The sequence below is a fragment of the Tyto alba genome, unplaced genomic scaffold (assembly GCF_018691265.1).
Source record: "Tyto alba isolate M040663 unplaced genomic scaffold, T.alba_DEE_v4.0 Super-Scaffold_21, whole genome shotgun sequence".
Classification (NCBI taxonomy): Eukaryota; Metazoa; Chordata; class Aves; order Strigiformes; family Tytonidae; genus Tyto; species Tyto alba.
Genome location: NW_024881295.1, coordinates 7,766,397 through 7,910,575, shown reverse-complemented (window position 1 = coordinate 7,910,575; position 144,179 = coordinate 7,766,397). Strand labels below are relative to the sequence as shown.

The 144,179-nt window shown below is 40.1% G+C and overlaps 1 protein-coding gene across 7 annotated transcripts; it reads right to left on the bottom strand.

The window, feature by feature from the left end:
* Window positions 1-31,563: 31,563 nt before the first annotated feature.
* Window positions 31,564-112,622, bottom strand: SHISAL1 (shisa like 1). Of its 7 annotated transcripts, none has more exons than XR_004406139.2 (8): window positions 112,377-112,622; window positions 74,699-74,797; window positions 66,829-67,042; window positions 58,696-59,019; window positions 57,008-57,037; window positions 55,056-55,247; window positions 40,569-40,684; window positions 31,564-33,272 (listed from the first exon to the last, which is right to left on the bottom strand). XR_004406139.2 is itself a non-coding variant. In XM_032986347.2 (6 exons), the coding sequence occupies exons 2-6, from the start codon at window positions 74,763-74,765 to the stop codon at window positions 55,232-55,234; spliced, it is 651 nt and encodes a 216-aa protein (XP_032842238.1). In that variant the 5' UTR covers window positions 74,766-74,797; window positions 112,377-112,622; the 3' UTR covers window positions 52,685-55,231. The 7 variants fall into 7 exon arrangements, 3 of the variants coding, with proteins under 3 accessions (XP_032842240.1, XP_032842239.1, XP_032842238.1); XR_004406138.2 differs by having other exon boundaries at window positions 55,093-55,247; XR_004406140.2 differs by lacking the exon at window positions 57,008-57,037 and having other exon boundaries at window positions 55,093-55,247.
* Between the last annotated feature and the right edge of the window lie 31,557 nt (window positions 112,623-144,179).

Here is a 144,179-nt window from a genome sequence, read left to right as displayed (position 1 = left end):
TTGGGAAAAGTGAACCCTGATGAGATGGTGGTGACAGCTGAGGGGCAGTGCGCTTCCTCTCCACTTACCTTCACGGCAGCTGATGGCTAATTAGCAAATCCTGCTGGTGGTTTGCCTGCTGACTATTGTTGCTTTCTTATTCACTCTCATAATTTTCTTTTAATATATGCCATTCTTCATCTTTTGTGCACATACACCCATCCTAAAATGAGTTAGAAAAGACAAACTCATTTCCTTGTCTCCCCTTGCAAAGCTGCTCCGCTTTGGGGTAGGAACAGTGCACAACTAGAAATAACTCTCTATATATCCCTGCGTGCAGGGTATTTTCTGTTGGAGGGAAGGTCACAATCTAAAAAAAATTGCTTCCTAAACTAGTCAAAAGAGGATGCTTATAAAATATTAAGTCTTTCTGATACTTACTCAGCACAGAAGAGGTTGGTTTCTCATTTGCTTTATGAAGATCTTGTTTCTTTTTAAAAGATGACTATTAGGATGGTGAGCGGTTAGTTCCAGCTCAACATATTTCTTAGCTAATATGGGTGACCCATACATTTTCTGATGAGATGAAGTCTGATGGTAGTCCTGAAGAATTGAGTGATGTTTTAATGAAATGGGAGAGATGGGATGAATAACACTTAGGAACTCATAGCGAGATTTTTTGCTCTAAAGCAGGGGATAGCACATCAATGGGAGATGAGAGGTGGATATGAATGTATTAGTTAATCAGAGGTTGATGTAGCTGATTCTACTAAAAAAAGACCCAGGGAACAGGGAAATATTAGTATTCTCCTTGAGGGCCATACTGGTTTTGGCTGGGATATTTAATTTTCTTCATAGTGGCTTGAATGGTGCTGTGTTTTGGATTTGTGGTGAAAAGAGTGTTGATAACACAAGAATGTTTTAGCTACTGCTGAGCAGTGCTTGTACAGTGTCAAGGCCTCTTCTGCTTCTCACACTGCCCCACCAGTGTGGGGCTGGAATGGAACAAGAAATATGGAGGGGATATGGCCAGGACAACAGATGCCAACTGCCCAGAGGGACATCCCATAACATACAATGTCATGCTCAGCAGTAAAAACTAGGGGGGTTTTTGCCAGGGCTGCTGCTTGGGGACTGGCTGAGCATCGGTCAGCTGGTAGTGAGCAATTGGGGGATTATTGTAACACTTATTTTTCTTGGTTTTGTTCTTCATTGTTTATTTACTTATTAATTTACACTTATTGAACTGTCTTTATTGCAGCCCATGGCTTTTCTCTCTCTCACCCTTCCAATTGTCTCCCCTATCCCGCTGCAGGGGGAGCAAGTGAGCGACTGTGTGGTGCTGAGCTGCTGACTGGGGTTAACCCACAACAATGGCCTTGAAGTCTCATTTGGCATCCTGTGTTTAGTCCAGGGTGCTCACATTTCAGAAAGGTGCACCTGAGCTGGGACAAGTGTAAAGAAAAAATACTATGGTGGACAGGGAACAAGGTTTCTGTCTTAGGCTAACAAAAGCCATCATGTATTTGGCTTGACCAAAGGCATGCTGCAAAAGGTGTAATGTGTATTACTGAGACATCCAAATACACCGTGAGTATCAAAAGTGCTGAAGAGCTGCTTAAGTTGTCACAGATGAGCAGCAAACTTATAGAGCTAACGTAGGTTTTCAGGTAAAACAATTGAATGGTTTTATTGAGTACATGGTAGATCAGTGTTCGTAAACAGTAAGGTGGTTTAATCATTTGCTTAAGACTGCAGCCTGGTCTCCAGCAGATTGACCAGTCTCTCTAGGAAAGGGGACACAAGAGGTCTGGCAGAGAAATCTCCTTCAGCCTTGGGATGTTGATGCTTCCCTCAGAGGCTCTGACTTGTGCTTCTTCTGTTTAAATTTCTGTAGTGTGCATGAAGCTTAGGTCAGACATAGCAGATGGGTTCAGCACTTTTTACAAGTCAAGTATTTTTTCAGCATGTTATATGAATTTCATCTGTTTTTTTAACATTTGCAACTGACTGTTAATGCTTTTGACTATTAGTGGGATACTACCTAAATTTCTGCTATTAGCAGTGCTCGGTCAACAAGTCATACACAAATTGGTAGTTGTGTTTACTTCTTGTTGTACCTGTACCGCTTTGTTTTCATCCCTGACTGAGCTGTTTCAGATGTGCTCTGGTTTAGGGAATGGCTGTACTTGGAATCTTACTTGAGATTCTACAGCTTGTTTCAGCTTTCTTCACTGTCCCTATCTACGGTGAGAGGTGAAAGAGGCTGGCCACCCCCCTCCCCCCCCATAGTTTTAAGATTACAACATGCTGCATGTGTAGGATCTATGTATTAAAAGAGCAGCTTGAAACAATTGAAGGAGTACTACTGGCACAAAATGAACTGCATAAATCCATAGATGACCAATTTGCAGAGTAGAAGAAGGTTTCCAGCTGAGAGATTAAATTCTGGGGGAAAAAAAAAAAACCCTGCAAATCTCTGAGAACAAGGACCTAAAATCTAAGCTAGAGCTTCATAAATTTATGGAAGGGATTTTATAACCCAACAGACGAACTCATGCAAATAGAAAATGCAGCTTGTCATTCATGTATAGGTATTTCTAAGGGACTTTTGCAGGAGACTGGTTTGCTGTTTGCATCATATTGATATTGTATTAATCCCATGTTTTAGGGCTTCATCTGGCTTTTTGCTGAGACTAAAAAGGAATTTATTTCTCCTTGGACTATCACTAAACCCAGGAAATAGTGGTGCTTGTACATCTTGCTCAGTGACTCAGAGTGAAATACATCACTACATCTGGAGACCAAAAAGATTTGTTTCCTCAGGTGGGACTACACAGATTCCTTTCTGACTTTCCATTCAAAAATAGAGTGTGGTTAGTCTAGGCTGTTCTGGGAGTTAAATATTACACATTCCTACTACTACAGAGACTTAGGACACTGGTAATGTTCTTGAGATCCTCTAATCTCCTTCACATCTGTTCCTTATGGATGGTTGTTTTTAATCCTTTATTACAAGATGTAAATTTATTGACAGGCACTGCTGGTTGTTTTGTGGCTTTTGGAGTAGACGTTTACCGCAAGCGGCCCCAAATGGTTCTTCCCCGCCTCACATTTGGATGTCCTCACACCGTGTTTTCCTCTGTTCTCTGTACCCTCCATAGCTGAGGTTACAGTGGTCTTTCCACAGGCACCTGCCTCTGTATTTCCTTTCACAAAACCCTTATGAATTATCTACATTGGGTTATATGTGCAGAACAGAGTCACTGGATAGGAGGATTTTCACAGTAGCAGAGGAATACTGTTATCATTACTGTACTATCCTATTGTGTGAGCTGTTGACTGTGAAGCCATAGTCATGTTTTGGTCTATATTGCACTTCAAGTCACTTACTCTTCACCTGAGGAAGGAAAATGGTATGCTTTAAACATAAGTTGATTAAAACTTCAAAATGTGGATGAGTTTCATTAACATATTTCTTCAGTTTCCAAGTTCTCATCTTCTACAACTGAGTCAAACAACCTGCTATTTTAATTGCAGTGCACTTGCTGGGGTCCTAGCGAGCTCATCAGCTGATCCATATCAGGTACAAGTTTCTTGTTACAACTGAAACAAATTCCTTCTGAGAAAGGGCTGAGCCCCAAACTTGAGATGCCAGTGCAGCTGTGACGGCAGTGAACCAGATGTCCCTTCTGTGTCATGAATATATCAAACCCTTTGTCCATAGACCTTTCGAAAATTCAGATTGTGATCTGTGGGTTAAGGCTTAGGCTCTCCTTAATTCATGTCCCAGATTTAAAAGCAACAAACTATATTAGTGACATTTCCATCAGCTAGCCCAGGGACTGCTTTTTTTTTTTTTTTTGGTAGTGGTTGTGGAGTGCATGCAGCAGCAAATGGGTTTCTAGTAAAGATCTTTCTAAATAATTACCAAAAAAGGATCTTTTAAACCATGATCTGGAGTAGTTACCACTGCAGACCAAGGCTTAGACTGATTCAAGGAACAAAAAAGTGACTGTGAAGGTCCAGATTCCCTCTGCTCTCGAAACAGTGACTGTCTTCTTTATACTTGGCAAATTTTATGATTTCCAAAAGCAAAACTGTATTGATCAACACAAAGGCTTTGGGAAAGGCTTTGAGTCAGACACAGATGCAGAGCAAGGGTCTGAAGAAGGATAAAGATGCCAATGCATAAGGCTTGTCAAGCTGTTGCTGACATCCAGAACAGAAGTAATTGACTCTTCATGAATTGTTAAATTTGAGGAGTTAAGAGGTGACTGTTCCATAGCCAGCTTAGCAAAATAACTGCATCCTGTGGGCTTTGCCATGAAGTTAGCTGAATGTGGAAAGTTGGTCCCATAGTTCTAGTCAAGCTTTGAAAACACTCTGAGCACATTTAATATATGTAAATTAAATTAATGTCAAATCACCATGTCTCTGTGGTAGTGAATAATACAGAAAAAGCAAATGGGATGCACAGCAAATGGAGCTGCTTCAGCTGTCAGAATGTGTGCATGAATATTTCCACAAACCTTCTCTAAATGGAGAGACTACAAAAGTACAATTTTATTTAAAAGAGCAAATACTCAATAAATTAAAAAATGGTGGCATTATTATGTTTCTTTTTGCTTAGTCTTGCAGTGCTCTAGCTTTAGTTTTATTGTTCAAACTTGATAATTTCGTTTTCTAAAAATAGCCTGCCAGACTGTGCCTTACATTTCATTATTTTGTGAATACTCCTTTGGACATACGCGGTCATAAATATCAGCCCCCAAACTTGCAGTGTAAAGCAAATATTTTTCCTTTCTTGGGCAGATGAATTATTAATCGAAGTTGGGCTTTTCAGGTGCAGGAAGTTCTGATGAGTTCAGCTTTGCAACAAGGAATTTAATCTTGTATCTCAGAGCTCTTAGTGCAGGCAAGTAGATATAAAACGGATGAATTATAAATGTTATAATGCTGCCAAATTCCGAGCTAAGGGAAAAGGTGGCAGTTCAGGAGGACACGTATCTCATGTCCCCAAGAGCCTGGTGCACAGGTCAAAGGTGCTGCTGGACAGGCTGCAGCTCTGCTCGGGTTGTTGTCAGCAACAGAACGTGGCTTAGTTTTTGCCAGGCTTGGCTGTGAGGGTTTTCTGTTGGCATTTTTTTCTTTTCTTTTTTTCTTAAAACCAGTGGGTACTCTAATATTGACACTCATGGGCTTTTAATGGGAGTAGGTAAAGAGACAAGAGCATGAATACAAATGATTCTCTTTTGCTGCTTCTTAGAGAAAGCACATTAAACTTGTGTTGAATAGAATGAAAAATAAAGCTGTCTCTGGGATAATTTTTTAAAATAATGTGTAATGTTGATGCTTTACACATTTAGTTGGGAAGGAAGTACTGAAGTGTACAAATGCTATTGTAACTGAAGGGCCACAGTAAACAAGCACTGAAGGACTATTTCCCCATGAGATTTATTTTTGGTGGTACTTCTCTGTTTTACAGAAAAAACTGATTGGCAACAAAAAGCCTAGATAAGAACAAAAACATTTTGAATAAATTAGGGTGCTTAGTTTAAAAATTTTCATTAGTAGAAGGATGTGTTATGTGAAGTATTGACCTTAATTATTAAATGAAGAAAGAAGAGTTTCTACCACTAAATATCCTGTTTTGTAAACCCTGACCCAGGTCATTAGGCACAGTCCTGCAATCAGTAGGAAGAAGTTTGGGTCTGTGCTTTCCTTATTTTCTTCTGCCTCGGGACAGAGTGAGGACCCTACTCCACCTTGCTAGGATATTGTGCTGTTTTCCCAATGACGTCCAGTCGTAAAGCCCCACTGGCAACACGAAAGTAGAAGAAGGTACTTTAGGGGCTTGAAAAAGTTTTCAGGAAACCTTCCCAGAGTGTGACGATCCCTTGTCTGAGCAGCGTGAGGGTGACTGCTGCCCTCGTTCAGCTGCGACGCAGTGTTGGCCTATGGGGAAAAGACTCCCTGGGAAGCAGGATGGTTGGGTTTTATCTGGGATCTTGGAATTGGGAAGGCACTGCTTGACAAGCAGCACCACGCCTCGCCCTGGGACAGACCTCTATCTCCAGGAAGTGAGGTGTGAGAAAGCACTTGCTTAGGAATAATTTGTTCAGCATTTCATGTCATCTTTCTGTATCTTTCTGGGTCTGCTAACATGCAATACAACTGTCTAGGGAAGGTGTGGTATTGTTGGAGAGATAGGGAGTCATATGGACATGTGTGTGCCCCCGGATGAGATGTACCCAGGGGCTACATGGTTATATATGGCTACATATCTCTTTGTACCTGCCTCATGGCAGCGGGGAGCTCCTGGACCTGAGCTTCCTTTCAGCACAGCTGCAGCTTCAGGAGGCAGGAGTTGTTGAGTGATCTTTTCATGAAGCCATGAAGATGGAAGTTGTACTCTTTGTGGTCTTCTGCTGCCCTACCCTATCAGGCATGGCCCTAGCAGGCTTTTGTGATTGCATCCTTCAGCAGGTCTGGGGATATCTCTGCCTTCCAAAGCTGGAGTCTTCCTCTTCTTCTTAGCCAGACTCTTCATATTTTGGCATGTAGACATGGGAAAAACATTTGGGGGTTCTGTTTTTTCTTTTTTTTTTTTTTTTTTCCTTGTTTTACAGTTTCTCTCCTCCTGCCTCCACAGTGTTTCTTTCTCCAGCATAAACTCAGCCTCATTTCACAAGTGTCCTCTCCTTGCTTGAGTTTGAACCCTATTTTCCCCTCAATCCTATCAAGTATCAAATGATGTTACCCCACAGCTGTAACTGTAGTGGGACTGTCTGCACTAGGAAACAAACCCAGAATCACTGCCCTAGGTACGCATGTGTTGGGAAGAGTGGTGAGGAGGGTAAAGCGGGAGGAAGAGGGACAAAGCCAGACAGGAGTTACTGACTCAGGCTGTGTGCTTGAAGGACATGACAAAATTTCAAGGCAAGCTGAGTGGCATGGTGATGTGGGAGCACATCATGTGGCTTGTCTTTTTTGATGGGGAGGCAGCCCCACATCACTGCTTTAATCAGATTCCCTTTAAATACTCTGCAGCCAAGTCATCTGAAAACCTAAGGCTGAGAGAAGCTCCAGTTTGCATCCAAAGCCAAAAAAACCTCCTGATTTCTGCAGCTGCTGTCCCCCTTCCCTGCTTTCGGCTGTCATCACTTTCTGTATTTCACTGCTGCAAATCCACACTGCTATTGTTCTTCTGTGAAGCACCGCGTGTTGATAGATAATGCTTTCATTAGTACTAACAGCATTGTGCCTATTCACAGAGCCAGGAGTCACTTATTCTTTGCCAATTATTTATTAGGCAACTAATGTACGTAAAGGAAGTGTTTATGAAAATACATCCAGTCAAATTTTTTTCTGGAATGATTGTTGTTACAACAGTTGGCAAGGTGCTTGCACAGAGATGAGAGCTCCCCTGAAGTCAAGTGCAACCCTAAAAAATAATAGGGCAAGAAAGATGCCTCAGAGTGCTTGATTTAAATAGATAAGAGATGAGGGAAGGCAAAGAGGTGAAATGGAGTGTTTGACCTGGTAGCACAGCATAGATTGTCACAGAAGCTGTTTTCTCTCAGAAGGTGCAGTTTTGTGAAGTTCGGATTTCCATGGGGATGTGTCAGCCGTTGTCAGCAGGAATGGAGGAATTAATTCGAATGATGCTGGCATATTTCCTTTTAATGTGTTTACTAACGTTCACCTTCTGTTCAGGAACCATCACACTGAAAAATCTTGGCATGCAAACATCAAATTACTTGGAAATTTCTCTACAAGGACATTTTGTGTACTTCAAAGCTGACACTGAAAAACAAAATAGAATCCAAAACCTGCAGCGTTTTCTTCGGGTGAACTAAGTTTTCTGCACATCAGCTTGTTGGTAAAACATAGAAGTATGAGCCCAGGTCTTGTGAAACTCAGGCCTTCCCATGGGAACACAAAACCTTTTAATACTCAGCTTTGCAGCATGCCCATTAGTTATTGTTCATGTCAGGCTGATGCACTTCTTGGTGCAAAGTCTCCATGCTCAGGCCTGCTGTGAGACCATCCATTTCAGCTGGAAACCCTGTAATGTTTTCCTGACTGATGTAGAAGGGCAGAGTACAAGAAATCTGCACACTGAGGAAGGCAGTGCTGGCACTAACCTCTCCTGAAGCGAGGAGATGCATCCAGACCTGTTTCTGACATGAGGTAGTGGGAGAGAGGAAAACAGACAACTCGTCCAGATCAGTGATGTGACACAGAAACTCTGCTGCTTCCTGGTCTTTAGCATGTCAGGGCTCCCTCCGAACTTGTCACAGACTAGAGGTCACACCAACGTCATCAGTTTCCCCGGTGTCCTGTGGCCAAAGGGGCACACTGTATCATCCTTAATAAATAAGATGGGAAGTGAATGGTGTTTAAGACTTTTAAAGCCAAAGGGAGGATTTCTAGATTGAAATTTCTATATATTTGTTTTGATTTGCCTTTGTCAGAACTGTAAAATATCAGTCCTTTTTTTTTTTTTTTTTTTTTTTCCCCTCAGGCAGAAAGGCCTTTTTTTTTTTGCTCCTGGGGCCCTGAAGTCCATTCCACAGGATGGACCTGCATGATGGGTGCTGTGGGACCAGCAGTAACCCCAATGGGGAGATCTCCTTTGCTTACCTGAGCATCAGTAGCAGACCTGGCAGCAGCCATCTCATCGTGGGGTCACTAATGTTGGTGGGTGAGAGGCTTGGGGTACTTTTCTTTTTCAGGATTTGAGGTCAATTTGTATGGGTGGAAAACCATTTCTTTTCATGGACTTCTACCACCTGGTCACCAAGCCTTCTCTGAGCCTCTTGCCTACAGCTTAATGCAGGTGACCGAGAAGCCCCATGGGATAGGTAGCATCAAACTGCTGCCTTCCTGGCATGGGAGATGGGAATTTTGTCTCCTCGCACATCAGCGTGCCCATAGCAGAGCTGAGACAAGAGGGAGGTCAGAAGTGGCCAGGCAGTGCTGTGTTTCATTTAGGGAGATGAAATTTTGGGGTAGAGTCAACTCATAGGTGCTGGCACTGCTGAGCACTGTGTGCGTGGGGAGGGGGGGCAGGTGTGTGGGGCCCCAGTGTAAACTGGGGACAGCCAGTGCTGCTCTGGCTCCTGAGGACCCTTTGCTTTGAGCTGGTAATGGTCACGAGACCTTGTTTTGACACTCTCCTGGTTTAGCTGGAATAGAAGATTCTCTGGGATTTGATTACTTTGGTTTTGTGGATTATACACAACATGGATGGGAAAGCAATGAGATCCCAGGAGAGCCCTCTTTTGTGATGATTAAAGCAACTAAATAAAATGTGAGGTGCTCTCACTTTTTTTCTTTTTTTCAGCTACCCAAGTATAATTGCACTTGAAAGAATTGCGTGACATGAGGGCAAACAACAAATTCTTCCTTTTAGAAATGGGGGAAGGCACTTCTTTATTTATATAGTTGGGGCCAGATTCATTCCTTTGATCATGAATTGCAGCTTGTCTGTTACCAGTATTATTTCATACTTCATCTTTTCTCATCTAGTTTCTTTTTCTTTTGATCTTGCTCTGTTGCTTCTGCCAGTTGTGTTACGTGAGGAGAATAAGTAAACTTGAGACCTGATTTGGCACTGGAAAGACACATCGTTCTAGCTAGTAAATTACTTGTGTTGGATGTCTTGGAAGTTTGACCGGCATGCAAAAGCTTAGCGGTTGTGCTGGACAGTAAAATGAAGAGTTTGTCTGGCATCCATCTGGCACCATCTGCAGAGCATTCCTCTTGCACTTGGCTTGTTATGGTCTGGTGTGCTCTAGTGAAAAGCAGGCGCACAAATATGCAAACTCTAAGCTTTCGGGAGCAACTCCCAAGGAAGACTGGGAAATTCAGTGACCTTTTTTTTTTATTTTCCCCTCAGGATCTCTGGAAGGCTGAAGACTGCAGCATTTAATTTCTTTGAACTTAGAGGTTAGGGAAAAAGAGGTCAAAAAGAGTAAAACTATGGAGACTCCAGTTCCTCCACACAGACTAATTTTGCCTCTATAGGAGTGGGAAGAGCTTTCAGCCACATGGAGAGAACAAAAAAGGCTGGAAGGTCCATCAGGCCCTCTTGGCTCAGTGCTTTTCTTGATGGTCATCTCTCAGAAGCCTTTCCAAACCTCTCCCTTCACCAGGTGTTTGGTTTCTAGAAGAGCTCCCTTTCTGGGTGAGCCCTAGCCCATCTCTCAGACTAGTGCTCACACTGGTAATGACTGTCACCAAACCCACCAAAAATCCTGTCTGGAGAGGCTGCTTTCCCCTCCCACCCGATGGCGTTTGGCGTTGGCCGGTGGGGTTTGCAGGGAGGCGGGCAGGGGGGACGGGGCGGGCAGGGCGGGCAGCCAGCCTCCAGAATTGAGTGGCTGTCTTGTCATGGGGCTGCGAGCCACTGCACCGTGTCAGCTGGATGAAACGAGGGGCTGAAAGGGTTGGCAGGGCCCAGGGAGAAGGTTTAACAGAGGGATGCCTGTGTCTTTTTGTGCCATGTTTTAAGGAATGGAGTTTTGTTGTTGTTGTTGTTGTTTTGTTTTGTTTTATTTGGTTTGGTTTTTTTTAACAGGCTGTGGCTTAACATCTGTAAATAATTTTTTTTTTTTTTTTTCCTCATTGGTAGAGTGTCATGGTCCTCTCCCTATCGTTCTGTTAGTGATAACAGTTAATTTGCATGGTGCCGAAGGGACTTTTTGCCCAGCTCATTTAAATGCAGAAATCGTCCTTTGAAGTGCCTGATGTGAGCTTCTCTGTCCTGCACGTGACCTTTCCTCTCTCTGCGGTTGTGTGATACCCCTGTAGCCATGGTGGAAATCTCATCTAACGTTAGTTGTAACAAAATGATAGGAAACTATTGATAGTCTTCCAGCTTCAGGATACACAAGGGAAGCAGTGGTGTGTGACTAGCCCAGCTCTGTGGATCTCTTCCAAGGTGTTTGCTGCTCATGCTGGTCCAAGGACCCTTGTGGGAAGCCTTGGAGAAACTTTTCCCACTGGCACTTGTTCCTTGTTGACTTTTTTTGTCCTCAAAGTCAATGTTAGGCTTAGCTTCTAGGTAACTTATTCCATATTTTTGTGCCTTTGAGGAAGGTGATGCATAACCTGCGCTTTCTCATAGGTTTTCTCACATAGGCTTTCTCACAGCTTCGTGGCTGTCTCTTTTCCCTGCGATAACAATTTGCAAAAGGCAACTCTTGCCCCGTAATGAGGATTGATAGGCAGCGCCCCAGGTCTCTGCAGAGCAATAAGGATGTGGGGAAGGGAGAGACGATGGGAAGAGCAGGCACCGGGGCTGAGCAGGTTAGTGCAAACACCACCAGCCATCTGCAAAGACAAATTGGGTTTCTGAAAATAGCATGGCATTTGAATTGAGGCTCCTCTCCAATGTGAATTTATACTTCTGGAAAAAAACAACCCAGGATTACATTTGCCAGCCGTTCGATTGATTTAGCTGAACGGGTGCAAGAGTTATCACTCCATGTCTGCTGGAGAGATCTTCAGTCCCCAATGCTCAGCACTTTGTTTACATTTGGTGGCAGGCTGATAAACATCAGAGGGATTAAAGTGTGCAAGTGGCTTAGGAAGATGACACTTGGCGGGCTTTCAGTTTCTGAAAGAGGAGTCCTAGCTAATGGCTGCTCAGTGATGTTTAAAAAGTCTTTAATGAGGACATGGAAGGAGCTGAAGTTAATATAAGGCCATTCCCTTTTTGTCTCTATACAAGTTCTGTTACCAACCTAAATGAAAACACGACCAGTTGCTTGTTGGCAAAGTGTCAGGCAGTGGAACCATAGTATCCCTGGGAAGGCAGTAAAGTTTTTCTGCTTAGTGATGATGTATGAAAAAGGAATAAACTAATTGTCTTTTCTAATCCCAGGTGGAGCTCTGGGGGGTGGTAGATGAGTTTCTGAACGTCCCAGAGGCTCGAAGGAAAGCCCCTGGGCACTGCGTGGGCTGGGCTGGGCGAGGGCAGGAGCAGCCACCCTGCGGGGACGGAGGCTTCTCCCTGGCTGGGAGTTTGTCAGCGTGGGTCAGGCCAGTTCAGCGGCTCTTGGGGTGGGCTTGGTCCTGCCTCGTGGCTTGGGCATAGACGAGGTCACCCACTGAGGTTCCCGCCAGCACTGTTTTCTGTGAGTCTGGGACTGGCTGTATTTAGACTTAAACTCTGCTTATCTGCTGCATGAGACATATTTCAGTCCAGGGAATTGGCTTTGTTTGCCTTCATTTTGCTTTCGATGAGCTGGTGGAAAACTGGCAGTAAGAAAGGGATGTTTTTCCTTGTTTGTTTTTTTTTTTTTTTTTTTTTTTTCCTTTAGAACTGAAATACTATTTAAAGGTGACACACTGCTTTCCAAGTGTACTGTATCTGCATTAAAAATGTTATAAATATGGGCAGAAGTGTTTTCAGCTTTGAGTTGTATTTAATTCATCACCATTAGCTATCATTAAGATATATTATTACAGCAACCCATGATCTGAGAAATTATTAATGCTCCAGGCAATCTGGGCATGCACAGTGGATGGGATGGAGGGGCAGAAGTAGGATTTCTGTCTGTGGCCCTTCCTGCATGCAAGCTTGCTGGAGTCTGATTGCATTACAGGGGAAACAGAAGAAAGCAAATAGGCCAAAATGGGGGCACATAATTCTCCTTTAATGCTGGCAGAGGACAAATCTATTCTTTTTGAGTAAGTGTTTTAGAAGCTGCAGCTGATCTGTATTGTGTTGTTTATTGTTACTCTGGGGCAATAGTAATTGATATATCTTTAGCCTGATGCCTTACTTTTCTTTATACATGTAATCCTTAAAAAGCTTTGAATATTGATACATTTATGCAATTGAGAAAAGAAGGAAAAGAAGGGGAAAAGAAGAAAAAAGACTGTAAATAAAAAAAAATAGTAAAGGAAAAATAAAGTGGGTAGGAAAGAGAAATTGATGACCATTACCTAATATTGTCAGCAATCTGGTATGGAAAGTCACCGGTGATGGTTATGACCCCACACAAATGAAAACCCTGGGGCCATGTGGAGGATGCTGGGCAGCAGCGGGGTGCAGGGCACCTCTTGACACCTCTGCATCCCTTGTAAGTTCTGAGAAATCCCAGTGATCTGGGGTGCTGCTTCCCACCCAAGTGATTTCAGCATGCTTGCGTGCCACCAGTAAACCCTGGGGGGACATGGCTGATGGGAGGCAGAGTCCGGTGGCTGCAGCTGAGATCCCAGCATCGGGCCCGGCCAAACTTCCTTATCCCTGAAGGCAAAGGGGGCTGACTGGGCTGTGTTCTTCCCCAGTGACCCGTGGTGCTGCCGTGCCTGCCTGCAGACTGCCCGGGGCCAGCTGGCACTGGGAATTGATGGCCACACTGGTGCTGCCCGGCACGGCCGATGCCGCAGCCCGAGTGACGGGTGGGCATGGGGGAGGTGGCTGCGCTGTGCCCTGCCAGCTTGGCACACACGCACAGCCTCAACCCTTCGCTTGTTTGCCAGCATCTTATCTTCATGATTTACTGTTTTTGCTGTGCAGGTAAGCACCAAATCAGACTCAAAAGTGAGCGCCGCAGAAGACTCTCTGTGTTGCTGGAAAAACAGCCCGATAAAATAAACAGATGCTGTCATTAAAAATAAAGCAGGATGTCTGTTAAATAGAGCTTCCCTTGAAGAAAAGGAAAGTATTTCATGCAGCATACGCTGAATTTCCTGGGGTTTATTTTGGTTATTTTGACCTGTGAAGTCTCTGAAGCCTCAGCCGGGTGTGCGTGTTGCTGTGAGGCTGCACATGCTTGGAAGGCATCCACACCCAAGCCTAAGAAACTACAGTGGCTGAATTTTTCGGCGACGCCTCAACATCAGCACATTGTACTCTCTGGCTTTTCAAAGGAGCTAGCTATTGAGTTATACATGCAAAGAAAAACAGTTGAGGACTATGTACTTTGAACTCAGAGGACTCTGACTATTTTTTAAATTATTTTTTTATATCTTTTAAGAGAACAAGGCTTCTTGCAGTCTGCTTTCTTGCGGAAAACCTGCCAAGATTAAATTGGTAGAAGATGTGAGGAGTAGGCCAGTTGCAGGGGGGATGCTGGAATGGAAACCCTGCTGCTTCAGGGTAGCCTCAGCTCTCTGGAAGTAGAAAAAGATGAAGACAGCAGCAGCCTGTGATACTTCCTGAGCATAAATTTTATAACACTTCAGAGAAGGCTTCAGAAGAACCTCAACAAATTTGGGAACAGTGTCTCGAGGAAGGCTAGATGATCAGGGATCCTCCTTTTCTCAGTGGTCTACTGATACAACCCAGGCTTTGGTGTTATTGAGAACACATCTGATGATTTAGTCCATATTAAACCTTCCAGTTTTATGAATATGTGTCTCTGATATGTGTCTGGATTGCTGCACTCTCAGACAAAAGCAGCAGCCATTATTAATAAAAAGAAAAGGAAGAGGTAGAATTAGTATTGTAGCAGTGGTCCAGGAATATCACCAATGTCTGAGACTCTTTTCAGCCATTTCATATCATGTCATTTCTAGCTGTAGCTTTGTCGACATGTTATTTTGTCCAAGATGTTCCCATTTTAAGGTCTTGCATTCTGTGATTGCTTTTTTTGTTGTTGTTGTTGTTTTAATTGGATCTTTTAGTACAGTCTAAAACATGCCTGTTATAACTTAGCTGTAGTATGATTGGCAGCCCATTTGCCAGGGTGGTGCTTGGATATTGCAGTGCTGTGGCACATTTGGAAATGTGTTTCCTGCTTTGTGTAGAATTTTTGAATAGTTTCTTACGGGAGGCTGGTTTGCTTGCGGTTAGGATTGTGCTCCCACAGTTACCGTCTGGGGAAACTTCATTAGCCCCAAAAAAACAAGTAAACAAATTCATGTTTTAAGGTTTCTCTGATAGTTGTTTTTACACGTTAGGGGAATTAATTCCACAACATCTGTGATGTTTGAGTTTCTCATTCCTTGTCAGCACTTCAAACTCTTCAGAAGTTTTTGGTCACCCTGAATAATTTTCTGAGTAAGTTGATGTTGGAAAATATTTCCCTCATTATTAAGAAAAGAAATAAATTAATGAACAAAGGTGTTGTATATTATAATATTGAAGGCTGATCTTTTTACGACCTCACAAAAGCAAGGCGATGGAAAATGTCCGTCCATCCTGGTTCATGTGCTAGTTACCGATAGGGAGAACTCCCAACCTGAAAGCATCCACTTCTACTTCTTTAGCTCCAATTAAACTTCCCTTTAGCTGTACTAGATATGCATTTTCTGTGGATCGGCACAGAGAAGGACTTAAGTAGAATCTGCATGTATATAACTGCTAGTAGTGCTGATCAGAGAACCAATTGTTTTACTCTGCAGAAAAGTTGAGATCTGGGAGGAGCTTCCCCTCCTCACTCCAAGTTAAGCATTTGCAGAGACTGTGTGAAAGAATTAATTTTATTTCCATCTTAAACTTTAGGAGAAAATGTAATATAGTACATACTCATTAAAGATTTATATATTTATTTTTAAATCCATTTTGGAATACATCCTTCTGAAACATTTGTGATAAAATAAGGTCCAACTTCATTTTCATGAGATTGTTTCACTCTATATTCTTCATGTTTTGGTAGAATTGAAGCAGCATTTTCCATTGAAAAACCCGTCAGTGAAAAAATGTCTGAATTCTGGTCACCTCCTGTGTGTACCCACCTACAAAGGGACCTCATGATGTGGTAGCAGTGCTCTTTGGTCAATTGGACAGCTCTTTGGTCCAGGGACTTAACCTTATCCATACTGCTTGAGCAGGCCAGAGTTTCTGCACAGCCTTCATATAACCTCTCACCACACCATAGACTTTCTCTTCTATTCTGTGGTGCTCCTCTGGAAAGTTATGCTTGCCTCTGTTTACATTTTTTCCACAGATTTGAAAACAGGTTCCTCATAATCTCAACCCCCCCCCCCTTACCTTTTATCACAGGGCCTAAGCAGAAGTTGTGTCTATTGTAAATCAAAAAGCATTGGTGGTTAATTAAATGTGGAGGGACAGTAACGCTCCTTTAATAAGTGTATTATTTCTTTTTGGTAAGGAAGGGTGATACTTTCAGTTACCAGTGTCTAGCTTTGTACTAAAAAATGATAGCAACTTTGTTTGCACTGAAAAAAATTCCATCTTGTGAGTACATAAATGAAAGGTTAGAAATTAAAAATAGTAAATATGCTTGTTGGTGCAATCTTGGTTGTTTTTTTTTCTCTCTGTTCTGGTTAAGGATGTTCATCCTTTTCAGCTTTGATATGTGCATTTGTATGTTTGCTTTTTGTTTCGGTGAAGAATTTTTTTTTTGCCAAACTAGTTAGGTTTTTTTTTTTTTTTTTTTTTTTTTTTTTTCCTAGACCTTTGTCTTTATTTAGCTGTCTACAAGGCCCCCTTCCTCCAGTGCAACTCAAGGGATAAAAAACAGCTGTGTCTTGTTCCTTGGAGCTCACGGTGGGGCTCCTTGTCTATGACACCCACAGACAGAAGAGAGTGCCACCGGAATCTCACTTTTCATCTTGGTTTGTTATTGAAATATAAACCATGTCTGCTGTTACTGCTTTATATGCTTAGCATATGGCCTTGCTGAAGCATGCCATGGGGATCAAGTTAAATTTATTTTTTTTATTCCTTTAAGTTGCTGTTGTTGGATTTTGGCAAGTTGTTTTGCTTGTCTAGTCCCCTGATTCAACACCAACCCCCGCCCAGGGCCAAGGCGGCACCTCGGTAGCTGTGAGCGAGGCCGGGGCAAGCGGCTGCGGGTGGCCACGTGCCCTGCTGACACGCTGGGGTGGCCGGGGGCCCCGGCCCCATGGGGGTCCGTCGGCAGAGGGGTGGCTGTGTGATGCTGCTTGTCCTTATGTGTTGGGCCCCCCAGCCAGCACGCCGGTGATGGCACGTCTCCTCTGTGCACTAAAGGTGGGGGGGTTATTTTGGCAGTGGGCAGCATGTCAGGATCCCCAAATCTGCCATGTTCCCTCCAGCTGCCTGCCAGGTCTTGCAAGTGACACTTGGATGCCAGAGCCAGCTGTGGTGGAGCCGTGCTTTGCCCGCTTCCATTTTCTTTTTGAGGCCTGGCATGATGATGCTGGGGAGATGCCCCATTACCAACACGGCGATCCCATGTTGAGCAGTTTGGAGTGGGGAAGCCGGACCCAAGGTCCCACCCCATATCTCTGCGGCTGGGAGCAACGCCTGTTTGGCAGCTTGACCTCCCTGCCTCTGTTGCCTGAAGGGTAAAATGCATCTAACCAAAGGTTTGGCTTGCTTTGGCAAGCGGATGAGTTAATTTGGATGTGCTGAAGCATCCTCTCCGCCTCCTCCTGTGAGGCAGGACAGAGACTTGAGGTCAGGGCAAGGTGCCAAGCCAGGCGCTGGGGAGGGATCCCCGGACTCTGTGGGGGGCAAGCACTTGCTCAGTAAACCTCCTGCCCGGGGGTGCAGAGATCGGGCCACGGCCAGGAGGGCAACAGGCCTAATTGTGGGTGTTTGCTCTGCTGCACCACACCACGTCCTGCTGTCACAGCCCCTCGGGAGCAAGGCAGGGGCGAGGGTGTCCTCAGAGGGACAAGGGGCAGGGGTTGGGGTGGTGGGGCTGCAGGCAGGCACGTGGCGTGGGGTTTCCCTGTTGTGCGGGAGCTTAAAAGAACCGGCGAGGCGGAAAGAAATTTTGACCCTGCCTCAGGTCTCGCTGAGCACAAATGCAAGTCCGGTGATTCAACAGACCCAAATGAAGGGCATATTTTTCTGCAGAAGGTTTTAAGGGGTTTGCTGGTATGAGGTGAAACCACTGATGTCATTGGTAGCATCACATACCACGCTAACGTTATCATGGCCCATACCACACAGGCAGTTGGGAACTTTAAGCTTCCAGGTATTAATCCCTTTAATCTCCTTGTGTTCTAAGCAATGCTATAAATTAGCAGAATACCTTTTTTTTCACCCTCCCTCTTTTTTTTTTTTCCTTCGGAAAACAAATTCAATTAACTTTATTCTTCCAGAATTAAAGGCAATGTTGTGGGAATTGTGTCTGAATTGAGATGTTCCTTTTTTTGCTAAAATTTTATTGCCAATAGTTGTTTGTTTGGTGTGTGTTAATTTTTGGATAAAAAAGAAAAGTCCAGAGACAGCTGGATATACATTAATCTTAACTAAAAACCTTTCAGCAGATTAACCCTGGAAGGCAAAAAGGATGTGAACACAGCTGGAATGGATGATTGTTTTCTATTTCAAAAGAATATCCACAAAGCTCTTTATTTTGGGGATTCACACTGAACATAACAAAATTATCTCTTTCTGCCTTCCTTCAGACTTATCCTTACAAGAGTCCCGAGAGTGACTTACTATGTAAGTTTATTTTTGTTGAGCTGCTGGAATACATTGCCCGAACCCTTCCCACCCATCTTCTTTTGATGGTAGCTCTGATTTCTTAGGGGTTTTATTTAGGCATAGTAAATTTGCTGGGAATTCGTTAGCAGTGAGACCAAAATCAAAGATCATGGCGCAGATGTGTAGCTCGGTGCTTGTGCCACACTGTTGTAGTAATGTGCCTGTTGTGTACTGTAGTGTTGTAAAAAGTGCATCTTTTACTGCTTGGTCCTGGAGGTCAGCCAAAGCCCTCACTGAGGCATGGGGTTTAACAACTGAGCATCCACCACCAGCACAAAAACCAAAGTGTCAAAAATGAAGTGTCAGAATTTCATTTTGGAGGCAGAAACTGAAAATAGGAAGAATAGAGTTGGGTATTGAAACAAAACTTTCATTTGGACTTAGTGAAGTCTTTTGCTCTCCAGGTGTTGCAATGGGCACACGCAGGTGTGCCAAAACACACCAGCAATGATGAGGAGAAGGGTTTGATTCCTCTGCCATGTGGTGTTTGCCCAATGCCCTGCTTCCACAAGGCAGGAGAAGACTACCTCATGTTCTTGTTGGCTTTGTTCTAGCAAATTTGAGTAGAAACCAAACCCAGACTCAGTCAACCCCAAGCTACCTTTTTGTTTGGTTGGGTTTGGCAAATACACATTTGGAGGAAAGAGGGAGAGAAGCATGGGCTAGCTTCCTCCTGATCGGTGGTTTCTTTCATTGAAGTGCTGGATGTGCAGCTTGTGCTAAAATCTGTGCTGTGCTTCTGGGCAGGTGATCTCTGCCCCTGAGCTCAGGCTGTAAGGTGGAGGCAGCGTTGTTTCCTTCGGGCATTTTACACCACTGATTCTCTGGCACTGAAGCTTGCACCATGTCCAGTACTAAGAAACTGAGCTCTGAGTGTGAGAGGTGAAGACTTGCTTGAGTAAAATGGATGTGCACGCATGAATGTGCAACTGTGCCAAGACTGCTGCACACTCCAAATCCCCCCCAGTGCTCAGGACCTTTCAGTACTTTGCCCACTCTTTTGTTTTGACAACAAAGCCAGACAGACCTCACTGTCACTGTGCTGCTAAAAACCAAAGCAAAACAGAACAAAAACCCAAGGAAATCCCCAATCCTAAATGAGAAAGCAGACAAAAACAAGGATTGCTTTGATCCTGAATGCTTCTACCTCCTCTTTACATGTTTGTGACTTTCGCGATTCAGTTGGTTTCCAAAAAAGCTCATTGCAGAGGAGACTGTTTCAGCAATTCCAGTTGTCTAGAAAAGGCAGTTTTCATGTGTCAGCTGCTGATGCCAGATTCTAGCTGCTGTGATGCAAGCAAAGAGTGCCCGGTACCGCTGTGACGATTCGTGACCCATGGGGTCTGTCTGCAATGACTGATGGATTCGGCACTGGAACGTGAATGTTGCAGCTGGGCTTGGGGGACTCTGCATGTGGAAATGAAGCTGACACTTGAAAAGGGCACATCGTTTACAGAGATGATGTAATGTCTCCTTTCACGACTTCATGATGTGGTGCAGGGGATGGATTCGGTATCCCTGGATTGTCAGAGAGTGGTCTGAACAAGCACACTTTAACTTAAATTACTGCGAATTTTTTTTTTAAACCAGTGGCTGACTGCAAAGTCTGTGCAGACTGCCTGCCCTTCTCTCTGCCTTCTTCATCACAGCATCTGAAAACTTTGTAAAGATTTCCAGGATGTTCCCTTGTAATGCTGGACTCAGACATGTGCATTTTCTTAAAGACCTGAGATGGTGAGAGGTGAATTACGCAGCCCAAAGGAGTTAGAGGGAGCTTCTGACAGCCAAAAACCCACCTGACCTTTAGTCATGGTCTGGCATTGCGGCCATAAAATCTGTCTGCCACATTCGTGATGACAGACTGAGTTCTCAGAAAATATTGCTGGGCAGATTTGGAGAGAGGGTATTTTAGATAAAAGTGAGATAAGGAGTATTCTGAGGCAAACATCCAAGGGTGACTGGATCTGTAGTTTTCCTACAGTTTATTGGAAAAAGAAAAAAAAAAATGGATAATAAAAAAAAAACATTAGAAATTTTACTGCCTGTATGACATCATATTTCCTCTTGAGCTAAGTGTTTTGATGAGAAATATTGTAATTAGGTTTTACTTGATTCTCTATTATTGTTTTGGTAGGGATTAACTGTTGATGCTGACTGAGGCTGCATGTGCTTGAACATATTTCTTATGAACATATGTTCGTAAGAAATAACTTGAGCTCCTTGGGAGGGGGGACCTCAATATGTTCCTGTAATAGGGTAAACCCATAGTGAAATTTTGGCTCAGTGTTACCATAGGCATTTATCTCCTTTGTGTGCTTCAGTGTGGGGGAAAGAGGGAAGAAAAAACTTAGACCATCTATTTTATTCTTTCCTTAGGTTTATTAATCACCAGAAAACAAGCAATACTTCCTGTACAAGTGTGGTTATTATTGCTTTGTTCTTGCTTTTAGTATAAATGTTTTTTGAGATGTCCCGTTCTTCTAACTGACTGTGTTAAATCAGAAGTTCCATTTTGTTTATTAAAACCAAACTTTCCCTTACTGAATATTGCTGTAGAATTAATTGCCACCTTTTTACTCACTTCCCTTATTTTTCAACAAGGGAGAATTAAAGCAACACACACTGGGAATACATTAGCCACAGCAGTTTTCATAAATCTCTGACTGAGGCCTTGAATTTGATCTTTTATTACACACATGTCTTGACCTAGAGATTTTCCGCATCAAGGCATCAGAAGAAATCCTGTGTATTTACACCCATGAAGGCCCTACTAGGAGGGCCTGAAAAGAAGCCACACAATATTCTGCAGAGTGGGCATTTTCTTGGTTTCCTCCCTCTGATAAAGTCTATGGCAAGAAGTAACTCAACCTTTCTCTTTACACCCTCTTCTGTGAATGCCCTATAAACTTCAGGGCCCATGCTGACCTGTTAAGATCTGGTTGCTGCTAAATGTAGTCCACCCAAACTCTGTGCATGTTTGTTACACTTGGCTTTCATGCCTTGGAGCTGGACAGCATGTGGAAACCCATGGGTAGTTCTGCTAGAGCCAATGGCTTTGGGTATGCCAGGGTAACTTTTTTGGCCAAAAAACATGGCTACTTGCCTGAAATGGCAAATTCTGCAGATGCTTTGACAAAAGCTTCATGTTTTTGCAAAAGCCCCACCCGTGACATCCAATTTTATATTTTCCCATGAATTCTGACATTTACTATGTGTATTTCAGTGAGTAGCCATTTGTAACACTCATTTTCTTGCAGTAATTCTGGAGGAATTAATGATATAACTTACACAGGCTTGAACGAGATGGCCAAGCTGCTGGCTTGAGCTGGGAGATGGCACAGCAAAGACAAGTCAAAGTCCGGCAGACCTCATCCAAGCAGGCTGAAACTTTCTGGGTTTGGGCCAGATGAGTCTTCATGCTTCCAGACACGTCCTTGGTATGCGCTTGCACATAGTGGGTGAGTGGCTACTTCTTTTGATCTGAGGCTGTCTCTGGATGTTTGACTTTGCGGTGGGAAAGGAGCCTGACTGAGGTATGCAGCTGCTACTTGGATACATGCAAACAGCCATGCTGATGAGAAATTGGGGTTCCCTCTGGCTTAGAGGGGTCTTGGCTCACAGTTAGTAGGCATGCAGCTTGGCCATCTTTCAGACTCCTCTATTTTTACCCTACTCTGCTCCAAAGTTTATTTGCCGGTTGCCAGCTCACCGAGGTTTGTCTCCTCAACTCATCTCAGCAGATCCTGGGCAGCAGCAAAGGCAAAGCCCAACCTTGTGATACAAACTGGATAGAATTGGGACAGCAGAGTGTGGTTTTAAATTGCAAATGCAAAGCACACACTTAAAAGTGTTTTGAGTTTTAACAACCACTTCTTTCCCTTAGCACACACAGATGTTTCTGGTTCACGGGGTAAAGGAGGAAAACACCTTGGCACGTGGTGATGGAGAGAGGAGTGGGAGCCTTGATGGGGCTGGAAAAGCACACCTGCAGCAAGGGGGGACCTGGCAAAGGCAATGGAAGTGTTTCAGGAGTTGGGCCCTAGAGGAGAGGACAGCACAGAGGGACTCTGAATCGGTCTTCACCCTTCACCTGACCTTGGGAAGTGGCCACAAACAGCGTAGAAGTCTGCCTAGTAGCACCAGGCTGCAGGAATTTATCACAGCTCTGACAGTCTCATTTGGGAACAAGGTTTGGTCCAGAGCACACTGGACCTCCAGATGGGCCCTGTGGTGGGATCTCATCTTGGAGGTGTGAACATCTATTGACTACGAGTGTGGGGCTGCAAGGATGGGGGGGGGAGAAAGGGCATTTTGTACCAACTGGAAAGACATAGTGAGTAAAGACTGTGGTCCAGCCAAAATAGCCTTCATTTGACTGTTGGAGAAGAGAAGTGAAATGGAAAACTGCTTTTACCCAATTTGTCCATTCCTGCCAACAAGGAACGTGTGTCTCTGCAAAAAGATGCTGGAAGCTTTAGTGCAGAAAAGTGATAAGTAAGGAGATTTCTTAATATTGGTGATTCTCCCCTGTAATAACATGGCCTGATTTCCTGTTGTCTGAGCACTGGGAAATGGGAGAAAGAGTTAAAAGAGGATGATGCTGTGTTCAAGTAGTCCCAATATTCCTATTTTATTTCAGTCCTGAATCAGTTCCAGTTTTGGGCACTTGTGAACACTTGTGGTACCCCTCTGTTGCTGTGAGGCTGAAGTACCTGAGGAAAAGGATCTGGGCCCCAGCTGAAGCCATCAGCTGATGACGTCTTGGCTGAAAAGAAAAGCAGTCATGTGTAGACTAGGAGGGACAATGTTTTAGCTGGTGAAGCAGTGGGTCCTTGCAGCTAGGCTTTTGCTTGCTGAGTGCCAGGAGGCATGGCTGGGTCTTGGGTGGGGAGTGTGGGGAGCAGCACCTGCAGGTGTGTAGAAAAGCACTGCCTGCTATAGTTAGAGCAGTAGCTCGTTGTATGTGGGCAGTGCTGGAAAAAGATATGAAGTGGAGGAATGCTGACTAACAGCATAAACAACAGAGGTCACCCCCTGTGCCACTTGCCTTCAGCCTGGGAACTCCATAAAAATTTGGCTGTGGGCTTAAGAGGTGCTTTTTATTCATGTGGCATTTGTATGGGTAGTATAACAAAATGTAGAATCTGTGAGACTTGCAGTATTGTGTGATTTCTTTTCCTACGGTTTGGGGCTTTTTACTTTATTTTATTAGGTAGAGATAAGTTGCTTTAACAAACATCCATGTGGTTAGTGAAGAATAAAGGGAAAGGTTGTGAAATGTCTTTGAGCTTTTCTATCTGCATAATAAGAGCAGGTATAGCACAGGGATGCTGTGTCTGCTTGCTGGATAAATTCCCAGTTGACTTTTTCTGGTGGCTGCTTAAAGTCTATTCATTCCGGGAAAGAGAAGGAGTACTGTGTGGTTAAAATGATAATGGAGTTTATACAGCAAATCCCAGCTATCACTTACTCACCAGAGGTGGTAATTCCTGCTGGGCTACCACCTACCCCAGCAACATTTTCCAACAAAATCTTTTAACAAATTCTGGGAATGCTAGAGAAAGGTGGCTTTGCAGTGAACAGTTTGATATTGCATAATACTAACTATCAATGATCTAATACACTTGATTCCCCAGACCGCAAATACTGGAGGAGGGAGCTGGTAGATCCTATGCTGGGGAGCAAAAAACTCAAGGCCATATAAAACAAAGCTTTTTAGATGCTTCTAAAATTTTAATTGCTTTCAATAGCCCTACATGAATAAAAGGCATTTTCCAGCAGTAAATATAAAGCAGTTAAAACCAAAAGTAATTAAAAGTAAGTAATTTGGGAGATGTCTTAAAATAAAACCAGAGCTCAGCTGGCCAATAGGAGAGTATTCTTGAATATTACCTAGATCAAGCGTCTTTGTTTGTTATCAAAGCTAAGGATTTAAACCCAGTTGTCACTGGTAGTTCTCACTTCACAAAGCAGCTATTGGTGTTGAAGTGCTGTGATCCTTTGTGGCCCGGAATGTGGCCTGAGACTCCCAGCAGCTCTCATCAAAAAGTTTCCTGAGCATGCAGCCTCTTCATTTTGTCTGTCCTGCCTTTATGTGTTGGTTGTTTTGGGTTGTGAAAGACTCAACATTGAGACAAATAGCTAATTCCAGCATTGCATGTGTGCATGTGATAAAGAGGCAAAGAGATGCATGAGAAATGCTATGTTAATATTCCTTAACTTCCAAAAAAAAAAAAAAAAAAAAAAGCAGGCTTGAACAGTAGCAGAGCTAAGTGTGCAGGCACTCACCTCATATTAGAGAGTGTGTTGCTTTAGTTTTCATGGTAAGCACAAGCCACTGGGGAAGCATGGACTGTGCTCCCACTGGAAACCTGGGAGAGCATGTGCTTCTGGAAGGATTTATTCTGGAGAATGCCATCCAGTACTGTGGGGGTGCAGCTTGGAGGTACAGGCATCTCAACAGGATGCTTTGTTTCCTCTTTGTATTTTATTGGAAAAGTGTAAAAAAGAAAGGTGCAAAGGCTAGATGATGAAAGTGAAGTGAGGCAGAAGAGTTTCCCTCTCTCTAGATGACTTTTCAGTTCTTTATAAAATCCTACTGATTCCTCATTCTCCTTAAAAATAAACACCAGTGGTAGAATTGCACTTAAGGATGAAACGATGAATTCAAATTTGAGAAGATATAAGGCTCTGTACAGTTCAGTTGTTCAAAGAAGGGTTAAAATTCTGATTGGGAAATTCAAGCCATTATATGCTTACACATGAATGCCCACACATACCTAATATATTAGTATGGTTTTCCCCACAGACTCAGCTTCCTGCACAAATTAAATTAACTGTTGAGAATAACTTGAGTGAGAGGGACAGGGTTTTGTTTTCGGAAGCAAATATCAAAACCAAGATACCTTTTCTCTCCTTGTCCTTCTGTAGGTGTGAAGGACAAGCAGATCACCATCTTCTCTGCTTTCTAGTAAGGACAAACACTATTTAAAGGAACTGTCTGTGGTGCTCCTGTTTGTTTATGATTTGGTGATAATGGCTTGGTAATGGCAGTCTGTAAGTCACTATCAGCATTTTAACATCCTTTGTGGAAATTCCAGAGATATTTAATTTGCTCACTTGGTATATAAAAGCTGTTCCTGCTGAGCATAATATGTTGAATATAATTCTTCCTCAATTACTAGAACTGCACTGTAAAAATTGTTGAAACTTGGTAAGGGAGCCGTAACACACCCAATACGTCAATTTACCATTTCTCTTGTCATTTGTCTTGTAAATTTGGCTGTTTTCATAATTGCAAGTGCAGTTTGAGAAGGAGAGTGAGTTTTGATTATTTGTATGTTTACATATTTATGTGTTTTGAACACTGTCTTTTGTCCTCTCTTTCTTTCTCTACTATGTCTCCATACGTCTTAGCACAGTGGGATATAATTATAGTTTTTTACAGTTGCAAAAACCTTAAGAATTATTGAAGTGTTGATTTAATGAAAACAATCCTTTTCTATTTTTGAGCTGATGTGCCTAGTTATAGAAGCTGCAGGAATAAATTATATTACATGAAATAACTGACTTTATAAAGGTGTGCTGGGTTTGTGTGGTGGGTTTTTGGTAGTGGGGAAGGGGGCTACAGCGGTGGCCCCTGTGAGAAGCTTCTTGAAGCTCCCCTGGCTCCAAATCAGACTCACCCCCGGCCAAGGCCGAGCCAATTAATGACAGTGGCTGCACCTCTGCAATAACGTATTTAAGAAGGGGAACCTGGGAGGGGTTTGGGACTTGTAAGGAGGAGTTAGGAGGGAGACACCTCTGTGAACACTGAGGTCAGTGTAAGAAAGGAGAAGGGTGGGGGAGGTACGCTGGAGCAGAGAACACCTCCCCCCCCCCCCGTATCCAGTGGTAGGGCCACTGCCTGCCACCCATGGAGGTCCGTGGTGGAGCAGATGCCCACCTGCAGTCTGTGGAGGAGCCCACACCAGGACAGGAGTACGTTCCTCAAAGAGGCCGGGACTCTGAGGGGAGAAGCAGCCCCTGCTGTTGTAGTTCAGCACTGGGAGGACTGGAACATGTGGGGGTGACCCACAACAGAGCAGCACGGGAATGGCTGCATCCCATGGGAAGGACTCATGCGAGAAAAGATTCATGGAGGACTGTCTCCCTTGAGAGGGGAGCCATGTAGAGAAGGGGAAGTATTGCGAGGAGCAATCCCCACCACCACCCCCGAGGAGGAAGGAGTGGCTGGACTGACTATAACCTCCCATTCCCTGCACCCTGCACTGCTGGGGGGTAGGATATAGAGAGATCAGGAACAAAACTGAGCCCAGGAGGAAGGGAGGGGTAGAAGGAGGTGTTTCTAAGATATGGTAATGTTTCTCACTGTCCCACTCTGTTAAGTGATGCTGTTGTTACTATTTGAATTAAAGTGATGTTCTTTTTCTTCCCCTAACAAGCCTGTCTTTTGCCAGTGACTTTAATGGGTGAGTCATCCCTCCTTGTCCTTATCTCGATTCCTAAGCCTTTCGCTTTGTTTTCTCTTTCTCATTCCTGAGGGGAAAGGGGTGAGTGAGCAGCTGCAAGGTGCTCAGTTGCCCTCTGGGCTCAAATCATGACAAAAGGATTTCTCATCTTTTAAATTTGGCTTTAAAATTGCTGTATTTTTGGCTGTTTAGTTGTATTCCTGCAGAACAATCTCTAGTCTGGGGTTAGTGATCCCATATTGAAAGTATTATTTCTAGTGTGAAAATGTACATCCTGTGTTTGTAAAATGCCAGTGTTTCACTCGGATATCAAAGCTTCAGGATAATCCAAGGAGGACAAGTGCTGGACAGGAAAACAGCTGAGGAAAACTTATGCTTGGGAGCCACAGGACAGAGAAGAGCAAGAATTGCTTCTGTCTAGGGAAGCAACCTGTACTGAGAGGCAAGAAGCACCTCCAGGACTCTTTTCCTGCCCATGCGCTGTGTTAGGACCTAGACTCCCCATGTATATATTACTGAAATTTTCTTAAGGAGTGGGTGGATGGAGGAGAAGCTTTAAGTATAAGCAAAGATACCAACAGAAAACAGCAATCATTTTTTGTTTGGTGGGTTTTTTGGGTGGTTTTTTTTGGTTATTTTTTTTGGTGTATGTGTGTTTAATCTAGTTGTCAAAAATGTTCCCTTTTACTAGTCTGAAAGCCGAAATCTCAGCTCAGCATGCTTAGCAGTTTTGGAACTTTGGCCATGATACCTCTTAAATGCTAGGTGACGCAAAGACCTGAGAGAGCACAATACGTTTAGAAAGTCAAAATGTTTCTGGGAAAACTGTCCAAATCCTTCACCCTGGCAGAAAAAAAAAAAAAAACAAAAAACAAAAAAACAAAAAAACCCAAACCAAACCAAAAAAAACCAAAACCAAACAAAAAACTCTTGCCTTTGTGAATAGTTGGTCTTGTTTTTTTGTACAGAGCAAGTGAAACTGTATTCACCCCTGCCTCAGCTGGGTAAGTGGACCTACCATAACAGCATGTGGGACAGAGTACTTTCTCTTGGGAAATCAAGATGTTGCTTTCCTTTTGCTCAGTTGCACATTTGGCCTTCTCACCTAGCCTTGAGTAGTGGAAAGATTATGTTTATTTCTTAGCAGTGTCTGTTCAGTATCCCACACTTCCCTCTTAAGTATCTGGTATTAGCAGCTGCTGGAAATGTGATGCAGACTAAATGGACCATATATTTATTTACGCAATGGCCTTATCTTTTTTTGTGGTGTGGTTTGGTTTTTTGGGGGCCTTTTTTTTCCCCCTCCAAATCCAATCATCATTCTTTGCATTAAATACACTCTCTTCATTTCCCCTTGTATAAACCACTTGTATAAACTATGAAGTACTGGTATCTGGGGATGTCTCTGCAGGTGGAATGGAAGCCATGAGGTTTGAAGCTACTGAAAAAAGTCGAAAATCTACAGCTATTCCAGACAGTCTTTGAAACACTAAGCAAGTTTTATTACAGAGATTAGTTTACGTTACACCCATTTATTAAAACCTAAGGACATCTTTATAAAAACTACTGTATATAAAGACAAGAGCAGTGCAATAGCAGTGTAAAACATGTTTTTGGTTTACTTGGCAATCACTTTAGAAAGACAACATGTTTCATAATATGAAGTTAGAGAATGCTGCAAAAAATAGGACAGGATTAGATCAAAAACTAGATTAGCAAATCACTGGACACTGGCACGTATTGATTTCAAGCATCGAGTGTTATGTAAACAGTATTATTGTCAATGTATTAAGAGTGCGAAATCACTGCAACCCTAGAATTTCTATTAGCTTAATTAGCCTAAAATTTGACTGCTGACTATTAAAACAGACTATTGTACTGTATATATTATCTTCTTAGTGATTTACTATTTATGTAAAAGGAGGACTAGAAGAAATGCCTGTCTTATACAAGAGAATTTTTGAGTCTGAGAAAAGATGTTTCTTCCTGGTGAGTGAGGTTTTGTTTTTGTTGCTTTACTTTTCATATGCCATCACTGGTGGCAAAATAGAATTGACTTTAAAAAATCAGTTTGACATGTTACTTCATTGCTTCTTCAAGTGGACAGTCCTCATACAGAAATTACAGCCATAATAAACTATTAAAAACAGTTACCTAAATAGCTGCTACAATATGCTGAAGTATACATTAAGAGGCCAGATTGTTTTCACTTTGTTTTTGTAAGACCAATAACCAGGCACGAAAGATGGTTAATTACAACACCAAGTCCTGCACAAGCTTTATAACTTATCTTTTTATGTCCTATGTTATACACAGCAATTATTAAGAAGTTGGACACTCAGTTCTCAGTAATACTGATGTGAGAAAATGAGTTGGACAAGGAAGGAGGCTTCTGGAGCGTGAAGGTCATTAAAAGCCACTGAGACAAACAGCTGCCATTGTTAAATAAGGTGTATAACAGAATTATACACTTCTGTAAATGTTAATTTTAGATCCCTTATTTTTCCTACCATATCAGGATGGACATGGAGGAAAATATATCTATTTTAGTCCAGGTCTTTTCTTTTAGAGAAAGACTGTGTTTGAACAAGTCTCTTTCTGCAGAAATAATTGAAGAATTCATTGGCTTATCCAGTTCACCATAATTTCGATCAGGTAAATGCAGAGGGATATCAGAGCACAGCTACATAGATGGTTGAGATGTTCTGATGACTGTTTGTCTATCCAGTGCTCTTCTACAATGTCCCAAACGCTAAGGGAGAAGGGCCGATAGCAATGGTGGTAGGGAAACATGTGTGGTGCACTATTCCCCTTTAGTTTGAGGCCCAACAAGTGTTAGTCTTATTCAGGATCTTATATTCTGTTAAACTAGAGAGGCTATCAGATGATTATAACAACTCAACTGATGAACAGTTGTTCATCAGCTATGACATGGATTTATCGATAAATTAATTGGTAGGCAAAATCAGAATTTCAGCCAGAGTATCTACCTTATATTAACTGGCTCTGTATAGAGAATAAAAGAAAACAAACAAACAAACAAAAAGCACATCAATTACAAGGTATACATGTACTAGAAGTAAAGCATAAAACTGCTCATTAATAACGCACAATTCCCAAAGGGAAAAAAACCCTTACAAAATACAGTAAGTCACACAAACCAGTATCTAATACAAATTCCTTCATGAACATAAGCTTTTTACAAAGCTCTCTGTGGCAGTCATCACCTCACAATGAAAGTAGGTGCTGGTAGAAGGTAAAAGGAGCAAACACTTACTGCAAAGCGCCAAGGTAAGACTGATTACTGTTGATACATACTTCGCTGGGTGTCTGCAGTGGTTATGGATCTTGGAGCCAATGTGGAAGTGTGACGAAGCTGTGATGTTGGCAGAGTCATGGATGGTATTGCTTCCAGCTACTTGGCTTCCTCTGCTTTTCTTGCAAGCTGGCACTAATAGCACTGCTTTACATCTCACAGGATCACCTTTCCCACCGCCTTTCCCTGCCGGTGCTCTCATCATCAAGGAGAGAGCATTTTAGACTGTCTGCCAGTATCCGCAAGCTACTTACAGTGTGTCTTTGCTGGAGGTCTTTTTTGTTCCCAGATGAAGTGCTTTGAATGGTGCTGCAATGCTCTGATGAAATATTCTTTTTAGAAAACTAGAATCTCTTAGGTTTAGTGTGAATCAAGGTTTAAAAAATACTGACTATTTTATTTGAAGTGCTACATTTCTCACAAAGTAAAACACCCTCACTGCACTGTGGCAGCTCTGTTATGGCTCTGCAAGCCGAGTCACATGCAGAGGTGCGTACGCAGGAGCTGCAGTGAAGATGGAGAATGGGCCAGGCCTTAAACTTACCTAAGACAAGGTGGAGTCTAATGCCTGCAGGGTGGCACTCCCATCTGTGTCATCTGCCCTTACTCAGTGATACTCAGCATTTTTTACTAGTTGGTTTGCAAAGAAAAGAGGCATGCTGTGCGGGGTTTCTGTGTGTGTGGGGCGGGGTTTCTGGTAGTGGGGAAGGAGCTGCAGCAGTGGCCCCTGTGAGAAGCTTCTTGAAGCTCCCCAGGCTCCAAGTCAGACCCACTCCTGGCCAAGGCTGAGCCAATTAGAGATGGTGGCTGTGCCTATGTAATAACATATTTAAGAAGGGGAACCTGGGAGGAGGAGTGGAAGTGAGGGAGATACCTTTGCAAACACAAAGGTCAGTGGAAGAAAGGAGGAGAGGGAGACAGTGGGCTGGAGCAGAAACCCCCCTGCAGCCCATGGAGGTCACTGGTGGAGCAGATGCCCAGCTGCAGCCTATTCACAATCCCATGCTGGAGCAGGAGGCTGTGCCTGAAGTAGGCTGGGACTCTGAGGAATGCCCGTGTTGAGGCAGTTCATTGCTGGGAGGGACCCATGCTGGAGCTGTTTGTGAAGAGCTACAGCCTGTGGGAAGGACCCATATCAGAGAAAGTTCATGGAGGACTGTCTCCCGTGAGAGGGACCCCACACTGGAGCAGGGGAAGAGTGTGAGGAGTCCTCCCCCTGAAGAGGAAGGAGTGGCAGAGACAACAGGTGATGAACTGATTGCAACCCCCATCCCCTGCCCCCTGTGCAGCTGTGTGGGGGAGGTAGAGAAATTGGGAGCAAAGCTGAGCCTGGGAAGAAGTGGAAGATGAGGGGAAGGTGTTTTTGTTCAAGATGTGGTTGTATTTCTCCCTATCCTACTCTGATTTGATTGGTAAGTTGGTGGTGGTGGTGTCCAAATTAAGTTGATGGGTTTTTTCTTCCCCAATGAAGTCTGTCTTTTGCGTGTGATCATAACTGGTGAGTCATCCCTCCCTGTCCTTGTCTCCATCAAGCCTTTCATTATATTTTCTCTTTCCCATCCTACTGAGGAGGGGAGTGAGTGAGTGGCTGAGTGGTGCTCAGTTGCCTGCTGGGCTTAAACCATGACACATATGCATATTGGTATCCTATGCAGATTGGGCCTTCTTTGATGACTGGGCACTCCTGTGGTCTCCAGCCTTGTTGTGTCCCCCAGGACTATTGATTCCTGTGTGGCTTTAGTCACATACTGTCATGCATTTTGGTAGCCATTAGTTAGCTCAAATCACTCAGTCTATTGCTTTCAAGTTCAACAGAAGACTAAAGTTCACTCAAATCAAAAGGTATAAAAGGAAAACTTGATTTTTCACTGACAAGGTGTTCCCCATGTTAGTTATACAGTAAAATATATGGTTATTTTAAAGATATTCAGATTTGCAGGATAAAATATTAGTCATGAAGGATTAACTTAGCATTATCTTGGCTTTGTGTTATGATTTCTAGATGAATTCCTCTGTTTTGTTGTCACTGCCAGGTTTTCCATGTATATATCTTAAATAATTGAACTTTACATAATTTGATGATGTAATTGATACTGTATGTTTTAAAAATAAACCTGTCCTGTCAAAAGTTAAGTCAAGCTATTGCAACCTAGTGACCAAGTACTTCACGTACTTCTCCGGTAGCATCATTGCCCTTCTGGCTTACAAATGAATTCTTAGATTTGTGAGGGGTAAACTCTGATTCCAGTTGGTGGCTGAGGGATTTGGATTATTGCCTTGTAAAGCAGATGGACAATAGTATTATTGCTTTTAAAATATATAGTTTGTTGTTTTTCTTCTGTTTCTCTTTCAGCTTCAAGGAGTACGGGGATGGAATGGGGTGTCTGTGTTGTTTCTTAATAAAGCTCCCCTCTTCAGGAGGGTGTGTGAAGCTGGAGCCAAGATGTGCTCAGATGTTTGATGTCTTAGCAGAATCATTGCCAGTGATCTTAAAATGTGTATTAAGGTTGAAACAATTACTACCCTGCAGTTTGACTCAGTGAAAGGGTTTCACTTACCATGTAATGCATATGACAATATGGTTAACAGCGATGGGGATTGCCAGCATCTACTCTATTGTGACAAAATATTCACCAGAGAACTTTGGAAAAACTCACATTCAGTATTCTGACACTTAGATTAGGCTCAAATGGCAATAGACGGATGGGGAGGCAGAGAAATGTTATCTACCAAAGGTTTGTGTTGTAATCTTTTTCCACTTTTGTGTGGTTTTACCAGAGCAACTCAATTGTCTTCCTATTGAGCATTTCTTCAAATACGATGCTTCCTCTCAGCGATAATATTGTTCGTCTAGAATTAAAATATTGCTTACAGACTGCTTTCTTCTGGAGACCCTTTCTATATCATTTGCCTGTAGAAGTTCTCTGAATGGTGTTTCTCTTCAAGTGACTTGCTCAATCTCCCTCTTGTAGTCCTTCTCTCTCCTGCTTATCCATCATTTTTTCAGCTCTTGTCATTTAGTTGATTTTCTTGAAAGCTGCTCCTTGAAGTATGATCTTACCTCTCCCATCTTGAGGCACATCAATATAATTTTCTGGAAGACATAAACCACAAGTGTTCCCATAATGTTTCATGAGCACACAGCATCAATGTATTTCCTGTAAAGAAAAACTTGCTGTTTTCTCAGTTGTGGATTTAATTTGGGGAAGCAAGAATGATGAAGAAAAAGCGTGAGAAAGAAAGGTGTTAGGAGGCCTCTACCTTCCCTCATTAGCTCTTTGTGACCCAGTGTAAGCTTACTCTTACCTGTAACCTGGGGGGACATGGAGTGTTGCCTAGCTCCTGGGTCTGGGTCCATACCTGAGCTGCTGCTGATGTACCAGACCAACCCCTGTGTGAGCATCAAGAGGGAACCCTGGCAACTTCGCAGGGCAGGAGATGGGATGCTTTCCTGCAGGTCATGGAGCCTGGGTTGCTGGGGACAGCAAGGCTGTATGCTGCATGATAGAAATCAGATTTCATCCCAAATCCCTCTTTCTGTATGTATGCCAGTGTACCCACTCCACATTGTTGTGTAGTCTACTACCTATGAGATTAAAAGATCAAATACTCACCTTAAAAGGTGAAAGAGGAAATGCAAAGAACTGCTAAACTCTTAATTTCTACTGCTTGTAGTCTACTCTGAAAGTACAAAGTGCAGAGGGCTTCCTTCTGCAACCATAAATTTACTCTGAAGTAAATCCTATTTCTGTGGGCAATTTTACTGGAGCTGTTTACATGAGCAAAGTGTGCCTGTGACCATACTGTAAATGCTTTTATCAAATGCCATGGCGTCTTCCTATTGCGCTCATCACCAAGGTATGCATCAGATCAAGCATAGGCTGCTTACTCTAACCCCTATTCCTTTCATATAAAGAGAAAATGCACTTCTATTTCCACATATGCAAATGAGTAAATATTATATTCATCTGCTTTTCTCACAGAAGTGTTATGAGTATTTGGCATTTTTTAGCTTGCAGTGCCTCCTGGACATAACAATGCTTTAAATATGCCCATCTTCAGCTTGTGCAGTGTTTGTGTGTAACTAGCTATGTAATCTGTCCATATATGAACTATGGCAGTGTGTAGGTAATTTGGCTGAAAGCCCAACTAGGGAAACTTTTGAGGTAGAGCAAGATTACTAATCATAATAATAAATTAAAACAATGCATCTGTTTGCTCAAGCAGGCAAGCATAACGGTATGAATACAAGCTGTTGGAGGAACAATTTGGTATCCTAGTAGCAACAATGATTAATTAACTTCTCCCACCAGAGTTCTTTGCATATTGGGTATTCCCAAGTCTATGTGCTACATTTTACATATTGCATGCCATCAATGTATAAAATATAAAGAAATATCTGGTTCAGACAGCAGAATATCTGTGGGAATCAGCATGTTTGAGGTTATCTAGTGTTTTACCCATGAAATCTACTCAGTATATGAGGCTCGAGTCTCATCTTTTGCATCAGCATAACTCCGTTAAAATTGCAGCAGTGAATCTGTTCAGAAGTGCAAGGTTGGGTAGGCAGTCACCTGAGCTGTACCTGAACTGTATTATCTTAATTCAGATTTATGCATTTCTCACAATACTGTTATCCAGGGAGGATCTCTGAGCAGAAATATGCAATTCTCTCATAACTCTAAGGATTTAGTCACCCAAACTCCCCAAAATGAAACCTAGGTCAAGGTTTGACAGTTAATTGCTTTCTAATAATCAAATAGCCTAGACAGCCTTTTTCATGTTAGAAATACAAAAAAAAAAAAATATTTCGCATTGTTTTGGTCCGTCACTGTCCTTTTTTGACGTTGGTAGAAATGAATACTAACAAAACATGCAAACCTGCCTCTTATGAGGTCTGCAGGCAGATGAAGTGTAAAACAAGTTGTTTGTATCTAGAAGAGTCTCCTGAGACTTAATTTAAAAAATACCTGGAGAGATAGGAACTGAAGAGTATGAGCACATATCACGGTTTGGAGCCACCTACGTCATTCACAGTACCTTCAGTTGTTTCTTTTCACTCTTCTGTAGAATGCTATGTGTGCTTCAGCTCAGATGAAATGCTTTACTAACCTACAGTCTGCATAATTTAAATCACTAGATTGTTTGGCTTGATTGTTTTCAAAGAAATGTTTAGAGATGGAGGAGGTAGAGCAGGCATTTGCGTGCTTCAGGACAGAACTCAATTTTAAATATGTCAGACCCATCATCTGGATACTATTTTCCTGTACCTGAGGGTCCCAAAGTTGCCCCTGGCCAGATCCTTCTTCCAAAGTTAATGTAAAATCAGTAGTGTAAAATGAGAGTTCTCAGATCCAAAGACCGCAGGAAAGTTTGTGAATATTTGTATGTAGCACAGAAGATAAAATATCACTCATGTGAGTAGCTTCAAGTCTCTGCCAGTTCCCCTAATGTGTGTATGAAGCGGTGGGAGAACGAGTGGGAGGATGTGAACAGCAGAGCCAGCAACACATAGACCACACTCAGCTCTGAAAGCCTCTCACATCAAGTATGAAGTATTCACTCTGAGTTTTCTGAGCTCCTGGCTGAGCCTGGTGCCAAATCAATAGCTTCAAACTGAAACTGAACCCTGACAGGACAGATGCCAGGCTAAAAGGTCCTCTTCCCCTAGTGAGAAGTGAAGTGGGATGTTTGACTGACTGATTGATGGCTGGACCAGTAAAGTTGAGAGGTACTGCTACAGCTCATTTTGCAGTAGTAGGATCACTAAAAATACTTGCATTTTTCTACGAAAGATGAATGCTAATTTCCATGTGCAGTTAGCCAGATTATTATATCCCAATCTCCCAACACAGTGAGCTTGGCAACAGAAACCCTGTATTTGTCACTTCTGGTCACTTCTACAGGATTTTGATGGATTTAGAGCTGAAGTGTGTGCTCTGAAGGTGGCTCAGGCTGCTCCTACTCACTAGCAAAGGTTACTGTCATTGTATAGCACCGCAGACTGTAATCGCTGCTCTACCTGGTGGCTCACTGAACAGCACCCAGTCAAGCTGCATCGATTTTCATTGCCCAGCAAGGAAGTAGCTAAGTAAAAGATTGCCTCCTCTTATACAGCAATGACTTTGCATGGTGGCTTAGTTCCGCTAGGAAAAATGACATCCATTAATAATGAAGGAATGATTCAGAGTCTCTGAGGACAAGCTTTTTTCAGGGACTTCTGTCATTTTCTGACAAATGAAGTAAACTTGCTGCATTCATGATTCCAGGGCCTCTTGCTAAGTTAGTGTTCATGTAAAAGCGCCATCAATCATCAGAGCCCCTTCAGACCTCAGATAACAAAGCAAACAATCCCTGCAAATGTCCAGATCTCGCTTTGGCATAAAACTGTATTGCACTGATCTAAGTGAACCTGCACTGATCTATGCCTGTTGAGGTTCTGCTGCGATGCCTTCAAATCTGGTCGTGCTGGGAGTGGAAGAGAAGCTTTCACTCTCTCTGTTCATAGGAAGAGCTTGGATACCAGGCTAACAAACAGCTTTCTGCAATAAGAAGCCCTTGGCAGATACACTGATTATTATAGGCAATAGGAATGTTCTCCTTCCCCATAAATGGAAGGACAAAGGAAGACAAAGCACAATGAACTAGATTTTGAAAAAAGCCCCCCAAGATTGAAAGGAAGAATATGAGAAATGAATTGCAGGACAAGCACTAAATGAAAAGCCATTCAGTTGTCTAAATATATTACAAACCAGAAAGAAATAGAACATAATCTAATCCCTCTGCCTATGGAGTCTGCCAAAGAGCAGGGAAATAATTTTCATAGCTTGGCATCTGTACACTCCTATGGCTATATTATACATAGAATATAATGTTATATTCAAAATGTAGACTGAAAGGCTGCTTGGGTTACTAATTTTTAAAAGTTATGAAATGCCAGAATAAACACTGCTGGTGCAATTTCGATGTGGCCCTCTTGTTTATGTGAAAGAAGGCAAAAAGTCTCAGATTTTTTAGGTGGGGCTCATCATCTTTTTTTTCTTTGGGAGAACAGTAAAATAGCTGAATGATTCACGTTTTTTTCTGATGTAGGGGAAACTTCAACATCAACAAAAATTTGCTTCAGGTTGGCTCAATCCTGAAGAGGTCAAATGTTTTGGTGTTTTGAATTGACTAGGAACACTCCAACATGAAGCAGTGGCATTGGATGTTGCCATCTTGCCATAAAGGAGCAGTGGTTTGGCTCCTGTTATCTTGCCATAAAGGAGCAGTGGTTTGGCTCCTGTTTTCATTCACAAGCTGAGTGATGTTTTACTGGGTTACATTGCCTTTGATGCAGTATAAATTCTCCTCCGGTCTAGCTGTGAAATGCACCATGGCACCTGCATGAGGTCAGATGAGAGGACTGCCTTAAATGGTGGCAAATCAATTTTGTCACAGCCATTATGTAAAATGACCACCATCACTGGTAGCCATCACTGATTTTTCTAAAATAATAGCTGGTTCAGGGAAGATAGACAGCTGGTGCTTAAGAGTTTAAGCAAAACCCAGACACTGGGAATTTTCAACTTGAAAAACAGACTGAATTTTCAACTCAAGTGTTACTTGAGTAGTGGACAGTTCTGCAAAGGTGGAGAGAAACGTCAAAGTATGTTTGAAAGCTAATACCTTAGGAAGGTGTTAGGGTTTAAACAGAATAAAAGTGCAACACATGCCAGATTCATCAGTTAAGCAATCCCTTACCTGCAGACCTAAGAAAAGGCGACAGAAATACCTGGGATGTGTTAAGAACGAAACCAGAAACTTCTGCCCTGGTAGGTATGCTTTTGGTGGTTGGGGGGATGAATAAACAGGGCCAGCTGAGAGAATCCCTTTGCTAAGCAGTCAGAAATGCCTGGGACGCTTCTATGCATCAGTTGTTAAGAAACACTGTGAGACTTCATAACAGGCTCGTAAGCCTCCAGGGAGGCATGGGAGAGACGGGCTTGTTATATTTTCATCATATTCCATGGGGATGTTTTGGAGGGGTTCCTATTTGAGGGTGAGTACCAACCTGTATTAAGATGGTGGCCCGTAACTTAACTAGGGCAGGTGTGAATGGCAACTAGAAAGGTTATTACGTGCTCTGGATTAAGCATGGATGGAGAACTGTGAACCACAACTCATGTGAGTCACGGATCCGAGGTGTAGCATCAGAGTGCTCACAAGCATCAAAGTTCCCTGCCAGTTCAAGAGAAGACCTTCTCAGCAGGATTGCTCTGCCCTGCTGTTCTTTTGGAGGACGTAACCTACCCTTTTGCTATCATAGCTTCTGAATCGCTATCCTTATTTGAGAACACCAGGCACAAGATGAGTGGATTACAACAGTGAGTGGAAGAACATGCATGTAGCTAGTGTCTTCTGGAAAGATGAGGCCTACTTACAAGTCTTCTGTGATGTGCTCTGAGCAGTGCTGGGATGTGCTATATACTTCAACATGCACAAGGATATCAGGAGAGGAAGCATTTGCTGGGGTGGGTCAGAGATTATAGTAAATTCATAGTAGTTCTACTGAAGCACCAGAAAGCCTGCCTTCTGTAATTGATGCTGTGAAAGCCATGTTCATGTGAGAGATGCTATCTGCTCATAATGTTGCTCTGCAGGTGGGAAGAAGCCATTTTGACTATAAGTTTTCTCTGGATTGTGCTTACAGCAATGTATTTTTTCATGCTGCAATGTGTTAGTGTTGCAGTACAATGGCATACTGAACGAGGAACAAGTCAGGTGTAAGGTGTGAATGGGACCAAAAGTGCAGGTGGAATAGGTCCTACCCACCAGTCACTGGAAATGGGGCTGCATGTCACCCGTTAGACTCTTTCTCCTCTCTTCCACCTGCGAAATATAGGTGGGAAATAGGCATGTGCTCACTTCCATTGTTCTTTCAGAGCAGAATGGCCTGTTTGTGTTATGGAAGCTAATTATCACATAAAGGCTTAATATGATCCAAAAGTGAATGCTGTCAGCTGTCTTTGACATTGGAGCATTGTACCAATATATTCAAGAGTAGCAATGACTGTTTACAATGCTTGAGAAAGGGTTACTAGAAAAAGTCAAGTGCACAAATGATGAAGCAGTGCAATTTTAAAGAAATTTCCATTTTAATTATTTGTTATGAGTGTTGGTAAATCTGGCTTTTAAATTGCTCGCTCTATGTCTTCGGAATCTCATTTCTTTTAGCCTGGATTAAGCTTGTGTAACTCCCATAAGGACTGGGGGATATAAACCAAACTGCACTTCATGTCACTGCTGAGCGCTGCTCATTGGCTTTAAAGGAGCTTTAGAAACTTTGGGAAGATCTTGCGTTGTCAGGGGGTAGGCTGGCTTGAGCACTTGTACAGGAGAAGGAGCTGCAAGCAGCTGGCAGGTACCTGCTCGCCAGGTCCTTAGATGTGCTGCTGGCCTGCAGAGAAAAGGTTGGTGGGTCAGGGGAGGTGCGGGGGTACTCTCCATACCAGAGGGACATACAGCAACTTGAAGGATTTACACTCTACTGCTGCTTATTTCCTACCTAAATCTGAACCCAACACTAAGACCTGCTAATTAATGACAGCCAACTCCCCCACTGGTGTGTAGTCACACATGAGATAAGGTTACTCACACCAGTGGAGGGTCTTTTTTTGCCTCTTTAAATTACTTCTAATTTGATTCCATGAGTTCTTGTTCCAAATACAGAGTTCAAAGATGGTTTTCAGAGGAACACTTTGGCTATAGCATACGTCTGGGCTTTATACTGGTGGGTCCACTGGTTTGGACTTGTGTCTAGGGCAGTGCTTTGAGCTGGTAGCCAGAGAGCTGCGAAACAAACTGCAACTAGTTAGAAATTGCCTCCCAGCTCTCCCCTGCAATGAAGGGGAGGGCCCTGCACCAGCACTGTTTTTAGCACGGCGTATGGGCTCGTTACCAATGATCTGGCTGCTTTTTTGCTAAGTGAAGCTTGGGATCTGCTTGGATCCCAGGTCTGTCTCACAGACGGATGCGGGAGGAGACTTGGCACTTGGAGTGAGCCTGGAGAGCTGCTGCAGGCGAGGACTTGCCTTTCCCACCTCCTCCACCAGAACTGCGGGTGTTAAAACAGCAGCTGGCTTAGCTTCTGTTATTAATATGGCTGCCTGGCTAACTGACCAAAGCTAGGAGAGAAAACGGTTTTCCTGTAGAGTTTCTGGAATATCTATAAATGTACAAATTAAATATGTCTTTTGTCCCATCAACTGGGTTGGGTGGGAGAGGAATGAAACCACACAAGATACAATTTTCTCCATTTTTTACTAAAGGCCATATTTTACAATTCTCACTTACAAAAAGCAGTGATGTGAAACCAATAGGGTTGCTAACATAAATAAGTATTACTTACTGTGAATAATGGTTTCTGAAGTAATCCTATGCTTCTGAAAGTCAAGTATTTTTCGATTAGTAGCAATGTTTTTCATTTGATAGTTCCTGAAATGGTTCATACTTCTGAACACAGTTCTGGAAAGTAAAAACATCCAGGAGAATTTCTGAGGGTTTTTTTTTAACGGAAATATGAAGCATTCAAAGTTCTGATTTATGAGTGTTGAATAGAGGAAGAGATGAAAGTTTGAGGACATAAATTGAAAGATGATCACTGAAAGGCTGCATGTGTCTTCCCTCACCGAAGCATTGAAGTCTGATTTTTAATGACCTGAAATGTTTTCTTCCTCCTCTTAAGGTTATTTCAAAAAAAATACTCAAAACACCCTGGGCATTCCAAAGCGTCTTAGAAGTGTGGATGGCCAATTTCAAGTAAAACTGAAAGTGATCTGGACTTACTAATTTGCCAGATATCTATGAAGTCCTCGAGTCACTACCAGGGTGCCTGAATCAGATGTGTTACTTGACACTGAAATTCATCTGGCTGATTGTTGCCCTATTTTCCTGTAGGCTAATGTGTGGCAACCACTAAATAACTGATACACCTGAAGGCAAATTAATATCCACAGTTCACAAAAAAAAACCCCCTGGTTTTGTTATGTATACAGTTTGAACTGCCTTTAGTTTTTTTCAAGAGCTCAGTGAATCACGATGCCAAACTAAATAGGGATATCATGTAACGCACTTAGACTTCTTGTTCCACTTCAGACTGTGCTCATTTTCACATATTTTCAGCTAACTGGAGTGACCAAATAGCTTTAATTGCATTCCTGTCATAGAGGAAAATGACTTGAGATATTTAGACATGGAGAGGCCAAGGGGAACAATTTCTAGAGGCAAGATAGTATTTTTTTGCCTGCTTCTTTAAGGTCTGGGGCAGGCACGTTGCTTTGGAAAGGAGATTATTGCTATGTGTAATTTAACGGCATAGATACTGTAAATGGATTTAATCTCACCTAACTTTAGACATCAAAATGGTTATATGTCTTCATTTCCAGAGAGACATCTCAGGGTCCTTTACTGTCAACAGAAAGCAACAGGCACCTCTGCAGAGCTACTCTCCTCCACTTGGGCTAGGCATCAAGTTGGGCGAGTGATGCTGCAGGGACTCCCCTTTGTCCCTACCGGCTCCAAAAGAAACCAGTGGGTAATCAGTCCAGGTGCAGGTGCCTAAACGTCCCATGCCTAACTTAGGGAATGAGTAGTTCCACTGCCCCTAAAAACTTAATTATAAAAGTGTGTAACTCTAGGATGGATTTCTGTTACCATCATGTTCAGTCTCATACTACCACATGCAAATATATAATCTTCTATGTAAATATATCCAACCCTGTGCTATTTACAGTCCAGTATCCCTAAGTGGAAGTTGTTCTGTAGTCTCCACGTCCTGGTTAGAAACCGTCTTCCCTCACATTTATTCATGAGCAGATTTGATTCATGTGTTTAAGACCTGTAACATACAAAAAGATTTTGATGGAAAAGCCAAGACCTGTATATGTTTTCTCACATACAGCTACCTCTGAAAAGAAAAGCAGCTTCTTACCCTACAGGTGCATGTGCAGTCCCAAAGATATTTCCCCGCCCCGCCACCCCATTAACTTCCACTGGCTGAGTGGCAGGAAAGGTGCATCCCTGAGGCTCATAACTGTAGCACCCCAAGCGATGCTGCATGCTGCTGTGGATGGGGTAATAGATGGACACTCTTTGGAGCAGGGCTTGATATAATTTTTTATTTTTTTTTTGCACAGTGAAATCTGTTAGTACTGCTGTAGAAGTTTTTAAAAAAATCTGTGAACCTTTGAATATTTCTACGTCAGTGGTAAGGACCAAATTATCTGAATGTCTCTGACTTCAGCTCATCCCAATTTCCCAGAAGCTGATGTTACCGGCTTTCAAAATCTGTTCCCTCAAAGGGGCTTTGACATACCTAAGATACTCAAGTATTCTTCACATATGCTGAGCTCTTATACAGCAGTGTCAGCCCATACATCTAAGATCCAAGAGAGCACAATGAAAAGTACAGGAAGCTTTACAAGAGCATGCCCTTCTATTAAAATCAGGTACATGATATGAGAAAAAGGCCTCCTTTCATGCTAGCTGACAATTTGAATTTAACAGATCCACTACAAATTGAAAGCCAGGTTTAAAAACCAAGCAGTAAAACTTGCCATCTAATTTATGATGTAGCTTGCTAGGACACTGCCATTCCCTGCTTATGCAATCTCCTAATGCACCCAAAAACTTCACTAGGGATATTTTAAAAACAAAACCACCAAAACTTTGGTATAACAGTAGTGACTGATTCAGAAAGAAGAGCATTTATAGAATGTATTCTTTTATTAAGTCTAGTAACCTTTAAATTTTTTTGTAATTTATTTGCCATACAGTGACCAATAATTTATTTATAAATGAAGGACATAATAATTTAAAAGGATATTTATTAAGCTATATTCAGTGTAGAATATCTTTACTGATATGGATGGTCAGTTCTACGTGTTGTAACAGATCTTTGCAACTTACAGCTGAGGTTAAATGCAGCTTTATTATATAGGCTGATGTATGTGGTTTGTACCTTGATGTTAATTGAGCTGTACATGAGAGTAAGTGAAGGAAAAATGTGGCCATAAGTAAGGAACTATGTGGGTATATGCATAGTGGTATGAGTGCACATGCACATAGTTATGGATATATGTGTATGTATGTATCATTTATTTATCTGGGCCACAGTTTCTGTATATAATCTCCCACATTTTATATATAACTGTAGCTTAGTTTCTTTGTAAAATTAAAAAATGAACTACTGAGCTAAACAAAAGTAGGCCAACCTACATCAGGTGAATATACCGCTCCTTTTATTATCTCTTTTTGCCCTAGTGCTCTTTGCCATCTTGGCACCAGCAAAATTCAGTCTATTAAAATTGCTGCCTAGCATGTCCTGAAGTCCAACAGAGGATAAAACCAAACACATTGATGGAAATTGAACAGCTGAAACATGCTGGAAGGGGGGAAAGGGTTAGCCAAACATTATATTTGAGTGTTTTGGTACCATCTGCAGAGAGTCAAGGTGCTGACTTCTTTCAAGGCCCATGGAAGTCAATAAAATTGAAAGCCACTGAGATTTCAGGGGATTTATGTTAGAAACAGGAGAATAATTTTTTCTAGATTCCACTTGAAAGAAAGCAGCAAAGTTGGTTTCCAAAGCAGATCAGATTAGTATATTGCTTGAAGCATATCCCAGCTGGATCACCCACAATTCCTAATAACACTAAGAAATACTCCAGGGTGTTCGTTCCCCTGGTAGCAAGGTGGGTGCTGGAGGGGCAGAGGGGGTAGAACAGTGGCCCTGAAGAGGAAGGTGACCAGTTCCCATGTCCATATCCAACACCCACTCAGCAGCAAGGTAGGAGGTGAGCCCCTCTGGACACTGGAATTGCTCCTCAGTCCTCACCTAGCCTCTGCGTTTCATTTAACTTACTATGTTACTCCCTTTTCTTTCTCCCATTTCCAGTTCTCTCTCCGGCACATTAAAAACCTTCTATAATACTGTTGCTTCCTCCAGGAGAGCTGAGATGCGTGTGCTGCTTCCCCTAGCCTTGCCAGAGGCTGACTTGCTCCAACTTCAGAACCATCTATTTAGGTGGGAGGAATCTGTTTCAGCACTTGAATTTTGATCCCCAAACCTGTGGTTTAGGCCAGCGTTGTACATTTACTCCCAGTTAAATCAAATTTTTTATTTACCTCCACACGGTACAGGAAATTCTTTTATTTCTGGAAATAAAATGCATGTTAATGGCATATAGAAAAAAATGTATTTCTTGAAATAGTTATTTCTTTTACCAATGAGCCTTATTTTCTACTTTCACTTTTCAGTATTAAGAGGGCTAGTCTTCTGAGTCAGAACTCAAGAGAAAATATGTGGTAATTACTGTGTTGAGAGCTAGATTTCAATGCAGGATGAAACAGTCATTGTGTTTCCTGTAACCATTCAGTGAATGAAATTTTTTTTTTCCTCAACTGAGTTTGTGTGGCTTTTCTAGCAGTATGAAATTTAAAACTATTTCTTTTAAAACAAATTTCTGAAGATACTTCAAAAAAGAGCATAGAACAGTTTTTTAACATTAACAAAATTATCAACAATTAAAAAAAATAGGAGTAAAGCTGTTGCAATTTAATTTGGTTACTGTTTGGCTACCTGTTGTAGACCCAGTGTATGTTTCTTTGCACATAACCATCCAAGCAATAAATAATTTTTAACTTTATTTGCATTTAGGACAGGAAGGGTAACACCCACAACACCATCACTGGAAAAGTACTACATGCTGGAAGAGATGTTAGAAAGACGATTTTTTGCAGAAATGTCTCTTCTCTCTTTCCTCCCTGTCTCTCCCATGTAAAAAGCCATGGGAGAATTTGAGGTGTGTTGAGAGAAGAGGCCAAGGACCATAGACAATGTTAGCAGAGGGCAAGAGGCAAGAAAATGATTTCTCTTTTGTGGTTATCTGAGCTGTATTGCTGGCTTTACAAAGAAATGTGCTTTGACGCCAGTGGTGGGACTGTGACTGGGTTATTATTTTTAAATTGTCTCACAGCTGCAACTAGATATTGGTCTGCTGGGGTGTAAAATGTCCTTTGGCTGCAACAGGATCTTTGTGCATGGATCAATGACAGTGGATGATTCCTGCTGAGTAGCATTTCTTGAGTCGCAGAGAAAGAAAAACAGTGCTTGCTTGGCGTCATTGGGGTGAGGTATTTCACTTGGTATGGATTGGTTTGAATGATAATTTATGAAGCATGGAAATTTTTGTTTTGAACAATCATGACTGCCAGCTGGTGGGGTATTCGCTCTTTGTTCTAAATTATTCTTCATTATTTACTCATTTGTATGTGTGTGCACGTTTTGTATTGTGGACCTATTGTATGGTCATTTTTTCATGATAGACACTTAGGCTTCTTGCAGTTGTCCAGAGATGACTGCGGATTTCAGGTGTGCACCTTAATATGAGACTGTAATAATTTAGAATGAATAATTCAACAAGAGTTATCACATACATGCATTGTAACAGAGAATCCTACTGTGCTGCGTCAATGTCCTTGTGTCCACTACAATCTTACAGCACTTTCAAATGAAAAATTGGAAGCCAGTTACTTACACACAAAAATAATCCTCACCTCTTCAGCTCTGCTACCCACCAGTGGCTGTGCCCACAGAATGTGAGAGACGAGGACTTGGCAGGTGGTGCCAAGATGAGACTTTGCCCAGAGATTTTCATTCTTTGTTGTGATTATGCAATCACTGTGCAGTGCCACTGACATCAGCTGCTATTATGCTGCAGCTGCATAATCAGGCGTTTATTGGAAGAGGTGGGGAGAAAAAAGGCCACATGTTTGTCCCCTGTGTTCCTTACTGGTAGAGGATGAAACAATTGGAAAAAGCATTGTGTGATTTTTGATGTGCAGCTGTTGGCCTCTGTTTTCTGACTGCTTTGTTAGACCAGCGAGAATGCAATGCTACGAAAATGTGATGTTTGGGTCATGACAACCCCATGCAACGGTACAGGATTGGGGAAGAATGTATGGAAAGCTGCCTGGTGGAAAAGGACCTGGGAGTGTTGTTCAACAGCCGGCTGAATATGAGCCATCAGTGTGCCCAGGTGGCCAAGAAGGCCAACAGCATCCTGGCTTGTATCAGAAAGAGTGTGGCCAGCAGGACTAGGGGAGTGATCGTCCCCCTGTGCTCGGCACTGATGAGGCAGCACCTCGAATACTGTGTTCAGTTTTGGGCCCCTCACTGCAACAAAGACACTGAGGTGCCGGAGTGTGTCCAGAGAAGGGCAGCAAAGCTGGTGAAGGGTCTAGAGCACAAGTCTTACGAGGAGTGGCTGAGGGAATTGGGGCTGTTTAGCCTGGAGAAAAAGAGGCTCAGGGGAGACCTTATTGCTCTCCACAACTACCTGAAAGGAGGTGGTAGAGGTAGGTGTCAGTCTCTTCTCCCAAGTAACAGGTGATAGGACAAAAGGAAATGGCCTCAAGTTGCACCGGGGAGGGGGGGTGGGCGGGTTTAGACAGGGTATTAGGAAAAATTTCTTCACTGAAAGGGTCATTAAGCATTGGAATGGGCTGCCCAGGGAAGTGGTTGACTCACTATCCCTGGGGGTATTTAAAAGATGTGTAGACATGGTGCTTAGGGATATGATTTAGTGGTAGACTTGGCAGTGTTAGGTTTTCCATTGGACTTGATGATCTTAAAAGCCTTTTCCAACCTAAATGATTCTATGATTCTATCAAAACTGATGTTGGTGTGAGTCTTCTGGGAATGCAGCCTCACACACTCCACAGATAAATCAGATTTTAAAAAGCCATTCTTCTTAGAGTCCTCAGTTTGGCCTCCTGTGCAAACCTAGCTTCCCATCCAGTGACTCTTGCTTATATTCCACAAGCCCCCTTGCCAGTTTTAAAATCACAAGTAATGGGTGTTCTGCTGCATCTCAAGTAATTTCCTTGGTGAACTGCCAACTTTGAAAAGAAATGTACACTTAGGTGAGATGAATCCCACTTTCAAGCTTCAGCTGGTTAAATGTTAGTGCCTTATATAAGACCATCTGCCAGCATCATGTCAAAAAATCAATGAAAAGAAGCTTCCAAGTGATTCAATCCATCCTAACAGAGGTGGGATGAATAGCCTTCTGGAAATGTCCCTTTCAGTTTGTTAGTGAGGATGTCTAAATAATTAGTAGATGCTCAACTTTTGGATAGCTAAATTGACTGATGTTTATCCTGCTCTTTATCACCAGTCAAGATTTGTATGAATTGATCATCCAGGTATTGGTTCTTTTTTTGTCTTTGTTTGCTACGGTCTTCTATTATCTGAAATCTCCTTGACATGAAGAATTTACAGACTGGGATCAAATTGCTTTTAATGTTCTTTTAGCCAAGAGCTTCTTAAACTTCTCGAAGTTTGACAGACTTTCCAAAAGTCAGATAAGCTCTGCAGGTCTTTCTGAATGCTTTCCCATCTGCCATTACAATTTTTTCTGCTACAGACCCTAGTAAGGTGCTGCTTCCCTCTAGCAGTCTCACCACTGCTAGTGAGGTAACAGCTCCCTACTTCTAACTGGCATCTCCTCTTTATATACTCAAGATTTTTGTTATCTTTCTTAACTATCATATTGTATAGGGAACCGATGGTGAGTAGTTACCTACTGTATTACTGGATATTTCAAATGGTTCCAGGATACTCTATGTTCAGCAATGCCTACAATAGAACAGTAGAGAGCAAGCTGTGCTGTTATGCAAACCTTACATCCATTCTTCTACTGCATAATGTAAAATGTGCAATCTTAGTGTTGTGAGGCAGGAACTTTTGTTGCCCAGGTAGGTGTGCTACTTTTCCGATACCAAATCAGAGTGCAGTATAATCAGTTTTTAAGAGCTAGATTGCAGCCTGTTGTATGTTTGATCTTTGTAATGCATTTGCAAATTCTTACAGAACTACGGAAGAGACATGCAGAAACTGTATGCAGTGCCAGAAGTTTGTGAATCCTTTAGTGACTCGTTCATCTTCTCTTAGTCTACTAGAACCTCGCCAAAGCACTAAATTACATGCTGCACTGAGCGAGTGAATCTACTCATCTGCTTCCATGTGGTCTCCTCAGAGTATGTCAGGTAAGCTGCAAAACCCAACTAGAAGAATCAGTGTTCACGCGTGACTGTGCGTAGAGCAGGTTGAATCTGGGACTGTCAGAGCCCAGACCTGCAGATTTCTACATGCCTCCACAGACCCAGGATTGCTGCCTCCTACATACGAAGGATGTACAGTCCTCTGGAAACAGCAATATGAGAATGGGGGTGGTGGGCAACTCTTACAGTATTACAAAATTTACAACATTTTACACAAATTACAATAATGGAAGTATTGTCAAATACTTTCAGTGTGGCCCTCAGTAACCAGTTAAGCTTTTCAGTCTCATCTGTCAAACTGGAAGTAACAAAACTTGTCTAGCATAAGCACTGTGTAGGTAAATACACCACAGTCTATTAAGTACTCATATACTTCCATAATGTATAGGAGCAGCACTAACTCCAGCTGTAGCCAGTGGTCATGAGAATTGCCTTTAAGAAAGATAGGGAAATGCCAGCCTAGCTGACATCCTAGTTAATTTTCACTCATCTTGTTTTTCAAACATTCTAGACCATGTTTGCACAAATCTGTATGGAATACAGGAAAAAAGAAAATGAGGCAGAAATTGCCCTCACAGGTGAAACATAATAGTGTAACAAACACTGGAAGATTAGGACTTAAAATGGGAAGATGTGGATTACTCTTGTCACTATCTTAATACTTAACAAGCTCTTTTTTCTACTATTTCACTTGTCTCTAACTCCTCCAAAACCTGTCCCCTACAGCCAGTATCATCTTGTGGACTTTCTTAAGCATGGTTGTTGGACTGCTTCAGGTATTTTTTCCTTTTGCTTTATGTATTCCCAGGGAAAAAACAGCAAGAGTCAACCAAGCAAGAGTTGGCAAATGCCAAACCAATTTTGTTTTTCAGTAGCATCACAATTAAGTTGTATTTTTAACATATCCACAGAAATGCATCTACATTTTGGTCGTCTTTTAGTTGTTCATGAAAACAGTGGGGCTCTTTTTAAATGGGATGCCATTTTTTGTTGTGAACTCTGAGAGGCTTCAGCAAATAGTAAAAAAAAAAAAAAAAACCTCAGTTCCCAGCCCCTCATGTAATTTTCTTTAAAATATCTTAAAATGCAAAATAAGTAGGCATTTTTCTATTTGATTTCAGCTGTTAACTACAGCAGCATAAGAGAAGTTTGGGAGGTCTTTGGTGATCGAAAATGGTGAACTCGGACAGCTTTGCAATCATAATTTCTTTAAAACTTTTTAGGTGGAACTGCTGGAGATTAGCTGTTAGCGTAAGAATGATAAAAGGTGCTGGGTTCAGCAGCTCCCTATGACTCATCATCTTTCAGAGATGAGAAGTTTTGAATGCAATAGAAAATAACTTGCATCCCTCCTCTGCGTGACTGATTAAAATCTGTATCACTAATCAACATAGAATATAGTTAATGACTGTTTAATTAATTTACTGTAATTTTTGATGAAGCTCACTGCAATTACTTTTCCACATGCTGCTACGTGATAGTAATGATTTTCAACAGAAAGCAGGCAGTCTGTGTAGCGTGTGTCAGCTCTCAGAGCAGCGTCACTTTAATGACTGCAAGGAATTGCTCTCGTAGAGGATTCAGCTCAGAGATATGATTAGCTAGTTAATGCACACAATTCCCATAACTACAAAGGTTCCTTTGTGCATAAGCTACTCAAATATGTACTAGAGCACCAGTCCTTCAGAAAGAAAAATTGTAGCTGGACCTTGTCCCTTTTTAGATTTGAGCCCAACAGCTGTTGTTCTGCCAGGTGACTGCACGAATCGCTGCACGAGCACCTTTCATTGCTGCTTTTAACACTTACTGTAAATGGTTATGTCTCCACACTCATTCCACCTTTGAGAAAGGAGCCTAAGTAAAGGTTAGTAATACATACAAACACCTGGAAAGAGATTACCCTATCGGGAAGTGAAATGAGGTAGCTTATTTATTTCACATCTAACCACTTTTTACAGTTATTTTTACCCTCCTGTATTTTATGGTGGGTGCCCAGTTTCCATCATTTATCCCTTTGATGCTGCTTTGTGGAGGCTACATAGTGTTGTGCTGATTAAACTAATTTCTCTGATGTTTAATATGTCTCACTTGTTCTGTTTTGGGATCACATTATCATCCGACACAGGACTAACATTAGCAACATTTCTAATTGTGTTCCAGTTACATTTGTCTTGTTCCTGCCATTTAATTTCTTAAACTGGTTTTATCTCTTTAGCATTTCCAATTTCCAAGAAACTTTTTATAGTGGATTTCGAAGTCTCGGAGGCATATTTTTTCTGCAGTTAACAGTTTTTCTTCACAATTATGGTTGTAAATATCTGCGTATACGTATTTATGACATTGTTGATCATGTAACTTCTCTAAAACCTTTTAAGTTCTTGAAAATTGTTTGCGGATCAACATCAGCATTCTCTCATGACTTAATGAACAGTAAGATTACTGTAATGTTCCTCAAATTTCAACACTTTTTGATCTATTTTGCTTTTGATACTTAAACAGCCACATATCTGATACCTTCCTAATGATGAACAAACTGTCTGTGTCTAATTGCTGGCCTTTTCTTGAACTGTGCAGTGAAACATCATTATAAAACCAAGGTCATACAAACATGTTTTATCGCTTTGCTGATGAAATGCCTAATTGCTTTCTGCGGTTGTCTTCATCACCATCTAATCAGGGAACAGTGACAATAAAAGTAATGATGTGGTAGATCCTTGACCTCAGTTCTCACTGCAAATAACTGCCTGACATTGTTACCATTTATGGTCATGCATTCAGCATTATCACATAAGCATTTGGTGATTTCATTAGTGTCTGGTATTCCATAGTATGCCATTATTTCATGTAGAAATTTTAGCATACTCTAAAAGATCTTCTGCAACCCCATAAAAGGATTATTTATTACATGTGGTTCTTTGTTCAATAATAACTCTGAGAATAATAAATTGGTCTGTACCTCATCTTCAGCTCTCCTAATTGCTTGTTCCTCCTTAAGTTAGGGAGTTAACTGTTTCTTGACATCCAAAATACATGTTGGGAGTTGATTTTCCAAGACGCTGAAAGCAGTGTGATTTTACTTCAGAGACTCTTTTAATTCTTCATTCTCACTTCTGTTAAAAGCACTGAGTGTACACAGATAGTTGTTCTGCAGGTGTTTTTAGTAGTTTTCCAGGTCATAGTCTACTTAAGATGGACAGAATACATTTTCTTTTTTTTTTTTTCTCCTTTTTTTGAAAAGTGTTTTCTTTCAATTCACAACTCTGAGTTATAAATCTACTTAGAAATCCTGTTGCAACTTCAAATAAACACAGGAAAGCTTGCCTGTTTAGACTGCTGACTTCACCTCTTTAACACCTCCCCTTTTATTTCTTCTACCATTTGCAGTATCTTTGGCCATTACTGGTTATTATCCCTGTTGTTTGCTTGTCCAGCCACCTTATTTAGTGTCTAGAAAACCAAAAGAAATTAGTTGAATTTTATCAACATAATAAAAGTTTGGGTCCCTGCCAGTTAAAGCTTAATATATCTGAGACCGCATAATTCAATACAAGTTATGGGAGCTACTCACTGCTTCATACCTTTGCCTTTGCTACTCTAGATACAACTACTCTTAAAAGAATGCCAGAGACAGCTAGGCTGATTTTCAGTTACATTTGTATTTACAGATCCAAATCAGGAGTGACTGTGAGCAACTGACTTAGCTTTTTAAATGCAAACGTGAAAGTGAAGTTAGCCAGCCTGGGCATCTTTGATGTGCTATTGAGAGGAATGGCCAGGCTGCATGAACAGACATGGGTATGAAGCTCAGACATACTTGCAGCATGGCTGGGGCTGTTTTAAAGTTTCTCTGTGATACTTCAGAATCTAAGTGAGGAGCTTCAGAATAACGTTGCTATTTTATTATTCAGTGTACGTATAAAATGTGTAAAACGCCCATGTGCTGTTACAATTACTTATTGATAATCTGGCACCTTGGAGAATGTAAGGGGTAGGAGTTTTGTAACCACTAAAATCACTACAGAGTCTTTTAAAATTAGGTGGTTTCTATTGTGATAGAGAAGATAGAATTGGTTGATAAAACTTGGTATGTCACACTCATTCCTGTGTGTGATGCTACAGTGTTGTGACATTATGCAGTGCAGTTGTGGGTTTAACTGGAGTCTTCTGATTTCATACGCATTTTATGCTGCTATCTGCTACTTCAGTAGTATTATTCTGGATTTGTTATAATGTAGATGAGGTAACAATCTTGCTGCAAAAAATTCCATTCAAAATATATGAGAAAATTTAAATATGGAAGATGTTCAGGACTGGTTTCCAGTATTTTTACCAGTTTTCATTTCTCAGTATGCAGAGTACATTTAGCATTAGTCTTCACATAACTTTTTAACTGCTCACTTTTGTTCTAATTGCTATTTTCTGACAGTTTGTTACCACATCTAAGTTAAATCACTTCAACTATATGGTCCATTTAGAAGAAAGACTTTCCTGAAGCTGATGAATGTGATAGTCCCAATTTGATGGAAAGTCCGAGGAACAGCTAAAATAGGGAATATCAATCAAATCCAATGAATCTGCAGTTAACAAGAATGTAGAGAAATATTGCAATATGGGGTCTATGATTTACAGAGCAAAAGAAAAAGGAGAATAAGGCATGAAATGAACAATATGTATTACATGTGTATCAACACAAGATGCAGTGTCTATCAATATATACAAAGATTGCCTATATTCAGATTGAGGTGGACAGAAACCTTGCACATTGGCTTAACTTCACTAATAACTGCTAATAGTGAATTTCTAATTACAAGGAAGAAAGCAAGCACTCAGTAACTTATGTATCTTGAATTATTGAAATGCAAATGACAAAAATTAAAACTAAATCTTTCCATTTATTTGCATGATTGTAGTACTGAGACAAGTAAACATGACTTGGAGCATTGCAGATTTTGAGATGTTTGGTTCCAAGCCTACTGTCTGTGCTGTTGGGCTCCTGCCCTGACATCAAATAGGAGGTGAGGCCGGAGAAGGGATATGCATTGCAAAACAAGTTTAGGCATCAGGCTCTTCTAGGAGCAGAAAATTATTTCCTTAGTTGTGCTTTTGTTTTTAAGCAATTTCTATTTTACAGTTATGTATTTCCTAGCAAATAGACAAGAATATTTAGAAGAAAATACATTCAACAATATCTGTTATTCTAACCCATTGTATTTTGAAGGGAATGGAGGCATACGTATAATGGTAGATGTTGTCTGACATACCTAATGTCTGCTACCAGACAGACTCTCCAGATGATGTAAATTCCCAGACAATTCTTTCATAAAAGCACTATGAGTATTCAATTTTATTTATTTCTGTCTTTTTAAAAAAAACCTACTGGTGCTTTGGTTTGCCATATTTAGACTGAGTATAATATAAAAAACTAGATAGGGCCTGTAAATAAAATATGCTTTGTCTTATGATGCAAAATTTAGCATCTTTAAAATAGTATAATCGTATTCCTGTTTAATCTAGAGGTTTTACAAATGTAAATTTGAGATCTTTCTTATTTTCAAAACACTACTTAAAATGGAAGGAGGCAGATTTTGTTCACTTTGTTACTGTAAATATCTTGTATCAAGAGCAGCCTCTGCACAACTCCTTTCCACCACCCTAGACATTTAATGTTTTTGGTGGACTATGGCCATGTTTGCACTGCACAGCTGACCCATTTCAGCACCAGTGTCCCAAGACAGGTGACACAGGAAAGACTTCATGTGTAGCTCTTAGAAATTACTGCAGCAGAGGGCCTACTGAATGCAGGTATTTTGCTCCAGTGACAGTCTGTTTCCTGTTTCAAAATCTGGTATCAAAGGGAATTTTTTCACATAGCCTTTTTAGCCACCAGCGAAGTATTTATTCCTTGTGGTTTTTGCACAGTTGCTGTGGACATGCTCAGTTACCTGCTGGCTTCTAAACTATGCCAATATTTTTATAGGCTTTTTTCTCTCTTTTTCTCTAAGTGCTTTGGTAGTCATTTGAACAGGTGTCAAGTAGCAGGTGAACAGCAGCAGGCTGAAAACTATTCTACTTGTCTGAAAGACAATGTGAATCAGAGGAATTCACAGCAAAAGCAGATTCCAACATCTAATAAGGGGAAGTAAAACAGACTTGCCTTTGTCTAACCCATTCAACTACATAAAAGAAGTAAGCATGAGCCCACCCTGCTGGGCTGATACTTTTCCCAATTCTGGACAACCAGCAGGTTTCCCAAACCTTGAGCCATGCAGAATAACATATATGATCACATAGAGAGCAGACATTGCCTCTGCATGCTGTCGTGCAGAAAGGCAGGGAACAGAGAAGCAAAAGTTAGACTTCAAGAGAGTATTCCCTGTGATTTTCATCCCTGATGGAGGCAGGGAGGAGTTTACCATTGCCTTGCTCTGGTGGAGAGATCATATTCATCTGTTCCCATCTCACATCTGGAACACAGCACAGCCATGGAGAATCTGGAGAAATTCTGCCAGGCTGCCCTGGCCCACACTTCCTCTTATGTGATCCTCCTCGTTAGTCTGACCTTGTAAAGTCATTATTAATTAACAATATTCCCATGGTTGTGAGAACAAGTTTTTTTCAGTAGTCAGGATTTTGATTCCTCAATTTACAACACTCCACTGCCTCCCTGGCGTGTACTTCGTTGAGCAGCAGTAATGGTTTGCCTGCTGCTTGTTGCTGTTTGACCTCCAGCTGTTAAAAGCCTGCTCAGGCTAACCAGACTGCAGATTCTTACATGGACCAGTGAGCGTGGAAGGGCACAGCTCATGTACCTCAGCCGTGTCCTGGAGGAACCACCGTGAGGCAAGCCACAACCGTTTATGCTCATTCACTTGCAGGCTGTGACGGTGTTTGGGTTGCAGAAGGTACATCCACCAGGACCTTCAGACCACACAGGCCTTTGGACAGCCCTCAGATGGTTTCCATACTAAAGAAGAAATCAACATTAGTTGGGCCACAAAATCCATACACTACATGATGAAGCAACACTATTCTAAATCGGGCTTGAAGTTACTGAGATTAATGATCTTTCTTCCTGCCCTTGCACAGCACTGCAAGCCCTCTGCAGAGCAGACAGCAGCATGTATAATGGATTCCAGACTTCTTTAGTTATAATAATACTATGGCTATACATGGTCCTCTTTGTCTCAAGTAAATAATAAAGTGATCTGTTACAACAAAATGTTTGTAGGGGATAGTTCTACCCACTATATACTATGACTTGCTTGATTTTTCTCTCTGACAGATCTGTTTCAGTCATTGGTTTTGCTGCCAATTTATAGCATTTATAATAGAATAAGAAATGATAAAATAAGAAGCACTTACATAATTTTTTTTTAATCCAGGAAGGTCCTAAACTGCTTTACAAACTATAGGTTAATCCTGACATATTTCTTGGGACAGTTTCTTACACTGTCAATTTTCTGCAATTCTCCGCAATAAGGATACCTAAAGTCTTCGGTGTTGCTGAGATTCTTGATGTGCAAGAATCACTTTCCTATTATCATCATGTAAGGCCTTCTAGAATGGACACGGTTTTTAATTGTATTAAGATAAATGTGGTACAGGAAGCTAACAACTTCAACATCTGTCATCATGCAAACTTGCAAACTGTTTTGAAAAATGTTTTTAACAGTATTTAAGTTTTTATGCCCTGGGATATACACATATCTCACAGGATTAAAAGATCTATTTTGCATTTTCAAAAAGCTCATCTGTAAACAGGAACTGTTCTTATGGTATGATACCACCTATATATATATATATATATATATATATATAAAAGTGTATTTGTGAAGTACTAAAGAAAAATGCTTATTTTATCTGCAGAGGGAAAAGCCAGGGTAAATTTAAGACACATTAAAAATTCCAACACAAACTGAAAAGTTGATTCTATATACCAAAAACCTGCTGTTACCCAAGTATCTAAGAAGTTGGTGTCATCATCTATTCAGGTATAAAATACAAAAAGATATTATTAACTTAGGAAATTCTAAAACCAGTGATGGAAATTATAAATCCAGTAACTCCACTGCACTTCTTCACTGATAGTACGATTACCTTTTGAGAAGACAGTACTGAGGTTGTTCGTCAAATATAGACTGCAGCAGAACTAGACTCTGAAGCTAAGCTTAATTTCTATATGGCAAATTTACCATATTTTCATGTATATAACCTGCAGATTATCTAATGGAGAAATAAAGAGCCAAGAAACCTTCTCTTACTCCCCACTGTTTTAGCAATTGCTGTAGTACACAAGTCTGCCATTTTCTGAAGGAGCTGTTTACTGAAAAACCTCTTTCACATGCTAAATACCTTGTGCATGATCACCAGTGCCTACTGCCTTTTTCTTAGTATTTTTTATGTACCCAACCCGGACAGAGTCATCTAGTCACTTAGTTAAGGGCTTGTGAGTTTCAAAAGTTGCAGGTTATAAGTCTGAAAATATGGTATCTTTTGTAATGTGTTACATGCTGAAATACAAGGGATAAATAGGGTTTTGTTAAAGAAACATCTACTTATTTCTTCCACTGAGCTATGAAAGGATCGGGAAAAAAAAGAAACAATTTTATGGGAACTGCAGGGAACACAGACGGTTCATTGGGGAAGGGGTAAGGGTTACTGGAGTGACTTATCAATGCTCATCTCCTGCAAATGCAGGAAAAGGAGCATATGGTATATGCTCACCTGATCCTAACATACATTCCCCGCTTAATGCTTCAAAAAAACCCGAAGAAACAGAACAACAAAAGTCAGTAGCGGAAAGTGACCAAGAATCCTTCAAGAATTATTAAATAGTTCCCTTTAATTTGCAATGGTATGGCAGAATTGACAAATGGTATAACCAGGCTAATATATTTTTTAATATCTATTTATCTATCTATAGATATCTATCTTTATGCAATGATTATGTTTTTATATATACACACAAGTGCACACACACATGTATTACGCTAGAATACAAATGCTGGTCTTAACCTGTATGGCAATTCCAACTGCAGACTGGGAAATCAATGTGCAAAAAAGCTGAAGGAATTAGAAGGAAAAAGGAAAGCGGAAGAAGCAGTGAAAAGAAGAGTGCTTGCAAATAAGCACAATCAGCTCTCTTATCTTAAATAGCACTGATAGACTCTTCTGTTTGGACAAGGCCTGCTACAATGGTCCTTAAGTCGGATCTGCACTGGATACATCCCGTACTGGCTACAATGCCAAATGACTTCCTTTTTCACTGATCCTTGTGTCTAACAATCATTACCTTTTCTGTCATGAAACATCTTCAAGCATATTTGCTCTAGATTTACACTTAAAATCAAAGGGCAATTTATGAAATAAAAGACCTACTGCTATCATCACCCCATCTGCAACACAGTGCTACCCAAAAGCTTTTAGACCAAGATCAACCTTGTGGCTTTACATGCTCTACAGCTTCAGAAACTGCTGTCACCTTTCTCACCCTACTCATTCTTAGATCACTTTACTTTGCAAAACTCAGCATTCAGCCTTCTGGAAGACTCCTAAAATACACTGGTGACTCTGTGCCCTTTCTGCCCCCTTCCAGATCTTTATGATCTCTTGCCAAGAAAAGAAGTCCCTGCATTTCTTGACACCTTATTCAGAGCATCATTTTATTCAGCTCTCTTCCTTTGCTTCTGTTTTCTTCGGTAAAACCAGTCCAAAATCATTCAATGTAATTTTGTTCCATGGCTATCAGTATTTAGGTTTCTTCTATTTATATTGCACGTTCCGTCTGCTCCTGAAGTATCTGTCTCTCATTTGGTCTGGGTTTTTCAGGTTTTTTTGTTTTGGTTTTGTAGCATTTAACTTAACAGTAGCCTAGTTGTGTCACTGTCAAATGAGATCAAGCTATGCCTTTTTGGCTATCCATATAAAAAAAAACTAACCTGGTTTTTATGTTGTTTCTGTCTCATGCCACAAATAATGTGGATCTCTGACATTTCACATTGAAGCTATTTCAGTGTTGCTATTTATATAATCTTTTAAAATCAGACCAACAGATACATAGGTACACACAGCAATTACTCTTTGACACCATATTAAAATTAATTTTATAATGGTCAATGTAGAACAAAGAATTGTAGTTTCTTTGTAGCACAGAGTAGTAAAACTATTTAGCACTGAAAAATGGCAGCACTTATTTCTCTGAGAACAGTATTAAAAGATGACTTAATATATTCCAGAGTAAGAAATCACTCCTAAGCAGTAATTCTGTAAGATAGCTCATGATAAGAATAATTATGTGCTAGAAATGGTGCTGTTCAGCCTGAGTTTGTAGGCACTGCCAAATACAGGTGATTGTTCACACTACAAAACAACAGAGTCAAAAAATGTATCACAGTATGGCTTAACTTACTTACCAGGCAGATGTACTCTGAAAAGACATCAGGGGTGGGCTTAAAGCATCTCCTTTTAACGTATGTACTGTCTGTGATGTCTGAGGCTGTGGCTGAGTTTGAGGCTGTGTCTCTGGCTGAGGCTGTGTCTGTACTTGGCTTGGATCCTGAGCAGGGTTAATCCATCGGCTCTGTCCCTGTGTCATCCACTTTCCCTGGATTCCCCACCGTGCCAGGTAAAATTTGCAAATATCATAGTTCATTGAAGAGTAATATAAAAGGTCCAGTACCAGCAAGATCACCACAAAAAAGCCATAGATCCACACTCCTAACAGTGCACTGTAGTTGCTATGAAAGAAAAAAAGAGAGCAAAAATTATCTCACACATCAGTAATGGTCATTGTATTAATGAATGTTGTTTGTCTCATTAATTATATAATATATAGGTGGATGGAACAAAAATTTTGTTCTAAAGCGTATGTCCTTAAAAACTATTTATTATTTCAAACTAAATGCTGATATATGCATGACATGGGAGAATTTAAAAAACTAAGCCCCCCTGTCTTACAAACATTTTTGTTCCTCCCTCTCATCCATGTATTTATATCAGCACATAAATTTGACATACAATTAGCTTCAATGCTTTAATTGAGATCACTGATATGTACATGGTTGATGGGTCATATGTCTTATTCTGCAAATTCTCACTCCCAGACAGTCACCCTACTGAAAGTGACAGGGCATTTATGAGAGTGAGGGTTAACCATGTGAAAAGATACTGTAATACTTGAGACTGAGGAGTGTCTATACTATTGAAAACATTCACTGCTGACATGCATTATAAACCACTTGTCTTAAAACATGTTTAATGTGCTTGGATTTGCTCTGAATTTAGTAATTAATTATTGTTGGATACCGAAGACACTAGTAGAAGTATAAACTTTCAAGAGCAACTGCTAAAGATCCCTTAGTTTGATGGTAATAAATTTAGGAAGGAAGAACATTGACAAAATCATATTGTTCAATGGATTCCACAGCGAGGAAAATATGTACTGTGTTTGTATGTATATATTGGTGTCGTTATAATGTGTGTATATATAGGTAAAGGCCATGAAAATTATCATCTGCTGACATGGTGCATGGAGCTGTAAAGCTTTGACAGGTGACTAAGGGTATTAAAAGAATGGGGGGGTGGGAGGGGGGAAGAAAGAAGAAAAAGTAAAAGGGGTCAAGAATTTGGAGAGCAAAAAGGGAAAGATGTGCTAAAGCTCTGTTGGAGCTTCAATATTATTAAAAGAAAAATGACTGTCTGATGTAAATGCAGTTTGGATTGGAAACTGTGTGAGTGGGGAGGATGAGGTCAGAACAGAGAAGGAAAGAAATGGGTAAAAATGAGATTGTTAGGTGTACAGTGAAGAAGGCTAATCTAGACCTGTGAGCTAATGTGGAAGTTTGTGTACCAGAGACTGCAAAAACAAGAGCAAGCAGAAGGGATACTAGCAAAAAATGTCATTAGGAAGACAGTCTTGGAGAAGTAACAGGTGGGCAACCGACATCTATGTGAATCTGAACTTACATAAATAAAATTAAACACACACTCAACCATGCCCTCTTTCACAGACATTCAGAGAAACTTTGAGGGAACTAGAGTTTATCAGAACATTGATCAAAACAGAAGGGTTGTGAGAAGAACAAAGGCTGAGAAGACATATTATAGATGCAAGCCAAAAAGATATTTTGACATTTTAAAAACATGTCCCAAGCCTTTTCAGATCTAAAACGTTTAAAGTCTCTGCTTTGAACTTTCACGCTCATTTAAAACTCCTCTATGACTCTTTCATTTTATATTTAAAAAAAAATCAGAATCTTAAACTAGAAATCAGATAAGGAATCAGAATTTTTATTTCTGTGTTGCTGCCTGTCAGCACTTAAGGAGACTGATCCTCCTCTCCAGGGAACGCTCTTTTCACTACACAGATATAACATGCTTAGATTAAATGAGGTTCCATAGCAAAAAACTGTAAGTAACTAGAGGAAGGTCAGAGCTGCTAATGGGTCTCTTCCTATGTAACTTTAGGGTTATGCAAGCCCAGGTTTTAAAAAAAAATTTAGAAAATTACCAGTAGGATCAGAAGTAGACAAAATATGGTGCTTCTTCCCTTAGCTCAAGAGTCTTTGCCTCTACTAAAGACTTACACATGCACGCCTAACTTCACACAACAGTGAGTAGAGCTTTGTAATGCATTAAAATCTTTGCAGTCCAGGAACTTGAAAGTATAACAGGATCTGGTTAATCCAGGCTTCTCAGCAGTGCTACTCTTAACTTGCAGTGGATTTATTCATATTGGGGTAAACTCTTCTATTTTCTGCTAATATAAATAAAAGTGAAGTGAAGGCTGGAGAAGTCAAGAAGAAATCTACTGTAACAAATACTGTTCTTTTTCATCACTAATGCCAATAGGATCCATTTTACAAATAGGTGAGCTGTATTTAATCCATAGTAGGAATGGAAATACTAGAAAACATGTTATTTTTGTCTTGGCAACAATGTGAGAGGCAGGGACGCTTCTTACAGTTAAAAAGAATCTGTTTGTATTTTAGTTATTTAGTTTCACTCATCAAAATTATAGTTAGCAAAAATTAGAGCTATTTTGAGTGTTACAATTTAAAGCAACAATTTATTAATAATGCCATATGTGAGTTACCCATCTGCTCCTTCTAAATAACATCTGTTTCTCACAAGTACAAAAGTGAAAGGTTCCTCTATTTTAATTAACAGACAGTGGGACAACAGCACTATCAAAAGGGCCTTGTGAAAAATCGCAAGCAAAATTAGTAAGTGGTATGTTTTGTACACAGAAGGAAATTCCATACTTAATTGTTTTCTGTTTATCAAACTATTAAGATGGTAGAAAATATTAGTTTTGCTGATGGCTACTAATTACAGTAAAAATTAAAACTTTCCTACATATTAAGATGTCTTACTTAGAAAATAAACAAACTTACTCTGAATAACAGTAAGGCCAGAGACACAGAAAAGAACTGGGAGTGAAAAAACTCCCAGGACTTGCTCTCATTTCATTGAACTGAATGATTTAATTGTAAAAGCAACTTCATCTTGCAATCTGATTTTCCTGTACTTTTGTGCAGATTCATAGAATAGTTTGGGTTGGAAGGGAGGAGTTTCATTTCAATTAAAGTATGAACAGATCCCAAATTTACCGAGATTGAAATTATAGGGTTTGTTCCTTCACAGGGACAATCAAGTATAATAAATTACTTTCTGGAAAGCTTGCCCTGCCCTGCTAGTGCTCCTGCCCTTCCCAGTCAGTGATTTTGGAGGTTTATGGTTAGGTTCAATGCAAGGTTTAGCAATATAACACTGAAAATTATTTCAACAGCTATGTTGCCCAGTCCTCTGCTGCTGCTGGCACACAAATACAAAAGTTAAACCTGCAGTAAAAGTTACGAGACAATTTCCTTTTAGCTTCTCCGTGAAAGAGGGTAAGTCATGAACCTACCAGCAAAATCTTAGCAGCTAATTATTTTAAGATACTTCATCTTTTATAGAAATATGATGTATACATGGTATAACCTAGAGCTCATTTGTGTAAATGGAGAGATTTGCTCTGACTTCAGGGAGCCCTGAATTGTGCTCTCTCAGAACAATAAATACTTTTACCATCCATTTCCTATTCCCTCTACCAAATCCTGCTTAGATTTCTCATTCCTACACACAAATGAAAAGACAGGTTCTTCTATTATTATTCTTACCCATGTGATTCTTTCCATCTAATTCATTAACTTTTTGAGACAGATGACAAGCAGGTTAGGACCAGGCTATGTTTTTTTTAGAAGAGTTTGTTGGCTTTTATGTGCAGCACATGAACAGAAAATAATTCGTTTTGAAATTCAGGCTTAAAGAAACAACAAATCAAAACAACCGTGAGCAGAATTCTATAGCTGCAGAGTTTAAAAGTGGGCAGATGGCCATGGAAACTGTTTCTTCCCCTATTCTCCTTAAACAGGGCTGCTACTTGCAATAGTAACACTTTTTAAGTGTTGTCCCAAGGAAATGCAAGCTTATAAACTAGCAAATGCCTTAGTACATCTAACAGTAAGGAATTCCGTCCAGTTTATGCCTGTACACTTTAAATGCCATTTTTTTTTCCTATTTTGTTTTTACTACTATCTCAAGGCCTTTGCCCAATCCTGTGTTTTCCTGTAGAACCTGTTACTGTAGTACCTATGAGGTCTTCCCAGCTAAATTATATCTTTTTGCAAAAGTTGGTAGTAGAATTGATTTTTTTCTTTTTTTCTTTTTTTTTTTTTTTTCTTTCTTCTAAAGATGACTTTCAGAGAGATATTTAAGCAAATGCCAGTTCTGCAGGGGACATGCTGTACATGGAGAAAGACAGTGCTATTCTATCCTCACATGGCTCTCAGTGCAATGTAGTATAGTGTGCAAAAGCCATTCGACCCTGAAAAACTGGAATAAGAGATAAGGAAAAACATGGATGCATTACAGACTGACTTAACGCTGTTCCAGTATCAGATTAAGGACCCCTAGCATAGTAGTACTGCTGATAATCCACCAAAACATGCATAATAGAAAATCTGAGAGTATAAATACTAGATTCAAGCAAAAAATATTTTTAAAAATAGTTAAACTACTTATTAGACAAAGTTTTATGGAAAAGTACTTTGGATGGTAGAACATTTCTTGTCTGTTAGACATCACTGGTATTTCTATATTTAATAGTATATGAATTGTTCACATTCAAAAATATTATGGACTGATTCATCTGCATGATTGCAAAGACACAATAGTCCAGTATTCTACACTTATAAAAACATAGAAATCTTTTGTTATAGTAATGGAAAGAATGTAAATAAACCTGGCTGTAGTTATACTTTGAGTAGAAGGCAAACATGTTTTTTCAGCTGTGCCACGACAAAGAAGTTACAAGTCACTTCATTAATTTTTCCCTCAACTGTATTATAAAACAAGAAATTTGTTTTGATGATCACAAGAATGGCTAAGGGGAAAAATAAACCAAATAATAATACTGAAATAAACCAAATAATAATATTGAGTCACTCTTCCCTGAAAACTATAATCCTTTTTTTCAGTTCATTGCTATTCCCATACCCTAAATCATTCTCCACAGACACAGTACAATAAGTTTCATCAGAATTTTTTTCAGTGGTGTGTGAAATTAGATCTAAACAAAGAGCTGACTTTGTTACTGTAAAGTGAACCCTGGATGTATTAGAATCCAAATAAAGTTAAATTACTGTATGTTAAATAAAGTTTGAGCATATTAAGTAAGATGCTTTTTACAATGTTTTTAATGTAGGCATCTAGCCTTCACTTCTTTCTGTCCCTCCACAGCCTACTAAAATTATCAGGAAGTTTTCTACCAATCTCAGTGAGCACAGGGTGAGGAGATGTCTCTTCCTCTGCCTCACTAGATTGGTGGAGTTTTACATAGAGTTATGGTCTCTTAATTTTCCTGGCCCTGACTGATTTATCAGAAGTGATGTTTAGGGAAGTTACAAAAAGGCAATACTGGTTCTATTCTTGCACTTCTCTAAGGTACGTTTCAAGAAGCTTTTTTATTGTCTTTGCAAAAGATCAGCACCTAGCTAACACCCATGGGAAATTCTGGACTGAAGACATATAGGGTAAATATTCTGCAGGTGGTTCTCAACCATGAATCTTACAAGACTACAGAGGTAGGTATTTCTCCATCACAACTGAACGAGGTGACTTTAAAAAAAAAAAAAAAATCACTAAGTGAAAACTAGTATAATACTCTATGCTCTAAGTATTTTAATTAAAATAAATGCTGTAGTTCAAAGAATATAAAATTCCCTTTCTCCTATTGAGTAACCTCTCACACACAACAGCCCTGTAATATGAACAGCCTGCATTTATTTCTTTGGGTGTGCGTGCATGTGTGTGTACATGCAGATGTAAGCAGGCATGCAAACAGAGAATGCAGAAGGCAGAGAAATGTTCTACATCCCAGGGCACGTTTTGCAGTCAGACTGTACCTGCTGCGTGTACCTCTGTACCGGACTGTACCTCTGTGCACGTCTGCTTCGGAAAGTGCCCGATTGCCCTGTCCCTTACAGGTTGTTGGTAAAAGGAGGAACAGGAGGGCCTTACCTTAGTAAGCTCTGGCCATGGCTACATGGAGTATCTGCTGAGTCACTGGAAAAAGCCTGAAGCATTGGCTTTCTACTTGGCTGAACTACAACTGGCCCAAAACATCTCAAACTCTGTGATGGAGATGCCTGTTAGGCAGACTTGGTTGCTCAGCAGTGTTGGTGCAGGGTTTGCAGAACAGTAAGGAAAGAAATAAAACAAATTTGCTGTGTGCAAGACGAAGAACTGGAAAAAAGTGGAGGCAATAGACACACTACTGCATTCTTGAGACTCTCTTTATCACTGTGAAGCAGTTTCTGGCTCTGTCTGTGACTATGCACGTAGCCCTTCTGTCCTGAGAGTCCTGTGAGGACCTCTCTGCAGGCAGGCATCCGATTGCTGCTGTGGTAGCATGCTCATCCCAGCAAACAAGGGGAGAGCACATCCACGGAGTGTATGTAGAGTGTGCGTTGCATGGGGGCACTGGGGCACACCGTGGTGTAATCTCCACCAGTTGCCTGGAGGTATGTATGTTGTCAGAGCTGGGTGTCCCTGGGTGAGGGTGCTACCAGTTTCTAGATTGTCCAGACTGCACAAAAGGTGGAGAAAATGGATGGTCTTTAATGAGCCTGCTAGATTTCAAGTGTCTCCCCTGTCTTCTGTGTGATATGCTCTCATGATGTTCCCAGATGTACTACAAGGCCAGGGCAAGGAAATTTTACCTCAAGGACATAGCTGCACATACAGTAACAAGACAGTACAGATGCACATTGATTTAAAGGTATCTTATATGGGTAGAGTCTATTTTTGTCTCTTTTTACATTACACAGTACACAGAATTCTTGACAGTGGGTGATTGTTACTAACACCTGTGAAGTTAGAGTATGCAGCTTCTACATCCATGCAAGATTCAAACTTCTCTAGGCAGAGCTGTATGAGGAGTGGTTGTTAAGGAAGACAGCAGTTTGCTGACTGGGTGAGCTGGCTGCTGCTGGACGCAGCTGCACACAGCCAGTTAAAAGAGCCGACATCAGTATTCCAGCACCATCGCCTCCCAGCAGCCTTGCACCTGCTTCCATAGGATTGAATGGCAACACACCCAGTGACTTTTACACCACAGAATAAAACACTAAAATCCTTGTTGTAAACAAAAATCAATAGACTGGAATTCCAGTTGTTTTTAATCTGCCCCTTCCTTGCTCTGGAGGGGCTGGATACCAGAATAAAATGGTAGGGGAAAGCAGACATATCAGAATTTGACCTTGGAGGTTTACATCAGCTGAAAGTTGCTCTGCATCAAGACAAATCAGAGCAGATTAATGTGGCCAGAATGTCAAATACTAAATAGGAGACAGACCACAAGTGTAGATTTTGGCATCACAAATAGGTAATCAGTAACAAAGATCTATTTGCTACGTACTGATTCTTGACAAAAAAAGTTACTGACATTTACCTTAGAGGATGGGCCATGGCAATACATGGAAGTATTGCAGGCAACGGGCAAGAAGACCACACAATTTTGGTACATAAGCAAATATGTTCTGCTCCTCAAGGTCAGTGATTACAAGAGATTTATATTCAAAACATCAGTGATTCAAAACAGTGCATTTGGATTGATATGGAAAATGTCAACTCACTCCCTCTCTCCCCTACAGAGAGCTTTAGGGTTTATTTTTACTGATATACATTTAAACACAGTTTGGATCAGACTGGGGCCAGGGGAGAGACTTTTGTACCTTTTATATGTAACTTTATATTTGTTACATTTATATGCAACTTATATATATATGCTCTCCTAGCAATGTTTATAGCCTATGTCAAAGCAAAGAAAGCAAAGACAAAATATCCTTTCTTTTAGGAGTTCTGTAGCAGAAAAAACCTTTTAGTAATGTTTCTCTGTGCGTGCAATTATTCTAATTGCTTCCATCATTAAGTACACCTCAGACTATGTTATTAGACCAATAACAGTTTGGTGAAGAGTACTTTAAAACTCATTTACTTACTTATGCATATATCCATCTGCGTTCCCTGTTAAGTTCATCTGCATAACAGTCTGAAATTCTGTCTCATTGCAGCAGTATTTAAATACTGTGTTGTTATGGTGACAGCAGAAGATGTAAGATTTATTGTCAGAAAGACGGGGGCAGTGAAAACCAAAGTGGTAGCGACCTTTGTAGTCTGTATATGGCTCGCAGACCCGAAAATGTGCGGACAACACTGTAAAACAAAGAACAATATTGGCTTTGTGAGTCATTTGTGTTATCTGTATGTTACAAACTATATTTTTTCATTGGTTAGGCTTAAACAATTGTTTGATTTCAGAAACACATGAATATTTCAGAACTTTCAACATTGTAACATTTAGTAAAAAAAGCTTAAAATATTTAGCCTCTTATTGTATTTTGACTTTTATTGTTACTTTTCTGATTACTATTATTTCTGTTATGGAAGAAATGCCCTCCATGCCAAGAAGCACAAAAATATTTCGAAACATTTTCATACTGCTGTTCTAAATATATGGATATCTACAAACACCCAACAATGTTCATGTTTGATTCTCCTGGGATGACTTCATAAAAACAAAAAGTCTATGTAAAAACTGCATTAAAAGTTTGATGATACTTGATTTATAATCACTGTTCTTGACAGAAAATGTCTTCTCTACTGTAAAGGTCATTCTTTGATAAAGATGATTCTGCCAGAAACAGTAATTGCAAAACAGTGTAACAGATCTGAACAACTCTGAATTTGCAAATAGCTAGGACTAATAGACAGACAGATATTCCTGGGAGTTCTTACATTTCTCCTTTATTAAATTATCTAGTAAAATATTTATTACATCCCTCAGGGCATTTTTTACAGGAACATGTCACACTGATTTCACCATCACTTTTCCTGGAATAAAAAAAGTAAAGAAAAAGATATGCTCTCCATATATATTATTTGAATGCAGACTTGAGGCTGATTGTTGTGTGGTGACAGACACACTGTGGTCACATCCACATGACAAGACTGTGGGAAGATGCAAACTCTCTGACCATGCTGTAAGCCTACTGGTTGCAAACAGCTCTGAACTGGAAACTGTGCAATCGTCTTAGCTTCCCTGAGCTAATCAACCATGTAGAGTCACAGGATACAGATCCCTTCCAGCATGGTCATAAGCAACCACATGCGACTGCCTGGTTGATCTGAAAAGTCTTGTAAGAGACAATATTTGGTTCCACATACTGCCAATATTTTAATTGATTTACAGTCTGTGTTATGGTAGGCCTTACGGCATCATTTAAAATTACATATACCATACAGACCCCCCCCAAAGGCCTTACACTCTAAGGAAAGTGAAATGTAGAAGTCAAGAGTCTGAATATTCTTAGCAGTGAAATTTTTTTACTCCTATTAGAGAACAGAGGCACAGCCATGTCACGGGTAGCTGCACTTCATAAGGTTACACCAATTAATAAAGGATATTCACTGACTGACAGAATTAACCTCTTGTACTGGGAAGCCCAGAACTGGACACAGTGCTCCAGGTGTGGCCTCACTAGTGCTGAGCAGAGGGGGAGGATCGTGTTTCTCAACCTGCTGGCAGCACTCCTACTAAAGGAGCCAAAGAGACAAAGAGCTTTCCAGTCAGCTGGCCCCAAGCATAGACTGGTGCCTGAGGTTGTTCCTCCCCAGGAAGGTGCAGGACTTGGCACTTTGCCCTGTTGAAGCTCATGAAGTTCCTGTCAGCCCATTTCTCCAGGCTGTCCGGGTCCCCCTGGATAGCAGCACAAACCTATGCCTTGTCAGCTACTCCTCCCACTTCTGTATCAACAGGAAACTTGCTGAGGTTGCACTCTGTCCCACCATCATTTTAGTTTTAACTACGTATCATTTGGTTTTGGAAGTGTTAGGTCTAGAACATAATGGGAGACATATGGCATGGGAGAACTTCACAAACTAAATAGAACCTTTAACTAAGTATTTGAATTCTAGCATGAACAGGAACTTGATTCAGTTACTTAAATACAGGTCTGCAGTGCCAGCTAAGCCTTTCCTAGGCTCTTCTGTCTGGTCTCCAGCTTTCAGCAGAGGAGGTGGAGGTCTCTTGTTGGTCTGGTGCATACATGAATGACCTGGGGTAAATCAAATGGCATTAGATGCACATGGCTAGGCACCTATAAAGGCCCCTAAGTGTTTTCTAAATGTTTTATATCAGTTTGCAGGCGTGCATTACATGCACTACAATGCATGTCATTCCACCAGTCATCATTACTACGAGAAGTTAACTCCATGACTGATGCCAACAAACAGAAAATGAGTCTTATTATTGGACCTAATAAATGCAAGTGAAGGCATAGCCTTCATATTATAGCACTGCACTTCCAATAGTGATGTTTATCCATGGTATTTTTATTTACAGTATCCAGCAGAAGAGCACCTATCTAATCCTTCTCTGATAAATGGCCAGGTTCAGATGCTTCAAAGGAAGATACAGATGTGCTATATCAAAAAAGCTGTGCTCTAGTAAGAAAAATGTCTTTCCATTCTTCTCCTTTAGGGGTTGCTTATGTCCTGAACATTTGCGTTTGGATTTTTTCTCCCCAACTTGTCCAGTGTTCTCCCTGTCCAGCTGAAGGATAACTTTCACTGAAACTAAAGATTTCTTATCAAAATTACAGTTTAATATTAGATGGTTTACTACTTCAGTTGCAGACTTAGAGAAAATATAACTGATCTGAACTGATGAGTTTGACAGTTTTCACTTTTTAGTCATCTTGTCATATTCCTTCTTAGTTGGAATATCTGCACTTTGATTATATCAGCTGCTCCTAGGAAACAAATTTTTCTTCTTTACTACCTGTAAAGCCTCACAGTGCAACACAAATTTTGTTTATTATACATTATCAACAGAATCGTATTTTTTTTCAAAATGCAGGTATAACGTCATTTATGCCTAAAGATATATTAGCTTATTTTTCCTTTTAGAAGTTACATTATTACAACTACTTACACGTTAGTAATTTTTGATGCCTCCAGTATACATGGTTGTTTCAATTTTAAGACATTTTCATAGATGATATTTATTGCTAGAACTAGCTTTGCAAATAACAGGATAGCAAAACTGTCATTTTTCATATGTTATTACTACAACTTAGATTAGGTAAATTACATCTGTGTTAGGCCACCAAAACTGAATAGCAGCCCTGCAAGATTATACGTGACTTGTACATGCATCTAGTACATAAGAATTAAAACTAGTTCTTTATGTTTCATAAGCAATCAAATACTTCCATGCTTCTGAAATTACTCAGTGCTCTGAGACACTGCATTTTGAGAATGCATTGGAGGGCTACAGGACCATAAGAAGTTTAGCTGTCTTGTCACTGCGAAGAGGTTTACTTAACAGCACATATGAAAGCATCCCCTGACCCATAGATGGGTCTTCTGCCCATTTTAAAAGGAAAACAAATGCCAAATTTATTTTGGGGATGAAACCTGGGGAAAGGAGAACTACAGAATGGAGAATGAATATAACATCAAGTCAGAGGAGTGATGCCTCTAATAAAATGTAGTCCTGAGCAAACCCTTAAATAGTAAAATGTATGTCAGTGATTAAAATAAATGCACAAATAAGAGCATAACATGATGGCTGAATTACAGTCTGCATTTGGTAGTCTGTATGTGGCCGGTTAACCCTGGTAGGCAGCTCAGCACCACACAGCTGCTTGCTCACTCCCCCTCCCAGTGAGATGGGCGAGAGAATCAGAAAGGCAAAGCAAGAAAATTCATGGGTCAAGATACAAACCGCTTAATAAATGAGTAAGAAAAAAACCCAACAACAACAAAAACAACCCACAAGTGATGCTAAAGCAATTGCTCACTACCAGCAGACTGATGCCCAGCCAGACTCCAAGAAATTTTTGGATAAACTCCTACCCCAGTTTTCTTGCTGAGCATGCTGTTATACGGTACAGAATATCACTCTGGCCAGTTTGGGTCAGCTGTGCCAGCTGTGTCCCCTGCCAGGCTCTCGCCCACCCCAGCCTCCTCACTGCAGTGCGCAATGAGAAACAGAAGCGGCCTTGATTCTGTGTAAGGGCTGTTCAGAAATAGCTAAAATACTGGTGTTTTACCAACACTGTTCTGGTCGCCAATCTAAAAGACAGCACCATATGGGATGCTGTGAAGAAAATTAATCCCGTCCCAGCCAGACCTAGTGCATATTGAAAAAACTTTGCCAATTTATTGTAATCTGTGTGACTGTACTTGCTGTCTTTGCTTCTCCAAGAATCAGAGATCTAATAGACAGAGTTGTAATTACCTTTTGTCTTTTTCCTGAAAATAACTTTGCTTAAATCCTGAGGATTAAAGAGCCTTATTTCTACAGAAATACTTCAGATAAAAGTATTGTACCTGAAAGGCTCTTAAGTTTTCTGTTGCAAAGATGACAGCTGTTTCTGAAGTGGAGTTGCATGTGCAAATTCTCATACTATTTTTGAAAAGTATTATTGAACAGGTAAGTGATATAGATGCTCCTATCGCTGTTCCTACTAATTTTGAGAGGAGAATAGTCTCTCATGCTTCAAATGACTGATCTAAGCCCATTTTAAGATTACTCTACTCTATGTTAAAAAGTAAGCAGCCAGTGTACATCAAACTGTTACTTCCCTCTCTGTTCACAGTTAGAGATCTGTGTAATGCTGATTAAATTTTTAATTTAGCTACTAAATTTTTAAAGCTCAGTGGCTTTCAGAATGGCTGGTCTTTATAAGTTTTCCACCTGGACCCACAGAAATATTCACATATATGCATTTTATTTAGCACAATGCCAATCATTTGAGATCATCTGATAATTCTGCTATATGGACTTTCATTTCCTACTTCAAAGAAAAAATACTGTAATGTGCAAATAATATTTCAGTTTTTGCTTGTTAATATAAGCCTTGCTATCATCTCTGATTTTATAAACGTATTTCAATCCATTAAATGAATGCAAGTATCAACACTACTGCAAAGCAAATCTAAGAGTTAGTGGTCAGAAAGGGTATGCTTCGGGCATAACTGTATGCTGCTCCCTCCTTTATTATGCATTTCTTGTGTGACTAGTACAACTAGTGAGTGGTCACAAATCCTAAAATTGCATGCTATTATGATCTCAATAGCACTGAAATAAAATCAGTCTCAAGTTTCAGTATTCTCAATCCAATTTCATCATTTTTTTAAATGAAGCCATAGCGTACCTATTCCTAACTGAAGCCTTTCTTTCCAGTGTTACTTGTCCCTGCCCTGAGAGCATTTTGCCTACGTTAGGCAACTGCATCTCCTTCCTACCTGCACAGCTACAGCTGCCAAACTTCATCCTCTTTCTGAGCCTCGACCTTGGTATCTGACCACACCTCTGCTGTGCTGCCACTGTTGATGCTTCTCTTGTTTTCTGACACAACGAAGACCAGGCTCTGAGAACAGCCGCTCTGGGAACTTTTCTGTTATTTGTACCCTCACTTTCATTCTGCCTGTGGAGCCAATGAAAGTTACACTTCCAGTTGTTAAGTGCAGTTTTCAACCATGCATACAGATTTCAGAAATTTACTACTATGATTGTGAATCTCAGTATATCAAAGACTTGGAAGTAAAGCATGATCTTAGAGGTAGAAGTCTGTAAATCTAGGGAATTCAAAAGGAGTCTTGCCATTAGAGTTTCATTCCAGCTCAGTTTAAAAATAATGTTCATATCATTCCAATAAAAGCAGCATCCTTTTTTTTCCCCCCCTTGTCATTCTCACTGCATAAAGCCAGTAGTTTTCCTTTATGGAAGCTGATCTGTTTTGGACAAGAAAAATTTACATTCAGGCTAGCTGCAAAATAATAAATAAAAAATTTCATCCTGTAAAATGTGTGTGAGTTAGCAATGACCTAAACCCACTCCTACAGATCTCAGTAGTAAAATTCCCCAAGGAACAGAGTTAGGCTGGCATGAAAGGCTTGTGATGATTTCAAATTAAGTCTGTACGCTACGTGCTAATAATGGATGTCAGATAATAAAATACTAATAGCCAAGAAGCAACAAGAAGATATGGTATACATTTACAAGGACAATAGCTTGTGATGTTAATAGATAAAATACTTAAGAATTAAATGCTATATGTAATTAGTTTCAAATAAAATCATTCTACTCTAGAGGCAGTACTTTTAAGAAAAAAAAAAAGTATCAGAACACTGGCTTTATGTCTGGGTTTGAGGGAGTAAGTGTGTATATGTATCAGTGGCTGACTACTTCTAGTTGCACACATGGTGTAATCACAGTGTCCCATTCAACTGGAACATAGATATTTATATCACCTTGAGGAAAATGGCTGGAGAAGTGGGATCTCAGGAGTCCCCTACAAAGAGCTGTAAAGGTATGAAAACAAAAATCAACAGAATAGACTGGAAAAGCTGGAAAATTCTTGTGATGTTTGATCACTGCGATACATTCACTTAAGACTTCTTGAGTAACTGGCTTCACATTCATGCACCAGGGAAATAGCTTTCTGAAATTACTTTAACCTGGAAAACGACAGTGAAGCTGCAACAACCCCTGTGCCTCATTCTAATATACAGGAGGAGGGAAGTTACATAACTAGGGATGCAGCGCCATACGTAGGGATATCAGTGGAAGGACTCTAAAATAAAATAGGTTTTTACAATTAGGCAGAGCAGCAGTCTAGTTGATAACATTGTTAGCAAAAGTACTGTGTCAGTTATCACTAAATAATGAAATGTCATTAGCAAGAATCAACTTGAACAGTCACAAACAAGCAATGAGACTGGGCATGCACTTGAACTAATTGATGAGGATCTAACACCAAGTATTATAAGCATTACGCAGACATAGAAGTAACAACCCTTACTGGAGCACGAGGGTACTTTAAGATATATAATGCCTGGTAAAGTTTTAAGTATGGTGGTTAGGGATGGGATGTAGTAAAAGGGAAAAAAGAGCAGTGATGGAAAAAAAAAATATTTTTGGATTAAAAAGTGCTTCAGGAATGGAGGATAAAAGAAAATTAAAAAATTGTAGGATCAAACATGTTTGGACTAAGAACCATTATAATTATTATTTTAAATATTAATTCATAATTACAGAAAATCTTAATGTCATAACTCCTGAAGAACAAATGCAACTAGCAATCATAGTTCATAGTGCATCATAATAATTTGACTAATTCACAATATAACAGACAGGTTTCTGCACAATCCCCTTCTGTGTGCTACTAGCAAATGTCTAGGGCAGATCCAGCAAGCATCAGGAGAAAAACCTCTGAAACCACTCCCTGGTCCAGTTAATTCTTTAGATTCAGGAAATAACATAATATTGGAATACCGTGACATCATGCATTTTTATTTATATGTGTATATATAAAGACAAATTACATTGCATCTAACATGTATTCTTCTCAAGAACAACTGAAGTTCCAAGTTCAATCCTTCACACACTTACATACTCTTGTGTGCACATATAAAAACACGCAATTGGAACACAACTTGCTCTGCTTCCATCAGATGGTTATTTAGCAAAATGGTTGGATTATACAGTGGTGTAGAATTTCATGTTTTCTTTTACGAGCCAAAAAACTAGCATATCAAAACAGTAGCTTTGTTTCTTTTAAATTTTCAGCTTGCTTTACCACATCAGTGTCCCACCACCTTTTCCTCCCTCAATTGAATTTTCAATTGCATTTCAAATTACAGCTTCTAGTTCTTAAATACAAAGAGGTTTATTTATTTATTATTCAATTATCAATCCATTTGGTCTTGTTTGTTTTGTAGGAACCCAGTATTAAATCACAACTATTTTTTCCCTGTGGCAAGTATCAGTGAAAGATAAATTCAAAGTATAAAAGTTACCTGCTGACAAGAGTAATAGAAGCAGAACCATCAGCACATTCAAGGACTGTTGACCACAACTTGTCATCGTTGGCTTTCATTGGTCCATTAGAGAATTACCTGTTTGACAAGATGCAACATCATGGTTCAGTGTCTGTTTCATCTCATTTTTGTTGTTCAAACTTTTACTTCCCCACAAAGCTTCAGTAAAATTAGATGGTTTCACACAATAAGAAAAAAAATAATACTTTTTTTTCCAGACTTATGTGCAAAATAAATTATCCTCCTTTATAATTTCGTTAAAATTCCTTTCTCATTTCACCATGAATGTATACAGCTATTTACATACTTTTCATTAACCCAGAGTAGAGATGAATCATGTAAAGTCTTTACTGGATATTCACACCTCCCATGTAATCTACATTCAGCAAAACTGTGCTTGTTTTACTGTCACAAGAATGGACTGTTGTATTATGCCTGTAAGGACTAGAAGAATATAAACAATATAAAAATAAACTAGCTGCTTTGAAAGATTGACTTTTTACAATCTGTTTTACCCCATTAGAGGGTGCAGTCGTTCAGAAAGTGGGTCGAGCAACTGAGATGGTTGGAAACATTTCAAAAAATGTCTTTTCATTAGTATCAGAGTAGTTCATGGGACTATTATTTTTTTTTCCTAGAAATGAGGGTGAGATGTGATGCAGTTTGGCTGGAAGTCATCACAAAAAGGCTATCCTAGTTTTCTGCAGAACTGCCCCACAACTGGGTGAGTCCAAATACATCTTATATCCACATTGATTCAATGTCACCAGCTGCACATTCTGCAGCTCTAGCAGAGGCCCTGTCCCAGTGCAAGTATGGTCATCAATATCAGTAGGAACTTCTGTTACCCCACCCTGTTGTCACTGCTAATGCAGACTAAAGCTGGATGTGTAAAGTCTTCAGCATCTTGAACTCGCACTGACATCCGAGAATAACAAAGAGGTAATTTATTGGTTTGTACAACAACACTGGGAGCTTGGGCTATAAACCAGAAAGCCTAGGTGGTGCTACTGAAACCTGGTGGGGCGAGACTAATTCTTGGGTTGTTAAAAAAAAATGCTCTAAGGTGTTCATAAAAGAGAAACTTGGAAAAAATACAAGAAAATGGCAATCTGTAAAAAATTACATAGTTTGTTTCTGACAGCTCAAGAGCAACATGATGCCAAATGCTTATGAAATCAATGCTGTATCATATAAATACCAGGTAGTTTACTAATATGTGTCTACTACAATCTATTGAATTATATTAAAATCCCAAGATAATTGCACCTGCATGTAACAAAAGGGGAGGGAGTGAAAAATCAACATTATTATGAATAACTAAATTCTGAGTAACATATGTGAGCACAGGAGGGGAAACACAGTACTGTCCACAATAGAGTCAAAAGGTTTCTCACTAACAAAAAATGATGTGTCTGGGCACAAGCAGATTCTCTAAGTCGTAATCTTAGCATATGAAAAACAACAGATCAAAAACCTAAAAATCAGTGTAACTTTTGTACAAGAAATCATGGTAGTATCTGCAAACATGATTAACATCCAAACCACTCTATTTGTAGCTTTAAAATAAGTCAGTTCTTCCAAGGGAAAAAACAATTAGAAACCATAACACCATGAGGAAAAAACAAAAGTGCAGAAAACTACGAATGTTAATTAGGAATAAGTCTCTAAGCATCAAACCTGTTTGAAAAAGCCGCTACCTTTTTTCAGAAGGATTATCATATTAATTAAAACATCAAGCAGAATTAAAGTTAGAATTGTATAGAAAAGAATACTGAATATAAGCCAGAGGTTAAGAATGTAGGAGTTTAATCAAGAAAAACAGACACAAAGAACAAGCTATTGCCAATATTGTTAGAAAAAAAAGAAGTAAGATTTTTTTCCTGCGTAAACCAAAGCTGTGGGAATTCTCACAGTGATTTGTTACTAGAGGGAAATCATGGCTTTAGTAACAGTTAATTAAGAAGAGATCAATAAGCACTTCTGTTGTGTGTCTGGGAAGAGACAGGTGTTTGGTATAGTTGAGACTATTAAATATTTCCATATCAAGAATAATTTAGGATGACAGTAATGAGTTGATGCTAAGGTTTGCAATTTGATATTTGCAATTCTGTATAATTTGTATCCAGTTATTTTAGAAGAGCTGGCTGGGGGACATATATACCTTTTTTTCAGTTTGCTGGGAAACTATCAGAGGTTTCAGAGGACCTGAAGAAACCTAAGGACATTTTTAGAAGTAAATGAGATAATCCAGGTAATTACAAGCTTATGAGCGTGATGTGGATCTAGAGAAAATTATTGGAATGGTTAATATAGAATCCAATTAATAAATAAGTGGAGTAATATAATTAATGCATATCACTGTAGGCTTATGATAAAGTAAACTTTATTTCTCTCAGTGTTGTTGTTGATGAAGGTAGCTTAAGGATAGTAATAATATAATAGATTTCTATAAAATAGCTCACTTACTAGCATGGAATTTGACCAGGCAGTGAGAACGATGAAAAAAGACAAAAGAGCAGCATATCAGTTGTGGAAGACTAACTAAGACTGGAGGATACATGGTTTTTGGAAAGTATGGTGTTGCTAGTAATTGAGTACAAACAGCTTTACTGTTAATTTTTTAATCAGTACTGTACATAGAAATCTAGAAGCTTTTCAGGGAGGGGAAGATTTATTCAATTATATCTGATAGAACTGACAATAATGGAATTGGCATGTTAATCCAAGTCTTATGATGCTTGTATTTTATTAAGTGCCAGCTGGGAAGATCAGAGCGAGAGACTACAACACTAAAGCCACATCTCAAAGGACAGGAGAGTGACAAAATCCATGATGTATACACATATACGTATTTGTGATGACAGGGAAATGCTCTGATTTTATAACTACTGCTTCAGTGATCATTCAATGGTCATGAATATGACCAGTTTTAGGAGCACAGAGATACAACTAACCATTCACTACTTGACCATTTTGAAATTATTTTTACATGCTGTTGACTGACTAAAGCAGTCATATTTAGTGCAGTATCATGAGGATGTCTCTGAGCTATTATAGATCAATCAACCAGGGGGAAGGGATGGGCAGAAGAACCAGTGGCACACTAAAAGAAAGTGCCTAGATCGTACAAAGTATTTCCTAGTGCTAGGCCACAGAATAGAGATGATAGAAACGTGGTAATTATGAGTGATCTAGCTAAATAATTTTTTATTCTATTTATTAGTCAACACTTACAGGGCACTTTAAAATTAGAAAATTACATTTGAAGGCAAGAAGAAAGGTAGGTTTGATTGTAGGTTTTTTTTTTTTTTTTTTTTTAATAAAATTTTAATTTCTGGAGGCTACAGATTAGGTTTTCTTTCTGGTTATGTAAATCAGTGATTAGAAGGGTGGTCTAAATGCACCAATTTTAATTTTTAATGCACCATTTTAAGCTTATTTGTGGTCACTGTGAAGGGAAGGAGAATGCCCATCCATTTCAATATCCTTTGAGAGTCCTAGCCTCACACCACCTCCTCCCTTCTGCTAGCAATTACAAGTATTTCTGCAGCTACATCATAAAGTACAGTAAAGAAATAGTTGAAAAATCACAGTTTTAGAGGTTTTTTTTTCACTGTGTTTCAACATGTCTACTACGAAATACAAGAAATGGTCCTTACTCATGTTTTTTAAGTGATTTGCTATCTTTTCACGGAATAAGGATTATGTTAAGAATATTGCTTTCCCTTGCAGAAGATGCAACAATGAATGATTCAAAGAGAGCAACATTCAAAAGAAAGGTGCTGTAATGTTATGATGAAGGAGAACAGACATTAATATGAGACACAGCAAGTGGTGGCTTTTTGTCTCTGCTGATGAAGAACCTACAGTGCACTGTAACTTCTAATCTCACCACCATTACAGAAACTGAATTCATTTGCCTTTAACCTTCCTCCTCACCATGGACTTTAGGTGCGGGGACCAGATAGATGTATCAGATCATTATGCCATATTTTACTTTTTGCTTACACACCATGGCATTATAACTCTTACTCCGCTGCTACATACGCTGCTTTGGTTATCCTTAAGAGTTTTATCTAGCTGTCTTTTCTTGAAGGGAATCAGTGAATCACTGGAAAGAAAAGCTGCCAAGAGACATAACAATTTCATGTGGCAAGATTTTTATGTAGAAATAATTTTCCCCTCACTCTGAAGGAAAAGAAAAGCTATGTTTAGAATAGATGTTTGAAAAACATTGCACATTTTTTTGGTTATTAGAAAGAACAAAAGGAGCTAGCAAGAGATTTTATTAAATACATCAGCACTGCCTCACAAGTTATGTCTCTGTATAGAGTAACAGAAAAGGAGGTGATTCAAGAGATCATCTTTCTGTCACAGGATTAAGAACATCTAAACCATTCTTAGCAAAAGTTCACAGACTCTTGATCACCAGAAGGGTTTTTCAGCCTTCTCAGGCAATTCTCTTCCAGCGTTTCTCTAACCTCATGGCTAGAAAGGTTTTCCTAACCTTTCTAGAAAGGTTGTCTAACTTGCAGCAGCTTTGCTTTGATTTGAGCCCATTCTATCCCCAGTGGAGCTGGAGAGTGATTTACTACCTACAGATATATTGGTTGCACCTCTCTCTGCATCAGTCTTTAATTAATACATACAAAAAGTGCTATCATATCTTCACTCGGCCTTTTCTTAGGCTAACAACTTCTACTTCTTACAAACTTTCCTTAAAAACTACTGTATTTGCTATACTTCCTATACCTCATCTTAAATCTGGCTCTACACTTTATGGCAAGGTTGCGTGTGCGACTTCAGTGTCGTTTCGGTTTCAGCTGTTCCTATTTTCTTAGTGCCCAGAAGGTCCTAATATATATCCCAATAGCTGCCAACTCTTCCAAGGTAAATAAAATTACAGCCTTACAAAAGTGCAGACAACCTTAGCGCTTCTTGCTAATTCTCATAGTTAATCAAAATGTACATAGGCGTATCACTGTTCTACCAACACAGGTACTTCTACCTACAGACATAACTGTATAGGTAAAAACATACCACCACATGTGACATGATTGAGGATGACTCCCTCTTTTCACACTAATGTCCAGCAGGCCTTCCAATCTTAGTGACTACCACTGACCTGGCCCTGAGAAATCATGCCACAGCAACAGCTGTAATGATGGGCTTGGCTTCCCTCCACTTCTTCCTCCATTCTCCTGGGACACGGTCTTCTTTCACAGTTATGATTAAATGGTACCTAGAAAAGCTCTGATTTCCATAATCTCTTATTCCCCAGACTCCTCCTGGAAAACACCCTCACTAACCTCAGACACATACTAGCTTTGCTGCACTTCCTACCTCGTTGGGACAAGGAGGATCACCAGCAGGGAAATAGCCTCCTCTCAGCCTATTTGCTCATCTGAAGACAATAGACAACACTGGTTGCATTGTGGCAGCAGTAAGGGATTGAATAATGTGGCCGAGGCAATCACAGTGGTTGAGAAAGCTGTTTAAAATTAGATGGAAAAGAGAAGGCTGTGATCCAAACCTAACTTATAGTCCAGCTCTGTTCACTTCTCACATTAGAATGGGCTTTAAAAATGCATCTAGTATGAGTTCATGAATTCTATTACAATGAAATTACAGTCTTATTACAAAGGCAGTAATGTAACTGGCATGAAAGAAAACCTGACTATTAAGAAAACATGTGGTTTCACGCCACAACAACCTCAAGAAAATGTTTATGAAAAACAGATATTAGTTTTCAGTTGACAGTTGTCTTACTTGAAACGATTGAAACAACCTATGAAAACAAACTGCTGGTAGAAAACCTTTTGAATTATAGTGCAACATGAACATCACTCAGTGTTTCTTCCTTAAAGACATCTTACTATACATATGCTTGGAGTTAATCATGTGTGAATCTCTACACAAATGCAGATCAAACACTGCAGTTTGGGGGTTAGCATTGCTAAAGATGAGCAAATTTATATTACACTAACTTGGTCATGAAATTCTTCACCCTTATTTTATAAATTTTAAAATTGAAAATATGAACTACTTTGTTTTATTTCACACCTCTGCATGTTCATTATTTCCTGCAGCTATTCTCCAAACAGGTAAGAAGAGACAACATCTATGAGTCCTAAAAAATAAAGTAGTCTGAAGACCATATTTTGAACTTCAAGCAGTCTGTAGCTGTTATTAATAGAACAAGGCCAAGAAACCTGTACGTGCTGCAACTGTCAACTGTCAAAGCCACTCATTCATCTCCTGCCACTTTTACCCCTTTCCCTTTTCACCAACACATTTAGTCAGCCATTGCGACCTGTCCTACACCTGCACCCTGAGAGACACATCATATGCATGCAAGTTGGAAATGGATTTTAGCAGTTCCTACCTTGACTGCACAGTACAATGCACAGTAGAATCTGATACAGAAGTTAAAGGATTCCTTTATTACAAGAGAATTAATTTTAGAGAATCAGTGGCACGTTCACATCTTTTACAAAATTTAACTGATAAGAAACTTCCCTAAGATAGCATAAAATCTTTATTGACAGCCAAATTCCTCACCATCTCCACAGCAAAACTGAAGATATTAAAGATATTACTATAATGCAGATGTAGTACAAATAAACTTTAGCTAATCAATTTCTTGGTGAATTCATTACATATCTGCATTTGGTAGGATAAATATTTGATTTCCTGAATTTATTGCTGATGAAGGTTGGAAAATTTTAGATTGTTGTTTGTCCTGAAACTGGCCCTTCACTGTTCATTAGATCTCATTTTGGGGAAAAATATCTAAATTACTCTGGGGACACAGTCAGCTATGTAAAAATAACAGCTGCAGCCGTGGTGATTTACTGACACTGATAACTAACTTCAGCTACAAGTTAGTGGCAACCGTCTAACTTCTCATAAGCAAAATTAATTTCTGCGGCCAAGAGCTGCAACCTTTCCTAATGCTCTCAACACCATTCAGGTTTGTTAAGAGACCGAAATATTCATATAGTCTCATTTGCATGTACTGTATCAGCCTGAGTGTAGGCAGCTGACAAAGTTCTCTTGCAGTCATCTAGAATCCTTATTTTTAGTGAACTAAACTCAGTTCAGATGGATACCTGGATTATTGAGTCAAATAAGACACCTGAGTGATTCTGTGCAACCAACTTCTAAGATTAGCCAACTGCGCAAGCTGAAATGAGTGCTTCATTAATGAATTAATAAATCAATCTAGTAAAATGAAACTATCAAGTCTGGTCTATTCATGGAACAAAGTAATCTGAAGCAACTGAATTTTGACTCAGAAATTATGAATGCTCTTGGTCTCCCATGAGGCAGGAATGATAAGGAAACATACACAGTTTTGAAATAATTTTTTAAGAGAGCTTGAAAGCAGGACAGGATTCACTTTAAAGTGATTACAAATCTCTATTGTTAACCAAGTTATTTCAGCTTTTAAGAAATGCAAAGCTCTTCTCTAGGGACACTCAAGCTTGTGGTTTTGAGCTACGCTCAGGACAGAAACAGAGCAAATGTACTTTAAATTTAAAATATTACAATTTCCAAGTCTTAGATTAATAGTGTTAATTCTACTACTTTATTTGAAACAGTTTGTCCATGTATTTTAAAGATGTTTTTGAGAAATAAAAGAAGTTATGAAGGTAAGATTAGAGGTTTTATAACAGGCATACTTTAAAAATCTCCCAAATCTAAATGACAAATATCGCTCACCTCTGTATTATAGCATAGCTCTAAACCCTAAGAATATGTGTAGCTACAAACATGGCACTAAACCTGGCTAGTGTATTTTTATTATCCATTTGATAAAAAAAAAATAATATATAAACAATTTATCCAGTGAAAAATAAGTGTAAGTAAATTTTTGGTTTCACTAATTGGTTTCATCACAGCTGTTGTCAGCTGTATATATACAGAAATTAAGATCTATAGTCTCTACGGGAACACTTTTAATATATTTTCCTTTTAAAATGGCCTCTTCTGAAAAATAAACCTTCCTGTGAAAAGGCTGTTGACATATAAATTTTATTGCATTCTCATGTTCTTGAATATCATTAATCATTATCTGTATCTAAAGAGATTGGTTTCTAACTTTCCGTCACGCTGGGTTTGTAAAACAGTTTCAAAATTTATTTTGCTCAAAAGTGAAAAAATAGGATGAGTAAGTTAAAGTGGACTCAAAAAAAAGGATTAATTTAAACATGTCAAATCCAAAGGATTTCAAAATTCTCATTAATATTTTTTCCTCTCTCCATCAACTTTAGAAATGATGTTTCCTTTTACAAATATGAATGATTACTCCATTCCTCTAAAACCTAATTCAACATTCCAAGCCCCTGTATGAGTACCAAGTTGTCCTTCAACTCTGGCTAACCACTATGCATCAATCCTTGCAAAGTTACTACCTTAAGCAAACCTTGTCTTACTGCACTAGAGCTAGTGCTTTCTGAAAGGCTCTAAAATGGTTTTCTGGCCAGCAAGTATTGAAATGGTAACTTGTGTTCCTGCTCAAAAATGTCACCATGCTATTTAACACATTTTAAAAACAGGACACATTGCAATGGGAAAACCAGCTAATTTTGCTGGCACAGTTAGCTAAGTCAGGAAAGAGTGCAACCCCTTATTAATCTAGCAGTGCTGGAAGAAGCTGACAGTTGTGGTTAAACTAGCAAAAATACTTTTTTTTTTTTTCCTCATGAAGATCATTTTACTATGCCAACACAATGTGCAGCTTATCTGACATAGATGGATCTGCACTACAAATATTTTGGCAGTATTATTCCAACTTTCCTAAGGAAAACATCTCAACGCGCACGGCAAGCCAGTTCTAAATGTGAACTGAAAGCACGCTAGCTGTCCTAGCGCAGACCTATGTGTAGGCTCGTCTACCCTGTGAAGAAATGTAGGTTGCTTCCAGTATTTACGTTGGTTAATCTAGAACCAGCCCAGCTGTCTCTATACTACACAGCAGTGTTGATACACCCTTAGTGCTGGCACCAACAAGGCTTATAAGAAATAAAATGGCCCAGGTAGTCACCTGGGGAAAACTGGCAAAATTCTGCACTTCATCTACTGTGTCTGTGTGTGTGGTGGTGGTGTTGTTTCTAGGATGGGTTGGCTCTTGTATGGATTTTTTCAAAGGGCAAGACTTTTTCACTTTTGAAATCTGAAACTAGCCATCAGTGCTCCCTTAGGAGGCAAATAACTCTTCGGATTACAAAAACATTCTGGTCAAATCTTGCTCACTCTCTCATTAAAGATAATGATGAAAAACGCCCATCAGAGTAAATAGAGAAAGAATCAGCATTCCTCCTGAAAACATCTGTGATGGGATATTCAAATGTTTCATATACTGAAATGTTTCTCAGTAACATCACGAATGAAGGCTGTTCTTAAAGCAGACTAGAACAGGATAAGGAGCTGTCACTGCACCAAGGAAAAAGGAAACTGTGTGGGAGCCTTGAACCAACAAATGTTGGAAAGAAAAACTGTATAGTAGAAGATGGGAGTAACTTCCTTTCACCCGTTCTTTTGCCTTCTTCCTGTTAAACACACCAGCCTCACACTGCATCAGAAAATGCCATTTTTCACTGCTATACACTTCAAGAATACATTAAAAAGCTGATTTTAAGAGCAGTGCATGCCTGTGCTACTGCAACCATCCCAGCTCATAGCCATTCTAATTTAAAATAAAACTAAACTTTGGAGCCCCAAGAACACTGAATTGTTAACAAGAACTTAATTTTGAAAGTTACAAGGCAGCAGAACCAAGAAACGCTAGTGAATCCTTTGTCCTCTTCTCTTAGGCAGAAACATTTGCAGGACAAAAGAAAGGACAATTTTTAGTAGTCAGAACAGCAGGTGTGGAGGTTGGCAAGCAGAAGGAAAAAAGGCATGCAGAGCAATTTTTTTTTTTTTTTTTTGAGCATACATTTTTGGAACTGAAAACCCAGGTAAAACAAAGTGCTGTGCTGCTGGTGGTGACATCACAGGCCCCAACCTTTGTTTCACGTCCTTTGTTTTACAGAGTGTAAAAAGTGCTTGTTTTATGTCTAGCTTGGAGTTTCTGCAGATTTTTTGCTGAGCATAGAGATAAGTGCGAGATAAGCTACTTGAAAAGACTTGTATAGAATTCAGCAAAAATCCTATTTCTTGACCTCACATGGCTGAAACATTGAACACCCCCATCCCATTGAACCCACTGGAGTTGAGCAAAAATACAGGAATGTACCAGAAGCATTAAATGTAGATTGAAACCACAATTCATTTAGAAGTGGCTTCTTTTGTTCAGTATTTATTTGTACATGCTCAGTGGGCAGGCACACGTCATGTACACAGAGCATACCCCTTCGTGTTCCAACAGTACTACAACAGTACCTGTGAAACTTCCTCAGGAGCCACTGACATCAACGCTGTACTTGGCTCCGTACAGCCACATACCTAAGAAATGGCTTCCACCTGAAACACCCGACATTTATATGTCTATAATTACAGTAGTACACACGAAACAACCTGTATGGAGGAGATGCTCTGAAAGCCTCATGTATAGGCAGGGAGGGAGTGAAGCTCAGCTCACACGTGACGGAGGTTCTGGCATGGTATTCTGGATCATTCCAACGCAAAGCTGGCACTGACTGCATGTCACCCATATGTACGCTTCTCTCTGCACAGTCACTAGAATAGTTTACTTTGTTGAAAAAATCCAATATTCCTAGGGATTAGTTTTACAGTTTTAAACAGTGAAGCTTAAAAGCAAAAATTAAATGCCTCAAGAATATAACTGCACTAAGTGCCGTTATGAAGATTGATGAATACACTGGCTTTCAATCACAGGGCTAAGTCCCACTGGGTTCAGTGGGGTGCAAAATTGTGTCACTGCCGAAACAAGGTTTTGCTGTCTACACCTGAAACGTAATTTCACCTTTGCTTGGTACATGTGCAAGTCTGGTAAGAAGTCAATGGGCTTACACTATATGCTGGAGACTATAGAGTAAGCTACCCCACATCCCAGTCAACAGTGAATGACTCTGAACACAGGCTCATAACTACAAAGCAACTGACTGAGGACTTACCACTGTTGTGGATGTGCCAGCCCCTGAGCTGGCAACTGTGCTCTACAGTGGGAAACAAAGTATTCTTAAAAAAACCCCCAAAACATTTACCCATCTTTCTGTAACCCAGTATTAAGTTTCTAGTTTCAGCATCCTTCTAAATCCAACTTACCTCAGCATGCACTAACAGTAAGCACCATATAACTTGCAGATGGAAAGTACACTGAGTCATGCATAAAATAAGCATGACCCAGCCTTTCATTTTTATTCAGCTCAATTAGTTTATGCTATGTAAATTTCTACTACACAGAGAAGGGCATTTATTCCTGCATCTTGTGCAAAGTAACTTTACCATGGTGTTTTGATTAGCTTCTTAGCTAACTTATAATTAAGTTTCAGGGTAAAATATCAGTTTTACTGAGGTCAGTGGGAGTTTTGCGTTGGAAGTCAACAGGACCAGCTTTTTGCATCAGATGCTCACGTCTGTAGTAACAAATCACTACTTGTCTTCCAGTATGCAATAGTTCCACTTGACAGAACTTTCTGAAATGGTTCCTCTGACAGTGACATTCATTTCCCATTTACCTCATAGACGAGTATATAGAACATCATCAACAGAACATAATCAAGTCCAAGTAATTCATATGCAAGGAAGAAAGTATGGCATTCATCATATATGTCACACAGCAAAGATAGTGCTAGCAAGCAATATTGCAGTCATGCAGTTCATTTCTTCTCCCAGATATTTTAGAGTCTAAACAAATGAAAAAAGACAAGTAGAGAGGTGGTACTATTTCTATTTTACAGAAAGAAGCTAATGCACCGAGCAGTTACAGCCATAAAGGAAGAATACATCAGATTTGGTAGCTGTATATCAACTTTCTAGGTCTTAATGCCTTAAACAGGAGACACTGATTAAAAATGCCATGCTCCTGAGAAAACTGACCAGGTTAGGAAAAAAAAGAACAAAACCAACCAACCAAACAACAAAAAACCCCACACCAGACCCATTACCTATGAGAATATAAACTCACTTGATGTTTAAATTCATAAAGTTTACAAGCAAAAGAGAGCATGGTTATGTAATTCTGCTGTACCCTACTTAGTAATGGTCAACTCTGAAGTCATTATAAGCCATTAGTGATGCCTTCTGTACTAGTCAAGTTGGAAAGTGGCACTGAGAAGTCTAACTTACGACATTCTGACAGGAACTAGATACCAGCCACTGTATCTTTGAGGTACTCTTACAAAGTCTCTGACCCAAAGAACTTAAAAGAGAATTATCTAACCTGTGATTAATTAAATACACACGTCAATTTATTGAAAGTTTGTGATGAAAGGATACAGGGATACCACTATTGCTTTAAACCATCCTTGCAGGAAATAAGCTTAGAAATCTTTGAAGGGTCATACTTAATCTCCTCATTCAGGGATAGTGCAGAACAAGACGCACCTTGGATATGTTAAAGAAGCAAAATAAGAATGCAGAGTTTTAAATGACAATGATTACTTTAAAAATTAGATGCTTTCTTTCTGGAAATTCTGGCTGAATAACTGCATTTCCTCTCTGCAATAATACCACATCACATGCATTACCTCATCAAAATCTATGTCAAGAATCCCGTATTGGCACAGGGAACAGTTTCTCAGAGTGTGGTCCTAATGACCCATTCTTTTGTGTATTTTAACAAATGTAATTAATTTTACATTGATAAGTGACAATTTTATTATCCTATAATACAGATAAGTTTTATTTTATAAGTTTTATTGCTTGAATGGGGAACACAGAAAACTTATCATCAAAAAACCTGATCATAAAACATATGACAAAAAACATGGTGCTACAGCAGCTAAAGCTGGGGGGAGCACAATATACATGCAATTTTATGAGCAGAGCATTATTTTAATCCTGGTATCTCAATACATTTTCAAGGTCTGTTTCCAAACATCATATCTATCGTAACAAACTTTTTTTGATCCTCTCGTATATAATCCTTTTGGCAGCCATCACAGGTGCTCATTCTGCAGTGATTTTTGTTTCACTAAGCGTAAGGCCTTTGATGCCCACTATGTAATATATTTATCAGCATGGATGAAGTCAAGTATCCCAGATAATCAGTTGTGTCTTGGGACAGTAAATTGCATCCAAAATATACTGAATTATAAAATCCTTAGAACTCAAATGTAGCTGAGCTGAATCTAATGGTGCCTGTGAAGAGCAGAGGGACTTTTCATCTTTTGGATTAACCCACTTTATCTAAAGGTTCCAAGTCTGAATTCCAGTCTTCCCCCAAATAAAGAGGTTTGATACGGAGAAAGAAGGATTGAAATCTGCCTTTCTCATTTTACCTGGAATGACAACTCTGAGACATCTTTGGAAAACTGTGGTGGGAAAGATAGCTAATATTTCAAGAGGCAAAGGAGGGGATGAGATAGAAACTAAGTGATGATGTAATGGAAAATGGGGTCATCCAAGTAAGGAAATAGGAGCCTGATGCAGAAGTGATTTCTCCCTTCCTGTATAACCCTATTCTATGCCCTCGCATCTTCTTCCTCCTCCAGCTGTGTAAAGCATGATTTAGTCTCTCCAGCCAAAATGCTGAGAAAAGGAGAGACCAGCTGACTTTTGATGAACCCTTCCTATTCTTGAATTTAATTCTGCTTTCTAATTACCTCTAAAATCCTCCTCTACCTCCCTATCATCTCTAAGTCCATTGACACATGATCTTTTCCAGCCAAAAATCAAAGTCAGCAGTCCATTCCTCAGCTTCCTTGGTAATCAGCTGTCTTCTACATTATCAAACATACTGCTTTGGTTTGTGGTATTTGAGCAAAGGTCATATATTACTGTATTCTCCTTGTTGTCCTATTTGTCTCTCAAAAAAAATCATTATCTTGACTAACCCCTTTGCCCCTGAATCCTCATGTTTTAATATCTGGACTTCAACATCAGTTAAAAGGGTAAGCATAGACTGCAGCATGTTTTGGTGTAATTTATGTCATGTAATTATCATCTAAGATTACTGTCCTGTTCAGACACCACGACAGTAGTAAAGAACGTTTTTCAGCCTTTTCCAAGGGCTTTTGAATAGTCAGTGCATCAGTTGTTGTAGCTACTGTAGGTCTTAAATGTAATCGTAAGTCAAAGAAAAATATGTGGTTGAGAAGTTTTGCTTTAAGAAAACAATCTAGATTTGTAGTTATAGCAAAACGTAGCAAATAAACACAACCCTCCTAAGGAAGCCTAGCCAATCCAAGGTCTTTCACGCAAAGATGTAATTTATTCTTATTTAGTATCTTATTCATCCTACACTAATACAATTGAAAAAATTTAATTGTCCTGGCCACAATACTGAAAAATTTCTAAGCGTTGAAATCTTACTGATTACAGGAAATCATCTGCCCAAATAATGGTCTACATAGTTTTCAAAAGCCAGAATACTACCTTATTCAGTGTGCATGAATTTTGAGGGTTTCTTCTCTATCTTCTTTGCATTGAGAGACTGTTAACCTTGCTGCCTCATCCTAAACTGTGTATTCAAGACAGATTTAAACATAGCAGAAGTAAAATATTAAACTAATTGCTGGAACTGCAGTAGGGTTTGAGTTTTGTTTGTTTGATTGTTTTTCCTTTCCAGGTAGCATTACAACTTGCTACAACTGCTAGAACTGTAGTTTAATCATCCTAGTTTTATGCTTACAGGCCAGGCTGGTAGTGCTATCACATGGCTGTACTCTAGATAGTTAAGTTCAGCTCTGTTCTTTTAAGCCACTTGTCTAAATTTCCTTCGTATATAGTTTAACTCATAAGAATTTACACAAGTTCTTGTTCTTAAGAAGTCGTCTTTGAGGAAAAGAGATGATTTTCTGCTTGTTCGTGGCGTAAATCAAAATAGGACATTCTGATTACACTGCATGCACTAAAAATTAAGTTTTATAATAAGAACAAGAATTTATAAGTCAATTAAAAATGACTATTTTTTTTAATTAGAAACATTTCATATTTTAGATGTAGACATTTAACAACAACAGAAAAAAATCCAAAATTTTATTCTAGAAAAAAATCCAGAATCTTACTTTGTTTCCCTCTAATTAATAGAGCAAGAGAAATATACACTATCTTGGGTCAAATGAAACATTCTGGGTTGATTTAAAAGTTGTGGGTTTTTTTCCTTCTTGAAAAGGCAAAAATTTTTTTGTTTAACCTTATTTAATCTCAGTCCATTCCTCAAACAATATGCTTTAATTTCTCCATATGGCCACTAACTCAAAAATCTAATTCTAATGCCAACTTCATTACAATAAAGTCAATGACAAAAGTTTCAATATAAGAACAGAAAATGGATGTTTTGATTCTTAACAGTAGATTTTTAGAGGTATTTTAGTAGGTTAGAAGAGGCTACAGTGAAATTCCTACATAAAAATTGGCTGTCATATCAGTCATTGGTGAAATCCAGTTTTCCTTCTGCAGAACAGATTGCTAGGTACTTGAAAATGGACATGAGCAGAAGTTTGTCTTAGAGGTAAATTTTTTTTATATCCCTTTCCTTAGAGGTTTACAATGTTTTGAAGAAAAAAATTACGCTTAGAGACTCTTTATGTAATTATCCCAACAGTGAATTATTACAGTTATTTCATTGTTTCCACAGACGTCTGCTTTTCTCTGGAGCTTTTATCAGCATGGGTATCTTTTAGCTCAATGACTTCTATTGATTACTTATAAATAAATAGTAAATGCTACTGGACCAGTTTAACAATCTCTTATTATTACATTACAAAGAAGCTGATCTTCCCTTGCTGTATCACTTCAATTTTTGTATTTCCTTTTGTATCCCACCTTCCAATAAACAGTTACAATCTTTTCAGTAGTCTCAGTGAAGCAAGTCTTGTATCACTTGTCATATGAGAAATATGGGAGAAACTCAAGAGTCCTTGATCGGGAAGCTATAATTATCTTTTAACAAGGCTTGGATCATCATACTTATTCCAAAGATGCACTTAGAAAACAAAAGAATATTGAAACAACAATTAATTTGAAGAAGTAAGGAAATGGTTTTAGAATGTTTTAGATTAGACTGATGTTTACATAGCTTAAAAATTGTGTTTTCTTTGAGAATGTACATCACAGTAGTTCAGAAACCCTATCAGTTAGAAACATCATCCCATGAATAACAAAACAACAGTTTAAAGGAGGCTTTGTTCTTAACCTGATACACTGCTAGTTAAGAGCTACTTACTCTCGAAGGATGCTTTTGGGTCATAACATTTTTTTTTCCCCCCACTGCTGTCTGTACCTCAATCGTATACTGAAAATGCCAAATGAAACAGGTAAAAATGCAATTTCATCTTGCTCATAAGCTCTAAGCGTACCAGCTTCTGAAGGCAATTTTGAACAGATGGATTTCCAAAGCAAGTCATGCAATTCATTATCTTCCTCTTATAAGGTAATTAACAATATTTTGGAAGGCCACTCTAACTTACAGAAATATCTCTCTCTCAGTGTAAAAAGAAAACTCACCTTGAAGTACAGAACAGATTAATAAATAATTTAATAAAAGTTACAGTTAGGAGAACACAGTTTATCAGGCTTGCAACATGAAACTGCAACACTGTGGGCACAAAGTCCTACTTAATCCTTCACAGAAAGGTTCATAAGCAGGCTAGGCATCTGCACTGTAACTGCCTTCCAACATCATAAACCTTGCCACAAAGGGGCTCTTCAGATGAAGACTGTTGGAATATATGCTCAGAGATGAGACCAAAGTTCATCTGAAGAAGTAATAATCTTCTTCAGGGAAGTCAAGAGGTAGCAAGCAGAACTTAAACATCACAGTTTCACTCCTTGCAGGATACCATCATTGATTATTAATAAAGGTAAAATCTGCAAAAGGACATATCTCAAAATCACTGATGTATATGAAAAAGTAAGCCTATTTGTTTATCTACTAGAAGAATACCTGAGATCCTCAAGTAAAGCAATCCATAAAGAAATCCAGAAGGCATTGTTTATTATAGTAAGCAGAAAGGAAAACTGGCTAGGAATGAAGACAAATATGACCATTTATGTTTATAACCCAACAAACAATGAGAAAAGCCAAAGCAGCCTCTTATGTGGTAGCAATACATAGACTTCTGAACTAAAGATCTCTGACTGACTGCTAAATGTGTGCAATACAAGACAAATAGACGCGCTTAGGAAGAGACCTGTGGGGATATCAGCTCAATTAACTTAAAACAAGCTGTTAATAAAGCACTGTCTCTATTGCAACTGTGTAATAGTCAGTTCAGAAGAATATCCAAGTGAAGGGCTAACAAAGCAATTGCAATCAAAATCATTCATTTAAAAATCCAGGCAGTCATATAGGTGCAACTACGCACAGACATTTTCAAAATCTCTGTGGGAACAGAGTCATCAGAATGTTTTTCAAAGGCCAATATTACTATTAAAAAGGTAGATCTCCCACAGAAGTACATATACAAGGTTTCAGAGCAAACGAGTGTTTGAAAGTTCTGCCAGTTAACCTGTGGCAAGTGTCTGGGTTATGTTGTCTAATAGGTGGAGGAAAACAAGAGCCAACTGAATTCAGCCTTACCCAGCAAATGAGCATGTCAGTGGGCCTCCAAAACTACTCACGTAGAGCAAACAGCAGTACCACCAGGAGCATTAGTGCAAACTTGCATCTTGGTCTCGTAACAAGGGAAAAGCATCCCAATTACCCATCTTTCCTCCAGGCAGGCTTCCCATGGCACTAATAAGGCACTAGCTAGCAGGAAAGCAGTATTTCCAAGACGACAACAGAAAAACAGAATAGGGAGCCAGCCGAGACATGCATGGTACATGAAAATACAAACCCTCTGAACATCAGGGCCTCCTACAGCACATCTCCTGGCTACAAAGTTAGGTCTTCTAGTGCGCGAGGAAGTTTCTGGCAAAGCATGAGCACAGTTAGACAAAGAAGAATGTGCAGGCATGTCTGTGTATTTAAGAGACAGAATGCAGTACAAGAAGTCTAAAAGTAATTTGGTTTTATTACAAGCAGTTACATAGTGGCCACTACAGCAAAAGTACTTCCACTATAATGGACCTATCAACCTGTCAACACTACACCACAGCACCTAATTATCATACTACTTTTTTATCCACCTTGCATCGTATTTCAATTTGCCTTTGTAGTTGGAGCATGAAAAACATTCTGGAAATGTTTGTTGTACCCTAATAAAAAAAATCATGAGCCTTAATTATTTATATTAAATTACATATACTTATGTCACCTATTCTTACTACTAAAAGACAAAGGCTTCTTTGCTTTTATTAAAATTACTGAAAATAAAAACTCTTTGTACATTCTGTAAAATTCATATTGTTCTGTCACGCAAACACATCATTCAGATTGTTCATTCATATAAAGACAAACGTGTTTATTCTCCCATCGGCTCAGTGTTATGGGTAGCTTTAGAATGCATTAATTTTCTCATAACTCAAGAAATGAATGCTTGAATCCTTCAGAACTTTCTTACTGGAAAAAAGTAATCAGATCATTAGCTGTTTTTCATTAGGAAAATCAGCAGTTTTACAACACAAAATAACTACCGCTGCAAAAATTAATATTTTCTCCACTGTTACAAACTTGATTTGTTTTGAGAGTGTGCATATAGATAATTTCCATATATTTAAGCACAGTCTGAAGACCACACCTAACAGTTTCGAGTGGTACTCTCCATTTTTCAGCAATGCACAGACTAAAAATCTATCCAGTTGCTTCAGCACTCCATAACTAACTGACAACTTAGGTCTCAAGTATGATAATCAAGTATAACAGAAATAGATAATAACCACTACGGTGTTGACATGTCATTGTAAACACACCCCCTCTCCCCTACACAAGTATAGTTGTGCCACAGTATTGCAACACAAGTATCAATGCAATCTGCTTTGTTCAGGGTTTGTAGAGTGAGAACCAGATTTAAAAGATATCAAAGATCCTACTTCTCTTAATGGACTTGGATCTTGCGGATGTCTCACTCTTAAGAATAAACTTTTCAAAGATGAAAATGACTCTGTCATTAATTACAAGCAACATGACTTCAGTTCAAACACTACGAAGTTTTACTTCTGGAGAACAAGTGATGTGAAAGTGATTTCTCCCCTGTTACTTAAAAGATCTCTGTAGCATTTCCAAACAATGTATTTTCAGGCATTCATCTTAAGTGACAAAGACTACTCTTGGATATTAATATTCTTTTTCTTCTGAAGGGTTTTTAAATCTGACAGGTATACTCATTCTGAGTTAACAAAAAGTCTCCCCGTTCGTGTGTAGCAAGCCTGACTTTCAACCTTTGGATTTTGAGAAGTCATCACTATGCTAATCCTTTTGGTCAGCAAGAAGGATTCCATATTGGATAAGGTCAGAAGGCTTCATGTGAGCAAGATGGGGGAGCAGAAACAGATGCCAAAGACTTTGAAACATTTTGGGGCTTAATTTAGTTACAGAAAACTTGCCCCTAAAAGTTTATTGTTACATGTACTTTACAACACAATGGAAATGGCATTTCAGATGTTCCTGGTTTAACATTTGTCCTCAGATGTTTGTACTAAAATGACTGAAAATGATGTGATACATACACAATACGATATATGCAAGATCTATACAATCTATACAACATATCTATGATGCATATATGATATGATACATGGCACATGAAACATATATAATACATGGCACGTATGAAATATATGGCACATATGAAATGATATATAGGTGAACTGAGATCTATGAGATCTGATACAACAGGACCTTGTTTTTTTGATAGATCCTCATGAGATTAGTCACATTCCACCAGAGTAACATCTCCAGTTATCTGGACTTTTTGTGTACTTAAAGAAGGGTTTAGAAAAACAGGAGTGAGTCAGAACCTTGTGCAGTCCTGAACCTTGAATGACCAGCAAAGCAATCACCTTCATTACCACATTGCACACTGCATGTTCAGTGTAATAAAAAATTTAAATATCATTGAATTCGTGGAGATGGTTCCACTTAATAGCTTGATTTTTTGGAATCTGCCTGAATTAAGCTGGAAATCATAGTACATTGTCTCAAACTGCTAAATGTGACAAACCAGGTTTTCAAACCCACTAAAATATGTTTTAAAATCTATTGCAAAAGCCATTTTACTGTGTTTCAGTAAAAATCACCTATTAACTATGCTGAAACATAGTATACTACATAAATGGAAACAAGAAACTAATATCAGATAGGATATTAATAAAAATGAAGAGTGAGAAGATGGACCAATGACTGAGAAAGCCTCTTAGCAATGAGGTACAGGAATGAAAAGGGTATTGCACATATGAAGCAAGTTTATGCAAAACACCGGCTACAGTCCAACTGAGTAAGTATGTATCTTTGGGTAATAAAAGCATATTTCTTTCAGAGGTTTAGGAAAATGCATTTAGTTAAAAACCTTAGCACCAGGGACAGGGAAGGTATTTTTGAACACTGTAATGGTTAAAGAGTTTTCTACCCTAAATACACTTTGAAACTAAAACCAGTTGCATAGAATTAAAATTCAAAGACTGTTCCAATTCTTTTAAGAATCAGTGTAGCTGAGGAAGGACTTAAGTGAAAACAACAGGAAGAGTAGTATTTTTTATTTCCATAGTAATCATAATATAATACTTCATCATTGATCAATGTTTTAAGCTAAGTCACTTCACAAACTACCTGAAAAGATCAACTCCTTCAGCACTTGAAACAGTCAGCTTTGTTACCCAGTGTCTCAGATCCAACTGACCCTGCTAATGTCTGCTTCATTTTAGCCCACATCTATTTAATTGATACGATGCAATAGGCACCTTTGTGTGATTTTCACTGACTCGTATCACCTCTCCCCAATCTCCCATCTCCAAAGAATTGAAAGGTTAACAACCATGACCAACCAATGAGAACAAACTACAGAATGTAAACCACTTAAAATCAGTAAACAAAATATTAATTTACTTACTGGATTAACTAGCTAAACAATGCTGCACATACCTGTGAAGGGCCTTATTTGAAACATCAGCCTTGCTATTGTCTGATGGTAGTGAATACACAAGGCTTGAGTTTTCTATGCACTAGAGCTCTGTTGTCTCAGCTTGCTTTGCTTGTCCAAGATCAACTTCATCACAAGGGCAGACTGAGTATTTGTCCAATAACAGGTATTAAAAGAGGGATATTGGGAACATGTCTTCTGGGCAAGCTCACATTATCTAAAGTAGGATTGTCTGCTGGCCCATGCTGATGGACTGACTAGCTGTGATCACTGATCTTGGTTCCCATCTCTAGACACAACCTTGTAAAGGGCCCAGCTCTTGTGGAAAAGACTGCTGTGCCCCATGCTTAATTTCTAAAATCAAGTACAGAATGGTATTCCAGGAAGAAAACCAAACCAAAATTACACTAGGACAAGAAATCTGTTGCCTATTCAATGCCTTGAGTAGAAAAGGGGTAAGTTAAGGGTCCCTAAACAGAAATTCCCCTAGCAGTTATTTAGACATTCCTGGGATACATCTCACCTATCCTTAAAATCTTTCTGCAGCATATAGATCTATATCTATACTCAGTTCAAGGGAGAAGGAAGCACTTTCCACATGCAAATCAATACAAACATCTCCATTTGGAAGATAAGGAATGTACTATTGACTCCACTGAATTACAACAGGTGGGGAGAGAACTCCATTGTGCATGAATACATCCAGTTTGATGAATCACATCCTATCTGCTAGCGCTGAGCACCAGCTAAGTCTGAGACTGTTTTAAGAAACCTTATTTCTGACAGTAGCTGATTGTCTTTTAGTCAAATCCAGCAGAGAGGGCCAATTATGGAACATCCTTATAGATAAGTGAGGAATACTGCACTGAAAAAAGACCAGACTGTAACTACAATATATAACAGAAACCGAGAAAGACCACTGGAAGATGCAGGCTTGAACTTTCTTGAGGAAATGAGCAGGTGCCAAGTGAAGAAAATCCAAGTATATAGTGAACTATGCAAACTGCAAAGCACCAAAACTATTACAAGAAAAAGAAATCTAATACAGAAAGTCACCCATGGACCTGTAGTGAACTGATAGCAAGAACTTCTTGCCACATGAATAACGGATGCAGTGACTATAAAGGGATTATGTCACTTAAGCAAGAGCATGTAAGGATCAGAGCTTGCAAAACATGAATGAGAACCACGTCAATAACAATTAATTCAAAATTTAAGTTATGTACATGGTTTTAGAAGCAAATAAGAAAGACTATCAACCTGAAATCAAATGGGCTGTTTATTACTTTTGTATTTGGTGTACAAAAGTTGGCATGGTTAGCCAAATCATGATACCAAAACTTTTAAAAAACAAAACAAAACAATAAACACGTTATGGAAGTTATTACACTGGGGTTCAGGAGTACTTAGTTTTCACAATGGGAGAATATAGAATAAAATGCTTAAGTAAATGAAAGTACAACACATAGCAATATAGTGGAGGGGGAATTACTCATCACTGAGTTTAACCATGTTGTTCACTGGACAGGCCATTCCTGTGTATATAAAACTGCTAATGCAGGGTCCAAGGACAACGTTATGTGATACAGGAAGGGACAGAACCACGGTTGCAAAGTTAAAGCATTCTGCAGTCTGTGCCTTAAGACGCGGATTACAAGAGCAGTCTTTTGTCATATGGCTATTGGAATAATATGTAAAAGCAAAGAGTGAATGCACCTGCAGTATAAAAGAAAGTAGAACTTAGACATTGGGTGAGAAGAACCAATAAAATACATAAAAGGAGAATGAGGTAAGAAATCTGGAGAAACAAATTATTCCAAATATTTGCTATACCTTAGGCAGCCCAAAGTTATGCCTGAAGCTGTTAGAAACACGGAATATCTTTATGGTACCCCTTAGGGGAATGTATTCTGTAGATTACTTTCACAGCACAGAATGTAATTAAGGGAAAATCACCGATATTTTGATGATACAAAAGGTTAATGCTAACACCTTAATCTAGAAAAAAATATAAAAAGAGCATGACCAGAGGGTCTAAACAGCTCTGGAAAGAACTAGAATTGACAGAGTAAATCAAAGCAAGAAGGTAAATCCCCTACAATAAAAATAACATTAATACTGTATTTGGAAATGAAGGCATATCAAACTGTTCATGTGACCACAAGGATGCCATGACAGAAGGCTACTGCAAAAATAACTCAATTTTCTTCAATATCTGATCTGAGCTGCTACTGTTTGCTGCTGCTGATGTTCAGTGATTGTTCTGTCTCCTTGAGATAAGCTCATGTGAAGACTAGCTGGATAGTAGTTCCCTTAAGTATTTAGTCTAGGCACACTGTGGCTCTGCAATGAACCAAATTATTTTGCAACACCAATAACTGAAATTTGCTTTCCCAAAATGGTAATGATTGCCCATACCCTAGGCAAGGTAAAGACATAGGAAAGGGAAAATCATAAACATCTGGTGACTCTGTGAAGACACTGCCAGTTTCCACATGGGCAAAACTTATGACTTATAGGGGAAGGAATATTTGACAACCTTAAAGATTTTTCTTCTTCTTTTGTATTTTGTGAGGCGACACATCTTAAGATTGCCTTACACAAGAAGCCCAAATACTGCATCCCTGAGGAAACATACTCTAGTTTTAAAGCAGTCTGAATAAACATGGGGAATTCAGATCACTTTGAATGTCCCTCCTCTCAGCAGCAGAGTCTCATTCCTACTGCTGACCAAAACACTGCAGAGTGAGCAAAGACCATTTCTGTCTCAGAAACTTTAAACCTGCACAAGAAACAGCATAAAACTGTAGTGGAGGACTGCTTCACTGTTGCCAGTTGAGAAAAAACAAAAATCTACAGAAACACAATGACCACAGTGCATGTATTCTGTGAATCTTTTTGCTCTCAACTGATCAAGTACCTGACCATAGCATCATCCTTCTATTGAGATGCTGTGTTTCTAAGTTAACAGATTTCTGGTGAATACCAGCCTTCATCTCTTTTTTTGAAATTCCAGGTCTCTTTTCCTCTCCTTCTTGCCAACTTATATTTTGGAACCATGTGTTCTGCTCCTCCTGCTGCTGCCCTTGCTCCTGAAAACTAGTAAGGCAGACCTTTCACATTCCTGCTGTCACTACTCCTCCATGACCTCATTTGGCTGTCAGGTTTTTCCCATTAAGTCCTTCAAAGACTGTGGCAGAAGGCAAAGAAATGCACAGACTTAACAGGAGAATTTCTTGGCTGAGTTTATTTTAGAGAATTTAGGAGTTCCAATTCTACAAAACTATGACAAGTCCCGAGACATGCATTCCCTTATACTGAGCTGACTCCCTCTTCAAAGCATCCACAGCTTGGCAGAACACTTCCTTGCCTTCACCCAGAAATCATTCCAGTTGAATCCATCACTCAGGATACTGAGTAACTGGGGGCTAACATGGCAAATGAAATTCACTTCAGTAAATACAAAGTAACACAGGGAGGGAACCCCCTCCCCCTCACTAGCTTAGCACAGTGGTGGGCTCCAACACTGGGTGGGCTACTGCATCTTAGAGAGATATGAAAGCTATAATAAAAAAAAATTATGCACATCAATTCCATGCAGATGGTGATTTAGTACTCAGCAGCAGTCAGAAAGCAAACAGAATTTCAGAAGCTGCTGAAAAAAAAAAAGGGAATAAAAGAAAAGCTCATTATATCATGGTACTAGTTTATGGCCTATCTATATCTCTAGAGCAGGAAAGGGAACAGGAGGGAATGAGAAGGACAGTAAAAGGTGTAGATTGTTTTCTGTATGCAAGCATTTAAACAGACTAGGAAGATTCATCTAGGAAGGAGTCTCATAAAAGTCTATAAAATGCTACAAGTGGCACTGACAAACTGAACAGGCAACAATCATGCATCATCTCTCATAACACACGAATTAGGGTATTAGCAGACAGCAGTTCTAAAATAAACAAAAGGAGGTGTTTTTTTCCACACAGCATGCACTTTGAGTGTATTTTTTTTAATGACAAAAGCTTAGTTATATTTTAAGAACAATTAAACAACTTACATTGATAAAAACATCCACCAACAGCTATTAAACATAAAACTGTGACCCCTATAATATAGGAAGTATCTGTGGTGTGGATAGCCAGAAGCTGAAAGGGTGTATCTGGGGAAATATGTTTGCCCTGGACTTACATGAGAGGATATCTAGCCCAGCCAGTATCAGCAACAGAACAGCAAGCTAGATGGATGCTTAACTTGACCCAAAGCATCCACCCTTACTTCCTTTTTCTGTGTCATCTGCCCAATCCAAAAGAATCACACCAAAGCCCACCCTTCTCACCCTGTCCCCAATCCCGGCAGAATGCCTATACAAAACCAAACAAGGCATCACTCTACACAAGCAGATTCAAAGTCACCTCTGGATGGCCACACAGATCAGTTTTCTGAAACATCCTGGTACTAGATGTTCTCCAGGCTGTCTGGAAGTCTGCTTCTGGGCAAATACAAACTACCATAGCCTCAAGTTCTAATGTTCAGCTACAAGAACAAAAACTTCACAATCTGATATTTATAACCCACCCTTCACTGTATCTTACTGAAGAGCCAACCCAGCTTTGGATCCTCTAAAACCACAGAATATAATGAAGTCACAACTCGGGGTCAGAGCACGTAAGAGAACTCTTCAAAGAGACTTTTACATCTTGAAAGCAGATTCCTGTTAAAGGACAAAGCCACTGAACTGATGTGCAGTTATTATTGTGTATAGATAGCTGCTGTCTAGATATTCAACTTAAAATTGCTCTGGACCCTGCACACAGTATACAGCAGGCAAAAGCTTCAGCAGACTGTGGACAGCCTGCATGCTGCTTAGTTTTTGGTCTCTGTGGAATAAGGTCTTTAGAAAATCAGACTCATGCAGTCCTTAAGTTGTTTCTAGGAAAGCAGCTGATCCCTTTTGTTGTCGTAATGAGATACAAATGAGAATCTTTCCAGGGCTTTTTTTGGTGGAATCTAACACTGTATAGATATTTACGCCTTACTTGTGCCTGGCTGATCACCTGTATTTCAAGGGGTTTATTTTCTATTGTGTTGTGCTTTATATGGTGAAAAATGATGAAGGGTTTGTGTCCTGGTGAACTTTGGTTTTGACCAAAAACTGATATATTGCACCACTAAGAAAACGGAACATGCAAAAGGAATTTTTTATTTTTTAAATTTTAAGGGCTACTTTACTACTTCTGTCTTAAAGCACCATGTTCCTCAGACATTATTTCACCATTCTAATGTGGGAGATCTGCTGCTAACTACACATATCACCACATTTTAACAAATCCTTCACTCGTGATAGAATAAGCAACAGCATTGCTTAGTGCTTACTCCGTATTTTATATCACTGACATTTCTTCTTAAGTCTTGCTGGGAAGCCTGAATCCCTTTCACAGGTGAAGGAAGGCCAGAGAATCTGCCATCCTAATGAATTTCAGCTGCATTCATCATGATTTGGTGCTTCAGAATTCAGGCTCTGTACCTGTCATATCATTACTTTTGCTTTTGTTATATCATTATTTTTGTTGGGAGTGTAGCAAGTCATATAACACATGGGTTGCTTTATTGGGTCTGCTTCACTACTAATAGCCAGGCAATCTAATTTAGGTGGCAACCTTCCTTCCCCCATCCCCCAAAATGAACAAAACCATCATACTGACTGATTACATTCAGCATGGATATAGAAATGACACGTGAGAATTCCATCATATGACACAATAGGTATCTATCAAAAAATATTTTTGTATTTTGTATTCACAGCACTTTTTAAAACTGGATAAAAAAATATGTATGATTTTATGAAGCCAATATGGGCTTAAGAATTGAAAATACCAAGTTCCTTGGAGATCATGTCTTAAGCTTTGTTTTCAATAAAAGGACATAGGTAATTTACTCCCTTAAAACAAGCTTTGAGGTTTTTCTAGTTGTTTCCTAAACTCTTCAAACTCTGTGAGTATCTGGCTTTTCAATCATGGAAAATGCTCTTGTGGAAGAAGACAGGACTTCTCTTCCAGCAAAGAGGACTTGTAATGATGATGACTCTGAGAACAAACTGATTGTATCATGTGCTTAGAGTCTCAATTCACATGAAAACCCCAGTTCTTTTGGGGTTCTGTGCCAGCTATAAATTCTGTAATAAGACTATGTAGCGGACTGATATTTTTTACTGTTTTGGCAGCTGAACTGGAAAAAATTAGAAAAGACATTCATGTTTAGATGGGATAAACGTTTGGTTTTGATGCTTGAAACTAAAACTCCAGAACAATTAGTTCATAGCAAACAGAAAGGAAAAGGAAAGGAAAATGCAAAGGAAATAGGGATTAGGCTCATGAAACGGGAAAAGCATTTTCGTGGTTCTGATCAGTATTGCATTAAACAAAACCACTGCCACTGTTCCTAGTTCCATTTCCTATGCAAAATATGAAGAGGAAGAAGGCACAATAAATATTTTTTAAGAAAGAAGTCTGGCAAATTTTGGAAGTTTGTATGCAGCTGCTGCACACCCACACATTATTAGCCCAGCCTGTGCCACCCATATACTGCAAAACACAACCAGTCCTCACTTTGGCAACTAAAATAGATGACAAGAGTTCCATTATTCTCCACTAAGTGCCTGCCTAAGCCTGCCTAAAGAGGGATACAAGACTGACAAGGCATACCTAACAGAAAAGGAAGAACAAGTTCAGCAACTAAAGGAAGAGAAATTTCAGCTTTGATCATGACAAGTGACAGCACCACAGTTTCATTTACGTTATCTATTTTATCCAAGGCTTTTAATTGTTTGTTGTAATAACTATTATGCAGAAGGTTGTATAAATAATGCTTGCTTTTAAAGCCTTATTATCAAAACAGACAATCATATAAACACATCCTGCCTAAGAAAGGTGCTGACTTCCTTGAGAATATTACTCCTCTTAGCTTTCCTTAAAAAGCATCTAGCACCAAGAGTCTTCACTAGGGCTTACTATGAGACAGACAGTACTGGGCGCTGCTGAAAAGCATGCCTGTGCTGTTGGAGCTCTTGCTTGATGTTTTAAGTTAGACTATAACTACCATTGATTTAAGACTATTGGATTACATTTCATACTTTGGAGAAGAATAAAAGAGAAAAATAATCTCTTAAATGTTTAAAATGGTGAAGCCTTGTGAACATGTTTATTCCATATTTCATTTCCACCACTGCAGTAAGTTTAGAGTGTAGTTACTTATGTTCAGTAGGTAAAGTAATAAATTTTGTTCTTACTAGTTCTCAATCATTTGGACTCGTGTTCATGCTACTGTAAATCTTCCACTGCAGTCCAAACTCAGAAGATTTAGGGAGAAGCTAGGTGGAGTTCAAAAGTAGTTATAAGGGTTACAAACTCTGGACCAAAATTTGCCATAAGCATTAACCCTCTTCCACCCCTCATATTATCACTGAGAGGTCAGACCAATTACAAAAGCATAGAATGAACACACATAATGCAAATTAATTTTAATGAGAGTTACACATGCATGCCAGTATGTGTGCATGTGAATACACATTAATTTCTCTTATGTATAATAGATTCTAGAAAAAAAAAAAAAGTGGAAGCAAGCTTTGGACTATGGCCTTTGGGATTAAATGACTAATGACGGATAAAACTTTCCCTGTTATGAATATGCTACTGTGAGAAAGAAGATAGAGGCTGTCTAACAAAGACAATTAATGGACTGAACAGCTCTCTGCTGAGAATGACCCCAAAGTGTGGGAAGCTAACGATAAAGAATGGAAAGGCAGAAGAAGTATTATTACTGCCAATTCCATTTCTCATAAATTTCATATTGTTATATTTAGATTACTGGCCAGGAGTGTGTCCTGATTCCTGCAGAGTGGACTCAGCATGGGTTTGCTTTCACAGTAGCATCTCTCAGACATATAGGGATCAACCCTGCTTCCATTCAAATAAATAGGAATTTGTCCATGGACTTATAAAAGTAGGATACATATCCTGAAAACAGTTATTTCATATTAAAGAAATATTTGAGCCCTATTCAGTAGCTCTTCACCTGTGCTCTTCTACTCTGAAATAAAGGTGAATTCTTTCTCCGTTGCAATAGGGGATTGTAAATTATAAATATAGTTCGATGTGTGAGGTTCCTAAAAAGTAATTATCATCACAATGTATGATGTGAGCTGGTTTCTTATGTAAAATTTGATTCTTATGTAAAACCTCTAGAGTTTCAAGGGAACTGCTTTTGACTGCCAGTAGTCAAGAGATTAACAGTGAAGCTCACCCTGAGTGAAAAGGAAGGGAGCAGAAACAGGAAGATATTAAGAGCAACTGAGCCTGGTCTTTGCAGCAAAGATGCTGACCACATGGTGATTTGTACACCCGGCTGCTCTTCTAGCAATAAAACAACTTGAAGACTGTCAAAAATCACAAGTTAGAAGCAGAAGAGCACCAAGCCCACAGGACCCTCTCCATTTGCCACCAGTCCTGGAAGGGCTATGGGACAGGACGTGGCTCTGCAACCACGGCACTGGCTGATGCCCCTGCACTAGGGCAATGCCTCCGCAGCCAGTTACGTGGCTACTGAGTTACTTCACGTAGGAGTTCACAGATTTGGCCAAACACAGATGAGAGAGGCAGCAACACAAAGTAATAATTAACAGTCTCCAACTCGTGTGTATAGAATCTCCTTGCACAGTTGGCTTCAGTGATTGTTTATTTTCTGGCTAGAGTCCAGGTTTCTAAATTCCTGCCAATAGTATTTCTAAAAATGAAAATTCAGCAATATCTTAATCAAGGAAATGCTGCCACGTCATAACGCCTTACAACAGGATCACAATGAATTACTCTTAAAACTCCACACAATCAAAAAAGGTAACAAGCATGATTATATCGAACTTGCTTCATAAAAATGGTTTCAATATTGAGAACAGCCCCTCACTGATTTCTCTTATGACTTTCCAATTCCAGCCCAAGCTGTCAGTGAGCAAACTCTCTGAAGAAGCCAGATATGCAACCAGTGTTTTATTCAGGTCAGGACTCCTTCACCACATAACTATAAGGAGAATTTAACTGCTAGTGTAACTGACAATACGATATTTAGAAGTATGAAAGTCTTAAATTCCCTCCCCCCTCCCCCCCCCCCCCCCCCCCCCAAATAGCAATGAAGACCATCCTGTGAAGATGTTGTTCAGTTTCCATTCACATATACTCAACAGTTCCCTTGTTTTGGACAGTGTTAAGTTCTTCATGACTATCAAAGCTTGGGCTGACACCACTTCTATCTGTAGTCTTATGCTGTTTTTACAGCTTTCAAGTAAATCAAACAGCTTTGTATTCCAGTTCTGCATTTTGGGATATTTTGTACCTTTAGAAATAGAAATATTTTGTATCTTCAGAATAGGAAGTTCGGTCTATTATCTTGGCAAAACAAAAAGTCTGGTCTATTATCTTGGCAGTTTTCTGTCCAAATGACATGCCATGGTTATATACCAAAAAAACAAGACAGGAACAAAGAACCCAACCTTAAATGCATAAGACAGTGCCAGTATTCTGGACTTGAATGCACACTGAACATTCATGTTCGCCCTTCAAGATAAAGTGTCTGAAGGAGATACAATTTCATTGGAAAAGTTTACCTCTGTAGAATTTTGCTTATGTTTCTGAATATTAATATAAAAATTACCTGGGAAGTGACACAATGGGAAAGCATGTCAGCCATATGCTTTACAAGACAAAGCTCCACACACCCTCCCCTCTCAAGTGTAAGAAAGGATTGTTGGGCAGGGGAATAGGTGAGGAAGAATTTGATAAATACTGATACTGTTAGGACACTACAGGGGAAAAAAAAATTCAATCTCTAAATATTCACCACGAAAACAAACCAGGCCAAGACAGGAGATAACCATGCTTCAGCTGGTAATTAGAGAAAATGGTATTCTGATGACCACAAGCTTAAAATTGTGTGAAAAAGCAGCCCTGGAGCTCTCACATTTGGGAATGCAATGCAAATGGCAAATGCACAATCTATATGACTCAGGTGACTACCTTCCTAATACTTCCTTGCACCTTGACAGCTCTATTTGGACAGAACAGTGGTTTTCTAGTAGCAAAATTAATGGAATATAGAGATTTTGGAATGCAAGCAAGGAACTGCAAACATCAATGAGCTACGTTAATATCAAAAGAAAGGGGGAGGAAAAAAAAAAAAAAGTTTTAATTAGGAACCAGTCTGGCTAAAGCAGAACAACTCAAAGCTGCAGAATTGCAGGCCAAAGTTCTCCTTGATAACTTCCAACAGTCTCCACATCAGCATGGGAGAAGGCCTTTTGCTTCTTCAGGTACACTGAAATCCCACTGCCTTTTCTGCTTGACATAGTAAATCCTTTGTGTAACAGCTACTATGTCACACTTCACTGCTTCTAGAATTCCATTCTTGATATAATCTAAGGGGCCTGAATAGCATCTATTAGAATAAGTAGGATTTTATCAGTAACATGATCAAGCCTCAGTTGTTTCTCAGGGCAGAATGAGAGCTGGTAATCCTCCAGAGTCCTGCCAGGAATGCCCTGAAATTTGTTTGCAGCGCTTGGTCTGCAAACACATTACTGTTAAGAGCTTTGAAACCTAGAACAACGCTTGATGTTTTGTGTAATGTTATAGTCTAGTTCTTTATTAGGAAGTTTCCTTCTAGCTACTGAAGCATGTTTAGGAACACATCTTGTTCCTATGGAAATCAGTGAGAATTCTGCCCTTGACTCCAAATAGAGCTGGAACAGACTCCCTGTCTGCAACATCAGACATCCTGGCATAAAGTGACAAAATTGGGTGGGCCTGCTAAGCCTCACTAGTGTGACAAGGTCAGCCTACAATTCAAGAGACTCAAAAGGAGAAGCATGCAGGCTGTTGCTGGGGCTGCTGCACATGCAGAGGTGAGGTCTCTCCCTGCTGTATTCCCAGAGAACATCATAAATCTGCACCTTGGCTTCCACCCTGACCAGCCAGCCAGGCAGACATGTCAACTACTGTGCTCAGAGCTTCCCTCCTGCAAGTGAAACAGCCTAAGCAAAGCAGTCCTACCATAAAAGCAACACTGTGTTATGCCAGCTGAAGATAAAAGGCAGTTCAGAAGCAGATACTACCTGAACTCACACAGGTACTCAGTGGCTCCTCTCTGAAGGCATTATATATTGAGACAGGGTATTGGGCTGTAAGTGAGGAACATGCTATCTGTTTTTCCTGCTGTGTATTGATTTCTTGGGGGTGAAGCGTTCCTTCTTTACATTTGAAGGGTGGTGTATATGCATCTGGGGTACCTATCAAAGCAGAAATCTATCCTCTGTCCTACAAACTGCTAGCAGATAGATTTGCCTACATTTTTCCAGTTATCAGAGAGGAAAAAGAAAAAAAAAAAAAAACAAACGTTTTTCCTTCAGTGCTTTAACTGTTCCAAGGGCTGCACTACACTGTTCTTAGATTTTCAAGGATTCTCCCAGGAGCTGAGGCTTCTGAAGTCTGCTAGATATTATCCAGATGCCAGAGCAAAGATACGATATGGCAAAGGCAAACCATTTGCCACGTGTTTTCTGCCTCTATCTCTAGGCACTAGTCAGCTTCTTTGAATCAGAATTACACCACTGATATTTCCCATCACCAGTGGATGAACTCTTTACAACTGAGGCTAAGGCACAGCAATAATGAAGGCTTCATACTGCAGAATCTAAAAAGGCCAGCAAACCGCTCTGTCTTCGTTTTCATGGCCTTTAAAACTTATCTTTTTGTTTGGTGTTTCTGAAGCAGTAAGGCAGTTTGGTCTGCTCACTCTCAGGTCTACTCTAACATCTGTGATTTGGCTTCTGCTCTTACTGGGCTTCTGGTGAATAGTAACACCACTAACTATTACTACCCAATTCATCAGTATCTGGGTAACTCTTTTGTAATGCTTGTCTTCACTGAGTGATTTACTTCTTCCAGAATTTTTAAAACCTTATAAAACCTTTCATTAATCCTGTTCCTTCACACAAGAAGCAACACCATGTTCAGTGGGACTCTGTGAGAAGGAAGACTTGCTTTGCTCTTCAGACTTCCTGTAGCCTATATACAAACTGTAGTGGTGTACAAACTGGTCATCGGCAGAGCTCTACAGCTACCGAACTCCATTACTGGTTTGAGCAATAAAAAGATTTGGAAGCAACTTGAATTTGGAAATAATTTGAGCTGATGTCATTTTGCATCTATTTTATAAATAGAAAACACACCCAGGTCCAGAACTTCTAAAGTGACTAGAGAGTTTGTGCATGTGAAATTGCAGGTGGGCAACATTAGGCATTCTAGAGACCTGGGAGAGACTTTCCTCCAGAGTATTTTTTTTTTTTAAATACATTTCTTTGGACTGTTTCAAATTTGGGCCTTAAAAGTCTAAGTAATTTTGAAATCATTGTACACAGTCCATTAAAAATATGGCAAGTAAATGAAAAGTCCGAAAGGAGCTTTTCTACATATTCATGTTTAAGAATTCTCATCTTTAAGAAGAATAAAATGACCAAAACAGAAGAGTTTTACTTTACCTTCTACTGGTATGTGAAAATACATTCTTTGGTTTATCCTGATTTTGCCAGCTACATTCTGATGAAAGACAGAAGTAAATCTACCAGCTGTAGCAGAAGAGAGATCACTTTAAAAGTCAGATTTTAATCTGTAAACCTTTCATAGCAAATAACCCTGCCAAAATCTAAAAGTCTAGTTTATTGGAAAGTATCAGTATTGATTAGCATAGTGATTTTGAAAAGACAGACCAAACGAAAAAAAACACAGCTGAACCAAGTACATCATATTTTGAAGTGTAAACATTTTATAGTAGTTCATGAAGAATGTAATTAAGCACCGAACTGGAATAATACTGAAACAGTTCTCATACCTTCCCAACATCATTACTTACTCTTGCCAAATGAAGCTGTGTGTTTTCTAAGCTCAGAAAGTATACCTGAAAACTCATCTGCCTTTCTCCCTCTTAAAAACTCTGGAAAATGAAAAAAAGAAAGAAAAAAAGACTCAGGATTCCACTTTGGTTCTTTAGTGCTGGTTTCTGCCCTTTACAAGCCTCCTGCCACTACTATGCATATTATAAAATCATTATTGCCTTATTTTTACATCCAGAAAAACTAGTACATTCAGCCTGACAGCAAACATAGGTGTTCAGGAAAAGCAGAAATGAGCCATTATTTACTCTCTAGTCCTTGGAGGACAGATCTGTGAACTTTTTCTCTGAAAGCTGTTTTCTTCAGATATATTTAGCAAAAGGAAGTTTAAGGAACTAGCACTAGAAGCAATTTCACCATTACATCTTCACACTGATCTGCAACAATCTTACTGCCTCGCAGACAGTAACTAGTGATCATGCAAAGACCACAGTGACCAATACAGGAAAAATGTTGGCTATCATTTCTTGTTATTTTACTGCAGTAACATTTTTGCTGCTCCAACAGAGATCTGTCTTGGCACAATATATGCACTTAACAAGGCTCTACACTGAAGAACCTACACTCCAAATAAGCAAGACTGAATGATAAGTAGGGAGAGGATGACTAGGAAAAAGATGAAACACAGGGGTAAAGTGACTTGTCCCGAGTAGATCAATTACAGAGAAAGAAGCTCAACCTCCTTCATTCAATACTGGTCCAGCATCTTACCCACCAAATCAGTCGAGGGACTCCCAACACCAGAGACGCAAACAAGATTAAGTTTATTTCAACATGCCAGCAAAGTTTAAGCAATATGCAGCTTGAGCAATATGTAGCCTGAATATGAACACTGTTAGAATTATTTTTGTTTATGAAAACCAGTGTACAATATATCCAAGCTACTTTGGTGTAATACTGAGTAAAATACAGTATAAGGCAATATGATGATCCACACCTATAGATAGATTTAGCCTTCATATCTATGTACTTTTTTTGCACTCCCACAAACAGAACACCTTTATCAATGGCAGCTCATATACTCAGATGTCTTCTTACAAGCTTAAGTGATTATTGTTCAGAAAAATAACTATAAAAATAATAAAGGCTTCTTATGAATTATCTTTCTTGCTGCCCTGTTAACAGTCTTTAAAAATAAAATGTAGAATTTTTATTTCCTCTTATGGGAACTAGGGTCTGAGAATTGAACTAGACTATCTTTTGTTCTTACTATCACCGGTAACGAAAGACTGAGCTTTGCAGAGGACACAGAGCACAAAGTAAAACCTAGATCAATTTCTCTCTGCCTGTACTGACTGTGCAGCACCAAGTAGTAAAAATTTAATAGTTCCGTATGGAAATTTAAGTCAATGACATCCAAAGGAGACAAGATGCTGACTAAGGTGTCATTTCTTTTTCTTTCTTTCTCTTCACAGGATTGCCATAAAATTATTTTGCTGGTTACTTCATGGGTAACTAAGCTTTGGTAATGGTCAGACAGTCCTGAATTCCTGAGAAATATTTTCAGGCAGATGTCTTGCTACTAAACAGCTAAAAAAAAAAACAAAATACAAAAGTCAAGGTCACAGGCCTTGATTCTTTAGAACATTTAACTAAAAGCTTGAAGCATGATTTGCCTACTGATACTAGAGAACACTAATGCATTTGGAATGAGGCATATGTTTTAGCACTTTGCTGAACTGAGCTGAGCAGTGGATAGTCTTCCTCACGGTATGAAAGAAATACTTATTTTCTAACAGTTTATTCACTTAAAAGGAGCATTTCAAGAAAGAAGAAAAATGTACACTTCTTACTGAAGTTCCCCTACTATTATAACTTACTACTCCTGTCATCTAAAATGGGTCACAACTGAACATCTCTCAGGCATATTTTGGTTTAGTACTGTATATTCTAAAATATTTCTTACACACTCCCAATGCTTCTTAACAGAACAACACATATTAAAATGTTTCTTGGAAAATGGCGAAAATTGGGAGAACAGTTTCAGATGTTTAACTTGACATATAGTTAAGTTAAAAGTATGCACTTGCTCGTTCTTTTTCTCAGAAAAAAAAGCATTTAAGTCCCTCACAGGTTGCAATGCTAAGGCAAGTGATCAAGACTGTCACTCTATTTTAGTCTTCTCTTTCTTTACTACTGTATCTTTTCACTGGATGTATACTCTCTGTCATAGAAGATATCCCTACAAACTGAATAATGCTAAAGACTCTCCTTTTCACCGGACTCTGATGAAGTTAACCCAGGAAAGCAGTGACTGGCAGTTAGCATAAATGGGATTAGAATGTCTGATTTCAGTTGGATGATAACTACACATCATTTGAAGAGCTAACATAAGTGTGCTATGTTAAATAAAAACTGAAGTTAAAAAGGGGGATCTTCACCTATGTCATTATGGAAAAGGGATGTACAAGATATGTTTACTCATAACAGAAAATATACCCAGTTTTAACAGTACTCCATCTTAGAACATGTGTTTTGCTTGATTAGCTCAGAGCACAAGTACAAGTGGGCAAGACTTCCTTTTGTTGAGACAGGGTGGGATATGAAGAAGTTAAGAGACGTGTCAAGGTCACACCACAAGAAGGTGACAAAGTTACACAGTAAGTCACTACTGATTCCCAGCTCTGCTGTAACAATAAAACTACAGAGACTGCAATACAATGCCTCTCAAAGGGTTCTGTGCTACGAAATGATACACAAACAAGAAGAAACATCACACTTTCCAGTACTAACATGTCTAAGGAATACTTTGAACAAGAGACAAGTCAAACCATAAAGTCTCAACCTTAAAGGAGGTAAGGCTGTAAAACAAGTACTAAGAAATCTTGTTTAACTCACACACTTGCTTAGTCCCATCCATAATATCATTAATTAAGGCTGGGGGAAATAACTGAGAGCTAAAGGAACACTGAATAGAGGCCGGAGGATCACGCAGGTTTTATTTGCTTGCTTTCCTCCTCGGTCACAAAACACGATACTAGTATGAATACGCTTCACAAAAAGCAAAAAAAAAAAAAAAAAAAAATCGGGCAAATAGATAACCCCGAAGACTCAGAGGGGTCCCGTTGTCATGGAAACAAGTCACCGCTAATGAGCTTTCCGGGACATGAGTGATTAATACCCGAGCCCTGTAAATAAATATTGATTCAAAACCTAAACACACACATAGCAAACCCACTGCCAGCAGCCCAGATAACGGGCAAACAAACAAGACAGCCATCCCCCAGCTTGCGCTCTCCGGCGGGTGCCCGAGCCGCGCTGTTTACATCCCGCCCGGGCTGGCTCCCCTGCCCAGCGGGAGCCACCCAAACTTTCCGAGAGGCGACCAGCCGCCGCGCCGCGACGGGGAAGGGCGGCGGCCGCCCAGACCAACCCGGGCCGGGGCCGGGGCCGGGGCCCCCGCTCCCGGGAACCTGCCCCCGGGATCCGGGCCAGGGCGCCTGCAGGTCTCCGCTTAGGCAGCGCCCGGGAGCGAACAGAGAAGCGCGATGCGCGGCGCGACCCCCACCCCGCACCCCCACGCCCCCCCCCCCCCCCCAACTCCCCACGGGCCCCCTACGAATCAACCCCTAACCTTGCGCGAAAAGTCGCTCTCGGGGCACGGCCACTTTTCCCAACAGTTGCACGGCGAAGCCCCCGAGGAAAACTCGCCGCCGACGCGGGCCCGGGGCCAGCAGCGGTGCCCGGGGCAGCGGCACCGCCGGCCTGAGGCAGCGGGGTGCGGGGCTTCAGCCCACGAACCGGAGGACGAGGCGCCGGTGCTCAGGAGCCACCGCCTCCTCTTTCTCCATCTCCCCGCTCTGCGGCTCCCGCGGCTCCCTCGTCCCCGCCTGTCCCCTCCTGTCCCCGCCTGCTTCTCCACCTTCTCCGTTCCTCCCCCCCGCCTCCGCTCCAACCAGCTGCTCTCCCTCCACCTGGGGCCGGCTCGCCAGGTGCCTCCCTACTCCCACGCGTGTCCGCTCTACAACAAATGAAGCGCAGGAGCGGTCGCGCCGCCTCTCCCCGCGCCGGTACCGCTGTCCCGCACGCAAACTTCCCGCCCCGCCGGGCACCCAACGCTCCGTTCTCTCTGCCGCGGGGTGCGGAGCGGGCGGCTCGGCTCGGCGGTGGATGCCGGAGCCCGGAGCCCTGCCCCGGCTCGGGGCTGGGAAGGGCAGGGCAGGGCAGAGCCGCGCGGAGCCGGCCGCTCACCTCAGGAAAGCCGGGCGGCCGCGTCCTCCGGGGGTGGGGGGGGTAGAGGCAACGCCGGCGGCAGCCGCGGCATCACCGACGGAGGTGAAAGCTAACGGGTGCGCACCCCTTGCCCCCCACCTCCTCCTCCTCCTGCGGGGCTCGCTGAGGAGGGACGCGCTGCCGGCGCTGGCCGGGCCGCCTCTGCGGCTCGCTGGGGCGGCTTCCCCCCCCCCCCCCGCCCCGGTTGCCGGAGGGAGCGCGCTGAGGCCGGGGAGGGTGGGAAGGAACGGAATAAGCGGCTCCGGGGCGAGCGGTGCCGCTCCCCGGTGCCCGCAGGGCGGCTTCCCCCAGTGAAGTTGGTCTCTGTCACCAGCGCCCGGGCGGCTCAGCCCCTCGCAGCGGGGCCGGGAGGCGAGTGCGCGGCGGCTTCTCCCCCCGCCCGGGCCGGGCAGCAGAGACCCGAGGCGCCCCCTCCCCCCCCCCCCCCCCCGCTCATTACGAGGGCGCCGGGGATTAAGGGTGCTTTCAGTTTTAAGAGCATTACGTTAATAAATAGTGTTTCGGCGATTTAAAATTACTCTGGGAGCGTTCAGCAGCCATCCCCTCCGGGGACCTTTTAATCGGGGGGATCAAAGCCGGGGCGGCGCGGCGTGCCCGCCCGGCGGCCCGCAGAGCCCCGGCGGGAAATCCGCCCGCCTCGCCTTCCCTCAGGAACCGCACTACGACAGAGCGGGCCAGGCGTCCGAGGCCCTGCCCCGCTGCACCTGTCCGTCCGTCCGTCCGTCCGTCCCGGCGTGAGCGAGGACGCGGCGGCTGTGGTGAAGGCCCGTGCGCGTTTGCACAGGTGCCCACGAGCGGCCGTGGGCGCTGGCAGGCGCGGCGCGGCGAGGCTGCGTGGAGGCAGCGGCACAGCATCTCCTAGGAGCGGCGTGTGACGCCAGGCCCAGCGGCTGGCGAGCCCCGGTACCGGCCCCAAGATCCCGGCCCGGTACCGGCGGCCGAGTTCCAGCCGTGCGTCCCGCTGGGAACCGAAACCGCCGCGGCCAGGCGGGGGCTGTGCGCTCGGCGGCAGTCCGCGGCGAATTGCAGCGGGCGAAGCCTGTTTGTTGTTGTGGTTTGGGTGGGGTTTTTTTGTGTGTTTTTTGTGTGTGTTCCCCCCCCCCCGCCCCGGCCTAACGCACCAGGGGAGCAACACGAGCCCTCCCGGCTCCGCAGCGACGGGCGATTGGAAATCACCGCTGCGCGCCCCGCCGCTGCACAGCCTGCCCCCCCACACCCCACCCCACGCCACGCCACCCCACGCCCCCCCCACACCCCACCCCACGCCCCCCCCACACCCCACCCCACGCCCCCCCCACCCCCGCCAAGACAAAGACCAAAGCAACTCTGAGAGAGGGGGGCGCACGCTGATCTACCGTCCCGCTTCCCTAAAAATGGCTAAAGCTGCCCCTTCCCCCTCCCGTGCCACAGCTCCATAGCCCAACAGGTGGTCGTGACTGCAGAGAAAGGGGCTGCTCTAAACCAGCACCTGTAAATTCTCTCACATGGATTCAAATTATAATAAAAACTATTTTTCATTTACATTTTAATGCGTAAATCGTGCAAAACGGGGAGCTCCACAGACACTGTTGCAAGAGTGATGACTCATGCCCACCACATGGACGTTATTTACTGTTTGGGGATGGAGCTATGTTTAAATTAGTCTGCTTGATAAGGTAATCTGAATGTTCTAAACCGCTTCCCTGTAATTATGATCTGTAGGAAGTAAAGCATCATGTCTCAACCCTACCCTCTCTCCCTGACGTGTTTTAATTCATAGTCTTGTGTGAAACGACATGTTTTGAATATTCAAGCAGGTGAAGTGCACTTTCCTCACAGGTACTGCACATGGGAAGGAGGGATCGCAGATGTACTTCTCAGATCAGGCAAGAATATAAGATATGACTTTCTTCAGATTAGCAAATTTAGTCAGTTTAAAAATTGTCAGCTGAACTATTTCAAAGAGAAATCAAGGTCCCCTATCAGTTTGTGCCAGTTTCTCATAGTAGGATGTATCATTACACAGACACGTAAAACTAAACTAGGCCACACCGTCCCATTGGGAGTAATTCTGTTATAGACACCAAATAAATCTCCTTATGACTAGGTGGGCTGCTGTTATTCTGTCATAAAATTATTACAGAGCACAGGAATGGTAGACCACCTGTTCATGCTTCTTTTTTTTTTTACAGTTCCATAGTATTGCTGATTCCTTCATTTCACTAAACCCTGAAAGGACAAGGGCAATCAATAAGCTATTCTATTATCTATTTTTCCTTTTTTTCTTTTTTTTTTTTTTTTCCTCCCCCTTTTCCTTTTAAGCAGATGGTATCAAGGAAGCTCTCCCCACATGGACACAAAGATTCAAAGCCATTCTTGTGAGGTACTTGGGCTTCAGCCCCTCCCTTTTTTTCTGGGCTTCTCTTTCTATTAGAGTGACATACTCTCACCCTCATCCATTTCATTGTTGTGAGTGACCAGAGGAAAAGCTGCAGCCAGAGTCTCCTTTAAACAAGACACAAATGATTCTGTATTACTCATGCCTATTTCCTGAGGAGCAGACATTTTCAAGTGGGTATGTGTGTGAGGGGAAAGAGCAGCAGGGAGGGTGTTTATTTTTGTTTGACTCTTTATGGAGGATGGAAAGAAATGCTGGACTTTTACTGGTTTGAGCTTTCAATTAGCTTTTGGTCAGATCCCAAACCCACAGGGCTGAAATGCAACAAACAGTAATAGGAAATGCAAATTAGGACAAGAAATGAAAATTAAATCCTGATCAGTGATTCTGCTATCCCATGCTAATGCCAGATGCAGCAACCAAATGCTTGTGTCCCAACAGCCTCATCATCATCTGCTTGATGTTGTATGACTCGTTTGCAGTAAATATAAAATAAAACCAATCTTATATTTTAGGTAAGTAGTAGACACTTGCTATTTTTTTTGATAGCTACAAGTCTTCCTGCTCTAGCACTCCTGTCTCATGTAATAAAAGCTATTTAAAATAATGACTTCTATCACTGTGTAAGTTTCAAGTATATATCTTGGTTTGGAGAGTGACACTGAACATAAGACATGTGAGCGATCTATCATTCCTGCCTAAATCAGTGCTGGAACTAGTATTAGGACCAGGTTTGATGAGTACAGCAGTGTTCCTGATTAAGCCTATAGTACTTTAAGGTTTCAAATTTAAAGCTCTATATAAAAATACAAAAGATGGTTTGAAGCCAAGCAGTGATTGCTTGCATAATTGTGGTATAAAGAAGCCTTGAATGGGAACCTCATTTGGGCTTTGGGATGATACCACAGTAAATAATATAATCTTAAAAAAGAGCATAGAGCCACTATTCAAAGATTCCTTTTTTCCCTCTGAAGTTAGAGGAAAGTGCTATTTTAAAGTTCACATCTGAGCAGCTAATTTACTATTTTATCCACTTATGGGCCAGCTCCGCTGGCTCACATGAATAACTTTGCTCACACAGAAAGTCCCACTGACTTCAGTAAGGACAAGATCACACCCTAGGCTTTACTACAGTACAGAACTCTGTGCTGAAGCAGCCCTGTCAGAGGCCAAATGCTGTAATGATTTGCACGCATGAGTTATGCATAAAGATAAGCATATGTGTAAGCCTTTGTGGGACTGACCCCAAATTTCTCAGGTTTTCCTCAGTAAAGATTGTACTTTGCCAAAGCCGACAGGGCTGTATTATTCCATTTTTGGAATTCTACTCGCTTTCACCCTCCGTATAACTGTTAACATACACACAGCTTTTTTTCCTAGGCCATGTCAGGAAATCTCAATAATGCATTATGAGTGCAAAAGTACAGCACACATCAGTATCAGATTCATTGTTGAAATGGCTGATTCACCTTTCTTAGTATTTTAAATAGTTTTATTTGGACTATTATTATCTGCAATGCACACTGTTTCCACATAGTATTTGGAAAGGAGAGTGTTTTCAAGTATTGTTTTGGTCACCTCTCATAACTCATCTTTAAATAGGGGGAACTTTCATGGTATTTTTTTTTGTGAGGGACTTGCATGCTAACAAGGTGCACCCAAGGCATTAGATCCTTCCAGATGAGAAGTGTTGACATCTGTAGTGAATTAGCAATCAAAGTGCTGACTGCAAACAGGGAAGTCCAAACTCAGGTGGTTTGGACATGGCCCTGGCTACCACACGGTCCTGAAAGATTGCCAAAGATGGTTTTCAGAACTAAATGTCAAGGAAATGACTCACAGTCAAGCCTTACTGTTGCTGTCCAGGCTGTGTATGTGTGTGTGTATACATATATATTTCATTTGCAAGGAGAAACTGATATTTAAAAAGTGGATGAGAACCAAAAACACTGGCATATACTTCTATAGACATTGCTGGAGCCATGACTTTGGAAGGGACTAGCTACAGCGTAAACATTTTGTTGTTTTAATTAGCTGGGGTTTCCAAAAAGTAAAAGAGAAAATAACTGAGGTAAACCAGTATTTAATTATAATAGTGCAAGGACATCTAGCTGTGTGATTTACACATACACACACACACAGGTACATGTACACAAATACTCAGGTTCACTTTCAAGTCCATGTCTAGGGAAGCAGAATGGGTCACAACATTACACAGTGCAGATGCCTCTGCTGAGCTGGCTCATGGTAAGGGCTGGTACCAATAAATCCATCTCAGAACACACACAAATGTGTGGTATTGGCATTAATCCTGTTATCAAGGAGGGAAGGACATTCACTCCTCCTCCCACAGAGCAGCCTACTGTGAATTCAGGATGCTCTCTCCTCCATTTGATTGCTAAGCAAGTCAGACCGCAGCACCTCTCTCCCACTCACATGCACCCCAGCCAGCTGCTGTTCGGAAGGGAAAGACAGGAGGGTAACTATTTTTGTATAAGCAAATACAAAATATTGGTTACTTCTTTGTGTAGACAGTGGGTTATGCTACAACACCTGACATTTAAAGCCCATTAACACTTGTCATAGAAATATTACGCAACAGGTGGATTATCACTCAATAGCTCAGTATGGCTTCTCTCTCTCTCTCCCATATCTTTTAGATACTTTTTGCTCTTTCACTTTCTACTGATTGCCTAGGAGAAAATGTGTGATTTCCGTTGTTCCCAAAAGGTTAATAGATCTGTGCTTTTAGACTGTATTACAATGGACTTGTAAAACAGAGGGTGGAGAGCTGGAGTTGAGTTCACGTCTGACATTAAAAGCAAAGGTATCTTTATAGTTTTCTGTAAGGGTGCCATTTTTTCAAAGACAACCCACCCTTCTGAATCATTCTGCATGCGGCAGAGAAGTTACCAGTTCCAAAAGAGTCAGAGTTGGATGGGAGAGTATAACTTTGTGTTGGTGGAGAGAGGAAGTGGAAAGAAAGAAAGAGGATTTGGCTCTACAAAATTCAAATAGGTCTTTGTGGCCACAGTGTCCAGCCAAACCCTCCAGTTATGAAAAAAGAGATATAGCTAGATGCAGTATTTGGACTTGGATGTGGAATCCCTTGGTAAGAGAAAAAAGTGATGGAAGAACAATAGCAATGTAAGTAGAGTTATGCAAAACAAATGGGAAGTGTGAAGAGAAAAGAGAGCAAATCCTGGGACAAGTTTTATATTGACCACAATTTATGGTGTAAAGTGTTGTACAATGCATATCAGCTAATAGTTTTTCCACAAGTTTCATCTTGTCACTGTTCATTTTCTGTCAGAGATTATTACACAGAGTTGGATTGTTGAACAGTGGCTACGTTTCATTCCAAATATGGCTACCCTTAAGGGGTGGGATTGTTATTGCTGAATTGTATCTTCCACAATTTTTAGAGGAGTCAGAGATCCTTGACACGGAAAGAGCTACAGAAATGTGTGATGACTATATTTTAGTGGGAAATACTAAACCAAAGCAGGGACGATAGCAAACAGGGTGGGTTTTTTGTAGTTACAGCACAAGATTCTTGGGAATACTTTTTTTTTTTTTTTTTTTTTGTCCCAGGCTTTTGATTCTCTGGGTACCCTTGACAAGTGGAACACGTTCTAGTTTAGCTATCCATAACATAAACACAAAAATATCTAGTCTCCCAGATGTGCTCTGGGACATATTGTTTGTAAAGTATTTTAAGGTTCTCCAAATGAGAAGGAATTTGTATTGTTGTATTTTACTTACAATAAACCAGCAGGAGCTCTTCTACAGCTAACTCCCTCTCTGCATGCTCACTTTATGGGGTTTTGAGGGTGGTATATGTGAGAGACACATGGGACTGACTCACGTTTGTATTTCTTAGCTGGTGTAAGTGACCTTTGCAGGATAGATTGTTTAGAATTTTGCTGAGAATATAGGTTAGCTTTGGGTTCAGCAGTCTCTTTCAGTCCACTTATAGCTGTAGGACATTTACGGATCTGGTTTGATGTGGGAGAAAAGGCAGGCTGCTTTTCTCTAAGGCAGAAAAGGTTTTATGTTGACGGGTGCACAAAATGAGATTTTCCCTTAATCTCCTGTGTAATTCATTCACGTAATCTCTTTGTAGGCACATCATATTAATCCTTGTTATTACAGAGAGAACCTAAAACACTAAAAATGTCAAAACATATTGCTCAACAGAAAAGGCCAAGGTGTTGGATCTTCCTACTCTTTACACTATAATAAAGATTTACATCATTTACGTTTTAGCACTTCACTGGAAATATTCCCCGAAGTTAGCATTCACAGAAAAAAAAAAGATAAAAGAAAAAGAGAAAGTATTTGAATGAGAAACATGCAGTGCAACATTGAGCCATGCCAGCAAAGGGATTTTTCTACTGTATGGTAATGAACTGCAAAAGCTGGTTGAAAGGGTTTTTAATGTGCGCTGAACCCAGAGACTGAAGCATACTTTGCAGAATTGCTTATGTTTTCCTTTATATTCAATCTCCATGGAATCTGTCAGTGCAGAGCAGAGACACAGTGAAAATAAACTATAAAACTACTATGTAAATAGGTTTCTCTTGCACAATATTCCACGCTTACAGGTTTCAGATTGCCGTCCTTGGGCTAGGACTTGCATACAGTAAATGTCAATTTACTATTAATGGGCATGGCTCATAATCAAAATCACCCGTGTACTAATAAGTGATAACATCCAGGACAGCATTCCATCCTCCTGTTTAGGATTTCTTACTGATGGACTGGAAAAGGAAATTTCTAACTTCACTGGAAAATTCTTCTCCCGCCTGAAATGGAAACTGGGATGGTCACCTTTCCTGTGATGGCATGCTTCTCCCTCACTGTACTGCTGTATCCTCCCTTCTATACTTACTGCAACCATTCACATAAATATGTGTGAAGAGCCAGCGTACCAAACTGCACCACTGCTTTCACCAGGGTCTGGGTATTTTCTAGAAATAGAGCTCCTGAGCTCATACAGCATTTTAATTTCTCTGCTATGCTCTGTATTATACTCTCTTCAGCATTTTCTCCTTTGCAAACCTTTGCAAAAATGGAGACACCAACCACAGGCAGTTTGGAGGACAGATATTTAGGTGTCCTTCTAAATCATCTGTGCCCATATCCTTAAAATTATTTAAGCATCAGAGTAAAACAGCTACATATCCTTGAGGATCTGGGTCACAGATGTATTAGATAATGTTATCCTCACTTTGAAGTGCAACTTCAATACAAATTTGCTTGCTTCATGCTGCTGCTTCCCTTCTTGCTTATTTATACCAGAGAACTTATTGGTAGTGAAAGAAGCAGAAATAGGTTAGTTTGTATTTCAGTCCTTAACTATGTATTCTTGGGCCACTTTTTTTGAGGAAAAAGTTTTTTTTTGGGGTAGCACACCTACATTAAGACACCACATATCACTGACAGAAAATGGAAGAAACCATTTTGGCTGATGGACTGGTAGCTGAACCCAGGGAGAAAGCAAATAGAGGTGTCCTGAGTACCTTAGAAATTCCTGCTCATTCTGGAAGCATAGGTTGAAACTCATCCACTTCTGTCTGAGCTAGATAAATACTGCTTTGTGTGTCTTCCTACAGGAAGGGATTATAAGTGAGACTTATAATAACAAAGGTCCTTTTCTGTTCAACACAATAAGATGTTGCAGTTTTGCTGTTCTTTGCTAAATGATGGCTGTACATCTATGGTGTTCTGTAAGCAATGACTGATTAAATTTTTTTCAGGATGAATTACATTAAACAATGTAACTGTCTAAGTAGTAATTACTAGCCACTTGATGTCATAATATTAAGCTTGTATTTCCATAATTTTCATAAAAATAGAAGCCTGTTTTGTGTGCTGGTTTTGGGGGAGACTTTGATTTATCTTGGCTAAAGTATTTATTTTTCCTTCTCAGAACATAAACTATATTTTGCCAGAAAGCATCAGTCAGTATTGAGCTATACTCAGGTTTTCTAACTCACCAAGTAATGTCCACTGTGCTGAGTTGCTCACTGTGCATAAACAGGGAGAGCAAGCTGGACTTTGGGGCAGCATGTGGTAGGGGAAAAGCTCAGGGAGAGAAATGTCAGGTTTTGGGGTTAGTGGAGAACAGAGGTTGGAAAGATACAGTGTTTTGGAGTGTCATGAGTAAAACAGGTAAGAAGGGATTGCAGAAGAAAAGGGAAGAAATATAGGGAGAATCAAAGAAGGAGGAAGAGAAGCAGCTCAACACACAGGGAACTGTAAGGGTTGAAACAGAAACCAGTTCACTGTAAGGCTCTCAGGGCTCCTGTATAAAGTATGTGCAGAATTAGAGGGCTGGAGGTCTTCAATGCCAACCATGGTGAGAGTGACCGTGGTTGCTTCTTACCCAGATGCACGGTGGCATTTACATGTCAGGGTTTCTGAATCCTGTTGTGTTGACTCTCATACTAAAGCCCTTTCAAGGTAGCCAGGAGATGCTACCAGCATGACGGGTCATGCCCATTGGAATTCTGGACACTGTCTTGGGGCAAAAACACTTACAAAGAAAAATGCACAAATGAATAAATAAAAAGAAATCACAAACATTTTCAGAGCTGTTTGTCAGCTTTGAAGGTAAACGTTCACAAATACATCCTCCTCACCTCTCCCACATGTCAAGAGCTTGTCCCACCCTCCTGAGGGCCAGAAACGCATGTGAGAGGAATTGCAGAGAATCAAGGTGGAACCTAATAATAATAATAACAGTAATACTTGATTTAATTTTTGCCTTTATCTTACACAGTTTGGATAATTGTTTCTGACTCGTATTTTTATAGTACTCCAGCATTTAAAAGGATATTGTTTAATTGGTAGCTGTCACTGCTTTAACTATAATTTCAATATTTGCTCTACAAAGCTATGTAAATCAGGCACACTCACATTCTAACCTAGTATTTCCACATAGCATTTATTTGCAATATTTTAAAGAAACTTTTAGAAATTATTTAAACTGTCTCTGGTCTCCTCTGCTGAAGAGTCACATTTGGATAGATTTCTCCTGCAATTGAAGCCAGGCTGGTCTTCTCTTGGGCTGTTCACAGCCCAGTTAGAGATGGGAACAAGAATGTAAGATTTTCTGGGAAACTTTATCTACCTGCTCATTTTTGCTGCACAATGGTAGGAAAAAAAAAAGAAAAATCACACTATTTTGTGCTTTTTCGTTCATGGCCAAGACTTGCCCAGAGTTTGAATGGACTAGGCAGACCTGATAACAGAAATATAGATTCACTTGACAATGCCTGATGAGATTGGAATCAGCCAGTAAAGACTGAGGAAAGACCTTTTTGAATTTATTCAAGTGGCAAACAAGAATATAGCAGATTAATAGCAGATTCTAATAAACATTAATGCGACCAGAAACTATATCCAACTCCTGCAGCCTTTTAAGCACATGGAGTTGTGGCAAATCTTGCAGTCTTGACACAGAGAAAATTCCCACTAGAATTAATAGGAATTTGCCTAAACAAGGACTGAATGACTGCAGACTTGCAGCCCAGCCCTACAAGCCTTTTCTCATGACAGCATCCAATTAAAATTAATGAAGTAACTTGTTCAGGATCACCCAGGGAAATGATGGGAGAGGCAGCGGGGAACTCAGATTACGTGAGTCACTGCCAAGTTCCTTGATGTTACAAAGTCAAAAATACTTAGAAAACAGAAATGCTGAAGAATAGTGAGAAATGCTCGCCATTAGTTAATATGGCTCCCAGGCAATCTGTCTGGGGTGATCAATTTGCATATATATCACTACTGAGCTATAAAGTCCTGCTTTCTGGCAGTATTTTTAACCTATATCACATGTCATTGGGTATTATGATTAAAATGTGAGAGTATTTTATATTTAGTAAAGGAAAAGAATTATGTCTTAACATGCCAGGTGGACTCGATCTCTGTTCTCTCTACCTATACCATATTTCAGCTCCCTCTTGACATTTCAGAGCTGCCCAGAGATGATGCTCTTTCACAGGCAGCTGGCTATGCCCGATTTTGCACCTTTCCCAGCTCAAACCAGTAAATTATATTCTGTCCATGAGCAACCCTCCTCCTTCATCTAGATCACTCTCTACAGTGGATGCAGCTGAAGGGAGATGACATCCCCTTGCAGGCTGGCTGAGAAAGCAGCTGTTAAATCAACTTATCATCACCTATGGTGTTAGAGTGGCATGAGGAGAATAGGGAGGATGTAAGGAATTGGCCTGCTATTTATAAAATAAACAAGTTTGCATGCTTGTGTTGCAAATGCCACATGGGAGTCACTAAAACCAGGAAGAGTTTCAGAAATCTAATTTGCTTTTCATTGTGTATGCTGTTTGATTACCTTGTACATTTCTTTCTGTTTGCAATAAAAATAGTTACTTTCCAGTCATTTTCATTTTAGGTCTCTCTCTAGCACTCACACACCAATATAACATTTGAATTGCAAATAGTGCAAGAAATATTTATTACAGATAGTCACTTCCTCTGGATGTTATGTATATATGCATCTATATCTTCCTAATGTTTTCAGATACTATGAGGGTTTATTCTATCAGTTTTCTAGCTTTTAACTATCTCTGTGTCTCTAAGTGAGGAAGAAGGGAGGAGCAGTACATTTAATGTACTTTCTCAGAAAACTGTTCAATCATGGTTTTTGAAAGAAACATCTGAGTATTGTGTGAGAACTTCAATGTGCAGAGGAAGCTCCTCTTGATTAGACACTCAATACCACCTTGTCTGACACTCATGCAATTTAAATGATTAAATGAATTCAAGAAGAAGATCCTATAATGAAATTGTATCTTCTCCTATTTTTCCAGCTGCTTCCCCCTCTCCCAGCTTATCTAACTCAAAATGAGGAGCTTGCTTGCTGTGGTCCATTATACTCCACAAGGAACAAGAAAGAGTGTCTGAACCAAAAATACAAAACATGTCAACATGTGTCTACAAACAACATGATGGTGCCATCCAAATCCCTGAACCCCACAATGCAATATATTTTCTCCAGTCTGCTAGCTGCTCATGGAAACTGTATGAGAGGAATTAAAAAAATATGGCCCTAACATGCATCTAACAAATCCACACAGGCTATTGGTAAAGGCAAAATGGGTAAGTCCTCCATGGGACAAACACTTCTCCAAAGCTTCTTCCAGGGAGAATGTGAAGCATTTTCCCATCAGTGCGGACACTGTTAACCTTTTCTGAAAAGGAACAAAGGTCACACTAGATTTTCTCTCCCTTGAGCTGAAGTTGCAGAAGTGTTTGTGGCTGTGCAAAAAAAAAAAAAAAAAAAAGTCCCCTGATCATAGTGAAACACCATGCTGGAGAAATAAGACCAACCAGTCCCAGCTTCTGCCTAGCTTTATGACCAGCATTTCAAAACCACTTATATTTGCTGCTCATTAGATGCTATTTCTTTTGGAAGCCTGTATATACTTATTAGACTTCTGTAGAAGAAACAGTTAAGGTAATATAATACAGCAGGGGGCTAGTGATTTGTGTCTGTCCTTAGGGGCTGGCTTACTTTTCATGGAAGTCAGTTGTAGATTAATAATGCTGGCATAAACTTAGGATCTTTCACACTTCCATAAGAAACAGTGGTTATGGTGGCATTGCCTGTGACATGGTCAGGCAGTGAAACCATCTGAAATTATGTAAGTCACAGGCCAATATCATATAGAAGCGTACCGTTAAACTAAGAGTGTGTGAAGATCCCCAACTAACTAGCTAGCCTTCTCCTCTGTGACTCTCCTTCACCCTTTGTTACTATCAGCTTGTCTCTGGTTTCAGCAGTTACTCATGACATGCAATGACAAAAATAAGATTAGAAGGTGGCCTCTTGATTTATCTCCATCTCTTTATTTTCCTTCTACCCCTTTGGCAAACAAAGAGGTTCCACCTTTTTTTTTTTTTTTTTCCCCCCTAAATAAGTTGGCAGAGTGTTGTCAATTTAGGTACTTTATGCTCGATGAGCTGTAAACCATCACCTAAGAGGGAAGGGGTCAAGAATTCAGATTTTTTTCTGGATTAATGCATCTAGATCCACATGTGCAAGTGATACAACACAACATAGATCAATTGGTCTCAGCCAGTACCTTGAGAAAGGACTTTCTAATTTCAAATCTAAAGAAGTGTGCTCCTTCCACTGAAATCCTGGTGGAATACTGGTTTGAACAGCATACAGGGCTTGAAGAGTCTGATTTTCAGAAATCCAGGCTCCAGCTTTTCTCATTGGCCACTGTTGAAATGGAGGAAGATAAATGCTGGTCCTAAGATATCAGGTCACCAGTGTTTCACATGGATCATGTGCAGTGATGGAAAGGGGGTTTCCACACACTGACAGCTATCGCACACTGGCTACAGAGAACACGAGCACCAGGATTACATTCTACACGAAATACTCATGTTGCTGTCAACTCAGCTCGTGTGTACTGGCTTTCAAAGTGCACACCACTTTACATTGCATGATAGGCTGCCCTATATGTATTAAATAGCATTGTAGTACAGTGTAAAACAGCAAAAGACTAAATGGTAAGTTATGTTAAATGTTCTTTAAAATTCTTCACAGTGATGCACAAAATAAGAGCTACAGATTAAAGTAAACAGAATATGCTACTGTCATAAAGTCAATGCATGTAGCGCATGGCACACTGCAACTTCTAATTAACTCTGGCCTTATTTAGAGACTATGGCATGACAGTACCGGGATCACGAAGCCAAGTGCCTTCAATTTCCTGACAAGTGTTATTTTAGCAGTAGGATACTCCATTCTCCTACTGTCTTACTGTATTCATAAACTGAATCAATATTTTCAGTGTTATTTACAGTCTAAATGATGATGTTTTAATTTTGAGGTTGCTGTATTAAATAGTGTCATTATTGGGATTTTCACCCTCTTTGTCTCCCCAAAATGATGTCCCTATTTTCCCTTCAAGATAAGTCTCCTGACTACATTTTCAACAGTACTAGACAGAAGAAAGCTTCTATGGTTTATTATGAAATGTATTTTTAAGGTTAATTTCTTTCCTTTTTATAGTAGATACACATATAAAGCTGCTTCAGAGCAGCGCCAATTGAAATACTATTCGAGTTTGGAAAGGTACCATTACTAATGTAGAACCAACTGAGAAACCTACGGGCTACACAAAATCATTATTTTTGATAAGTCATACTCATAGTTCAATGAGTCTGGTGATTTAGCTCTAGGAGGTACTTTCACCATGTACTTCTACAGCCAAATCTCATTGCTGATCTCATTCTTTTTGCTCTTGCAGTAGCTTGGATTGGCATCACAATGAAAACTGAGATGTGAATTCAAGAAACAGCCATGGCTAGTGTTGGGCCTTTCTTTCTCTTAAGAATGTACACATTGTTCATCATAAATTCAAGTTTGTAGCTCATCTTGACTATCTATGACAAAAAGCTGCTAAGCTGTCCAGTTCTTTCCTTCATAAGAAAAACATTTTTTTGCCAAAAAGTCAGTTTACTATGGTCTGGGAGAACAATTGCTCTGTGCATTGGCAGGCAAACATAAACCTCAGTGGCAGTCAATGAAGAGAGAAGGGAGAGAAGTGTTTTTGGTTGAGGCCACAAGGTGAGCATCCAGTATTAAAAACAACCTTTCATCTTCATACTTCCATGTAAGACTGGTTAGAAGAAAGAAGAAGTTAGGCTCAGTTGGTGGTGCTTCAGTCTGAATGAACTGAACTTTCCTTTCACTTACAGAGACAAAATAATATGGTTGACTTCATTCATTTTCATTTATGTAAGATGTACGTTCACAGTACCACAGCCTTTGGCAGAAACTGGATGATTTATGCTGAGAGGGTATCTTTGGTGTATCATTGTCAGCGCACAGAGGAGGACGTTACTTTAAGACCTAACCAACAAAGCCCTTGTGCTTGCCTAGGAAATAAGACACCAAAAAGATGTATTGGGAGAATCATCTCTCTGGCCATGCTGTCTTCTATATTTCTGTAATTTCTGCTCCCTAGCACTCAGTAATGTCTTCTGCCCTTATGATCAATATGAGCCCATTAAAATGTATGAGACTATGTTTGGCAATAGGAGGGGCTTGTTATTTGGTCAAAGTGAAGCAAGCCTTTCAATTCTGATTGAATGGTAGTATTACTTTATGCACTAGGCATTGTCAAACATAATTAGTGACTCAGAAAAAGAAATAGTAAATAACACAGGAATATGAAAATAAACTGCAATGTCGTGCTGTGACCATGTTGTCTTTTATAAGGAACATGACACTACATTAAATGGGAATCCATTTCATCCTAGGTATTAAAAAAAGTTGAAAAAACCCCCATTGAATTGTAAACATAGAAAATATCACAGCTCCTTATACATTCTGAGACACTGTTTATTTCAGAAAGTTGACTCTGTTCTTGACATTTGCTCTTATATTCATGGCAATAAAGCTCTGGAAATCTGTAGAGGCAGTTTCTTAATGGTTCGGCTTATAAAAAAATCCAAGAACATCCAGCCAGCTAAATAGTGCAACCAACAACATATGCCAACTTCACTGCTAATTGCCTGTTTTAAGCCAGACCAGCTGAGTGTCTGCTACCTTACATTTTTACTGGGCTAAACTCAACTTTTTTTTTTTTTTTTCAGTGACACAGATTGTAAAAGAAATACTTCAGAATTGCTGAATATTTTGGCTGACCAGAACAGAAGTGTTATCTTTCATTTATTAATTCTTTTTGTTTTAAATTAAATATTGACAATTTTAAAACCATTTTGAAGTCAAAAACTGAAAAATCTTGTTTGAAAACAATGAATCACAGCATATTTATATTTCCAATATTTTTTCCATTTTCCCAAGTATCAGCTTAATCAGTGAAGAATTGTGACTGTTGAACAAATACATTTTTGGTAAATAAATCATTAGTAAAATTTATGAGTGTGAGTCACTCCACTGTAGATACTGTATGTCATAATTTTCTACAATCATTTTTTGGTTAGAAATATGTCTCGCTTTCATCTGCTTGTAAAGCACTGAGTGTCTATCTAACCTTGAATGACGTAACTGATTGATGAATAATCACTAACATTTCCATAATTTCTACTACAGTAGAGTCTAACATCACCACTGGTACTGGACTCCCATTAGGTTGGACTCTGGGCAAAGCAAGCTAATCTCCCTGTTTAGAATCAATCATAATACAAATGCTTAAAAAATATCAGAGTAGAAGAAAATGGCCAAATCAGCTTTTTAAAAGTTTACTGCTGAGACAAAGGCAGAGTGAATGATTTCTCTCAAGTTTTGCAACAAATCTGTAGAAGAGATCAGAAACTGAACCAACATCTCCTGAGGCCCTCTGTGGTGCCTCACTAAAAGACAATCCTTCCTGGAAAGAAAAGACAAACCACACTTACTATTTCATCATTTGCCGAGCTCCAAATGTGGTGAAGCTGCTAGGCCAAGGATCACCTCTGTCTCCACGAGCAAGATGCTAACTGTTCAGATGCTGGTACAGAATAGGGTGACAGTCTTCAGTCTCAAGTGAACTGAGTGGTTTTCTCATTGTAATTTGCTATGTGTGTTGGTATGCTTTCTTTGAGTCTAAGCCACAGATCCAGCTGTGGTAGGCACTGTACAATTACAGACCAAAAAAATAGCACTCTTCTCAAAGCACTCATAGTTTAAGTACTGCTGGTACCTCCAGTGCCTGAAGTGCTTATGATTGCAAATGAAATCAAGAGTGTATAGCCATGACATATGTAAGGCTCCATTATTTTTATAAATCACAGAATGATTTGTGTTGGAAGGGACCTTAAAGACCAAACAGTTCCAACACCCCGCCATGGGCAGGGCCCCCTTCCCCCAGCCCAGGGTGCTCCCAGCCCCGTCCAACCTGGCCTTGAACCCTTCCAGGGAGGGGGCAGCCACAGCTGCTCTGGGCACCCTGGGCCAGCACCTCACTGCCCTCATATTAAACAATTTCTTCCTTACATCTCATCTAAATCTACACTCTTTCAGTTTAAAACCGTTACCCTTCATCCTATCCCTACACTCCCTGAGAAAGAGTCCCTCCCCAGCTTTCCTGTAGGCCCCCTTTAAGCACTGGAAGGCCATTATAAGGTCTCCCCAGAGCGTTTTCTTCTCCAGGCTGAACAACCCCAACTCTCTCAGCCTGTCCTCATAAGGAAGGTGCTCCATCCCCCAATCATCTTTGTGGCCTCCTCTGGACCCACTCAAGCAGGTCAGTGTCCTTCTTATACTGGGGACCCCAGAGCTGGACACAGTTCTCCAGGTGGGGTCTCACGAGAGCAGAGCAGAGGGGGAGAATCCCCTCCCTCGCCCTGCCGGCCACACTTCTCTCGATGCAGCCCAGGACACAGTTGGCTTTCTGGGCTGGGAGCGCACATTGCTGGCTCACGGTCAGTTTTCCACCCACCAACACCCCCAGGTCCTTCTCCGCAGGGCTGCTCTCAATCCTCTCATGGCCCAGCCTGGATTTGTGCTGGGGATTGCCCCGACCCACGGGCAGGACCTTGCACTTGGCCCTGTTGAACTTCGTGCAGTTCACACGGGCCCCCCTCTCCAGCCTGCCCAGGTCCCTCTGGATGCCATCCCTGCCCCCCAGCGTGTCGACCGCACCGCACAGCTCGGTGTCGTCGGCAAACCTGGTGAGGGTGCGCTCGATCCCACAAAATGACAGGCTCAGAGGCATATGAGGATCTGGGTTTTAGTATGCTGATGAAAGATTCTGTGTTTATATTCTCATAAAAAGAAATCTCTTTGGAAGACATTTATCATAACAAGTTCTTTTTTCCTATTCAGAATGTTATGTTATTTGGGACATTTCAGGCATTGATTTGCAATAAAATTTCCAGGAAGAAAGACACAAAGGGGGAAAAAAATATTTTCAAGAAGAGAAATTACATGGAAATGTGATAGGAAGGAAAGCTATTTTTCTTCTAACTGGCATACAAATTAAATTGGTATAGTTGTATTGAAGCATATTTATTTGCTAGAAGTAATCCAGCTATTTATGAGAAAAGGAAAAATAAGAGAAGATCATGAGGAAAAAGTCAAGGAAATGAGATTTAGCTAAATTATTACCTTTCATTTTAATTAACAAGAAAATAATCTAGTAAGATAATGTTCTTTAGATTCTGAATCCAGGGTCACCCCACCCCTGAAAATAAAAGTCTGCAATAGTTGCCGGAAGCACAGATTGTGTATAAATAAATTTAAATTAGAACATGTTTAGCTCTTTCTTAAGCAAACTAACTTTTCCTCTCTTCATTTATTATCATTAGTTAGTGATAATGTGTTAAGTCATATAGCATCATACAGAGAGTGTGTTGAAAAGCTGTTTCAAGAAAGCAGATATTGTTCTGTTAGGTAGCATCTCACACTTTATGCAACAGCTTACTTACGCAACAACTATACCTCACTACCAAAAGAAGATCTGCAGCAAGAGACATATTTCAGTGCAGCAAGAGCCTTTTTCCAGGAAGAAGCAGGAGATTGGTCTGTTTAATTAACATTTGACACCACATATCAACTGTATTTCCAGCTTTTTAAAATGCTTTCTGGGAAGTTTCTTAATCATTAAGTATTAAAAAGTCAGTAACATCTTACGCAAATGGACAGGAAAACCCCTTCTCTTTCTATTACTCTAGCAAAGACCAGTTACTTTCCCATGGGAAGTTTATCTATGTGACTGTAACAGATTACTTTGGTTTCTAAAGAAGAGAAGAAAGTGGGTGAGGTAGGAGCTTCAGGATAGCCAGGGTGTCAGTGAGTTTTCAACATCCTGTTCAGGTTCCATTAAAACCCCTGATTTTGGTCATTCTAAAAAATAAGTTACTTAACAATAAAATTGCCATTTTCATCTCACTGACCTGAATGCACATTTGTTTGCCATTATAGAAAAAGTGTTTTCAGGAAAACAGTTAAAGAGCTGGCAGCTCACTGGTGCTTGATTCACCACACTGCAATAATCACCAGGTTTCAATCTCTATTCGCAATGGTAAGAGATTGGAAAAAAGGTTTCTGGAATGTAGGAAGGCAGGCTGTATGCTTGAAACCATCACTGGAAGTGTTTCCCAACAGGTTGTACCACCATTTGTTTTGAATAAGGTAGATGGAGTTGATTCTTCCTTGAGCAAAGTGATCAACTAAATGACATCCTGAGGCCTTTTGCAGCTCTATTTTTGTAAGTAGTCTTTGCTGGTGAGTCTTCCTTCTGGGAGTTCTACAAGAACATGTGCTTCTCTTGCTGTTTGCACAGAATTCCAAGGCAGGCTAAGAGGAGCTGGCATTACTCCCAGGCCTGAGCTGCTGTCAGGCCTTCCAACTAAAGCTGGGTAAAGCCGAGTCGATGCTGGAATAGAAGACTTTTGGAGAATACCAAGTTGCTGGGAAATAGTGGAAAAGCTGGAAAATGACAGAACTGCTGTCTTCAGCACGAGACAGAACACCATGGTTCCAATTATTGTTCAGGGTATCATCATCCTGGCCATACTCACAGTTGGACAAACACTTCTTGCTCCCTAAGCACCCTTTGTGATTTAATGGATAAAACCACTGTTTACTCTTTCTGTCCCACCTTTATGGTCGGTACACGACAGAACTGACTGCTGGGAAGGAAGGTCCACAAACAGCTCTGGGGCAATCAGAACTGCTCCTGCTTTTTATGGCTTTCTAGGAGAGGATTTTTCTGTTGACAGGTTGGAGCTGTAACACACAACATGTAGACACGCCACAGCTGTCTCCAAATGAACTGATAAAGTGTCCAAATGAAGTACGAGGCTAAGGAAACTACATTGCTCATAGCACAGAGACAGGTATCTAGTTCAGGTATCTCTATACTACTGCACTGATATATATCAACTTAGGCAATGAACAGTCAAGGTAGAGATCTATTTGATCTTGTGTTGGGGTCCACTGTTAAACTGAGGCTGTGCCCCATTTCATGACAGGTTACTTCTGGGACAAAAAGTCACTACTACACATTAAAAAAGTTTATTTTGGAGGGACTGGAGTGGACCCTAACATGATCTTCCCAGTTAATAGTTATGGCATGACCACTGGTAATTCATATGAAGACCTGTATCAGTGTTTTGTGACAATTTCAAGAGAAATGGCCAATATCAATGAAGAAACAGAGTGTATAAATCTGAGGATACTTGAACAGGAGTCTTCTCATCTGCAAAATGAGAATACTTGGACATTCCAGACAAAAGAAACATGAAAGCATCATGGAGAAAAATCCCTTTTGGATAAACCATCTATGAAAACACTGCACAAAGTACATCTGAATCATCCCCTCATAAAATGAAAATGGAATCGGTAAAATCTTGAGAAACAGCATTTAACTCTCATACTCTTTCTGTGGATATTACCAAAACTAAGAACTCAAAACCACTCTTGCAGTTCTCAAATTCTTGAGAAGAAAAGTAAAATTCATAATAACGTTTTCTACAGTTCTGCTGCTTGTGGTAGAAGCAATATTGTAAATTCTTGCATGCTTCTAAAAGGAAAGCTACAGTAACTGTAGTGTTACTCTGTGTGTGTTACAGGAATTGTTAAGTGCTCATTTTTAAGAATCACATTCTGTTAGATTGCTTACAGGAAACCTCATTTATGCATCTGCTTTTTCCTTCCTAGGAGAATGCAAAATTAAGTTATCATGACAACATTTTATTGTGCACAAAATTAGCTCAATTACTAAATCAGAAAAGAATCCCAATAGAAACAGATATAACAATAGTATGGCAAATAAAATCCTTATGGCTCTTTCTTAGAAAATGAAGAATGATTAGCCACATATTATAGCAGGACCTGTGTTGTTGGCTGTACAGTGCAAAAATGTTGATTTTAACTGGTATTATGCATGCTCTATTCTCCCTGTTAAACTTGTTCTGTTTTATCCTGATAATGTTCTCTGTAAACGAAAACTATCTGGAAATGGAGAATCCCAAGCATCTGTCCTTCATTTTTGTTTTTTTGTAGATTTTGATTTTATATTCATGTCACGACAGCTGTGACATTGTTTCTGTGGATTAGAAATTGGAAGGAGCTGATGACTTTTCACAACACATGCACATAATAAATCTCTAGAAGGATATAAGGTACAAGGACAGTAAGTTCTGTTCCTACCTAACTTGAGGCCTTGACAAGTTAGACACTTAGCTGATGTGCTTAAATTAGAAACAAGGTCATGTTAGGCTCCCTACATAGTTAACTCATGCTTCCTGAGGGAGATGCAGCCCACCTATGATATGAATCACCCACTGGAGGTGCCTAGCATTCTTCATTGACTGCAAAGGGACCCTACAGTGACCTTGATCCAAATACAGATTCTTTATCTAGGTACTTGAAGTTAGTTTAAAGGAATCCAGGACTCTCTAGATAGTTAGGTAAGTTTAGATTAGACCAGGAAAAAAGGCAAGATGAAATGGGAAGACATGCTGTGTTTAAAGAACCCAAGTGCATTTGGTATTTGAAGTTCTGATAAGAAGAAAAGCTCAACACCTTACAGAACTTCTGTCCCTCAATCTTTATGTCCCTTTTTGGCTTCTGACCTTCCATTCCAGAAAAGAACCCCAGCCAAAAATAAACTCCCCACCCTCCAGCTCAGGTTAAGATGGTTACTTGCTCAGGAACGTGAGACCACTTGTCCTGGGTTAGACCAAAGGTCCATTTCTGCCAGTATCCAGTCTCCAACAAGAGCCAGAAATACTTGCCAAGGGGGGGAGCACAAGTATTGGAACAAACACGGTGTGACATTTTTCTGCAATATTCTTCCAATTTCTAACAATCTGTGGCTCAGGGGCGTCCTTTGTAGTTAACAACCTTCAACTGTATTTCTCTTATATTAACCCGTCAAATGTCCTCGTTACGCTGTCTAAACTCTTGTCACCCACAATTTCCTGGGGCAAGGAATTCCACTGCTGAACTGCACGTTGTTTTAAGACTTCCCTTTGTTTCTTCCGATTTTGTGGTGTTTTCTGTACCTACCTTTTTGCACTCAGCACCAGGAATCTGTGATGAACCTTCCCTCCTTTGAAACCTCTGAAGGGTGAGTAGGTAACTGTTTGGTGCAAGCTCACAAGTGACTGAAAGACTTGGGGAACAGTGCCTCCTTCTTCTCTCTTTCCAGGCTCAAGAGGACACAACTGCCCAGCTAGAAGAAGCGGCTAAAACACAAAAGGCCTTGTAAACACCAGTACTATGGAAGAACGACATCAAAGGGGGAGTACTGACAATGAATTGATGGATCAAGTGCAAGGGCTTTGTAACCAGCTAAAGAGAAACAATGAGAGGTATGTTAAATGCAACATATTGGAGAACTTCAAAAGAGGTTATTCTGCAATTGTAAGAGTTCCTGAGAGGACAGAGAAAAGGAGCCTCTGAAACTATGCCCCTCCCCACCCTTTGAAAAAGTTTTTACTGTGTTGGATAAAAATAAAATTAATTTTGATAGGTTGCTGTCTTCTAAACCAACATTGAATGCTAAACCTCAGGAATTGATTGGAACATTTTTCAAATTCCCCTTAAAAAAATAGAATGAAGTTAGCCTGTGATAAAAAAAGAAACTATTTTAGCGAACACAGTATATTAAGACAATTATTTTTAACAATTTAGGCAAAAGAAGAGAGATCAGACTTTTCAAGGAAAAAGCTAAGCAGGGGAGACCATACTTCTCCATGAACTTTCCAGCCCAGCTATAATTCAAAGTTAGTTTAAAAGTGCATCCTTTGCAGAAAATAGAAAAAAGTTTCAATATTTGTATTATATTTGTTTTTGTTTGTTTCACACCAAGCTCCTTCTAGTTGTTACAGTTGTCTGCCCTACTTGTATATAAAAACTTAACCAGTGGCTGTGACTAATACATCTAGTAGTAAAGTTTTCTGCTCCAATAGCATGCTTTGTTATCTTCTGGAATAACTATAGAAAGTTTACTACATGGTTGAATGTGAAATGTTCCAGGAAGAGAGTAAAAGGAGTATCAAATTCCACAGGGTTCTTAGGGCAATGAAATATTGGTGTATAGGATGCATTTAAATCTTGTTCTCAGTTACACGAGGTGTCTTTGGTTCCTCTAGCTGTAGCAGGGAGTTAATGACATGTTGGCAAGTGCACCTAACTGGACAGATCAATAGAGATAATTTGTTTGCAGATAGTACAATGTTATCTCAGCACTGAAGTACACCAAAGAGATGGTTCCCCTGCAGGAAAGCACTAACTTTACTTTTGAAAAGGAGTGCCTGCAGAAACCCCCTCTGTGCCATCCTGTCTAGTTTCTTGGAGTCCACAGAGGCTTGAGACTCCATGTGTTGGAAGCACAGAAGAAAGCTGCTCTGGCAAAATGGCACCATGTAATGTGTGAATAACCTGAATGATGCACTGATGCGGGAGTTGAAAGGAAATAAAGATAATACAGGTTGCTGAGCTATGGAGTCCTGTGATTCCTACCCATCTACAGCTTTTCTTTGTCTGTCTTTCATTATCTTTGAATTTTTTTAGCCTCAAATGCTCCCCTCCTTTGCTCATACCCATCCCCTCTCTTCCACAGACCCAGTCTCTTCTGTTTTTCCACCTCCTCTCACCTGGGATCTGAGATTCCCTGTCTCTATTTTCTAGTCAGAGCTCCTCAAAACACACAGACCTTGAGTAGAACAACATGGGTCACGAAATGTACTAACAGGAGCCTTAATACAAAAGGTCATGATTTGTGGCAATAGGCTTATTTTTCTTCAGCTACTTCTATCAGCCTTTTATATGGGAAAGGAAATATCTTTGCATGTAAAGTATCTTCGTGAGGATATACAGCTCCCACAGCATCAAATATCTCAGTTCAAGCCTGAAATTCTGCTACAAGTGCTTAAGTGCTGCATTTGGCAAACATATTAAGAGGAAGCAGTAATAGGCAGGAATATTTTGACATCAGTTAGAAACACCAAATTCTTTAAGTTTCCATTTTCCATGTCCCTACATAGTACTTGCTATCCTGCCATGAGAGAAACACCAAATGATCAGAGATGGTGCTTAGTGTTGGAAAAACTCCTGATCAGGATGTCACATCTTCTCACCATATCCCACCCCTGCCTCCATCTCAAATACATGTTTAGGTAGCTTGTTTGAGATGCTGTGTGATGTTTTGTCATTGCAATTTGATATTTATCAGATGAATGAAGAGATATTACCAAATGTCCAGGATTGTCAAGGTCAGGCTGCAGGAAGCTGAAGGCAGCCACCAGACAGGCTGGGGCAGTGTCCTCACCAACAAGGGGTCAGAGCTGTGGTACCACTGCAAGGGGAGCTGAGAGGGTCTGCTGATATTAACCAGGGTCAGCCAAGAGTCCCGTGATTTTCAGACACGTCCACAATGACGAGGCAGCTCAGTGGCACCGAGCCAGGAAGTCAAGTCACGAAGAAAAAGTCAGGATCAGCAACATGCATGGCCAGACAGGGCATTCCTGCAGTATAGCTCAAACCAGGACAAAGGCTGAGGCTTGAGCTAAATTTAGCTCCCAAACTAGAGCGGGAAGCCCCCAGCAAGGCTTCTCACAGCTCCTTCTCCCAGGCTAGCTGCTTTCCCAGCAGCCTGGCCCAACATCACCTGCCTGTGTCACATCAGCATGGGTGGAAGAAGAGGTTGCAGATCTTGGTGCCCTCAGTGCTCTGACATCAAGGTGAAAATGGATCTAATGGATCATTGCTGATCTATATGTATATTATGTACAAGTCTTGCCAGCTTTTTTTTTCTGTTGTGGTTGCTTTGGTACTTTGATTTCCTTGGCACATCTGGCCCCAAACTTGTAAATCAGCCAAAACTACAATGGTGATGGAATTACATTTCAAAGATGTACAGGTAAGTAATACCTGGAAGTTCACATATCCAATAGTTGGAGATAATTTGTACTTTTGATGTTGTCTGGGTTCTGTACTTGTACAGATTTCTTTCTGCTTTGCAAGGGCTTGTTAATTTTCTAGCTGCCTCCTGTATTGCTACAACTGTTTTCTCTGATCGAGCATCTGTAAGGCTCTGAATGGAAACACATCCAAGGAATAGACACTCTGGGGATTACACATTTCTGTTAGAAATATTTCATATTTCAAAAAAAATTACAGAGAAAAATAAACTTGCTAGTGAAAACTAAAGAAGCAACCCCCCTTCAACCTGTAACACGATGTGTCCTACTGAAAAGTTAAATTAGCATTATGGAGAAATTTTAAAAGAACTTGAGAAAAAAATACAAATGCCTGTGATCTAACTGACATTGCAGGCTCTATTTCCAGATACGTAGGAAGCTCTGGCTAACAGCAATATGATTCCCAAAAAGTATATTCATGTCAGGCTGAACTCCTCCTTTATGGACAGGCACTATTTCTGGGAATTAGTTTTAAAAGCAGGCATTTCTCAGCTGATTAAGGCTGAAAGACCTGATTAAACAGCCCTTTTGGGTAGAACAGTAGCCCTCTATAATAGGAAATGGTAAATTATTAACATTGTCCAAAGATTTCTGATGAAATGAAAGAATCTTTTCAATTCTCAGAACACGAGGACCCGCTGAGTATGAGCACACTGGTGTGGTGGGGCTACTTATTCAAAAATTGCCAGAACCTATGGTAGCACAGCACAGAAGATTTCATCATCATGTGAGGGGGCAGTATGTTAAAAATTTGAAAGTAGGGAAAACCTGGAGGACATTGTCACAGGGATCCACACACCATTCCTTAAACTTTTTCTAAAAACATACTTGGGCATTTTAAGAGTTATTTTTGGAGAGTGACATTGAGGAGAGCCCTAATACTGTGCTCCTTGACTAAACCAGGGATGCCATGCTATGTTGTAACTTCAAATTGGTATATCTTTTTGACAGTGCTGGCAGATGACTGGTTAGAAACTGATAGAGATAGAACGAGTCTTAGCAATAAGCCTGAAAATGCTTTTGGGCTCCATTTTGCATCCAAATCAAGTTGGATTTGTTAAAAACTTTGACAGCCATTGACAACTTATTTGTACCACTGCATGCAATGCAGTGATCATAATGTGATATTTTAGTCTTACATGGAGAAAAGGAGGTTTATCTTCCATCATCTACAAACTTTTGGGTTTCAGCCTGTGTTTAATTCCAGCATTCAGATCTCATATTCTCACCAGCTTCTCACATCATGAGCTAAAGAGTCTCTGACACTTTCATTATCTTCAGAGGCATTAAGCCATCATCACATTATTCCGTTCGATTCGCTTCTGAAACAAAAACTCTGAGAGTTCATCTAGACAGCAGACATTATGGAGTCATCCAATGGGGCATAAATTAATAGTATATACTGATTAATAACCCATGGTACATATATCCAACTCTCCAAACCAGAAATTCAGTTCTATTATCACTCATTCCCAAAATGAGTCAATATTTGAGTCTGAAATTAATTGGAAAAAATGTGAATTGTTGAAAATCTCCCAGCAGCAATGTAATGGAGAATCTCTCTCAAAGGCATCTCCACAGGGAAATGAATGCAATTAAGGACGAAGGTAATAAACTGCCAAGAAATTTTAACTAGCTAGAGAAGCCTTATTTAAACCTGGAGTTCCCCCAGTGAGGTGAACAGGGAGTGTCATCTGTCCCTGAGCTGCTGCAGAAAGATTTTTAAGTACAAAAATTAATATTCTACATCAATATTGCTGTTTTTTCTGTTGCCTCTCTGCATACATCCCCCTAACTTATTAAAAATAAATTAATAGCATTTGTAGATGTCTCCTGTGCAATTCTGGTTAGCACCCTGTCTATCGTTTGAAGAAATCCAAATCATTATGGGCAAAGTAGCAAATGTGTTCTCTCTTTCCCAATGCTAAACAGTGTTCTGAATTGCTGCCTTTACTACTGTAGCAATAATTAAAATTAAGAAACTAGTTCAGATACTCCTGGACTGTCACAGGTCCCAGAATGCCCTATAACACTTTGCTAATGAACAACTGCACCAGCCTAAAGCTCTTTATGAAAGCAGGTCACCCCTTGAAAAGGTCCCAGTGGCAGAGTGTATGTTGTAATAAGAGATTTTTTTTATGGCTTGCATCCAGCTCCATATAAAAATATAAATATGAACTTTATCAGACACACTCTGGAGTTTCAGCTGGCAAAGGCCTTTTTCTCTAATGCCTGAGAGTGCCATAATAAAGAAAATATGGCATTGGTAAATATTGCCCAGGACTGTCCAGCAGCCAGGCAGCTGAAGGAACAGAGAGAGACCCAAGAATTAATGTGGTCTTTAGCAGACAAACTTCTGCTGAAAATCACATTCACTATGTTCATTTGCTGAAATGTATTACATCAGGCCACAGTGACTTTGGGCTTTAACAGCTGCAGAGATCATGCCTGCATCAAGTGTATGAATTTACAGAAAACAGAGAGACAAGCCTGAGCCCAGAATAGAAGAAAGGGTGTTTGGCTGTTCTGAAGGAACAGCACAGAAAAAGAGCAGCCTTCTACCCTAGAGAGCCATGAGACAAATTCAAAAGCACTTGGAGCATGCAGCTAGATACAATTGTTTAAGAACCACTGAGAGTGCTGAAGGAATTTCAGCCCTCCATTTCTCCCCCTGCCCTTGATTCACTCCCTTCCCTATTAGGCACATCTCCTCTTATTTTGTAACTGTAGCACTCAGTCTAATGTGTTATGTCTATGTTGTATTGTCTGACCTTGTATTGTCTGCAGCTTTGACAAGCTTTAAAATTGCCCAATTGCATAGTTCTATCTGAGATCCTGGGAAGCATGCAGCATTTGGGAACATGCCAAATAATAATAATAAAAAAAGGTACTTATTTGTTTTTCTGATTTTGCAGAAAGAATAATTTAAAAAGCTTCCCCAAACAGGCTAGAATACAAGTTCTCCAAAGAGAATGTGATAAACTTTGTCATTTTTAAAAAATTAGTGTATGTTTTTACACTGCTGTTGTTGGGAGATACTTTGCTTCTGCAGAATGTGATGGTGAACAGTGAGTAGCAGCATAAACAAGCAGCATGGCAAAGTCTGGTGCTGGAACACAGAGGCAAGCACAGTTCAGATTCTGCAGGAGTACCTACACAAGGAGGGAGCTATATTTGACAGTAATAAGAGAAAGAATACTTTAAAAAGCAAAAGAAAAAGGAGAAGGATGTATGTGCCTGGAAGCAGTGGGATAAGTGCCAGGTAGAGACTAAAGACAATAGCATTGGAGTGATTAAGAACTGAGAAGAGAAGCTGCTAGCTTGCAAACAGGGTCATGGGAGACAAAAGTTTTTGGGAAGACAATTCCCTGGAAACTGCGTGACTGAATGAAGAGAAGATTGAGACTGCGAAGGCCAGCACAGCGCAGGATGTAACACACAAAGTTCTTGTGTAAAAATAGATGGGTTAAGGGAACAGAAATAGAATTGATGGTTTGGATGAAAGATGAAGTCAGGAAAAAGTGCACAGTTAAGGAATTCATAGAAGATTTTTCCAACCCAATGGATTATAAATCTGAGACTGAAAAAATCTTTCTACATATTTAAAAGACACATATGTGGCAAGAATAAGCTTATTGTCAAATTAACTGTGGAAATGTATTCAAGAGCCGGAGATCCTAAGTCTTCTGCTCTGTAAAGCCTCTCAGCCATCTGACCTCCTCGTGGGTCACCATCTAAATTGAAAACATACTTCATCTGAAAATGAAATTATTTTCTAGACCACTTACCACTGCCTCATGGACCAATAGTTTGAGAATTAAACCATTTTTAGGGACTCCAGAGAGCAATGGACTGAAGGAACAGGTGGCTGCAGGAGCTGGATATTAAGTCTGGGATAAGGAGAGGTGACTGCATCCTGTCAGGGGGAAGGAGAAAGCTGTGGAATTAGAAACACGTGGAAGAGGAGATGAAGGTAGGATAGTGGGCTGTTTTGTTCTGGGAGACTGAGTTGGTAGGCCTAAAACATATACAAGGGACAAAGAACAAGGGATGAGGAAAGTTTGGTCAAGGTGAGATGCAGGTAGGAACAGCTTAAAACAAGGAGGGTTTGTCTCCAGAGACTATACTGGTCTGAATCTCAATACTGATGCCAACAAACAAGAAATTGGATTGAAAACTTCCATATTTGGTAATGAAATATCCTGAGTCAATAACTCTACATCTTTGATTATTCTCTTGGTCACACTCCTTCAGTATTTTCATTTGGATATTTTATTGAAGGTAAATATACCAAAGCAGGTTTTAAGAAAATACCCATAGCAAATCCAAGATGGTTTTTCAAATTTTTCCCCTGTCATGGTTTAACCCCAGCCAGCAACTAAGTACCACACAGCTGATGACTCATGTCTCACCTCCCTCCCAGTGGGATATGGAGGAGAATCAAAAAAAAGTAAGAATCATGGGTTGAGATAAGAACAAAATAAACTAAAATAAAATATTAAAATAACAATAATAATAAATTAGAATAATAATTAGAATTATAATGAAAAGAAATGTAACAAAAAGAGAGAGAAATAAACCCCAAGAAAAGACAAGCGATGCACAATGCAACTGCTCACCACCCGCTGACCGATGCCCGAGCAGCGTCTGCCCCTCCCAGCCAACTCCCCCCAGTTTATATACTGAGCGTGACGCTCTATGGTATGGAACAGCCCTTTGGCTAGGTCGGGTCAGCTCTCCTGGCCACGCTCCCTCCCAGCTTCTTGCACACCTGCCTGCTGGCAAAGCACGGGAAACTGAAAATCCTTGATTTAGGATAAGCGCTACTTAGCAACAACCAAAACATCAGTGTGCTATCAGCATTATTATCACACTAAATCCAAAACCCAGCACTGTACCAGCTACTAGGAAGAAAATTAACTCTATCCCAGCCAAAACCAGGACAACCCCTTAAAAATGTCAAAGCATTTGGATGTTTGTGTTAGTGTTATACTGAGAATGGTATGCTCACACAATGCTGAACGACAGCCCTGAGAGGGGACTGCCTGGCAGACAGATTTGCACTTGGTATATCCCTACTGTGAGCTGAGGGTTTGACTTGTGCTCTGCATCTGTTTTATCCTTTCCAGATCTTTTTCTATTTTATTGAAGATCCCTTTAGGGTGCTTAGAGAAAACTACAAGTCGGGACAACGAAGAAGAGACCATCACACACAAATAATATATTATATACCACATAAAAGATTCATGAAGATCTGGCATAGTGAAATAAGGAATCTAGCATTGCCATGCAGTATAGTTATGAAATAATGAGTATGTACAAAATTGACTGCTATTAGATGTATAAATTACTCCAGATCAAATGGGTATGAAAAGCCACACTACTATTAATTTTTCTTTAGCTTAGCATCTTCATGTTCCTACCGAATTTCTGACTGGTGTGCAAGATGCATGACACCAATGAGCACAACATGAGCAGCAGCATTACTGTAGCTGTAATTGTCTACAGCTACCAGCCAGGTAAAGTCTGCAGTGAGTGTCAATAGCTTTTATTAGAATAACTGACACATTTGGGAAAAAAAGTCTAGACAAAATCATAGGCACCCACTGTGTTTTTTTAATATATGTCTCTCATGGATGTAAATTTGTGATTTTCCAATAAGACATTAGGAACTGAGGATACGCAACTCTGAACTTTTCCTTTCTTGCTGCCTTTTGAAAGTAACCACCAAAATTAATCACATACATAAGAAACACTTATGAATTCTGGATAGGAAAACAAAACTCAGTTCACTAAAGGATAAACATATGCGTGAGGATGAGTAATCTTTATGCAATTTCCAGAAGTACAAATGGTTGAAGCTACAATCCTAAAACTAATGTTGTTATTTAATCAGAACCAATCTGAAGACTGCTGTCACCTGAAGCCATAAACTCACGGAAGCATCCATTTCCTAGATATGATGGAAACCCTACCAGAACATCTTGGGTAGACATACATGGCCATTTGTTCTGATTGAATTTAAAATTTTCCTCACTTGTGTGTTCATAAATCAAACTGAAAAGCTAGACTGTTATGTTAAGAACATAACCACTTATATGAGGAGCCTATACTACTTCTGGCAGGACAAAAACATAGGGTAAAATATTGTTTGTATTAAATTAATCAGATTACTCTTAAAAAAAAAAAATCCCAACCTATTTGGGAAGACAAATGCATGAGTTAAATCTCACTGAGGGAGAAACATGGCTTCATGCAAGAAAATTTATTAGCCAAATCCATAACAAAACCAAGAATTCAGGTTGACATTCAACAGTGCAGCTGCAGAGCTATGCTGGCTATTCAATATGTATGCCAAAAGAGTTCCTAGTTCCAAATAAATCAACATAATATAGGCTTTGCCTGCAAAAGAAAGTGGCAGTGGTTTCAATAGGATTGTTTCTTTAAATCAATTTAATTAAACATGAAGCAAATCCACATGTGGTAACAGTTAAATTGATTTACAACTGGCTTGTGTTGATTTAGCGTAATTCAAAGGGTGAAATTTTATATGGCAGCTATACATTGATTTAAGTGCATCTGTACAAGACTGCAATGATGCAATTTAAGTAGACTTAAAACTAGACTTCAGTTGAGCCACTTCTGCAATACTTTAAATAGCAGGTTAGGTCTTACTAAGTAAACACACACAGAGGTAGATGACAGCCACTTTTCAAAGAGCAGGAGATACAAATCACTCTGAGTTAAATTTTAGGGAGCAGACCTGAGGCTGTCTATTTGTACAAAACTACCAAGGATCAACTAAGATGCTGACTTGAAAATTTTCTTTTTTGACCTATG

Bases quoted from the DNA above. Each gene is read 5' to 3' on its own strand.
- SHISAL1 (XM_032986347.2), bottom strand. From the start codon at position 74,765: ATGACAAGTTGTGGTCAACAGTCCTTGAATGTGCTGATGGTTCTGCTT. The intron at 67,043-74,698 runs GTAACTTTTATA...TTTGTTTTACAG, and splicing joins TCTATTACTCTTGTCAGCAG to TGTTGTCCGCACATTTTCGG. The intron at 59,020-66,828 runs GTAAGTAAATGA...TTTCTTTCATAG, and splicing joins GCAGATGGATATATGCATAA to CAACTACAGTGCACTGTTAG.